We start from the raw sequence: 144,179 nt of genomic DNA, 5'->3' as shown, positions 1-144,179 counted from the left end.
CAGTGCGTTATTTAGGTTCATCCTCATCAGGCAACTATTCTTTATTTAAGGTTATTTTATTCGTTAGGCTCTTGTATTGATATTGGAAGTTCCATTCATAATGTTTCCACCGGTATAAAATTTTACGCCGGTGTTGTCCCTTGTATCGAGTAAAACTGGTAACACCGTACACCATGGCAACCCTACTCCAAGCGGGATTCCAACCAGCCTCAGCCGGCATTGGAAGCGAGCACTAACGAGGAGGCTAAAAGCTACAGCCTCAAGCGTCAGTCGTTAGTGCACCTCTTGAGGCCAGGGGAGTGAGGTTTACACATACGCACAGCTATCACGTACCAGCTGGCTCCCATTACACTAGCCAGGCCATTCATTTGCATCCACTCAGTCATTAAGTAAATATTTATAAAAAAAAAAAAAAAAAAAAAAAAATTTGTTTGACAAAAAATAATAATAATAATATTAATCACCTTCACAAACATGAGCAGCAATTGTAGATATGAAAAATGTCTGGGTCAACAGGTTTTTGTGCCTGGGGCTATGTGATGTGTGTGAAAGATGAATTACTCCAGTGAAGTATTTATTATTATTATTATTATTATTATTATTATTATTGGTGTGTGTGAGATTAATAATCCCCTCTCGAGTTTATCACTCAGTCAGGCTGTAGATCATTGATGTCACCAACCCTACCTCCATCTTATCATGTTCGAGTGAATCAATCTGAAGCGGTTATCTTTAGTCAGACTGTCCCAAAGCTTGATGGTATAAGACTTGAGAGAACCTGAAAGGATGTGATGTGGAGCTTCCTAAGAAAAGCAGCAGACATTTTTTCCTCTGGTTGTGAGCTGACACATACCACAGACCAGCTTAGACCAGCATGACTTTCCATGTTGGTCTAGACTGATTTATACTGGTTTATACTGGAGACAAGCACATAAACAAAACATATGCTGACGGCCAGACATGTTGGTCTTTTCAGCATGGAAATACACAGTTCACTCCATTTTTAAACTACATTCTGAAAATGATACAGGGTACAAATAGAAAGTCTATACAGCTAATCCTCCATATGGAGTCACTGTTTGCCAAATTATGTACCGTAGCACTGCTTAAAATGCAGCAAAACTTGCAGCTCTCACAGACACCTCTATCTTTATTATCAGTAAATAAAGAGGGAGCTATAGAAAATATAAAATTAACAGGCTTCCCTGGTGTGTCTGGAAGATTTATAGGTAAGTGTGTTAACCCAGTTCAAGGACTGTCAGCTGGACCTCCATTGCATGCCTATATCCTGTGAAATCATATTAAGAACCTTTTCACACAGCGTTGAAGATTTTTAGACTTTCAATTACCTTCCCCCAGTGCTCCTGCCACCTCCATGATTTCCCAACCCGCTCCCCTTTTCTCCTGTAGCCGCTGATCTGGATGCAGGTGGGGTTGAGATTGATTGCTCTGCTGGTGGGAGCTATGATGAGCTGGGCAGCAGATGCTGGTGATCAGACAGGGCTGTAAATTGTCCTGAGAGAATTGGATAGCTGTGATGATCCCCAAGTAACAGGCTGCTGAAAGCCAGGTCCATTTTGATGCTGCTGTCCACTAATGGCAAAGCACCAATGCTTATTGGTCTTCAGCAAGTATTCATTGTTTCTGAATCCCTTGCAACCCTGAATCACAGCATGACAGGACTCCAGGTATGGTTAACCTGTGAAAGACCCCATGACATCAAATTTGGAGTTTTGTGGCTTCAAGTCTATTTGTCGTAGCTTTGAAGTCATCTATATGCTAGTGTACACCTAAACATTGACAAAATTAACTTATATAAAATGTATTTTATTTAAGTATTTTATCTTCAGAGAAAAAGGGCTAGAAAATTTTGATGACTCACGTAGCGCAGGTTTTTTTATTTTTTTTTATTTTTTTTTTAGCTTTTTTTTTTTTAGCATAATCATTCAAAATTTTTGGTTAAAGTGTTGAAATTGTATTTGTGACCGGTCAAGTTTTTTGACATTTTTAATAACCTTTTTATCTTCACTAGTTCATTTCTATCAACAGTCATGTTAAAGCACATTATTAATTACTCTCAAGTTTTTATTGTCATTTAAGATGACAATGAATGAAGATGAACATTAGAACATCAAATGGCCCTGTGATGTGGGAACTGATTTTTTCAAAAGTACAAATAGTATTTAGTCTCACAATTAAAGGGATTGTTCACCCAAAATTTTAAATGCTTTCATCGTTTACTCACCCTCATGCCATACCAGATGTGTATGACTTTCTTGTGCAAAACACAAACAAAGATTTTTAGAAAAATATCTCAGCTCTGTAGGTCCTCACAATGCAAGCAAATGTTGACCAAAATGTCAAAGTTCCAAAAAGCATTTAAAGGCCACATAAAGGTGACTCATAAGACTCCAGTGGTTTAATTAATGTCTTCTAAAAGCAATTTAATTGATTTTGGGTGAGAACAGACCAAAATATAACTCCTTTTCAATTTAAATCTTGACATCAGCACTCTCCTTGGTGAGTTCAATTACACTTCCTATCTCCATGTAGCGCTCTGCATATGTGTCAGTCACTGGGATGTATAATCAAGCTTGAAATCACGATTGTGCATAGAGACTGCAATGGCAAGATATACAGTTTAAAAGGAGTTTAAAAAGGAGGTCTGTTCTCACCAAAAACATTATCACTTCTGAAAACATGGAAGTGTGGCAATGCAAGTGAATGGTTACCAGTACTTTGAAGCTCTAAAAAGCACATAAAGGCAGCATAAAAGTAATACATAAGACTACAGTGGTTTAATCCATGTCTTCTGTATATCTTACCATTGCAGTCTCTAGGCACGATCATGATTTAAAACTCGATTACACTTGCTAGTGCTTGACGCATGCACAGAGCAGTAGATTGTGATAGGAAGTGTAACTGAGCTTAAAATTATGATTGTCAAGGAGAGTGCTGATGTCGATATTTATAGTACAAAAGGAGTTACATTTTGGTCTGTTCTCACCCAAAACCGATTGGATCACTTTAGAAAACATGGATTAAACCACTGGAGTCTTATGAATTCAATTCACTTGAATTGAATGGACCAACACAGCTGAGATATTCTTCTAAAAATCTTTGTATTGTTCTGCAGAAGAAAGTCATACATCTGGGAGGGCATGAGGTTGAGTAAGACCATAAAGTGATATCAAGAAATTTATTTATTGCCATTTTTCAACTGTTTTACAACTGTTTTCCATTTTCCAAATTTTACAACTGGGTCCATCAGATACTTGTATTCCAACCTCTGTATGTCACCTGTAAATCTGGCACTTGCATGTCAATTGAAAAAAAAAAAAAAGAAAAGAAATAAACTACTCGTACTAAATGTGACAAGTTCAAAAGATCAGCCTAAGGAGCATTTGTCTTTAAAATGTGATCTTCAGGGAAGTACCTGGGCACCACAGTAGGACTGAAAAGTGTGTAGTATTAAAAATGATTTGTAATGGCATCTGATCTTCTCTGTTTTCATTTTGTGGCCATTTTTAAACATATCAATGTTACTTTTCATTAAATGTATTAAATGCATGTCATTTATGACTTTACCACAAAGAAGTCCAGACGTGCAGTTTTTAAACCACAGATCCTTGTTTAGTTTATTTATTTATTTTATTTTATTTTATTTTATTTTATTTTGCACAAAAAGTGACTGCAAAAAATCTCCCCAAATGTGGATGGCACTATCCTCACAATGTTGCACTTTAGTGTGCCGGAATGTACTTGTAGTTCATTGCACTTTTTATTTTTTTTATTTTGTTTTATTCTTTTGTTTTATCCAACAAAGTCTGGGCTGGCTGTGTTCCCCAGGATGCAAAAAAATAAATAAAAAATAAATAAAATAATAATAATAATAATAATAATAATAATATTTAGGGTTACTGTGAGACCATATATACTACATGCAAAATAATATTAAACAGAATTAGCAAAATGCTGTTAAAATAGTTATTCAATACATGGAGTATAGCAAGTCAACTCTTAGCAAGTATTGCCAATTATGTCAACATAGGACAGAAAACTGCACCCACCAAGCAATTTCATGGGGTATTTAAAGCTTTAACTGAAACTTTAGGCATCAACACAGTTTTCTTATCTTTAGCGTATTTACTCATATACGTGACAAACAACCCCCCACAATCTCTCACCTATCTGTTTTCTCTCAATCTGCCTCTCTTTAAAGTCTCAGAGGGCAGAGTTGGTTGCTAATCTTGTTTCAGCAGGCTGACAAAAGCTGTTGTTTCATGCACAGATGCTTGCATGAGCCAAGATGTTTCCCTTTCTCACACAGTACTGAATGGAACAATCTGTTCAGGATGAAATGCCACTGTAATATATCAGAATATTAAAGAGGTTGGTGAAAAAAAAAAAAAAAAGTCTAATGTAAATAAATGGCTTATGGTGAGAGCCTCTACTTTCACAGTAACTGAATTGATTTAAAGAAAGAACCCAAAGCAAGGTTGGTTGGTTTGATTTCAATTACTCATAGTTGTCTTTTGACTGTAGATGATCATTGCTTTAGTCTTGTGTATAGTAGTAGAGCAGGGTGAGATTCTGGTGCACATTCCAAGCAGTCTTGAGCAATTGATCGAACATTTGTACATTTATGGTCATGTGTCCCTAATAAATTAAGAGTCTTTGCACACATGTTTTCATGTGCATTTTCACAGGCATTTGCATTCCTATCATTGCACCAAAGGATCTGTGATGCATGGAGGGATTAACACACGGGCAGTTGCTATAAAATATGAACTTGTGAGCAAACCTAACCTTAAAGGAATATTCGGGGTTCAATACAAGTTAAGCATACGCCTTAAGATCAAAAGATTTTTAAGATCATGAGAAATATTTCAGTCAAGTGTTTCAAAACTTTTGACCGGTAGTGTATTTTGAAAACAGTGGCTGATGGGCAATAATTCTTATTGTGAAAGCTAATTTATACATGATTGCACTATGCATATTTCGTCAACGAAATTATAAAACAAAACTTAAGAGCCACTTATATGCACATTGTAAATATAATAAAGTTTTTTTTTTATTTATTTATTTATTTATTTTTTTTAAAGTACAAGTGCAATTATTATAATTGTAACAAACTTAAGACATTGGCAGTGCAGATTTCTGTATCTTTTGCCTTTTTAGCTCACCACTTATACTTATCACTCAATTTTCATTTTATTTATTTTTTTCAGGAAAATCTGAATATCCACATTATCATCCCATTGGTTCTTAATATGGTGTGTTGCTTTCTCGAAGATTAATGGCTGTTTGTGTAATTATTGTTCATGAGTCCCTGCTTTGTCCTCAGCAGTGAAGCTGCCCACTTTTCTTAAGAAAAATCCCCCAACTACTGTACATTCTTTGGTTTCCCAGCATCTTCTGCACATTTGAGTTCTTCCCAACAGTGGCTATAGGATACTGACATCCAGTTTTTGACACTTAGGACAATTGATGGACTCATACACAACTATTACAAAAGGTGCAAACATTCATTGATGCTCAAGAAGGCAACACAAGAAGAACCAAGGGTATGCAAACTTTTGAACAGGATTATTTGTGTATATTACAGTAAATTTTGTGTTATGTAGCTTTTGAAGGCCAGTACTACATACAAAATATATAATCTTTAATCTCGTATATTTACAAATACAAGTACAAATTCCATGTAGCATATTATATCCATATGATGTCATATTGCATGTGTAATTATAAAATGACTTGTCATGTCAGGTATACATTTTAACACAAAATTCACAACATTGGAACCTAACATTCAAAATACAATCCCCACATCTCAACACTTAAGTGCTTGCACTATATAAAAAGTGCAGTGTAGCTGTCTGAATGTGACATTGTCTGATTTACCTCTATGTCCGTGGGAAATTAACATCCTCGCTCACATTTTCACGTGTTACGCGAAGAAATGGATCGGCTTCTTTCAGCTCGTTGTTGAAAACACATTTTTATTTGGGCATTTCTATCTTGCGTTGAATAACAGGACGACAAAGAGCGCCAGTGCCATGGCAATCAGATACATTTCAGCTGATTTGCTGAAGACTAGAATGAAAGTGTTGTCAAATCAATGTGCAACGCAACGAAATTGCTTCTCTTCTCTGCAAACAATACCAGAGACAATAGCGAGAAGGACAATGAGGAGATTTAATTTAAGAAGAAAAAAAAATCAGTGATCTTACCAGCTGAAACCGGGACCTAATTAAATAAGAGTATTGTCGGGACCAGGACACACAAGACTCTCCTGGGTAAACCGAGATATCTGGTCACCCTGTAGTTTACTGCGAAACCATAATGCTCCCAAACAACAGATTTTAGTGATGGTGGTGGGTCTTCAATCTCTGGCTTATTTAAGTATGACATATTTTTGTTTAGTGTTTGTTTAGTTGTTTGTTATATGTTGTTTTAATATTGGTTTCACGCATGCTAAGATATGTAATCATTCATGTGACTGCGTGTACTGTACCGAAGGCCCTGTATCCATTCAGTTCAGCGCGGATACATGTACCATTGCAGCCCTACTTTAAACCTTCCAAAAATTGGCCTCATTCACTTCCATTGTAAGTGCCTCACTGTAACCTCGATTCTTGCTTTTTTGTTAAAGAAAAGGAGGGATGAGTCAAAAGTATTTTTTGAGGTAATCAGCATCATTCCACACATACTGTTGATTGAGCTTTGGAATATTCCCTTAATAACGTTGTGGAAAACTTTTTTGAAGGTAAGCAAATAAAGAGACATCAGCTAAAGCAAGTTACTGAAATGCTTGTGGTGATGTTAATACAGTATGTTGTTAGTATTGCATTGTCTTATGATAGCACAGTCTGGAGGCAGAAAAGCTATAAGCTGAACTCTTAGCTGAAATCAACACTTTCTACAATGCATGAGCACGACATCACTGTTGAAAATAATGGGAGAGATATTTGTCATATCGTGACATGCCACTCATTTGCCACTCACGAGACTCAAGATGGCGCCGAGTATGGCTGCTGCGTTGCGAGCTCCGACACAACATAGCAATGGTTTGTTTGTTTTGTTTACAATTCTTATGTTTTTTGTCTTGGATGTTGTCTGCCTTATTGTCTACGACAGACAAACACTTTTGGACATTGGCTCAGCGATCTCACACCGTAAACCGGACTTCACATTCCTCAATGCCGACCCGCTGTTTACAAACACGCAAGCGGAGCCCTTTGTCTGGGCAGCACGGCCGCGGAAACGCAGGAGGAAAAGGGGAAACAGAGCCGGCGTTCTCATCAGAGTAAGACGCCGCGCAAATCGACCCCCGCTACCCACTATTCTACTGGCAAATGTTCAGTCTCTGGATAACAAGCTCTGCGAGCTGAAAGCGCGGATCTCTTTCCAACGAGAGACGAGGGACTGCTGCGTTATCTGCCTTACGGAAACTTGGATGTCTGCGGAGATTCCAGACTCAGCCATTGAACCCGCGGGGTTCTCCATGCTCCGAGCGGACAGAGCGAAAGACCTCTCAGGTAAAACTAGAGGAGGTGGTGTATGTTTTATGATCAACAAATCCTGGTGTGATCAGAGGAACGTACATTCCATCAAGTCTTTCTGTTCTCCTGATCTGGAATTTCTTATGCTTCTGTGTCGACCATTCTGGCTACCGAGGGAATTCACAGCGGTCATTATCACTGCTGTGTACATTCCCCCACAAGCCGACACAGACCGGGCACTCAAGGAACTGTATGGGAGTATAAGTGAGCAGGAAACCGCGCACCCTGAGGCCGCATTCATTGTGACCGGGGACTTTAATAAAGCCAGTTTAAAATCAGTCGCACCAAAATACCACCAGCACATTAGTTTCAACACACGAGGGGACCGGGTTTTGGACCATTGCTACTCTCCGTTCCGGGATGGCTACAAATCCCTCCCCCGCCCACCATTTGGCAAATCGGACCACTCTTCCATTCTGCTTCTGCCCGCTTACAGGCAGAAACTGAAACAGGAAGCACCCACCCTCAGAACGATCCAGTGCTGGTCGGACCAATCAGACTCCACGCTACAAGACTGTTTTGATCGCACGGACTGGGAGATGTTCCGGTCCGCCTCTGATGACGACATCGAGCTTTACGCTGATAGCGTAATGTGTTTCATCAGAACGTGTGTAGAGGAAGTGATTCCGACCAGAACTGTGCGAATCTATCCGAATCAGAAGCCGTGGATCAACAGCGATGTTCGCACGGCACTTAATGTGCGGACCTCCGCTTTTAATTCCGGGAACGCGGAGGAGCATAAACAAGCCAGTTATGCCCTCCGAAAAACTATCAAAACAGCAAAACGCCAGTACAGGAGTAAGATTGAAGGACAGTTTAACACCACCAACTCTAGAAGCATGTGGCAGGGAATTAACATCATCACGGACTTTAAAGGGAATAAAAACTCTGCCATGAACACCGCTGCCTCTCTACCGGATGAGCTAAATACTTTTTATGCTCGTTTCGAGGGAAATAACACCGCCCTCGCGGAGAGAGCTCTCACGGCCGAAGCTACAGAGGTTAGTTCACTCTCCGTCTCTGTAGCGGATGTAACCCGATCCTTCCGATGGGTGAATATCCGCAAAGCCGCGGGTCCAGACGGCATTCCGGGCCGCGTCATCAGAGCGTGCGCGAACCAGCTGGCTGGTGTTTTTACAGACATTTTCAACCTTTCCCTCTCTTTGTCTGTAGTCCCCACATGCTTTAAAACATCCACCATTGTGCCTGTTCCAAAACAATCGAACATAACTTGTTTAAATGACTGGCGTCCTGTTGCTCTGACCCCCATCATCAGCAAATGTTTTGAGAGACTAATCAGAGATTACATCTGCTCTGTATTACCACTCAATCTTGACCCGCTGCAGTTTGCTTACCGCAACAACCGCTCCACTGATGATGCCATTGCATCTACAATACACACTGCTCTCTCCCACCTGGAAAAAAAGAACACTTATGTGAGAATGCTGTTTGTAGACTACAGCTCAGCATTCAACACCATAGTGCCCTCCAAGCTAGATGAGAAACTCCGGGCTCTGGGCTTAAACAGCTCGCTGTGCAGCTGGATCCTGGACTTCCTGTCAAGCAGACGCCAGGTGGTTAGAATAGGCAGCAACATCTCCTCATCACTGACCCTCAACACTGGAGCCCCGCAGGGCTGTGTTCTCAGCCCACTACTGTATTCCCTGTACACACATGACTGTGTGGCAACACATAACTCCAATGCCATCATTAAGTTTGCTGATGACACGACGGTGGTAGGTCTGATCACTGACAATGATGAAACAGCCTACAGAGAGGAGGTGCACACTCTGACACACTGGTGTCAGGAGCACAACCTCTCCCTCAACGTCAGCAAGACAAAGGAGCTTGTGGTGGACTTCAGAAGAAAAGACAGAGAACACAGTCCAATCACCATCAATGGAGCACCAGTGGAGAGAGTCAGCAGCTTCAAGTTCCTGGGTGTCCACATCACTGAGGAACTCACATGGTCCGTCCACACTGAAGTCGTTGTGAAGAAGGCTCATCAGCGCCTTTTCTTCCTGAGACGGCTGAGGAAGTTTGGAATGAACCGCCACATCCTCACACGGTTCTACACCTGCACTGTGGAGAGCATCCTGACTGGCTGTATCTCCGCCTGGTACGGCAATAGCACTGCCCACAACCGCAAAGCACTGCAAAGGGTGGTGCGAACTGCCAAACACATCATCGGAGGTGAGCTTCCCTCCCTCCAGGAAATATATACAAGGCGGTGTGTGAAAAAAGCTCGGAGGATCATCAGAGACTCCAGCCACCCGAGCCATGGGCTGTTCTCACTGCTACCATCAGGTAGGCGGTATCGCAGCATCAGGACCCGCACCAGCCGACTCCATGATAGCTTCTTCCCCCAAGCAATCAGACTTCTGAACTCTTGATCTCCCACGATCAAAATACATCAGCCCTGCACTTTATTACTCTTTTATCTCACACCGGACTGTCATAAATTATATTACTGTCATTATATTATGTCTCTCTTAACAACTGACTATCAACCGACAGCCTGAATGTCAATACAGTACAATACTGTACATTCTATATATATACTTTTTTCATATAGATTTTAATTTTTATTGAATAATGTGTATCTATATAGTATCTATATAGTAAAAACAAAACAAAAAAAAAAAAACAAAAAAAAAAACAAAAACAGCATATTGTATACTGTACAGTGTATGTTATTATTTGTATATTGTTGAGTGTAATTGTGTATAACAGATGTTTAAATTGTGTTGTGTTAATTTGATGTTTTAAGTTGTGTAATTATGTATAACAGATGTTTAAATTGTGTTGTGTTAATTTGATGTTTTAAGTTGAGTGTAATTATGTATAACAGATGTTTAAATTGCGTTGTGTTAATTTGATGTTTATTGTAAATTGTTATATGTCTCATCACTGTCACAACTGCTGTGTTGATCGGAACTGCACCCAAGAATTTCACACACCATTGCACTCGTGTATATGGCTGTGTGACAATAAAGTGATTTGATTTGATTTGATTTGATTTCCATCCATGCCCAGAGCATCCCGACATCTTAATCAGTCTCTGTAGTGATGCAATATTTAATTCAAATATTGACAACAAATGGGGGTTTGGGGGTGTGATTATCCAAATGGGGGGCACAGAAGCTGAATCAGAAGTGGTAAACATCCTATGAAAAGGTGGGTTTACACAAACTTTTTTTTCAAATGCAAGAGTCACAGTTGCAGGAAATAAGTGTCGTACATGCTAAAAAGTAAAGTGTTGATTCTTATACTGTACATATCTGTTAGAATACAAAAAAAAAAAAAAAAAAAAATGCATTTGGATTATGCTAATGATATGATTAAACAGTTTTGGCTCTGGCCACCAAGCAATAATCAGACCGTCACAAGTGATGAGAAAAGGGACATTCTGTCGATTGCTTGGTTTCTATTTTTGTGTCTCCAAACTTCTACTCCTCCAAACTGTACATTTAAAATGAAATATATTCCGATATGCTATGATTGTGCTGCATAGAGTAACAGGGTCACATTTAGTGTGGACAAACAAATTGGAATCTCATACAAGAATCTCATATCATCGAGTCTGTGTAGGACACAATATGAAGGGGAAGAGCAAACTGGAAATGCATAAAGGATGATGTTAGTTACAGTAAACCCTAAAAAAGTTACAGTTTGTGAGAATTGTAGCACATTTTTATATGTATTAAAAACATTTATGTTTATGGTTTTATATATATATATATATATATATATATATATATATATATATATATATATATATATTATACACACATACATACATGGCGGACTGGCCATAGGGAGAACTGGGTGGGCTGGCCGCGAAACGGGACCGAACATACAAATTAATTACAGATAAGTTGATATGCAATATACTGCAAATTTTTAAGTAATCTTATAACTGAATTAACTTTTAAATGAACTATGTTCCAAAAGAGACAATATAAGTAGTTAATAGTAGCTAAACTCCAAGGATACTTGCATATGTGGTGCTTGCCCCGATTGCTTTTTTGGCTACTCTAAGTGCAGCACTTACATTCATACAGATAGGATCTTCATAGATGTTTTGTAATATTCTGACCAAATCACGCCAGAAAACAACACAAAAACATTTGTAAATTCTGAATGAGAGATATTTACTATGATGTACTAGTAAGCATGTGTACTTGCCGGTCACACATCAGACTCTGCGGTGTACGGAGATGAATCGAGGACAAAATATATGTAAATGTCTGCGAAAGTCAAATTTGGCAATATATGTGTTGACTTAACTCACACTAATTTCTCAGAAATTGAATATCAGTGTGCAAGAGTATTGAAATAAATAAATCTTGACATTTCTTTTTTCATACTTAACTGCAATCCAGAAACCACATAGGGGGTAAAACTTATTTGGTTCTTTTCTTTTGATCCTTCTTGCCTGTAATCAGACACACCTCTCCATAGTTGGTTGAACACTATCCAGCTCAACACTTTGAAACTCATGAAACTTTCATCAGATACCTCCCTCTCACCCACCACTATTTCATATGCCTCAGAGTCGAGTCTTAGAGAGAAAATTACTCGGCTGAAAAGCCTGAGAAAATTGGATACATCTTTGATGATAGCAGCAGGCAAAGGAGGAGGAGGAGGAAGAAGATGGGGGATATAGTTTGGTGGGTGGCTGAGGCTGAAGCACTGCACACCTTATCTCCACTGACTGCATGTAAATTTCTAAAACAGCTCTGGTTCCTCAACATTCAGGTTCGAGATTCGTGTCGACATAACAGGCCATAAGGCCCTGATCAATTCTGGCCAAATTTCTGAGATCATCCGATAAAGATCTCGTGTTACACCAAGCGAGGAGTAATGGGAAGCTTTCTTGGAAGAACCACAGCATTTTCTTGTTCCCAGATTTTGCAAATTCAACAAGAGGAAAACGTGATCGATTCAAGGAATGCAAGAATCTCTTACATCAAAGGAAGATCGCTGATGTTTCCGGTCAAACTGAGATATCAGTTCATTTCTTCGGGACTCATTTCTTGTTTTGTGGAACATCTCTTGCAGGACATTGGAGTGATTGGGTCTTTTGTTGCACTTATTTATTGGCTGAATGGGCCAGCTTACTGAACATTCATTTGACTGACCAAACAACTGAACTTTTTATTTATTTATTTATTTATTGTGCTGGTTCTGTGGAGGAACACACCTTTGGGACAGTTATGTGGATGAATCTACAAGTTTTTTTGTGTTTATTCCACTTGTTGGCTGGAGTTTGTTTTATAGACTATTTTTTGCTGTGTAATTCTTTTTTACAAAATCTGTATAGAAACACCAGATTTGAGCAATCCAACGGCAAAGCTGTCATGGGGACATTCGTAGGCGTACATGGAATGTTTGAGTTTAGAAGGATGGACGCCGGTTGGCGCTGTCGTGCGTGGGGTTAATGCGACGTTTTTCTTTTTTCTGTTTGTTTGGTTCAGGGGTAAGTTTGGGGTTTGATTGTTACACTAATGTTGGAATGTGGTCTTTAAAATATTGTTTTTGACACACAATCTAATTTTCTAATATGTCAAATGCCAAATGTTAACATGAGTGGATTATCTCTCTCTATGTGGAATGTGAATGGGTTGGGGCACCCCATAAAAAGAAGGTTACTTATTTTCTTAAACGTAAGAAATATGATATAGTGTTTCTTCATGAAACGCATCTTTCCCCGAAGGAAGCTGGGAAATTTGGGAAGATATGGGGTGGACATGTTTACTTTAGTGCTGGCTCAAGTAAGAGCAGGGAAGTCATTACACTGATAAGTAAACATCTACAATTCAAATAGATTTAAGATAAATTAGAAAAAGTCATTATTGTTTCAGCAGAAATCCAGGGGCAAAGTTTGATTTTGACAAATATCTACGCACCTAACACTGATGATCAGGGCTTTTTTATAGATCTTGAAGGGATGTTGCAAGCCGCTGGCACCCCTCATGATATAATTTTGGGAGGAGACTTTAATCTTTTGATGGACTCAGTCCTTGATCATAGTGAAGCAAAAGTGTGCAAGCCCCCTAGAGCAACACTGATGCTTCTCAGGATGTGTAAAAATCTTGGCCTTACAGATATTTGGAGACTTCTGAACCCATCTGGTAGGGACTATAATTTTTTTTCATCAGTCCATAAGATTTATTCTAGAATAGATTTTATTTTTATATATATCTAAGTCCCTCATATCATCTGTTGTTGATTGCTCAGTTGAAAACATCTTAGTCTCAGATCATGCCCTGGTGAGTTTAGAGGTGTTGCCACATATGGAGAAAAAGAAATCATATAGTTGCCGCTTTCATTTATCCCTTCTGCAAAATCCTGAATTTCAAGAAATGTTAAAGGATGAAATTAATGTTTATATGGAGAACAACTGGTCCTCAGTATCCTCTGTGAGTGTGGCTTGTGAGGCAATTAAGGCAGTTCTTAGGGGCCGGATCATACAGTATGCATCATTCACCAAAAAAATCCAAAGCACGAGAACTCGTGGAGTTGGAAGGGAATATTAAAAGTGCCGAGGCAGAGCTGAAATGCCGAATGTGTTCTGATGGCCTCAGAGAATTGACCCGATTGAAATACAGATATAATACTATTTTGTCACGGAAGGTGGAGTTTTGGCAAGACAGTCATACTTTGAGTTGGGAGACAAAGCAGGTAAGCTTTTGGCTAGATACATAAAGCAGAGAAAGTATTTTTCTACCATTCCCTCAATGAAATCTGCGGTGGAGAAATATTTACCTTGGCCATTGATATTAATAATGCTTTTAAATAATTTTATCTTGATCTTTATAGTTCCATGTCTTCGTCTACTGATGAAGATATTAGGAACTTCATGGAACCATTAGAACTCCCTAAACTGACGACTGAGCAAAGAAATTATCTTGATTCTGAGATAAACTAGGAAGAGCTTGATGAGGTAATTAAGGCCTTGCCTACAATAAGTGAAGGCTCTGGTGCCAGATTAATTTTTGAATTTTTTAGATCTTATGCTACAGAATTGGCTCTACTTTAGTTAGAAGATTATACAGAATCATTAAAGAATGGAAAGCTTCCACCAACCATGACACAAGCCCAGATCAGTCTGATCCTTAAAAAGGACAAAGTTCCAAGTGAGTGTAAGAGTTACCATCCAATGTTGGTTTTGTCACTGTCAAAATATTGTCAAAAATTCTGGCTAACCGATTAAGTAAAGTTATGACATCCCTTATACATATAGATCAGGTGGGGTTTATTCGGGGCCGCAGTTCTTCTGATAACATTAGGCATTTCATCAATATTATGTGGTCAGTGGCGAATGATCAGACTCCAGTCATGGCCATCTCACTTGATGCTGAAAAGGCATTTGATATGGTAGAATGGGATTATCTTTTTAAGATTTTGGAAATATACGGGTTCGGGAATACTTTTATTGGATGGATTAAGTAGACATCCAGTAGTGGCGATACAAACAAATGGATTAATTTCAGATTATTTTACTTTGGATAGGGACACCCGGCAAGGATGCCCTCTTTCTCCATTATTGTTCTGTCTTGCTCTGGAACCATTAGCAGCCGTGATAAGAAGGGAAGATGTTTTTCCAGGGTTGGTGGCGGGAGGCATGCCGCATAAGCTTTTGCTTTACGCAGATTATATTTTATTATTTGTCTCTGACCCCATTAGATGTATGCCTTGCCTCCATAGAATTATTAATTCCTTTTCTAAATTCTCAGGATACAGAGTCAACTGGTTTAAATCCAAAGCTTTGGCTCTGACAGCGTACTGCCTAGTAACGGATTTCAGCCAGGTGCCTTCCAGTGGCCTAAACAGGGCATTAAGTATTTGGGCATTTTATTCCCAGCAAATTTGTCTGATTTAGTTAGAGATAATTTTGACCCCTTAATAAAAAATATTTTCGAGCGATGTGGGCAGGTGGGCTTCATTACATTTATCTATGATTGGGAAGGTTAATGTTATTAAAATGAATTGTATTCCAAAATTCAACTACCTACTACAATCTCTCCCTGTAGATGTCCCCCTCTCTTATTTCAAGCAACTTGATAGCATAGCGAAGTCCTTCATTTGGAATGGTAATCTCCCCAGATTACATTCCAATAAATTACACAGGCCGATTGACAAAGGTGGGCAAGGCCTTCCCAAGATTTTGTTTTATTATTATGCATTCAGTCTCAGACATTTGGCCTAATGGTCGCTTCCACCTGAAAGAGCCCCTCCCTGGTTTTATATTGAACTGGAAGTTCTTGCCCCTATTTTGCCATTGCAAAGCCTTTCTTTCAAACTAATCGGAGAAGTTAAGTTACACCCCGCTATCTCACATTTGCACTAGATATGGACAAAAGTGTCCAGAGTGTTTAATTCGGACATTTATTTAAATGTTGCCTCAAGCATATGGACATTAAGCTATGTATTAATAAGTCCCCTTTCTGCTGGACAGAGTGGATTGTGAGGGGGTTACTACATTCGGTGACCTGTATGAGAGTGGAGTGTTGAGATCTTTTGAGAATTTGGTTCAACATTTTGGGATTCCCAGATCTCAGTTTTATAGGTATTTACAGCTGTGCCACCTGCTATGTATTGTTTTTGGGAGTAGCACCCAATCCGTTTGTGTGTTATTCCTGGTTGCGGTCGTTATCTCTCTGCTTCCGACGGCCACGATCACTGTCTTACGTGTCTGGGCACTGCCCATGCGGAGACATCGTTCATGGATGAGTTATGTCCTCATTGCAAGAATATGACCATGGCAACGTTGCGGTTGTGGCTTGCTTTCGTAAGCGGCTCCCCACACTGGTCCTTCTACCTATGGGTTTGAGGCAGCGTCGGTTAGCACTGGGGGCGATTTGGGGGCATCAATGGGACCACCTCTGCCGGGTAACCCCCCACGGACCTCCCATTCCCCAGCATGCTCGCTTGCCCCGATCGGGCTCTCGCACGAGACCGGCGGTTCATCTCAGCGTGAGTTCGACTTCTCATTCGGAGCTCCGGAAGACAATGAGTTAACAAGCACAGCATCGGAGAGCGGGCTCGTCCAGTCTGATGCAGAGGTTTTGGCTCGGCTTCCTCCTTCGGGAACAGTTGCCCAGCCTCATGCCAACGCGGAAATGATGGATGTGCTTTCCCGGGCGGCCGCGAGTGTCGGGCTAGAGTGGAACCCTCCACTCTCCCCTGAACCCTCGTGGCTCAATGATCGGTTCCTGGGCACGGGGCGCCACCCACAGCCATGCCCCGCCCCGTTCCTTTCTTCCCAGAAGTGCACGAGGAGCTGACAAGATCATGGGAGACACCTTTTACTGCCTGGTCCCAGTCTTTCAGCTCCTCTGCTCTTGCTACCCTCGATGGTGGAGCAGCCAGGGGGTATTCGGTGATCCCCAGGTGGACAAGGCGCTCGCAGTGCACTTGTATCCGCAGAATGCCACCACCTGGCGTGGGCTCCCGAGACTCCTGTCCGGGGCCTGTAGGTTTATGTCATCCCTGATGGCTGGAGCCTACGGTGCCACTGGACAAGCCGTCTCCGCCCTGCATGCCATGGCTCTCCTGCAAATACACCAAGCCAAGGCGCTAAAAGAACTGCACGAGGGTAGTTCTGACCCAGGATTGATGCAGGGACCACGCTTGGCGACTGACCTTACTCTCCGGGTGACGAAGGTCACGGCGCGGTCTCTCGGGCTGGCGATGTCCACCCTGGTGGTCCAGGAGCGCCACCTTTGGCTCAACTTGGTCGAGATGGGAGAAGCAGTCAAGGCACGGTTACTTGACACCCCCATTTCCCAGGTTGGCCTGTTTGGTGATGTCATCGAGGACTTTGCCAAGCAGTTCTCGGCGGTGAAGAAGCAGACGGAGGTTTAAGACCCCGCACCCTGTCTGCTCGTCCTCCTGCAGCACCAACACCGGCTCTGCTGCAGCCCGCCCCCGTGGCCTGGCTCCTGTGTGGAGCCCTCCGCAGGAAACAGACGCCCACCCGTCTTGCGGTCAGCCGCTAAGAACCCGAGGAAGGCTTCGAAGCGCCCCTGAGATGGGCGACCCAGGGGCGAGGAGATCCACTTCTCTGGGGCACAACAATGGGCACACAGCCGCCGGTTCTTGGACTGGCCATGGCTGCATTGGCACATCAACTGCCGACAGTTGTTGGCAGTACTGCTCGCCTTGCGGAGGTTTCAGCCATTGATCCAAGGCAAGCACGTGTTGGTCTGGACAGACAACACAGCGACGGTAGCTTACATCTACCGCCAAGGCAGTCTACGCCCCCATCTCATGTCACAACTCTCCTGCCGTCTCCTCCTCTGGAGTCAGCAGCGCCTCAAGTCACTATGAGCCACTCACATCCCAGGCGACCTCAACACTGCAGCGGACTTGCTGTCAAGTCAGGTTACCCTCAGGGGAGGGTGGAGATTCCACCCTCAGGTGGTCCAGCTGATTTGTAATCGATTCTGTCGAGCACAGGTAGACCTGTTTGCTTCCCAGGAATCCTCCCACTGCCCGCTCTGATATGCCCTGACCAAGGCACCCCTCGGTATAGATGCGCTGGCACACAGCTGGCCCCCTGGACTACGCAATTATGCTTTCTCCCAGTGAGCCTACTCGCACAGACCCTGTGCAAGGTCAGGGAGGTCGGGGAGTAGGTCATCCTAGTAGCACCCTACTGGCCCACCCAGACTTGGTTCTCAGATCTCAAGCTCCTCGTGACAGCCCCCCCGGCAAATTCCCCTGAGGAAGGACCTCCTTTCTAGTAGGATACCTTAGTATACCTTAGTAGTATTGCCAGAAGGGTGGCAACTTCTGCCCGAAGGACGGAGGCACCCTTGCCCTGTACCGTAGTGGAGAGGACACCACTGAACCGGGGTGGGCGTCTGACGAACTGGATTGCGTGGCCGAGGTGAATCGTCCTGATGAGCCACCGTGAAGGGCTGGAGAGCTCTAACCAGGCCTCCAGCCTCCGTGACAGCAGCACCAGGGGGACGACTGGACTTACCGTGCCCGGGCAGGGTGGTTTGCAGCAAGGCAGAGCAGGCACCCCACCTGGAAGACAGCCCAGGGGGGACGTGCTGCTCCATAAGCCCGCAATGGTGGCCAGTAACTGGGGCGGGTGAGCAGCCCCAGAGACCAGCACACTTACCTGTTTGCCGGTTGTCTCTCGATGGAGAACGAGGGAACGGGAAGTACTCGTGTTTGCCTGATTGACCGGAAAGATTTCCAGCGCCTGGCCATTGTGAGTGTGCTGGCCCAGGAAATGAGGAAACTTTTATTGACCATGTGGGTGCCGAGGCCCAGAGGGCACTCAGCGATGTCATACTCACCACACGCTGGTCCAGGGGCGATGGTGGGGCTGGAGAGATGTCCTGGGCCAGACCAGTCAGGAACGGTCGCCTCATCCCTGGGCGGGCCATGTCAGGACCACCTCGAAGCCTGTCTGGTGTTCTTGGGGGCCAACTGACGGGCAGGTGGAGCCGACTTCCCACGGGAGGATCTTTTTCTCTGAGGCCAGCTTGTGGGCTCTGATGGTACAGGAACTGGGGCCGGCACAGCAGGGGAACAGCTCTGGTGAGAATCAGATGGGGTGCGGGACCTTGGGGCCTGAATGCGGCCGGGTCGTGCCATGGCAGGATGTGTTTAATTGCCTTGGCCTGCTTTCTCACCATCGAGAACTTCGTCACACGTAAGGCGAGGTTGGTCACAGTGCGCAGTTCCTGCATCAGCCCTGGGTCGGTCCTACCCTCATGCAGGTCTTTTAGTGCCTTGGCCTGGTGGACCTGCAGGATGGCCATGGCGTGCAGGGCAGAAGCGGCCTGACCCGTGGCCTTGTAAGCCTTCATCATTAAAGAGGAAGAGAACTTACAGGCTTTGGAAGGGATCCTTGGTCGGTTGTGCCATATGGCTGCACCCTGCGGACATATCCCTTAGCCACTCCGCCATCAAGGGTAGTCAGAGTGGACGAGCCCACGAAGAGTGTACGGGCAGTAAAAGGTGCCTTCCACAACTTCGTTAGCTCCTCATGCACTTCCGGGAAGAAAGGTACCGGGGTGGGGCACGGCTGTGAGTCGCGTTCCGAGCCCAGAAACCAATCATCCAGCCGCGAACACTCAGGGCTGGGTGGAGGGTTCCACTTCAGCCCGATATTCGCAGCCACCTGGGCAAACACGGCTGCCATCTCAGCGTCTGACTCATCCTGTGCTCTACCACCCATGGGCGGGAGCTCAGAAGATTTGTGCGCTTCCGATAGCAGAAGCCCACCCTCCGATGCCGCAACCGAAAGCTCATCCTCATTGCGAGCCGCGAACGACACATTAAACCCACCCTGAGGCAGACCGCCTGCATCGCTCTACAGCTCGTCTGGACAGAACGAGCGTGCTGGGGGACGGGAGGTCCGTGGGGGCTGAGCCGGCAGAAATGCTCCCATGTCCACATCCAGAATGCCCGCGGTGCTTGCTGACCCGGCCGGCTGAGCATCAGCCCATGACGGACCGGGTTGGGGAGTAGCCGCGGTGGCTCCTTGCTTCATGAGAAGGAAGTGAGACGCGACCACAACGTTCTCATGGGCATGTTCTCACAATCAGAATATAACCCTTCCATGAAAGCCGCCTCGGCATGCTGGCACCCCAGACACTCGAGGTAGATTTCATGGGTTTCCGCAGGGGAGAGATAACAGCCACATCCAGTAGCGCAAACACGGAAGGACATCTTTAAAAAGATGCCAAGCGTTTGCGCGAGCTCTTTTAGAAGGAAATATACTATTTCTAATATTACTGTTTTAGCACCTGCAGACTCAGGCTGCCAAAGCACCCAGGGGAAACACAACACTCAACCATGTGAGGATGACCGCTGATATGCGGCGTAAGAATCCAGCAGCGTAGCAAATTGTGAGAGGATGAACACACGTGCATTCGGCTCCGAAGAATAAATCTTATGAGTGATTCATGCCATCTCCTTTTATACCCGTATGTCCGGGTCGGAGAGTGGCAGGCAAATTCCACTCGCCAATTTCATTGGCCTTTTCTATTTTAAGCAAAGCTAATTGGGGCTCTCAAGATCAAACCCCTAGTGTCACTACATCGACACAACGTCGAATGAGTGACAGACAGGGAACTCATGATTCAAAAATACATATCTTAGTGTTTTAGAACTTGAACATGAACAGCTCTATAATGAGCCATTGTTCATGTAGTATTTTATCACCTTTTCTTCCTGTTTTAAGTTTTAGATTTAATCAGTGCTTGAAGTGGGTGGGTACTCACTGGTACGCAGTACCTGCACTTCTCTAATTTAGTCAACAGAGTACCGGCAGTTTTTCTTGCATACCACCATTCCTCAGAGTCTCCAGGTACGATTTAATTTCTTTGTGTAATGTAATAAGTGGGTGATTTGATGCGGCCCGCCAATTTATCTGACCCTCCAACGGATTTTGATAAAATTGCATCACAGTCTAAACATCTGAGCGCTCTCTGCGCAAAACTCAGTGGTAAGTTTAACAACTCTCAGCGGCACATGCAACAGCATTAGTGTAGTGCGCGTTTAAGCTTATCTGGGCTTAGATCAGTCACACTGCTCTTTAATACATGAACCGGCAACTTTTAGGTGAGCACATTTTATTGCGTCTATTTCAATCAAAATGGCTTATTCAATATAAAGTAACTCACTACTGTAATCTAATTACATTCGCGGTAGCACAGTAATGTAACACATTACTTTTAAAATTGAGTAATCTGAATACAGTTATTGACGTGAATAAAATTGTTACTTGGATTACACATTTATTGCTAAAACAATAATATGAATTAAGTAGAATGCATTATAAAATGTATTACGTTCCTGTGTCAGTACTTTTGTTTGTGTTGCTGTGTCAGCTAATGAGCATGCGCTCTAACAAACCACCATGGCATAGAGAACACGTATCGAGGCGACGGCAGATGAGTGAGCGGTGTTATTATGGACAAAGTGGAGTGTAGTTGTTTATTCAAATTGAAAACAACAGCGAAGCATTTCAAGATTTCATGTGCTCACAATCAATCTCAGCGAGTGCTGTGTCAGCGTGCTCCCAGCCCTGGCTGGAGGAGAGAGGCACGCAAGGCTGGGCCAGCGACAAATCCTCCTTGAATCTCGTGCTCTACCCCATCCTTATGCGTCACCCACATGTGTCCCTCTGCAGCTGCCACGGGAGGAGAGGGGATCGGCTTCGGGCCTATATGGAAAACAGCGCTCGTTCCCATCTGACAGAGGGATATATCGCTCACGGCAGAACGCAAATTTGCAGAATGGTGTATTGAAAAATATGTCGCTAAGCAAACGGCTCTTTTATATTCTTTATGTACTATACACAATAAAACACAAACACAATGCAATAGTGTTACAGATGTGCAAGTGATAAAGGATACTCAATTTGTCCGAGCACAAGCAGGGAGGTAGAAATAATCCATGCGCTGTAAAGTTATGTTAACACTCACATGCTGCACATTTACATATGCAAACAGACATATTGTACATGCACACATACACATACATTATGCAACACAAAAGCAAACCTGTATATGCACACGAAAAGAAACAACAAGCATTCAAATACACAACGGTTTTACTATCAAAGCTGTTTGCAAATGTGTTTTCAGAAATGTTTTCAGTTCATTAGTATTCTTTTTCTGTCTTTCACACCAACACAAACACAGGTAAACAAGCATACTGTACACATACATGCCACACACAGCTAAGAAGTTTGTAGATAGCAAACACACACACACCTGAAGATACTACTTCAACATATTTGAGATAAGAAGTTAAGTTGCATTTTTAGAAATGCATTGGATCTCTTTAGCCAAGTTGCTGTCTTTGTCATGTTGCTGTATTATTGTTATTGTTTTCAATCAGTATTAAAGTACTAAAAGAGTTATTAGAGTCACGTTTGTATTTGTTGCAGGTTTGATTGGTTTTAGAAAGTAACTTCAAAGTAAAGTAATTAGTCATCTGATTGCTTTCCCCATGAATTAAATTAATCTGATTATAATTTTAGAGAAGTAATCAGTAGTGGAATACTTTTTTGAAAGTAATTTACCCAACACTGGTCAAAATTACAGACATAGAAAATACTTCACAGTTGTCGTATAGTAACCCCCAAATTAATGTATTTATTTTTAAATAAACATACAGTATGTTGTGAACAAAAGCGGTCTCCGAATGTTTTTATATTTTTTTATTTTTTCATTTTTTCATTTATCACTATCATTGATAAACTGTTCTGTTTTTCCTTTAGGCTTAAAGGGATAGTTCACCCAAAAATGAAAATTATCTCATTTACTCACCCTCATGCCATCCCAGATGTGTATGACTTTTCTTTCTTCTGCTGAACAAATATTTTTTGAAGAATATCTAATCTCTGTTGGTCCATTCAATGCAAGTGAATGTTCTGGTGGCCAGAACTTTGAAGATCCAAAAAGGACATAAAGGTAGACTAAAAGTGATCCATATGACTCCGAGTTAAATTTATGTCTTCAGAAGCTATTTTATATGTAAACATATCAATATTTAAGTTTTTAATTTTTTTTTTTTTACTGTAAATTCTCCTCCCTGCCCAGTAGGTGGCAACATGCAGGAAGAATGTGAATCACCGTAAACAAAAGAAGAATGTGAAAGTAGAAGTGAAAGTGGAGATTTAAAGTTAAAAAAAAAAAAAAAAAAAGGATTTAAATATTGATCAGTTTTTTTATGTCAGTTCTGTAGCTAATGGGATTCGGACACTGGTTCTTTTTATCATGTGGTTCAGTGAACACTATTTAGAAAATGTTTTTACATATATGGCAGACTCGTTTGTGTTGCCTAGGAATCGATTGTATGGCATACATATTTCATCACAAGTATAATCCAGCAAAGGCTTATAATGTGTTTGAATTGATAGGTGACTAAAATATGTTAAATATGTCTTTCATATTAAAGTATGATGTAATGTGCTTGTCTGGAGCAAATGCATCAGCACAGTGTAGATTTGGGGGAAAAAAATACCTTTCTACCTCCATTTATTCTTTTTATTTTTTCAACATAAGTACCAAACGTTAGATCACTTTATAGTATAGTAATACATTATTTCCTGCAAATGCAATCACAACAAACCTTTAATACTGCAATATAAGATCAGCTAATCTATTATTAATTTGGATGAATCTGAATTATCACTTGAAGTGTTAATTGTATACCATAAATATTTATATGTGCTATTCAATTTTACAGTTTTATTTTTATTTTTTTCACATTCTCACATTAACTTCCCAGACAAATATTTTCTTTTTCATGGCTTTCTCTGTTACCCAGCTATGCAAAATTTAAGGGGTAGTTCACCCAAAAATAAAAATTATTTCATCATTTACTCACCCTCATGCCATCCCAGATGTGTACCACTTTCTTTCTTCAGCAGGACATAAACAAAGATTTTTAGAAGAATATCTCAGCTATGTAGGTCCATACAATGTGAATGATGATCAGACCTTTGTAGCTCCAAAAATCACACAAAGGAAACACAGAAGTAATCCATATGACTCCAGTGTTTAAATCCATATCTTAAGAAGTGATATAATTGGTGTGGATGAGAAACAGATCAAAATTTAAGTATTTTCTACTCCAAATCTCCACTTTCACTTTTACATCTGAAAGTCACATGTGGTGCCTGTTTAGATTTACTTTCACATCTGAAACTGAAAGTTAAAGTGGAGATTTAGAGTAAAAAAGGACTTCAATATTGTTCTGTTTCTCACCCACACCTATTATATTGCTTCTGAAGATATGGATTTAAACACTGGAGTCATATGTATTACTTCTATGATTCATTTATGTTATTTTTGGAGCTACATGGGTCTGATCACCATTCATTTTTATTTCTAAATTGTTTGTTCGTTTGTTTTCTGCTAAGTAAGTAAGTCATACACATCTGGGATGGCATAAGGGTGAGTAAAAGACAAGAGAATGTTCATTATTGGGTGAACTATCCCTTTAAGAGTTATATGTTTTCCATTGAAGAATAACTGAAAAACTTAACAATAAAAGAATAGAGCTTAATCACGCTAGTGCCATCCTTGATTTTTTAATGGGAATGACAATGAGGCTGTGAGGGATAAACGTGCAGTCTCTTCAATGGACTGTACTGCAGTTGAAAGTGTTTTGGATCATTCAGCGGACAAAACATTGATAAAATATCTGTCCAAGAACATTCAGTATACAAAGAACTCCAGACAACATGAGTTGTGGAAAATCAGATGTGATCTAGGAGCTTCCTACAGCTTTATACCATTCGTGCCATTGAAGAGATTGTAAGTCTATCCCTCACAGCCTCGTTGTCATTCCCATTACAAAGATGGCACTGGTGTGAATAAGGTCTATAAATACAAACAGCACAGGTCATCTAGACAGTATTCTCATCTAGTCTCTAGGTTGTTTGTTTAGTTTGTTCTGGAGAAATCTGGAGGGACATCTGTGATGATGTTTTTTTTTTTTTTTTTTTTTTTTTTTGCATTTTAAGCACTTTTATGTCATCTCATCTAGCCAAACTACACTTTCAGCTCATCTTTAATCAATACTCTTAGATTAAATAAACAAGTGTAATCTGTGTTTTTATTTTATTTATTTGTTATTTTTTAATACATCCCCTAATTAAACCTCATTTGCCCAGTCTTTAAAAGCCACACGCCAGCGAGGTAGGCAGATGTACACTTACACTCAGCTATTTCTTATTTATGGGTGGTGCTTTTGGAACAACTTGAATAATGTATATGAAAGCCTTTAAATGATACTTTAAATGAGAATGATACTTTAAGTTCTTCAAGCACTCTGAGTGGAGCTTTAGTAAACACTTCATTTTACATTCTGAACTACTAAAATCAAAGTAAAATTCATTTGAAACTCACTAATGACTGGACTGCTTGTGGTAATGATTTATTTTGCTCCTTGATTGATTGTCTTGGCTTCTGGAATGTATGCTGGACACCTGCCATCTTTAAAAATAATCAGTGTGCTACATATACTTACAAGTTACTTAAAAAAAACCTCTTGCATGTGAATGTAATGTTTCATTAAGGCACATCATAGTTACATTAACTTTTTTCTTTTCTTCTTTTCTTTGTATAGAGATCAGGGCAGGAGTGTGTGTGTGTGCTTGGACTGTTTGTGTGTTCTAAGCCGACATAACATGTGTGCAGCTGTGCATGAGTGATTTGCATGAGTGTGTGTGTGTGTGTGTGGGGGGGGGGGGGGGTAAATCAGATCATATCTGCCATAAGAAGGGAGGTGAGATTAGATTGCAGCTTGACAAATGCATGATTAAACTGAAAACCGCTAACTGGAGAGTTACCTCTGACTCCATTGCCATATCCCATTGTTCAGTTTAATGTGTGAGAAGGTAGGTCCTACGTGTGCGTGTGTGTGTGTGTGTGTGTGTGTGTGTGTAAAGGTTTGGGTGGTTTACAAGGACATTTTTTTAGGTTACATACTTGTAATTTCAAGGGTATTATACTATAAATGTGGTTTATGTGGACATTTCTAGTGTCCCCATAATTCAAATCGCTTAAAAAAACATACAATATTTATTTCTTTTTTAAAATGTAAAAATGCAGAACGTTTTTTTGAGGGTTAGGTTTAGGTGTAGGGTTAGGGGATAGAATCTATAGTTCGTACAGTATAAAAATCATTATTTCTATGGAGAGTCCTCATAAGGATAGCCGCACCAACGAGTGTGTGTGTGTTGATATCAGGCCAAAGCAGGCGTGATGGCAGAGGCCCTTGTGAGAAATGTATCCCTGCAACATGATGGAGTGAAAAAGAGAACAGTTATGTCTGGGGCTGCTCTGTGGAATTCCAGCTGCCCTCACAGCTGAGCAAACATGCAAGGCAGGTATTTCCATTTATGCAAAGTGAAATTACAGAGAAATTATAAATCCACCTCTGCTCATTAAACTAAACATAGGGAAAATATTATGATTACATAAAAATACATTCTTTGTTGTTACTTATTATATTTTGTACTACTGTAAAGTCATCTGAATCAAAAAGTCTGTTTTTTAGCCTTCCACATTACATAATAGTGCTCAGTTCCATCCAATTGTACTCACACACATGCATGCATCACCGAATTAAAAAGATACAGAAAAAAAATCTAATTGAAGTCCTAATGTGTGTAATCAAGTGTTTTGCCAACTCTGCACTCCAAAGAATCCAACTCTGTTCTAATGGAGGACAAAATCCTTTTTTTAAATAAAATAATTTCATAATATATTACTATAATAGTATAATGGTAAGATATATTCCTTTTTCACTTTTCAAACAGCCATGGCAGATGGCAAACATGATTGTAACATACAATTTCTTTGAACACATGGTTTATAAGAATTACACCATTTTATTCCTCCCTTTTCAGAAACAGATGTTGCTTCTGATTGACAGTTCTTGTACCCCTTGTAGTTAGTGCATGATTAGAAGTGTCAGCATGCTCCACATGGTGTTTATGCGTCCTGGTGATTATGGCAAAATTATGTCAGTGGTTATCTATAACTCATTATACAATGCTTACATTGTTTGATTGTCAGGGTATTAGAAATACTACAGTGTCTTGGGAAAGACTAACATGAATAGAGAATAAAGGGATTAGCATCCAGTGGGACACATCTAAATTAAACATGCAATTTAATGCAACTGCTCTCTGAGCATTACAGTGTCACATTTGCCCTCATATCCCCTCTACTAGAATTATACCTCACAGTTTCAGTAAGCATTATGAATGTGAGTCAGTGCCTAACCTGGACATATGTTTTTCAGGAATGCTGTGACCATTCTAAACCTCAATGGAGATTGGGCAGCTGAGTGAAGCAAAAGACTTTCTCAACTGGAATCAAATGTTCTAAGTGCCGTCAGGCCCCATAATGCACACAGGAAAGCACAAAATGGCACAAGTTTTATAATTCTCAAGTAAAGGCTGGAATACACTGCCCAAAATTAACTTTTCCTCCATCGCGGAGCTCCACTTCAAACTCTTGTTCGGCATCTACATTTTGTGAGCATTGTGGCACCTGTCACTTACACTTTCGTTGGCTGGTAACTGTATGACTTCAGATTTGAGTCGTGGAGCATCATACACTACTAGATTTCCTCTATAGTTGGCTTTGTGCATTTAATTCTGTATAATTCGACCAGACTGAACCAGAGTCTGAGGGTAAGAAATCAGAGTCTGTACCCATTCACTCCTCCATGTCAATGTCCCCACTCGCTCTCTGCATTCAATGAACGAGTGGCGCCTGGTGGTCCCATTGCAAAGTCCATTTCACATCATTCACTTTCTGTGTTCCTCTGTGGTGGAATGAGCTTCCAACCCCCTCATGAACTGCTGAAACCATCTCAACATTCTGAGAGTCTCGTAAGCACTTAACCAATCCACACTACTTACGCTTTCCATTTAACAATAAAAAACCTTGTTTGTCTCTTTCTTCTGCGCTACTGTAGCTTCTGTGCTACTCCAGCTACTTTGAGAACTTAGCAGTGTAATACTGCGGATATTGTTGACTTGTGCCTGACAAATTTCTTGTTATGTTCCTAATTTATGAGTCACTTTGGATAAAAGTGTCTGCTAAATGACTATATGTGATATCAGTAACTTTACAATAAGGTTCCATTTGTTAACAATAGTTAACAGCATTAGCTGACAGGAACTAACAATGAACAATACTTTGACAGCATTTATTAATCTTAGCTAAAGTTAATTTCAACATATACATTTTTAAAATCGAAAGTTGTATTTGTTAATATTAGTTAATGCACTATAAACTAACATGAACTAACAATGTACAATTATATTTTTATTAACTAACATTAACAAAGATTGTAAAAATTATATTGTTAATTGTTTGTTCATGATACCTAATGCATTAACTAATGTTAATGAATAGAACCTTATTGTAAATTGTTACCATCATATCCAGTGATATTCTGTGAAATCTGTCAACTCTGATTTACGTACGACGGCTAGTAATAACTTGGCCTGTTTTCAAATCAGGGCTAAAATCTGTGTTAAAGTTAGATAATTCAGTGTAATTCAGCCTTAACTGAGAAATATAGGAGAAGAAATAATAGTGATAGAAGCACAAGTTTTGGAATGTTCACTCTCTTTCAGCATCAGTTTATTGTGTTTGACATAAAAAGGTTACATTTTAACCTAAACTGAACCAGTAATTATTGTATCTCTTACATTTTTGCTTTGCAGTTAGTTTAAGTTTATTAATATTATAATTGTTTGTTGTAAATTCTAGTTTGACATAATTTTAAATAGTTTGTCATCAATTCTAATTGTTTTCTTATCCAGTCAGTGATGTATTTTCAAGGCAAATGGCAGGGTTGTCAGTGATTGCTACGACTGAATGCTTGTAGCTTGAAGTTCAGTGTATACTTAATAACACCTCCATATCATACTCCCAAAAGAATCTAAGATTAACAGCTTTTGACATGAACTTGCCATAATTTAACAGCAAAAGGAGTCAGTAATGCTATGATATTGTGTCAGAACACTCTTCACACCAGCTCTCTTCAATCCTGATTACTGAGGCTTTGTTAATGTCTCAACGTGCCACATCAGAGTGCATTTCTAATTATCTGCTCAGAACTATTACGTCAGTCATGGCTAAAGTCTCCTCGGATGGATCTGGCAGCCAGATTGAACATTTAATAGCTGGTGTGACCCATTTGGTGAGTTCTATGAAGCTCATTGGCTGTGAATAACTAAACCATTATCTCTGAGAAGATACTTAATTTATCATACTGTACACTCGGAGTGTTTAATATGGCAACAGCTATGCAGCAGCTACAGTACAAGGGGTGGCTTGAGCCTTGGTCATGACAAAGATGCCATTTTCTCCTATGAGCAAAGTTCAGATGTTATGGTAATATTTTTGAAGGATGTTGTAAGAAATATTTATTTATTTATTTATTTATTTATTTATTTGTATTTATTAATTGGATTATCTCAAACATTGATGTTTGAATTTTGAGGTCCATGGTGGGGGAAAAAAAAAAATGACATCCCACTTACCACATACAGTATTTGTGTATTTTTCAAACATTTAGGTTAAAATTATACAGATTAACTACCACATTTGTGAAATGGATGTATTGTGCACTTGTAAGAAATCATTTTGCTGACTCTTTGATCCAAAGCAACTTATAGTAAACTTACTGTATTACAGTTTTCCTGGAGGAAACTGGGGTTATTTGCTTTGATTAAATGTACACTTTCTGTTATGCATTTGGCACAAGAATGATCAGACTGGCACAGAATGCTTATGTATTGATTAATGCCACTACCTTCAGTCCAAGGTTTAGATCACCTTGCAGGTTTAGATTACAATTGCAGGTTACCACTTTTTACAGTGTACCCGCTCTGGATGATCAGCCTACTGTAACTGAGGGTAATTCTTTAACAACGGAGGTAGCATGTCCTGACAGACAGATATTACTTTAGGAAAATACTACAAGCATAATGAATGAGGTAAACACATGGGTAGCACGTGTCATAACCCTTACTGTAACCCTAAATTGTGTTGCACTGATAAAATGCAAATTCTGCAATTATAATCAATAGCAATAATCTACTTATGTTTCCACCCTATTGCGGTGGTAACATAATGAAGGTGGGTCAATGTTATGGGGGTGTCTTCATGATGTTTACACATGTAAGAAGAGGTATATTTCATGAACCAAATTCACAAATAACTTTGTCTGGGGTGAGCATCCTGACACTTGAGGCTACTTTCAGGCAGGCAGCGATTCGTCTATGAAAGAGCCCTTTCTTTATAACATCCCATTTCATGACAGAAGGCTTCGTTCAATGATGGCAATGGAAATTATCTGGGGGCTAAACACGGTGGCCTTTGTAATTGACAGAGTACACATTGGGCTATTATCAGTGCTCTTCCCATCCATCCACCCTTAACCCACCCACACACAGCCCACTTCACACTTTATGCACAAATGAGCAATGGGAGCTCAACTGCCAGTAATAAAACCTAGTGCTCAAAACCTAGGGCTTAACCAAAATTGTGCTCAAAAAAGCAATAAATGAAGGGAAGAAAAAAACTTTTGCTGTTTGCAATGATATTTTGAATGCATCATAAGTGAGAGCTTTTAATTCAGCAGCTCATTGAAAAGGATGCGGCCGAAAGCCCTACTGTTGGAAACAAAACAAAAATCAGAACTGCACAAACAAATAAGGGTACACTTTATAATAATCTGTTTTCAATGAGCTTGTGAATATCAACAGCTATTTAAAGTAAATCAAGAGACAAGGCCATTTCTATCTAAAAGCTGTACCCCCAAATAACCAGGGGGTTTCTTTAATCAGTACCCAAGTTCCTTCCCCCATTCAGTGATACCCGATACCCAAGGCGAACGCACCACGTCCACTTCCCCAACTGGTCAGCTAAAGGAACCCAAGGGGCCCCCCACCCCAGTTCACTTTGGGCTCCAAAAATTAAGAAAAAAAATGAAGAGTGAAAAAAGCAGACCTAAGTTCCCTAATGCCTCACATTGGCAGCAGAGAATATCTGAGCTTATCGTCCCATTCCAGAGCAATGGAACAAAGCTGGGAACAGGGTCAATGTGGCACAATAAATAGGAATGGGCACACATGCACACATACACACACACACTGCGCAGATGCACCCGGCCTCAGCTGTGCCATGCACGCTGCCCATGGCAGCCTGTGCCAGACACTGTCACTCACTGTGGCACAACAATGACTTCATGAGTAAATTAAAATCAGGCAGTAAAGGGTCTGTGCATTAGGCCTGTATACAGTACATATGGCATAGAGCTTTTCTGCAAGATTTGGACCGGGTGCATTCCAGAACCATAGGAATCAGCGCATATGCTACAGCATGTGCCATTCATGTATGAGTCACGGCTTCTCATTTTACAAGTTACACTGTGCTTAGTTTCATCATTGCTTGAAGTCAGCTTGCAAGGAGTGTATTACTACCCAATCAGATTATACATAAATCTATGATACATCCCATTTTAACCACAATCAAACCTGGAATGGATTATTGTTGGTTAAAAGCAGTTCATCAATTTAGTTGTAGCTTTGATAGGGTACATTGGGACTTAAGGCACCCCTTAAGGAAAATGTGCTTTTTTCTGGTATTCTATAAACTAAATGAATCTCCATTTTGATTGGAAAAGTTCATGTGAACCATACTATGAACATTCTTCATAACAAATCTATTCCCCCTTCTTCATAAAAACAATTTGTTTTATGGGGGGGGGGGGGGGGTTGGGGTGGTCTTACCTCCTTGCAACAAGGGGGACTTTTTACCCGAATAACTATCCTTTCTCTGATTGGACAGTTATTTAAAAACTATTGATTTTATCACCGTGAACAAAACTGACAATGACAAATAAGAATTTTGTCTCAAAACAAATTTGATAAATTCAGGGTTTTTTCACAAGTTACATAAATTGGCAACATTTTAAAAATTATTACATGCTAGATAAAATTACTTTAAAATCAACCTTTAGCCTTCATGAATCAAGACAATTTTGCCATGCATAGTGACAAACATGTGCTAGGAAAGTGCCATGGTTTCTTTCTTTTTTTTTCTTTTTTTTTTTTTTTTTGAGGAAATAATATCAAAAGTCCCCTTTATGGAACTTTAGCCTGGTTGTACTCAACCATTCTCAACCCTTTATTTATTTATTTGTTTATTTGTTTGTTTATTTACATTTATATTTTTACATTTAATATAGCTGTATTCTTAATATTTTTATACTGATACGAGAACATGTCTTTATATTATAATAATATGTCATAGCCTATTAATGCTTTCATACATATTATAATATTCATTACTACTACTATGATAACAGCAATGTAAATCGGAGTTTTTATGATTATCCTGTTGTATTCAGTGATATCAATCACCGTAGCCATAGTGAACATAAAGACACTAGCAATGGCACCATTGAGAGGAAATATCCATACGCAGTTGTCTCTAATTGTAAGTAAGCACATTTACAGTGAGTGTAGAGAAGCGCACTGTCAGTCAGGCGCGCGCTGTGTGGGGCGGTCCCTGCTGAGACATGTCTGTATATGTCAAGAATCACTTCAGCTGCCGCACGCTATTGCAAACATTACTCATCTCCTCCAGTGGTGCCGCGAGAAAAAAGTTTCATATTTGATTTTTAGCTTCGGGAGATTATGAGGGATTCCAAAACTGATTTCTTTGCGATTACTGCGCGCAACGAACCTACAGTGTATTGGAGTGGAGGAAAAACAGCTGGAGTGCTGTCCGGGGTACTGAAGTCAAGAAGCCAGAGGTGCTGAAGAGAGCACAGGCATTTTCACACGGGAGTGTGTCTATGCCACTGAAGTCTTGAGATGACTCGGAAAAGGCTGCGTTCTGTGGCTGCCTGGGGATTCATTGCGTGGGAAATAGGACTATTGCTGAGGTAAGAAAAGATTGAAACAGATTTTTTTTTTTTTTTTTTTAAAAAAAGGTCTCCAGGAGAATGTGATGACGAATTTCCGTCACATTGAATACAGAGTTCTTTTTACAGTTCAGCCTCGGCGTTCAGCATCAGATGAATACTCTCTGTTTTGATCTGTACGTAATGAGATGTGGAGGTTTGAAAGTATCAAAATGCAAACATGGAGATAATCATATAGCAGTTTTGCACTTTTAGCATTAGCAATAATTTCTGGTGAGGCTTTCATATAGTAAATCATTAAATCTGTTGAATAAGTATGATGCTAGACTGTTTACTCATTTAAGACGTTTTGAACCCAGTTCCAAACAGTACCATTTGAACATAAGTCTCATAAAGCAAATTGTTTAACCTACTTTATGAGGACTATAACATATGATGTAATGAATATATCTCTTGTTCCCATCTAATCATTGTGACAATCCTAGAAAAAGGTAAAGTTTGTAAGTGGCTTGTTCTAAGTGTAACAGGTGATATCTTTTCATTTGCATAGAAAGGACAACTTAGCACTCAGGGAATTGTCACATCACTAAATGCATGATCCCCTGAAACAGAATAGAGGTGCATTTACATAATTCTGAATTATCCTAAATGGAATTATTTAGGATGTTTTGGTGCCCATGCATTAGTTATGCGAATATATGAAAGAAACCAGTAAATGGAATGGGAAGTGAGGAAAAGGAAATTTGCTCTCCCTTTGTTAAGACAGAAATAGTTTTCAGTGAGTAAATGGATATTTCAGTTTAAATGTAAATAGTAAAATAACATTTAACAAGAAGTATGTTGAATAATTGTATTTATGTATAGTCTACTAATGATTCTATGTCCAGTGGAATTTTACCTACCTATGAGGTTCATTCAAGCACAGTCACAAAGCTTATGGTTTGTCTCAAACACTGAGTGATTAGCCTATTTTTACTCTGCAATCCTCATTCCCACCACCCTTTCTCCCTGATCTTGCAAATAACTCCACAATATGAAACTGGCACAGAAAAGAGGATGGGTTCTCTTGAGCTGTACTAAACCTTCACAATTCTTTTGGCTGATGATGCTATGAATTTTTAATGTTTCATTTTGTCAACGATACTTGGGCCCACACAAGTGTAACGTTTTACATTATTGAAACACTGGCACTTGTGTCTTTCTCACTTTTGTATCTGTTGGCATTCTGACTGCCCTGAGGGAGAATTTTTGCCTAAATCCATTCAAGAGAAGTTGTTTGCAAAGGAAAGCTGGATACGCCTCATTCCACAATGGACTGGCTTCAACAATTCATTATTGATTACAGTATGCAGGAAGTATACATCATCACTACCAAATCTCAATTCAGAATCACTACAAAACAAAGTAGTAAATTGTAGTTTACATTGATAGATATGTTGGGGAGCAGAGACTGGCCTAGGAACTGAACCATACAAAAAGACGACAGAGAGGGCAAAGACATCATGGACAGTGTGGATAGCTGAGGAAGGGGTGTGAAAGAGGTGCACATCTTCTTGACATCTTTCAACAATGTCTCCACAACAGGTTGCTGCCAACACACTCATTGCTGTGTGTTAATATCTTGACCTCTTGAGTCAGAGTTGCATCTCAATATGCTGATGGCTTAGAAAATATCTTAGGCTTTCTGCACTCTATAAAGCTACACTGAATGTGGACTTCTGATTCAAACACTTGATGGGCCCTTGATAGACAGATAATTTCATTAATGTGTCAATAGAAATGTATCCTGATTTAGATTCTTTGATGTGCTTGAAATAAGCAATAAAATACCCAATATTATATACTGTGTAGACTTTATTGTACTTTAAATCCTCTTAGCACACAACTCATTAAGTTCTTCTAATCTCTGTTCCACAGAAGCAAGTCATCAATGTTTGGAACAACATGAGAGGAAATTATTACAGAATTTTCATTATTGTTTGTTATATCTCTTTAAGCACATGCATAAACAGGATCACAATTGCCTGTTTAGTGTCTATAGTGACAAGGTGCAAAATTTCCATGTAAGTATTAAGGATATGACATTTTTTACTCATAATTTAGGGAGGCCAAAATAATAATAAAAAGAATAATATCAATAATACATGTTGTAAGATTAATTGAACAGGCACTTTGAGTGTCCCAGTGTCTTTATATTATTTTCAATTTTCTTTGACATTTATCATAGCGTATCATATCTCATCTTATGTCACGCCTCGTACCGTACCGTATCATTATCATATCATATCATATCATATCATATCATATCATATCATATCTCATCTCACCTCACCTCACCTCAACTCACGTCTCATACCATACCATACCCTATCATATCATATCATATCATCACAGTTTCTAACTTGTTAATCATTTCACAAATTATCTCTCAATAGTTTAAGGAAACCAAAAATGATTTTAAATATTAGGCTGATTTGGATTTCTTCAGCAGTCACATAGTTCAGGAGAACATCTACCATAACCAGTGCTAGGTTTAACCTGAATACAAAGTTACCATAATCAAATTACTTTTTTAGAATGACTTTTTTAGTAATTTGTAATGGATTACTCTATTTTTAGTAACTTACTAAACACTGAAAATAAAACGATATAGCAAGAGGACAGAGGTACAAACTCTAGGGGAGTATAAAATTGCTTACAAACCATACCTCTGTAAAGTTATATCCAATTTTAAAATGTTGTTGCCATGACAACGTAACAGCATAAACCCTAAAACGAATGTAAAGAACTGTGATTTAAACAAGTTTACAGCTCAAATATTACATGTGCTTTAACAGAATTAATGCTTTTATAAAATTATAAGCCTCCCATTTCTGCCTTTAAACCCTCCAAAAATGGACCCCATTCACTTACATTGTACATGAAGATAAGGCATGTTAACAAGAGAATCTCTTAATAATAAAACATAATACTCTGATCCCAAAATGTACGCTCACATGCACAATGTAAAGGCAGATGTTGGTTCAAATGTGCGCTGCTCTCTCTTTTGTCAATCTGCTGGTCTGCTCATTGGAGCAGAATGTTCCAATACATGAGAGCAGCCCACCCCCGAGCAGGACGAGCACCTCCTAGTTTCAGTTTGTGGCTAGTGTACCTTTCACTGTGTGCATTAGCACCAACGGGCCAGACTTATCCTCCGGCTTGCATTCTTTAACAAACCACTCGGCTTCCAACAGCACTAATGCTCTATTTGATTCTTCCTTTAAGAGGTATTTTAGTCATTTCCTTTGTGTCTGTTTCACTCTGCCTTCTGTGCCAACTTGTGTACTGTAAGAGGCAGATTAGGTAGCTCCTGTTGCATTATTGATAAGATTGCATTGATTGTGCTTTGAGTTAATCTGCCAGCCCTGTTTCTACTTTCTTCAGAGTTTTTGAAAGCTATAGAAAGAGAGAGATATTGGACTCTAAGCAGCTTAAAAATGTTAAGGTTTCTGTAAAACTTTTGTGTATCAGAAGGAAAATATCATGGGGCAAGAGCTTTAAGAACTGCCAAGGCTAATTTAACACAAAAGAAAAAGCAAACCTTTGGCTTAAAAAAAAAAAAAAAAAAAAAAAGAGAAAATATTGAAAACTCAATGAGATAGGTTGAACATTCAAATAAAAGTTTACCTGAGACAGTTAATTTTCTGAAAGGCAAGAAATAACACTAATATAAAAACAAATCAGTTAAATTTACATTTATTAAATTAGCAGATGCTTTTATCCCAAGTGACTTGCAAAACAGGAATTCATGTGAATGGTATTCAAATGAGGAATTAATTCAACAAAAGTGATTCATCCTAGGGATACAGTAACATGAGAGGTGCAGCAATATACAGCATTCCAGAATTGCTGAGAAAAGTACAAAAGTTAGTACAGTAATATGTGAGACTGTGAGAGAAAAGAAAGAGAACTGAGAGAGGGGGTCAGCTTTTCTGATGAAGATCATTTCACCATTGAGGTACACTGAATGTGAAGGTTTAGGAGAGTGATTTTATGCCTATTTTGATATGTGCCTATGATCAGGTGTTGCTTATATAGGTGTCACTATGAAAAAAAATTATCTCAAGATGAAATTAGCTAAAACTTTTACAATAAATGTATTTGTAATTCTAACAATCTTCTTTGAAGTGTCTTTTCAAACCAACATATGTTTAGTCCATATATATATATATATATATATATATATATATATATATATATATATATATATATATAATTCTTTCAAACACCCTCCATATCATCTATCAGCTGTTATGTCGCTTATTAATCCTAAAAAGGTTTTTGTATCTATGGGGATACAAAACTTTAAGAGGCTGAGAAGAGGAGCATTAACTGAGTCTGTAAAATTCTTGTGAAAAATATTGAAAAGGAGGTCCCTGCAAATACAGAGGACATGCGACTTTGAGTCTGGCATCAACTCACAATCTTAATCTAAAATTAAAAGGGCAGCATTTTTTTGAGAAGACAGCTGAAAACAGGGCAAATGCTCCTATCTTTTCAATGTTGTTTTTATGATATCTACAAGCTTTGAAATTAAAATTCAAAGCAATATTTTAGAAAAATAAACAAATATGGAAATGGCTTATGTGGGCCCTAATGTGTTGAAAAATAGCAATTAATTAATTTTCAGAGGTACCATTATATGCTTGCCCTTTTTTGGGTTAGCAGATGAACAAGTGGTGTGGAGGTGATTCACAGTTTAAAGAGCTGCCAGCATTAGTGCCATGGGAGCTCCTTGGGCTGTTACCTGAGTTAGGTGGCCTGGTCACGGATTGTGCATAGTGGCAAAAATAAGCATTAACTGTGACATTTAAGCCATCCCTGTGGCAGTTGATGCTTTAAGCGCAAACCTCTGTCAGACAGCATTGTCGGTGAAGTGTACATCTTGTAAGAAAGTATAAAATAATAGAAGTACAAGTCAGGATTTGTGTTCATTTGATAAAAGCTATTCTTAGCTTGGGAACAAGCTGGAGATCAGTTTGAAGACCACAGTGAAATTTCCTACACAGATTCTTAAACCTTGTGCTTTCTCTGTGATGCATCTGCTCAAGTGAGTGGCTGAAACCAAATCCACATACAGTGAACAGTGAATTGTGAATGTGTCTACACCAGCCTGAGCAGATCAGAGCTGAAGCAATGCCAGAGCTGAATCTCTTGATATGCAGTCAAGCCCAACATATTTTTTACTGTTAGCTTTAGTTTCACACACACACACACACACACACACATGTTGGTGCAGCTATCATTATGAGGACTCTCCATAGACATAATGATTTTTATACTGTACAAACTATAGATTCTATCCCCTAACCCTAACCCTAACCATAAACCTAACCCTCACAAAAAACTCTCTGCATTTTTACATTTTCAATAAAACATTGTTTAGTATGTTTGTATATATATATATATATATATATATATATATATATATATATATATCACACACATACACACATACACATACACACATACACATACATACATACACACACAGACACACACATACATACATACACACATACACATACGTAGTGCAAATCTAAATACAAATCTGTTATATACAGTGCAAGGGAATGTAATGGCAGAAGAGGTTGGATGTATTGGATAAATATAAAAAGACTAGACTGCACATAATTATTTCTCAAAACTGTATAACCACCATTTAGCACTTTAACCTTGTAAGTAATGCATATATATAATCTGAGTAATGTTTGATAAAAAAAAGATGAGCAAAGAGTGAAGAATGGGTTCTGTAGTTTAATAATAGAATAGAAGTAGAAGTGAATAGACGTGGTTCTCAGATGTCTTAGCGCACTGACCTATTTCTCAGCAAAATAGAAAATTGTGCTTTGCCCCTCTTAATTCACACACAATGCACCCACAGCTTGCGAACATATGTCCACAGATAGTGCAAGTACACACACCCACACCCATTTGCGTGTTGTGCTGGGACGAAAATTTTATTTAGAATTAGCACTCTCACGAAAATTGGAGAAGATGCAGCACACGGTTTTTGAGCATAGCGTTACGCTGTGCACAGTCACGAAAATTGAGCCAATAGACTTAAACACAGTGACATGTAATTGTGACATTTCAATTGGTTAAGAACAAATAGACAAACCACTGTCATTTATAACCACACTTCTTTATATCAGCGCCACCGGATCTGGATCTGTTTTTAGTCATCCTATTTTTATTGTAGTACTTTCAAATGGCTGCAATTCCATAACCCATAACAATTCTCCAACAAAGCAGGGAAGCTACAAATCCATAAAACAAAAACCAAACCCCCCAACAATGCAGATCTTCCGCCAAGACTTGTGTACTGCTGCTGCTCTGAAGAGCCATGTGCACCGATTATGTACTAGCTAATTGTGTATGGGCCAGCTTGGCCAAATGGCATAACGCTAATGAAATAAATCTCTATGCGTATGGCTAGATACCAGGAAAGCCAAGCGTTTATTTAACCAGTGACTTAGCCAAGCTATGTATGCATCTATTTAAACTAATGACCTAAAGATAGCTATCTGTGCCAGTGCCAGATTTGGCTAAAGCTTACCTTGTTAAAATGTATCATGGCCAAAAGCAGACCTTATCATGCAAGCTATTAGGAGAAAACCACAGCAACCATCTGAGCAATAGCATTTTTCAGAGAGAAAAAACTCTTGCAGCGAGTACGCAAGTTAACTGGTTAACCAATTACATGACAAAGGACCTATCAGCTTAAACCATGCATGAAATTTGGCTTAACACATAACATTTAAACGAACCTATTGCACATCAGATAACAAGATCAGAGAACCTATCAGCTTGTGCCATGTAAAGTTTCATGACTGAACTTCAAGTCATATCTCTCTGTCATGTGTGTGTATGCATGTAAGATGGTTCACATAAAGGATATTAAATTACAGCAGATATAAAGAGAAGATGAAAGTTGTTTGACGAAGACCATCTTCTGAGCTTGCATTGATCCAAATATTGATACAGGATATCCATAGTCCAGCTTATGTGCTATAGACAATCAGTTTCTTGTTAGTGATGGAAACAGAATATGAAGTGTGGTGTGTGTGAATGTAATATAAGTAAGATCACGTGGGCTATAGAAGCTTGCAAATGCTACTGGAACCGTCACTCACCATGCTCAGAATGGTTCAGTCCAATGGTGAAAAAGCACTTTTTCCTTGAGGGGTCCTGAGGGATTGGTCACAGATATAGCACATAGGCCTTGTCAATAGAGTCTGTTGGGGACCAGGTTTACCAGGTATAATTCAAACATCTGGCAAATAAATATTCAGTGCTCTTGAGAGTGAGAGATTTATGCAGTGTGTGTATTAGCCATCCATGTAAAAAGGAAATGAGCGTCTTACATGGAATTTGGAGAATGTGACAGAGAATCCCTAGGGACTCTGGTCATTTCAGTTAGTGGAGTAAAACCAAAGTACATCAAGGAGAGGAGAGAGTTTGCACTTACTCAGAAACAGAAAAGAGTTTAAGTCCCACAACAGTGAATTGACTTATCTTTATTTAACTACAAAGTAAGTATCAGGCATATCCTGTCCTTTTGAAAAATCAGAAGAGTATGCAATTAAACTGTCCCACTGAAAACAACATGATCACACAGTGAACCGACATGTTGCTACCAAATTTTCCAGTACCCTGACATCGACTACATTCTGCAGAGTTATTGACAAGTGCCTCTTCCCATCAGAAACCTTTGCATCAATTCTAATGTGTTTACCTTTTCCTGTGGCACTACTGATAGTGTGTTTCATGAGAAGCCTCAAAGTCATAGGTTGTTGTCCCATTGGAACCATGAAGTAATCATGTTCACATAATCAATGATGAGTGCAATTCAGAGGTAACATTTTTCCTCTAAGTTTACACTTTAACTCCACTGACTGTTAGGAGTAGGGTTGGAGTTTATAGTAGGGTGAATGGCTACTATATTATGCATTCCTGTTGACTGTATTACAACATTTACAACTAAAAACAACTCACTTTACATCACACTTTTGGCACCATTCTTTGGACTTTTCACCTGGAAACTGGAGCTCACACTTGCCCATCCTTTCAACCACACTTCCAGTTTCAGCCACTGGGGATAGTTGTTTGAATATTGGTAAGCACCAATTTCAGATGAAGAACTTTCAACCCAATGTTGCCGAATTCAGTATGGTCACTCTGATCGTGGGTAGGTGGCAGAAGAGTAAAGATGTGGTTTGGCTGGAATCAGTGTGGCTCTTAACCAACCATGAAATATACAAAACACTATTATTTTATTATTATCATATTTATTTGTATAGCACTTTTCATAATACACATAGTTTCAAAGCAGCTTTACAGAAAATTGTGGTGTTAATTTTTATTTTATTATTTTTTTAACAGTGTGCGGATGTTTTTGTAGATGAGCTAAATAAATGGTTTGGACAGAATACAGCAGGTTTTCAAACACAGAAATGCCTCTACTGCCAACTAATGCTCGTCTCATTGATAGGAACTGCATCTAATAGACAGTTGTGTCTGTTTAAGGGGGGAGAAGAAAAAGAACATTGCTTTCTGTCACATAACCAGACATGAAGTATGTTTGGATTCTGACTGATAGCATACTCTAGTGGATCTCTCCTGCTGAGCAGCTCCCAAAGGACAAACATGATGTTGGGAAGCTATCACACATGTTTAGCACTAAAACTTTTTTCTGGTAATTCAATAAACCCAGACTCCACGGGGCGGCTCAGAAAAAAATAGGACAGTCTTCTAAATTTGACAGACCAGGATTTGGAATGTGTAGTTGCTATAGTTGCTAACAAACTGACCTGTGTTCCACCTGCTAAGGCTGGCGAGCATGTTCTGCCATGTGATGCCTTGTTTACCTTGTGATGGATAAAGCCATTCACAGAGTCATCTGGCGGATATCAGATCCCTGATTAATTTAATAAAATCACACTGGCTGACTTCCGTTCACACCGAACATGTCCTTGTGCTAAAATAAAGCTAGTCACAGTTCAGAACTCAATACGGTGTCTAGATGTGTGTTATTAACAGTTGAAGTAAACTTGACAAGCTGTCTAAACAAAGTGACGCTCCTATGTGAGATGCTGAGAAAAACAGTAAGATGCAGCGCAGTCATCAAATAGGTCTATCTAGAGCTGGGTTGGGCAACTATTTTGGTTAAGGGGCCTTTATTGGGCTTTAAGTAGTGCATAGGGGGCCACATTGTATTCCTTTTGAGATGCAATGTTCTGCATTGGTTTTGTATCTTTTAAGCCCATAAATAGTTGTGTACTCAATTTTCTGAAGTGTATATGTGACTAATGGGACTATTCTGCAATAGCCTAAAGGACTGTACTGCTCTACAAAGGTAGATACTTTTCTATCAGGCATTCAAAAACTGAATAAAGGCTGAGCTTATTATAAATGATTTATATTACTGTCTGTACTTCTCTTTTAATTTATTATTCAATTTAACACTCTACATCAGGGGTCTGTTTTAATAAAAAAAATCGAAAATTATAGAACTTTTAATGTTTGTCGCAAAGCGGGCGAGTTTACTTATTCTCAAAACATTAACTGTTTACACGCTAAAAGGGTCTTGATGCGGGTCTCGTCAATGATTTGACTTTCCATTTAGCACACAACTGAATAAAACAGGCTGCATGACTATGATAAATGATTACTGAAAGAGTTAGATGTGAGGGGACATCAACATTTCTAAATTGCACAAATAAAAAATACATATTCATATTCGTCTTTCACTTGCTTTTGCTCGCATGTCAGTGATTACCTCTCCGCATGTCAGTGATGTCGAGATCTACTTTTTAATTTAATTTCATCACTGAGAAGGTTTACCTGCAAACTTGGTAGCACCAAACATCATAAGCAGCCTCAAGAATGGACACAGAGTGGCCGTATAACAATTTTCCTTCAGCAGAATATTGCACTGGAGATCGCTAAGTTTGTTCAAAGGGGCAAGTGAGAGCTAGAAAGAGCGCACTCGAGTGTATGGTTGCCAGATTGCACATAATAAGTATAACATTAGGTGGAATATTTCCAATTTGTGTAAGTATAAATCTCAAATTGGGGGTGTTGCATCTCATATCTGGCAACCCTGAGCATGTTAATCACTTGCGGAGGCGCGTTAGGTCCAAATGCAAGTTAACATCCTGGTTACTTTGGATGTTGTGTTGATGTAGTGACACTAGGGGTCACTCTTGGGAGCTCCAAACACCTCTGCTTTTTGAAAAAATGCCAATGGGAAATGGCGAGTGGAATTTGCATGCCAATCCCCCGGACATACGGGTATAAAAGGAGCTGGTATGCAACCACTCACTCAGGTTTTGTGCTGAGGAGTCGAGACAAGGTCCCAGCCATTTCAGCGGGTAGTTCAGTGTTGTGGCAAGAGGGACACAACGTCTCGTTCCCTCCATCAGGGAACGGAGGTTACGAAAGTAACCAGGGCATTCCCTATCTGTCACTCACTCGACGTTGTGTCGATGTAGTGACACTAGGGGTCCCTATACAAAATGTCACAACTAGCTGAATTGTGTTACATGGACTGGTGGTGTGAGATGGGCCGATCGCTGTGTGCCTCGTAGCCAGCGCACCAGGCCGTCACGTAACCTCCCCCAACACTCTTATGAGTGTCGAACGGTCCTTCGGGAACAAGTCGACTGCCCAACAAATAGGGACAGGCTAGCCCAGCCGTGGCCTCTTTTCCTTTTTTTTCTCCCCAAAAAGAGTGGAATTTGTTAACTGACTGGGGGGGTGTAAATGTCTACATCGGGAGGGTGTCACTCCCAAGGGGAAAACATCGCAGATACCACACCCCACCCAGAGGGAAAAAAAAAAGGGGGGGGGGGTATTTTGAGTGGAAATATGTCACATGGTCTTACCAGTTCTTGTCAGAAGTATGTCATGTGGAGAAGTCGCATGGTAGGTCCTACCTGAGGGGGGAGGAGTTTCTACAAACATGGTGATCGGGGCAGAGGGGCCTCTGCCCAAGGAAGACTCAGTTTACCGACAGGGAAATGATTTATCGGAAGATATCACATGGGGTCACCTATGGGGAACCACCACATGTGGAGCACCTACCTCAGTACAGGGCCTAATTAGAACATGTACTGGGCCGGCAACGAGTTTCTCCGTGAACTTGTCTGCCACAGGACTAAGGAGGAAAGTCATCCAAGGATCACAACTTGTGAACACGACTGGGAGTCAAAAGTGCACATCTTCACCTCATGGCAGGGGAAAGGCGCTATGCACAAATGGTACACCCAGCCAGCTGTCCCGGAACTTACCTGGTCAGACCTGACAAAACACGGGACGAAACTGGCTCAACCCGGAGATTATAGAACCTTGTAAAGGTGTTGGGTGTTGCCCAGCCCACTGCTCTGCAGATGTCTGCCAAAGAGGTGCCACTGGTCTGGGCCCAGGAGGCTGCTACACTCCTAGTTGAGTGGGCTTGTAGCCCCACGGGGGCGGCACATCCTGGGCGTGATATGCCATCACGATGGCATCAACGACCCAGTGGGCGATCCTCTGTTTGGAGACAGCGCTTCCTTTCCGCTGTCCACCAAAGAGCTGCTCGGAGCTTCTAAAGCTCTGCGTACGATCCAAATAGATGCGTAAAGCACGCACAGGACACAGCAATGCCAAGGCTGGGTCTGCCTACTCCTGGGGCAGCGCTTGCAGGTTCACCACCTGATCCCTAAATGAGGTCGTGGGAACATTGGGCACATAGCCCGGTCAGGGTCTCAGGATCACGTGAGAGTAACCTGGACTGAATTCCAGGCACGATTAGCTGACAGAGAATGCCTGCAGGTCCCCTACTCTCTTGATGGAAGTGAGCGCTGTTAGGAGAGCAGTCTTCAAAGAGAGTGACTTAAGCTCAACTGACTCCAGAGGCTCAAAGGGAGCACCCCGTAGACCCCAAAGGACTACAGAGAGGTCCTACAAGGGCATGAGGTGTGGTCTGGAGGGATTCAACCTCCTAGCGCCTCTCAGGAACCTGATGATCAAGTCGTGCTTCCCCAAATACTTACCATCCACTGCCTCGTGATGTGCCGAAATGGCGGCTACATACACCTTCAAGGTTGAGGGTGACACCCACCCCTCCAGCCTCTCCTGCAGGAAGGAAAGCACCAATCCGACTGCGCATCTCTGGGGGTCTTCGCATTGGGAAGAACACCACTTAGCGAAAAGACGGCATTTCAAGGCATACAGGCGCCTCATAGAGGGAGCCCTAGCCTGAGTGATCATGTCTACCACTGCGGGTGGTAGGCCACTTAGGTCTTCCGCATCCTGTCCAACGGCCAGACGTGGAGATTCCATAGGTCTAGTCGCGGGTGCCAGATGGTGCCCTGTCCTTGAGAAAGAAGGTCCTGCCTCAGGGGAATTCGGGGGGGGGGGCTGTTGCGAGGAGCATGAGGTCTGAGAACCACGTCTGGGTGGGCCAGTAGGGTACTACTAGGACGATCTGCGCTGTGCGCGCTCGTTCGTGAGGCTCCGACTCCAAGCCGAGAAAAGAGATGCTCTGAACCGGGGAGAGCTTGCTCTTTTCCCAGTTGACCCAAAGCCCCAGACGGCTGAGGTGCATGAGCACCAGGTCCTGTGTGCACGCAACACATCCCGAGAGTGAGCTAGGATTAGCCAGTCATCGAGATAATTGAGGATGCGGATGCCCACTTCCCTTAGCGGGGCAAGGGCTGCCTCTGCGACCTTTGTGAAGACAAGAGGGGACAAGGACAGGCCGAAGGGGAGGACCTTGTACTGGTATGCCCGGCCCTCGAAAGCAAACCGCAGGAAGGGTCTGTGTCGTGGAAGTACGTGTCCTTCAGGTCTACCGCCGCGAACCAATCTTGATGCCTGACGCTCGCTAAAATGAATTTTTGCATCAGCAAAACGGGAGTCTGTGCAAGGCCCAGTTCAGTACTTGCAGGTCCAAGATTGGCCGCAACCCACCGCCTTTCTTCAGTACGATGAAGTAGGGGCTGTAAAACCCCTTATTCATCTCGGCTGGAGGGACAGGATCTATCGCACCCTTCCATAGAAGGGTAGCGATCTCCACACGCAAGGTAGCGGCATTCTCGCACTTCACCGAGGTGAAGCGGACGCTGCTGAACCTGGGTGGGCACCTGCCGAACTGAATCGTGTAGCCAAGTCAGACGGTCTGGGTCAGCCATCGTGACGGGTTGGAAAGCGCGAGCCACGCGTCCAAACTCCGGGCGAGGGGGACTAAGGGGATAATCACGTCGGACGTACCGGCGGGTAGGGCCTCACGGCAGGGCGGAGCCTGAGGCGCCACATCGAGGGGCTTGAACCCCGTGGCCATGCTGAGTCCAGAGACATCGAAGCACTTACCTGGCTCCTGATGCCCACCAAAGATTGGTCAAGGAGGGGGGAGGAGGAACATCATCCCCGCAGTCCATCGGAACCAACCCGGTGTGGGCATGTTTGTGCCACAGCTGGACATGCAGGGGCGGGGGGTCCACTGCTGGAGCGCCAAACCTGCCAAAATGGGACGGTGGACGGTGGTCATGACGACGGCCGTGTGCACCTGACATTTGACCCAGAGAACAAGGAAACCACTCTTTTGTTGATGTTTTGGGTACCGCAGCCTCTTGGGCATGCGGCAAAAGATGAATCAAAAGATTCTCCTCCTGGCCCTACACCGGGGGATGGAGTGGTCTGTTTACCAGCTCCGTAGAAATGGGTCTTCTCGTCCCTGGGTCGCCCGTCTCAGGGGCGTTTCAAAGCCTTCCTAGGGTTCTTGGCGGCCAGCCGTGAGACGGGTGGTGTCTGCTTCCTGCGGTGGGCTCCACGCCGGGAACTACCCTCGTGCAGCTCTTTTAGCGCCTTGGCTTGGTGTACCTGCAGGAGAGCCATGGTGTGCAGGGCGGAGGCGTCTTGTCCAGCAGCACCATAGGCCTCAGCCGTCAGAGAAGATGTAAACTTACAGGTCCTGGACGGGAGCTTCAGGCGCCCATGCCAGGTGGTGGCACTCTGCTGGCACAAGTGCACTGCAAGCGCCTTATCCACCTGGGGGATCACCGAATACCCCTTGGCTGCCCCACCATTGAGGGTAGTGAGAGCAGGGGAGCTGAAAGATCGGGACCGGGTAGTAAAAGGTGCCCCCCACGATCTTGTCAGCTCCTCATGCACTTCCAGGAAGAAAGGAACCGGGGTGCGGCGCGGCCATGAGCAGCGCTCTGGGCCCAGGAACCAATCATCAAGCCGCGAGGGTTCAGGGGAGAGTGGAGGGTTCCACTCTAGCCCGACACTCGCAGCTGCCCGGGAAAACATGTCCGTCATCTCCATGTCGGTCTGAGACTGGGCGACCACACCCAAAGGGGGAAGCCCAGTCGAAGCCTCCACGTCAGATTGGACGAGCCCGCTCTCCGATGCTGCGCTCGATAGCTCATCGTCTTCCTGGGCCCCGAATAAGAGGTTGAACTCGCACTGAGACGAGCCGGTGGTCTCATCCGTGAGCCCGACCAGGGCAAGCGAGCGTGCTGAGGAATGGGAGGTCCGTGGGGGTTACCCGGCGGAGGTGGTCCCATTGGAGTCCCCAAATCGCCCCCAGTGATAACCGACGCGGCCTCATACCTGTAGGTAGAAGGACCGAGGCGGGGAGCCGCTGGGGTGGGTTGCTTTCTTTCGAAGGCAAGCCGTGACCGCAAAGTTGCCATGGTCATGTTCTCGCAATTAGGACAAGACCATCCACGAACGAAGTCTCCGCGTGGGCAGTGCCCAGACATGTAATACAGTGATCGTGGCCGTCAGAAGCGGAGAGATAACGACCGCAACCAGGAATAACACACAAACGGAAAGTCATGTTTAAAAAGACGTTCAATGTGTGCCGCTCTTTAAAAATTGAAAATATACTCTTTTATTAGAATATACTCTTTTCTTTGTTCTGCCGAAGCACCCAGGGGCGTTCTCTGCACTCCACAGGTGCAGAGGGGGAGAAGCCGCTGAAATGCGGCATAAATCCAGCAGTTTGAGGTGAACGGTAGAGAGAATTGAATTCAGTGCACTGAATGCAACCGCTCGGCTCCGAAGAGAAAATCTGAATGAGTGGCTGCATACCAGCTCCTTTTATACCCGTACGTCCGGGGGAGTGGCAATTCCCATTGGCCTTTTTTCAAAAAGCAGAGGTGTTTGGGGCTCCCAAGAGTGACCCCTAGTGTCACTACATCGACACAACGTCGAGTGAGTGACAGATAGGGAACTGAAATATCCAATGAAAAAAATTGCTTTTAGGATAAATGAGCCACGGGCCACATTAAACCATGTGGAGGGCCGGATCCAGCCCGCTGGCCATAAGTTGCCCAGGTCTGATCTAGAGTCTACGGGGTCAGCAACCTTTTTGACATGGAGTGCCATTTTTTATTTTCCTGGTCAATGGATGTGCATGCATATGCTTTTCCGAAGTTTGTGTCCACTTGTGAAAATGTTTCTATTTTGCATTTTTCTAATTTAATCATTTATATTTCATTACAAATTACAGTATTTTATAAGCATAACAGTTTGAGTAGAAAATTTGTCCAAAACATGAAGATTATGATATAATTATGATCCTGCATGTGAATTTTCACAGAGCATCTTGTGAAAAGGCTTTATTGAAAGAAAACCTGTCCTTTTGTACAAAATGAGTTAACAGTTAATGTCACAAATTTGCTTATTTGATTACTGATCACAAAATTGTGTGGAATCTTAAATATTTCTTATATTATGTCATACATTTTCCAAATTCACACAGGGGGGTAATCACTAATACGCAAGCAACAACGAGAGAAGAGCAGACTATTTTATTTATACAAAGTTTTTCGCACCTGCATTCCAATCTATATCTTGATGTAATCCTTCCTCGTGATCACATAACATGTTGTCATCAACTAAATGGGAGGCTAAACACTATCAAAGTGCAACGAGACTCACGCTGCCCATGCAAGCCATTTGCACACTACAAGCCGATCAAATATTTGTCCCTTTTCAGTGAATCCCAGCATACCGGTATGCTGGGATGGAAATCTCAAGGATTAATAGTGGTGTTTTACAACTTAGTGGTTGTTCTGAAAGGAAAAAGAAACAAATGAAACATGGAATGTAGGCTGTCATCCACGCAGCCTGACCGAAGCAAAGCGGGCGCATTTACTCGCATGATTAACCAAAAGTGAAGCGCTGCCGGCTCATGCGAATGGCTTGCACGCGCTGCACGAGTCTGTTGGGTATACTGCAGTCTCGTCACATTTTAACTTTTTGTTTAGCCTCCCATTCAGTTGTTGGAAACACACTGCATGATCATGAGGTTGAATTACATCAAGATGTAGATTGGAACGCAGGTGCTGCATTTCATGTCAATAAAATAGTCTACTCTCTCGCCATTGCTAGTGTGCCAGTGATTACCCCTCCGCATACCAATGCTGGCACACATGCCATAGGTTGCCGACCCCTGATATAGATGTTGTAAAACAACCACCAGGGAGAACCCAATTTCTATCAATCTTCACTTATAATAAACACTACCTTTTGCCAAAAGAACAAAGCTGAAATCAGTGGAGACAATATTTTTCCGTTAAGCGTTTTCCTCCCTGTACTAGTCTTTTTCATTTTCATGCTCAACAAAATGTACTTTCCATATAATATTGGGCTCATCAGTTTGTAAACAGTATATGACTAATGTGTAAAAAACATATATCACTAAAAATGTGCCCTTTCAATGCTACTGTCTTAGTACAAGTCTTTGTAATGTCTTAAGCAACCATGTATTATAATGGGTTTTTGTGGAAGAGAAAACGCTTAATATTAAATAGTGTAGGGTATTTCTCCTTAGATCACAGAGTCATAGTATATTGTTTATTACAAAGGAAATGTAAGAAAATCATATGAAGCATTTTAACTACAAATGTATTGTACTGGGTGCTCTGGTTTCCTCCACAGTCCAAAAGACCTGCAGGTTAAGTTAACTTGAGACCCTAAATTGCCCGTAGGTGTGAGTGAGAGTGTGAATTTGTAAGTCTGTGTGTGTTGCCCTCTGATGGACTGGCCACCTGTCCAGGGTGTTTCCCTGCCTTCGGCCAGAGGCAGCTTGGATAGGCTCCAGCACTACCCGCGACCCTACATAGGACAAGCGGCTATAGAAGGTGGATGGATGTATTGTACTTTTGTATTAAAAGTGCTGCAGTTTTTCTTATCGTTTCTTGTCTGAATTTCTCTCTCTTCCATATGCAATGCAATGTAATGCCATGTTATGAATAGGTAGGTACATGGTGTAGGGCTTTACTGGTTGTTTAGATCAGTGTTACTATCAGAAATAATTGGTGATTATTTCTTTAGTTATTAATTCATATTTAAATTAATTAATTGAATCTAACTCATTAAAACCTCACATGGGGCTCCAGTAAATGTAGTGCACTACATTTAGGAGCAGGTTTGGTTATTAGCAAAAATTAAGAATTATCAAAGATAATTATTAATTATTAAAATCAATAGAACATTGATGAGAATCAATGCTAGCTTTTTCTAATCCTTTAAATCAACAGTTATCAAAGATAATCGTTAATTGTTAACATCGATGAAACATTAATTCAAATTAACACTAGCTTATTGATCATTCCAATTCAACAATCATCAAAGATAATTATCAATTATCAAAAATCAATAGAATAGTAATAAGGATTAATATTGACGGGGCACCACCCTGGAATCAGGGACTAATAACCAGATAGTATAACAGCCTCAATATTAGATTGTTTTCTTAGGAAAATTGACATCCGAAGAATATCGATTTTCGGGAAAAAACAATGAATGAAGGCTTGAATCCGAGCACTGTCATCCCGTCAGCATGACACAGGTGTATGCAAAACAAACTAAAACACTTCTCTTTGTAATATAACAAAGTTTATTTATGCAGTAATATCAATTAATAATTAATACAATGCAGTCAATAAACTTCCGACTTACAACTACAAACTAAACAGTGATATGATTAGATATGGAAACTAAAATAATCCTATAACACATAAGGTGTGTGTGTGTGTGAGAGCGAGTGTGTGTGTGTGTGTGTGTGTAAGGAGGGATGCACACAAAATGGCGGACGTGACACTCGTGGAGAGTATGTCACGCGATACTTCAGGCCAGAGAATATGGCCGCGAATGTGGGTGGAGAGAAACCAGTCAATGGCGTCTACCAGTTACCGTGTGTATCCGCTTGTACGATAGCTTAGGGACAAAGCTGAGCTTTATCATGAAGCTATCTACTAGCCAAAAATGTGTCCGAGAATGTTTGTGAGGGATCGCGCGCACGGGTGTGTGTGGTTAGTACGAGAGAGAGAGAGAATAAAGTGACGGCCCAAAGCCAGTTTCACGATCGTGGGAGAGGAAGCAGCTGTTAGTTTATCACTCAGAGACACGGTGGACGGCTCATAAACCGTCCTGCGGCCTTTGATTCTTTAATGGATAAACTCAGTTTGCCGGTCTCACCCGCGATGGTGGAAATGCACAACAGTCCAATGTAGTTGGACCAGAATACAGCAAATCAAATTCATGATAATTAATACCCTGAATATTAATAATGAGCGGACATGGCGGTCCGTAAACTGTTCAAGCAATAACGTTGATACACAAGAATATCACACTATAATATTCTATCACTGCCCAGACGTAAACCTCTTACTTGAATCGCATGAGGATGCAGAATGTGTGTTCATCCGTCATTTGACTCCGACTCGTTTCCTCGAGGCTCGGGTGATGACGGGAGGCCGTTTCCTTGCTCTGTCGGTGGGCGGTACGGCTGCTGATTCTCGGCGGGCTGGCGGAGAAATCAGCGACGTTGACTTGATTGAAGAGGGAAGAGAAATCTTTTCTCTTCACTTCTGCAGGCAAACGGATGAAGATGCGGATTGCTTGGCGATCTCCTTCGGATCCGTTAGAGTGTTCAGTGGAACACAGAGTAATCTCAAATCGTCCAACGAGATGGAGATCGTATGGCCACAGTTTCAAGTCGGACGTTACTTCCTTGTGCCACGAGGCTGCACCTGAGAGCAGCGATGAGCTGCATCTACACACGGCGAGCAAAGTTGCTGGAAGCAAATCCCGGAAGCATTTCAGGGGTATTTCTACTCCTGATGATGTCATGGTTGAGGTGCGTTCTGTCATGTGCCTCATCCAATAGGAGTTGAGAGTTCGATCCTTTAGTAAGCAAGGCTTCATGGGATTTGTAGTCTGTTTTGGACTCCCTTTGTTTGATTTTGGCACGATTTTTATCAGTATAATTTATGACTTGGTATGTGGGGGCCTGAGTAGGGTTTTACGACTGTGTTAGGCCTACCTTTGTCTTCTATCTGAATACATGAGGCCCAACAATGGTATTTTAGAATCACAGTGGTGGGAAACAGTTATGCACTTGAAGGCTTTATTTTTGACCAAGTTCTCCTGCTTTTAAAGGAAAAAAATGACAGAAAACGAGCACTGATTGTCATTGATCTTACTTGATCTTTCCCCCGGCCACTCCTGTCAAGTGCAGCTGATATCTCACGCAACTCACATGAAAGATGCCTGTGTTTCAGGTCTATTTCTCTTGATGTGTGAAATGTTCCCAGCAGTTTGGATGTGAGATGCCAAAATACGGGACAAACGGCGAACCGTATTGATTCAATACAGAACTAAATTTTGTTTGCTTAAATACGGGATGATTCTGTTATTTACGGGACAGTTGGCAACCCACCTTCTTGTCCCATTTTATTGTGGTCAGAGGTTGAAATTGGGGGAGGCAAATAATGCTGTAAATAGTGTTATAGCAGAATGGCTCAGAAAGTGTATTGCTTTAACTGAATCTAATGTAGTAGCTAGAAAGACCAAGAAAGCAAGACATCAAGGATAACAGCACAACATGGTATGTGTAGCCTAACAGACCCCAAAAAAATTAATGTAGTACAATGACAGCTGAACAAACCAGAAGCATTTTGATAGTAGAATGCTTTGGATATTCATTTGGACTTCCATCTGCTCCAATTACTGCTGGAAACCCTCAGGCGATCATGTCCACAGAGCATCGTCTGAATCTATGTGCTCAGATTTCCTGTTTTGTTCTATTTACCCATTTATTTGCTCAGTTAATTGCTTTTGTTTTTTGTGTATTTTTATTTACATGGCTGAACTGTATATCAGAGATTGTGTAATGTTGTACAAGCTTTCTGATTTATTTTATGGATTGAAGACGCAAAGCTGCATTTTTTTACTTTAAAGGGTTACGAAACCCACCTAGTTGAGCCCCAATTTTTCACACCTCAGACTGAGAAACTACCCTCGAAATGCGTGGGAAAATATGTAAATATCTGGGCGGGTATTGTGGGCGTGAAGTGGAAAAAGGGAGGGGGTCAAGAGCTACTTCCAAAAACACACACACAACAGAGATGGCTGCTGAACCTCACATTATGAGTGGAGATGAAAACAAAAGTGTTTGGGGTTGTATATTTATCAGAGGACAAATGTGTGAGGAATTAAAGCGATAGAGCAGTTTGTAAATCTGTAAAAAGATTTGGATATTTTGTTCAAACTTTTGAGAATGAAGTGAGAACAGCACTCAGAGCAGATATTACCATCAAAACCAGCACTGCTTTAAGACTTTACAATAATTCATAGATATTTATCTTACAAGGACTTTGTCTTCTGTTTTTGAACAAGCCATCATGTTATCCTGTTTATGATCAGACGCACGACCAGAAGACAGCTTCGGTGCTGTCTTAAACAGAACAGCATCCACAAATACACCTGGAAAACACTGCTGCTTCATGTTTGTTTCATGACACTTTAAGGTATAATTTATCTGATGTAAAGCTAGATGAAGACACTGCAAAAATTATTTTCTTAATCAGTTTTTTTTTTTTTCATCTTCTTATTGCCCAGTAACAATATCTAAACATCCTTAAAACAACATACATTTACTTGGCAAGCAAAAGGACAATGGCTTTTAAGGCTGTTTTCATTTTATGCTTAAAACAATTAATGAAATTTTGCTTGTCAATTAAAAATATTGGTGACACTTTACAATAAGGTTCCATTTGTTAACATTAGTAAATGCATTAGGTACCATGAACAAACAATGAACAATATATTTATTTAGAGCATTTTTTAATCTTTGTTAATTTTATTTAATTAAAATACAATTGTTCATTGTTAGTTCATGTTAATTCTTCGTGCATTAACTAATATTAACAAATACAACTTTTGATTTTAAAATTGTATTAGTATACAGTGTTGATATTAACACTAACCAAGATTAATAAATGCTGTAAATGTATTGTTCATTGTTAGTTAATGTTAACTAATGGTGTTAACTAATGTTAACAAATGGAACCTTTTTGTAAAATGTTACCAAAGTATCTTTTTTTAGGGTGTTTGGATATTTTACTCTAAAACAAAAATACAAATTAATTATGTATTTATTTCATTTGTGCAGCATAGAAGCCTCAGTGTAGACTCCAAACTCCAAACTGTACAGTACAGTTCAGTTTCTAATGGTTGAGAAGAGAGAACATTGTGATTGTGGTCAACATGTTTGTTGCAATTGGAAACAATGATGTTGACCTTGAACTTAGTGGTTACGAGAATGTTTGTTTATTTGTGTGTGCTAGAATTTTCACTTTTATTTTAGTTAGGGCTGCAACAACTAATAGATAAAATAGATAATTATCGATAATGGAAATCATCGACAACGAATTTCATTATCGATTAGTTGGATATTTCTGTTAGGATTCTATTAGGATTATTGGTTACCTCCTGCCCCCCCTTCAAGAACTATACATTTCCAGAGTGAGGAAAAAGGCTGGAAAAATCACTCTGGACCACACTCACCCTTCCCACTACCTTTTTGAACTGTTGCCTTCTGGCTGATGCTTCAGAGCTCTGAGCACCAGAACCGTCAGGCACAAAACAGTTTTTTCCCTCAGGCTATCCATCTCATGAACAGTTAAATTGCCCCATTGAGCAATAACTATGTGCAATACACAGTTTAGTCTTTCTTATATTTATCCAACACATCCAACCTCTTCTGCCATTTCATTCCTCTGAAATAAAAAAAAAAAAAAAAAACATTTGCACTGTACATAACAGATTTGTATTTGCACTGTACATAACAGATAACAGATTGTATTAGATTTGCACTACCCATGTGTACGTGTGTATGTATGTATGTGTGTGTCTGTACGTATGTGTATAATTAGTTTTATTTTTTTTTAAATTATTATTATCTATGTCTTGCTGCTGTTTTTGTATTGTTTTTGTATTGTTGTACACTGGAAGCTCCTGTCACCTAGACAAATTCCTTGTATGTGTAAGCATACTTGGCAATAAAGCTCATTCTGATTCTGATTCTTCTGATATTTGCAGTAATCACTTCACAGCCCAGTGAAAAATGTGTTTACATGAAAAAACTCGTTTGAAAGACAAGTTGTAGTGGAAAAAAACATGACCCACGTTGTCCAGCACACGAGAGCACTTTATAAACACTTCAAAGAAGATCTTAATAAGCATAGAGTTTAATGTTGCTGTGTCAGGTGCGTTGACAGAGTGGTTCTGCTGTTTGATGCGCTGAAGAGTTGTTTCTCTTCAGCGTATCACTTCAATTTTACTGCTTTTGTCTATGTTTTATAATGTAAACATGTTATGAATTCAAAATCAGCCACATATTTCGCAAAACTGTTTGTTCTTACCACAAGCGAGTCTCTGTTAAACTCTAACGAGCAAGTGAGCATGTGCATCCGCGTCAATCAAACTGATCACAATGGAGAAAGGGAGCACAATCATCAAACTGTCCAACATCATACCACGATTTCAGTTTCAATGTAATCACTTGTGTAGCTTTCATGGATATCAGACTGAAGTCTCAGCAGTCAAGGTGTGTCGGTTTTCAAAGTGTTTTCTACTGCCCATGTAAGCGCATGTAATACAGTGAGCACCGGGATGAGTCTTTTCAACATGAGAGTGAATTTGCACAGGGTTTACAGATGATTGCACTATATTAAACTGTATGTAATGCTGAATATAATGTATAATAACGCTAAGGGTCCTGATATTTGAAAGTCCTCCTGATAATGCCACATCATGTAATGTCTGATTTCACCAGAAATTTAAACAATGGAAAACATTATTTTACTGGATAAACATACACAATTTTTTGAAAAGAATAATTTACAAACATGTAATCAGTGAAAATATTATTTTAAAAACTATAATATTAAAATACTTAAATGTATATAATCAGTGACAGTGTACAAGCATACTGTATGTATCTAACATAATTATGTATATTTCAGCTGGGGAGAATTATTAATATTTCTGTTCTCATGTCACTATTGCCCTCTGCTGGGCTGATCTTTTGTCCCACTCCATGCCCGATGTATCTTATCATTTTACTCTTTAATGATGAGCATTTTTAGTTAAGTTTTACAAGTTAAGGAACTGTTTCGCATATGTCCTGAAAGTAATAATAATAATATTTTTTTTTGTTATTAACTTTTTATGATGCAGGCTTTGTTCAAAGTTTTGTGAGAGAATAGAATCGTTAATTGAGTAATGTAAATCAAACCAAATCCTTACGCCCTTTATCATTTAAGTTTTTTTGAAAAATACAGGAAATAAAATTTCATTTTTATCTGATTAATCGATTAATCGTTTAAATAATCGAAGATTAATCGATTATCAAAATAATCGTTAGTTGCAGCCCTAATTTTAGTATTGATTTTTTATTTGAGTTTTGATTAGAGTTTATTTTAGAGGCATACAGTACCTGCAACGATAGATGCTATATAAACATTTCTGAGATAAACTCCTGCTTCTAAGCAAGGGAAGCCTTTTCACCCAAATTGCAGTCATCTTTATTTCAATTTTGTGTTTGACAGCTCAAACACAAACATGCACAGCCTTGTCATGATTTTGGTGTGCAAGGGACAAGGTGTGCATGCTGAACATGAGAGCACAATGGGGGAGGCAAAGTTCTTTGACCACTTCCAGTCTGGATTCAATGAAGTCAACCGATCAGTTGACAGAGGACTAAGTGCTTGTATCATCTCTCTGGGGCCACTCTATTTTGGAATCTCCAAAGGAAATTCTCTAAGGAAATCAGTAACAAATGGAAAGGTATGTTTCCACCATTCAAAACTGTCCAGAAAGAGGATAATCACTTGGGTTAGATGAACCACTTATGTTATGCAATTCCGTCTTTATAAGTTACTGGATAATAGACTTTGCTAAATGAATTAACATGTAAAACCTGTCTGAACTCTTGCTTTATAGTTGTGTCACATTTGAAACAAGATGGACAAAGCCTATTCAGTCAAGCAAACACAATGCCAGCATTCCTAGCAGGGCCCATCAGGAAATCAATACAATGTATACATGACAACACAATCCATTTTATGAGCAGCACCATCATGTATCCACATCATTGGGGTGATGCACGGCCCACAGACAAATAGGAGACTGGGGATTAATCTACTTTCATCAATACTATACACACATTCTGTTGCACCAGCAGTGAATATTCCATGCTTTGAGAATGTACTTCTGTTTGTTTTCCATAACCACAAAATAAGACTTTAAAATGGATGAATAATCTAATAAATAAAAATAAATCTTCTTGTAATTGTACATTTATTTTGCATGTATTTTGGCTGCATACACTTTTGCTCTTCTGCCAAAATAACAGTTTGTATGTTTGGTTTGGTTGATTTGGTTAGTCTATGTTTATCTTTTTTTCTGACTCCATGGTTTGGAATGGGCTTAAACCAGTTACCAAGCAACAATGCATGCGACAGGATTTACCATTTATTTGAATAGCAGATGTCATATTAATGCTCATCCAATAATACTCAATGGTAAATCAAAGCTTGCAATCCAAGAATGAGATTGTGTGAGACAGTGTGGCAACACATTAACTCTGTTGCTCATTTAGTTAAAAAACAAACAAAAAAAATAAATAAATAGAAACTAGCACCTTAACAGGAAAAGACATATTAGCTGATGCACTTTCTATACCCATCAGCTAAACAGCACATGGCCCATCAACGTCTCACACAGCTTGCAACACAAAAATGACAGTGGGCAACATTCAGAGAAGATGAACCGCTAAAAAAAAAAAAGGAGCTAAATTGTGGCCAGCCTCCTCGCATTAGCAGAGCAAGACAAAACAGCAAGCACCATGCTGACAGGCCAGGTCACACCACTGTGAATCCACGTTAAGGGAGGGAGACGCAGGGTGGGGGGAGCGGGTTGTTTGTCCCACAGCAATGACAACCCAATGAGACTGAGGCCTACAGGGGGTGACAACCAAACTGCAGCTAGATTCCATTCATACTGTGTTCATGCATTTCACAGACAGGCTATGCAGCATAAGATTGAATGTGAGTAAAGCAGCAATTATATGGCTGTATAGTTATTGTAATGTATGTTCATCTGATGCAATAAGCAGTAGGTTGGAAGATTTTTGGATTCAGCATCACACAGTGCATAGAGCAACCCTGCACAATATCATATTTATTAAAACTCAGTTTATTCATGTGTTTTTCTTGGCTTAAATTGAATTCTACACATCACCAGAAGCATTCAACCTAGCTTGATATTATTTAAGCTCCCATATAATAAAACTTCAACCATCTACAATCTATGACTGTATACTAATAATAACAAAATTAATTTATAAGTCATGACTGAATAATAAAGGGAGAGAGCATTATATATAAAGCTCTAATAAAATGACATCAACAAAATTAGGATAGATGCAGAGTAATTATCGGCAGGTGAATTTGGTGACAGGAGGTCAAAACTTCTGCTGCTGCTATCTGTGCATATCGAAATTCGAACCACTGCCACCAGTGTGGGCACCAGTTTCTGGGTGAAATTTCCACAGAGTGGCGCCAAAAGTGAGTTGTATTTTAAACGATGTAATACAGTCAACAGGAATGCATAATTTATTAACGCTACTCCCTAACCCAAATCCCAACCCTAAATCTAACCGTCAGTGAAGTAAATTTTTTATTTTAGAACGAAAAATTTTTGTGAACACCATAACCTCCAGGTTTCTATGGGACCAGAACCAGTGTCTTGAAAGTTACTCAAATAACGTGCTATCAGGAAAAGGTGACCACATTTCAACTGATGCAAAAATGTCTGATCCGGTCTGGAGATTGTCAGTATTTCTGCAGAATTTGGTCAATTTCAAGGTATATGAACATTTGAAAGCAACCTGTCAATTTACCGTATGAACATGTTGGCCAGTAATTGTAGTGGAAATAATTATAAATATGTGAGGCACATGTGCCACCTTGTGCTGAAATAAATGGAATTTGTGTTAGAAAACCATTATTGAAATTATTGAAACCACTGAACAGACATTCAATAAGCTAATAACATATTCAGTAAATTGTCTATGTGGAAGAATTTTGTGTGTGAATCTGTGCATAGGTGTCTGTTGGTGTGTATGCTTTGGGACTGAATGCGAAGTGAACCTTGTGTTTAGAGTAAGTGTTTTTGAATAAGTCAGAGCTGTCACACTGCAAAGGTGAAGCTATAACTCTTATTCATGGCTTGACTGTGAGCTGATGCTTCCTGTTAATTTGTCTCAACTGTCCTGTTTCTCTCTATCAATCAGTGGCATGTGGTGGACTTTTGAAATGAGGAGGCAGAGTGCAATTTTAACTGGGTGGTTGTTTTGTTTTTTAGCGGTCAACTATAAATTAGTGTTGACATTTACATAGCTTTCAGGTTAAACCCATACACATCTGAAATCTGATTTATCACAACATATGATATAAAAAGTAGGCCTACTTAAAAATGTATGATATAAAAAATTCACATAAATGCAACAAAATAACAAAATACTAAAAATGGCTGTTGTGCCATTTGTAACACATATTTTCCTTAAATCATAGTTTATTATCATCTTATTTTAATATATATGTTAATATCCATATATCAGATTTCTGTACAGGAAGGCATATGAAATACCTTTTAACTTACACTGTAAATAAGCATGACATACTTATATTTTTGTAAGTTCATGTTAACAATGTTTATTAAATCAAGTCAAATACCTACAAGAATACAGCAAAACATATTTCATGTGTGTATATACATATATATAAATATATATATATATACCCAAAAGTGGGTCGCAGATCTATTCGGACTGGGTCGCAGACAGCAGGGAAAGAACAATGCCATGGTTCTCCCATTGAAGATAGTTCGGCGGCCACCCAAGTGATAGCCTATTTAGGACTGCCGATGCAGACTTAATGATAATCTCGCAATCAGCTAAAGGCTTCTCATCTGCATTTTAAAACGAGTGTAACAGAATCAGCTCGCGATCATGATCTGCTCTTCTCTCTGGCACACACGTGCAACAACCGGGCTTCCCTCGATATTGCGGAGAGCAGACCTCAAAACTGATGTGACCAATTTCAATTCTAGTGAGACTTTTCTAGTTTAAAGTGTTGCGGAGGAAGTCAAGTCAAACCTCTCAAACACTAGGCAGCCCTGACATGCCAAACAGCACTGAGGAGGTAAAGAGCAACACTGTGCCATAAACAAAAAATTTTCACAATTGACATGAGTATAAGTGTTATATTTTGACCAAATGTTATAGTTTCATATGAAATAATCTAAAGGTAGAATCTATAAGACCTCATTTTATATCAACAATGGCAGTTGTAGTTAAAGTTTCAAGATGTGTTTCTGCTAGTATTTATTTTTTCATAAATACTATAATTTGTTATTATTATTACTATTATTTAAGACTAGCTACACTGACCTAACCATGGTAATGAGGAGCTTTTCCTCCTGTGTAATATGTATGTTCTGTTTGAATTATGTTTGAAATTAGGAAACAAACAGGATAAGAATGGGCTCATATAAGTAAATATGCTCTTCAATTTTAAAAAGCGGGGAGAGAAAACTTCCTATAGATTTTGTTGTTGACGTCAACAACAAAAATAATGTCACTTGATGCATGTCCTTGTACTTGAAAACCATGAACAAAACTATGCAACATAAAAGGAAATGCAACCCAGGATACATTAAATACAGGTTATGTTTTTACTATGGTGGGTCGCCACTTGATTTCCAATGTAAATTCTGGGTCCTGAAACAAAACTAGTTGAGAACCACCACGATTTAATGTTTCAAGTAATTTCATGTTCATTTTAATTTGGACAGACTAAGTGCTGTTGTCCATGTCGTTTATTTGTTGTATAGTTGTTTATTGTGTAAATAGTTTATCCACTTGCATCAGTTCCTCCCATTCATAGTGATCTGTAGAGACCTGCTGCGAGGACGAGCACATGAGAGGCTGGGATTATGACATTGATTGATAGACAGGGCGTTGAATGAATAAGCGCTAATTGGAGCCAACATCTACTCTCATGTGACTTTTCGCCTGTATTTGTCGGACACCCCCCCCCACACACACACACTCTCCCCCTCTGTCTCTTTCATTCTCTCTCTCTTCAATTGTCTCCTGTCTTCTATGCCCCCTCTTCTCTCTCTTACTACTTCATGTGGTCATGCGAAGACTTCTGAATATCTGACCTGTCCACATCTTGACTTATCTTTCATTCTGTCCCTTTTTTCATCCTTTTGTATCTTTTTTTTTTTTTTTTTATGTGCCCTCACAGTCAAAGTAAAAAAAAAAAATCTGTGATATTCCGATGTGAATTAGCCTCTGGGCTCAGCCTTAGTGATCACCAATGCAATGATGTCATCAATGAATGCAATATGGCTTCCTCATTTCAGACATGGTCAAATCCAGTGTTGGAAAAGGTATTTTGAAATTGTAGTTTGTCAAGCTGTAAACTACTCACAAACTACTCACAAGTAGTTCAACTACAGTCAAGCTAATCTTCTGAAGTATTTATTTGGTTCCAAAATAATGATGATCTCAATTAGGATTACATCATTAAGGAACAATTCAATCTACATTAAATACGACAAATAAAACTAGAAAACAAACACACACAAACACACACACATATATTATATAATATATAACTTTAAAAAAAAGAAGTTGTAAAATAGTGCACAGGCATCTGCGCAGGAACTCGAATCAGAAAAAAAAAAATATTTAATTCATTGTCATGCTACACTGGTACTAATTATGTATCTTGTCACTGGAAAATCTACTCTGTTTTGAAAACAGCTGAGCTAGTTTCACAATACTTAAAAATGCAATTGCATTAGTATTATCTCTACTTTTTTAACACTAAAATCTAGAAATATAGATCACTTTGAACTGGTGCTATTCCTTGTATTCCTTGTAGTTAAGACAGCAGAAGTCAGCATCGAGACAAGGCGTGTGTGTAAGAGATAGTAGGTCTTAGTTAACTTACAACTAACCATATGTTATGTTATTTCTGTCACTGATTCTTCTGTGCACTGAGGTAGAAAGCAATCTATGGATGTCGGTATTCTCCCTTCTGCCCACACATGCACATTCACACCATCTTATCAATCCTCTTCGATCGTCTCTAGCATGAACATCCTGTGTGACTGCTTTGCTCTGTTGACCACCACTGATGCTTCATTGGGCAGTGGTTTCCATGGTAACTGTCTCAAGGTTTTGTTCGGTATTGGTGGGAGGGAAGGGGTTAGTGTCAAGGACTATATATCTGGGGATACAGGAAACCAGTAAGACATTACAGAGGTGACTCCTCCTGGGGGTGCAAGAGCAAAGCCCTGGCTGAAAGCTTTCTCTGGTAGGGATGTTTCTGCCTCTCCCCAACACCAGGGTTTCAGGAAACAAGCTGACAGCGAAAGAGACAGAGAGATGTTGCCAGTTCTTTGGCACTTTCTACTGAGAAAGAGCTTGTTAATGGGTGGTTCACAGTTTACCTACTGTATCTTCAGCAAAGGTGGGAGGTGCACTGTTCGTTAGATATTTTCTGCACAGTCAGGAAAGGCCCACTGCAGAGACACAATACTTACAGCCTGAGGGTTTTACACTGTTGCTTTCGGTTTCTAAGGCAGCATCAGTGCTGGTTAGTTTGAATGTAATATATATGCACCACCTTTAAAATGTTGAAATTTAAGTTCCAAAGCCACAGTGTATTTGGCCCAAGAAAGATGTCAAAAAGGAAGCCTTTTACCTATGGAAGCAGGGGTGTCATGTAATTGTGGTGGCAATTCGGAATGCAATGATCTCAAGGTGTGTTTTTCTAAGTTTCAAACTATGTTTAATTTGACACAGCGACCTGAAAACACTGTGTGTATGACGCAGCACAACTATAGAGAGATGCTCCAAAAGCATCCATCTTTTTGCAATTGCAAAATGGATTGCTGGACTGCAGGCCAATTATGGGTTTGTGTTCAATATGAAAAAAAAAAGAAATATATATATATATATATATATATATATATATATATATATATATATATATATATATATATATATATATACACACACACATATATATTTATAATGCCTTCTAAAGCCACTTGTTTATTGTCTTATCAATGATTACACATCTGCCACAATAATGTAATGCATTTTAATTATCTGAATTATTAAATTTTTGTAGCCAAGTGTAGAGATTTCATGTAATGTAACTCTAGTTATAAATTGGACGTGGCCCCCTTATGAACCGGAGTTATTTTTGAAGGATGCATATGTCTAGTCAAGTCGTTTTTATTTGTATATCGCTTTTCACAACACATATCGTTTCAAAGCAGTTTTACAGAAAATCATGCATGAACAGAAAATGAAAACTGTAATATCTATAAAGTCTTAGAGTCATCATTGTGTAGTTTGATTAAATATGATTGTAAATTGTGTATAAAAATAAATAATTAAATCATAATTGTATTTAGATTCCCAGTGAGCAAGCCGAAAGCGACTGTGGCAATGAACACAAACTCCACAAGATGTTGGTTAATGGAGAAAAATAACCTTGGGAGAAACCAGGCTCACTGTGGGGGCCAGTTCCCCTCTGGCTAACCAGCATGAATATAATGCCAATATTCGTTATTTATGTGCAGTGCAGGTCATGGTTTAAAATGAGTAAACTAAGTGTTAAGGGCCAGTGTTTATACAAAGATTTTGTATAAACTATAAGATTAATGACTAGTGTCTTTGAAGTTCAGCCTGGATTAACTAAATTAAATTGATATGAATCTCCGAGGTTGAGACAGGGAAACAAATAGAATAATATTAGCGTAGATGCCATACAATTTTTTGCAGAGTTATAGAGCATGATAAATGTTTCTGGTTCCGGCAGACCTAACTAAAGCAGCCTAATTGTGAGTTGATGGATAAATTAGGTGTATGCCTGGCTAAATAGATGAGTCTTTAGTCTAGACTTAAAATGAGTGAGTGTGTCTGTGTCCCGAGCTGTGTTAGGGAGACTATTCCATAGTTAAGGAGCCAAATAGGAAAATTATCTACCTCCTTTTGTAGATTTTGATATTCTAGGAACTTTTAACAGGCCAGAATTTTGCGATCGTAATAAATGTGATGGAATATAGTGTGGTAGAATGTCACTTAAGTACTGCGGAGATAGACCATTCAAAGCTTTGTATGTAGTTAACAAAATTTTAAAAATGAATACGAAATTTAACGGGTAGCCAGTGTAACAATGATAAAATGGGGCTAATATGATCATATTTCTTGGTTCTAGTCAGCACTCTGGCTGCTGCATTTTGAACCAACTGAAGTATATTTATTGAACTTGCAGGACATCCTCCCAGTAATGCATTACAATAATCTAGTCTTGAGGTCATGAACGCATGAATTCATTTTTCGGCATCAGCAACAGAGAGCATGTGTCGTACTTTAGCAATATTTCTGAGGTGGAAGAATGCTGTTCTACAAACATTGGAAATTTTATTTTCAAAGGACTTATTGGTATCAAATATAATACCTAAGTTCTTCACTGTAGAAGACGATGTAACAGTACATCCATCGAGAGTCCAATTATATTTTAACGGCTTATTTTTAGAGGTTTTTGGTCCAATAATTAGTACCTCTGTTTTGTCAGAATTGAGAAGAAGGAAATTTTTGGCCATCTAATCTTTGATTTCATTGATACACTCTGCTAATTTGGAGAATTGTGAAATTTTGTTGGGTTTTGAAGAAATATAAAGTTGGGTATCATCGGCATAACAGTGCAAACTTATTCCACGATTCCTGATAATATCTCCCAGGGGAAGCATATATAAGGAGAAAAGCAGGGGCCCTGAAACTGATCCCTGTGGCACTCCATACTTAACTTTTGTTTTGATTTGACAATTCCTCATTTACACAGACAAAGTGGTAGTGGTCTGCTAAATAGAACCTAAACCATGCTAATGCAAGTCCACAAATGCCAACATAATTCTCAAGCCAATTCAAGAGAATCTTGTGATCTATGGTGTTGAATGCAGCACTAAGAAGAGAAATTCAGCTGCAATCAGATGATAAGAGCAAGTCATTTGTAACTCTGATAAGTGCAGTCTCTGTACTGTGATGGGGCCTAAATCCTGACTGAAATTGTTAATATATACTATTTCTCTATAGAAATCAACATAGTTGGGAGGACACTACTTTTTCTAGTATTTTCAACATAAAAGGGAGATTTGAAATCAGTCTCTAATTAGCCATTTTCTAGAAGCTGAGGCTTCTTAATAAGCAGTTTGATAACTGCCATTTTAAAGTTTCTTGGGACATGTCCTAAGGATAGTGAGGAGTTAATAATATTAAGAATAGGTTCTGAGATTACATGGAATATTACTTTTAAGAGCTTATTTAGTATTGGATCTAACATACATGTTGTGGCTTTTGATGTTTCGATGAGTTTTGTTAGCTCTTCATGACCTATGACAGCGAAGGATTGAAGTTGCTCATGAGTAAAATTATGAGTTACTGTTTTCTGTAGTACTGTGACAGATGATTGCATAATTCCAATTTTATTTCTGATTATTTCAATTTTATCAGTAAAGAAATTCATGAAGTCAGTACTATTGTACTGCAACGGAATATGTGGTTCAGTCGAGGCTTTATTCCTAACCAATTTAGCCACAGTACTGAATAAACACCTACGATTGTTTTGGTTATTTTTTATGAGTTTGAAATATTTTGATTTTTTAAAATATGCTGACCTGGCAGATTTAGTGCCTGCCTGTGGCTACAGACACTATCCTTCCATGCACCACGAAATACCTCTAAATTTGTATTCTTCCACTTGTGCTCCATTTTCTGAGCTGCTCTCTTGAGTGCATGAGTGTGATCATTGTACCATGGTGAGGGGCTTTTTTCTTTAATTTTCTTTAATCGAAGGGGGTGACACTATCAAGAGTGCTAGAGAAGACTGTATTTATATTTTCTGATATTACTTCAAGTTCTTCTAGACTTTTTGGCTTACTTAGTATATGAGATAAATCTGGAAGATTACTAGTCAAGCTATCTTTAATGGTCGAAAGAATAGTTCTACCTGAACGATAGCATGGTGTAGATTGAGTAACATTAGCTGATTGCAGCATACAAGAGATGAGGTAATGATCTGAGATGTCATCGCTCTGCGACAGAATTTCTATAGAAGCAATATCAACTCCACATGACAGAATTATATCTAGCGTATGAGTATGGCGATGAATTGTTCCTGTCACATTTTGTCTGACTCCAAGAGAGTTTAGAATATCGATAAATGCTAATCCCAATGTATCATTTTCATTATCTATGTGAATGTTGAAGTCACCAAGAATTAAAGCTCTATCCACAGTAACTACTAGATCTGACAGAAAATTTGCAAATTCACCATGGAAATCAGAATACGGCTCAGGTGATCTATATACTGTAGCAAGCGCAGAAGATGATAGAAATTTCTTAATTGTATCTGACAGTGTTACATTAAGAATTAAAGACTTAAAGTTATATCCTGTCCTCTGATTAACACCAAAAACTTCACTGTAAATTACAGCAACATCTCCTCCTCGACCCTTTAGACGAGGCTCATGTTTATAACAATAACCTGAGTGATTAGATTCATTTAAACTAATATATTCATCTGGTTTAAGCCAGGTTTCAGTCAAACAGAGTGCATCCAAACTATGATCTGTAATAATTGTATTTACAATTAGTGCTTTGGTTAAAAGAGATCAAATGTTTAGGAGCCCTACCTTTATATCATGTTTATCTTCAATTTTTTGTTATTTTCAAGTTTTACCGTAATCACATTTTTTCTAATTGATTTAGTAAGGGGTTTGTGTTTGGTAGTTCGGGGAACAGACACAGTCTCTATATGATATCTAGGTGATACAGTCTCTATTTGTTGTAGTTTATGTGACCTGTGTGATGTCTCAAGGCAGCTAGCAGATGTTCGGATTAACCAGTTTGTCTGCTTCCTGACCTGGGCCCCAGTTAGTCAAATATTATCACTATTAAAACTATGAGCCAAATTACTTGAGAGGATAGTGGCACCTTCCCTGAAGGGATGGAGTCCATCTCTCTTTAGCAGGTCAAGTCTACCCGAAAAACTCTTCCAATTGCCTATGCTATTCTCCTATGCTATTCTCCAGACACCACTCAGACATCCAGCCATTCAGTGACACTAATCTATAAACCTCGTCACTACGATGAGCAGGGAGGGGGGCGGAGCATATTACAGTGTCTGAGATCATTTTTCCAAGTTCACACACCTCTTTAACATTATCGGTAGTGATCTCTGACTGGCAAAGCCGGGAATCGTTAGTGCTGACATGAATAACAATTTTAGAAAATCTACATTTAGCATTAGCCAGCATTTGTAAATTTGATCTGATATCAGATGCTGTGGCTCTGGAAAAGCATTTAAAAATAGTGGCTGGAGACTCTATTTCCATGTTCCTTATCTCCGGAAACCAGGACTCTTGCAACATTATTCTCAGTGGGTGCATCACTGAGTGGGGAGAATCAGTTGGAAACCCTAACAGGAACGGGAGAGTGGTGTCGATTTGCTGAGCAAGTATGTCGCCGAGACGTCACCCAAACACCCTGCTGCGAGGGCTCTACAGCCGGAACCAAAGTGTGTTGTTTTGCTTGCTGTTCTACCCGCATCCGAAACAATATCTACCTGCTTCTCTTTCTCACTGACCTCCACTAGCGTTCAGATGCGTGTCTCTAACACATTAAACTTCTCCGTCAGCCTGACAAATTCCTTACATTAATCACATGTAATCCCCTCACTGCTGATGGAAGAAGCTATAGTAAATATGTGGCATGCAATGCAGGAAGCAATAATATGAGCAGATGCCATGACTTACCGCACTTGTTTGTTGTTGTTGTTGTTGTTGTTATGGTTGTTCTTGAGTGGCGAGGGTTTGAGATTGATGTGAATCCCTCATGCAATTGTTTGCTTTTGTTGTGTTAGTTCCTGATCAGCAGATGTTTGAGACTGATGCAATAATCCATCTAACCACAGAGGAGAAAATGAATGCATGCAGTTGAAATGTGAGATGTAGACAAGAGGAGAAAAGAAAATAAAGCGGGAAAAAAACTAGGCACGTGGTAAAATGGCAAAGGTGAGCATGGAGGAATAAGCAATGCTAAGCAGGCTAGCAAGCTACAAACAAACAGACTTGTGCAGCGTGCCGGCAGCAACCGGAACAGGAAGTGATTTGTGACAGCCAAAAATTGTTTGGAGTTTGACCACGCTTTGCAAACATGCGAGGACTGGGAATGTAAATTTAGAATTAATAATATCTTATTAAATGATTTATGGCCCAGGGTGTTTTCCAGTTAATTGAACATGTGTAATGAGAAATTGTATTGTTTTAAACTGTTATACATGTCCTTAAAGCCTGGTTAAAAATGCTTAAAATGCTTTGAGCGTAAGATAGAAGACAAAGGCAGGCCTAACACAGGCCCCCACATACCAGGTCATAAATTTTACTGATAAAATCGCACCAAAATCAAACAAAGGGAGTCCAAAACAGACTACAAATCCCATGAAGCCTTGCTCACTAAAGGATCGGACTCTCAACTCCTATTGGATGAGGCACACAACAGAACGCACCTCAACCATGACATCATCAGGAGTAGAAATACCTCTGAAATGCTTCCGGGATTTGCTTCCAGCAACTTTGCTCGCCGTGTGTAGACGCAGCTCATCGCTGCTCTCAGGTGCAGCCTCGTGGCACAAGGAAGTAACGTCCGACTTGAAACTGTGGCCATACAATCTTCATCTCGCTGGACGAGTTGAGATTACTCTGTGTTCCACCGAACACTCTAATGGATCCGAAGGAGACCGCCGAGCAATCCGCATCTTCATCCGTTTGCCTGCAGAAGTGAAGAGAAAAGATTTCTCTTCCCTCTTCAATCAAGTCAACGTCGCTGATTTCTCCGCCAGCCCGCCGAGAATCAGCAGCCGTACCACCCACTGAAAGAGCGAGGAAACGGCGCTCCATCATCACCCGAGCCTCGAGGAACCGAGTCTGAGTTAAAGGACGGATGAACACATATTCTGCATCCTCATGCGATTCAAGTAAGAGGTTTACATCTGGGCAGAGACAGAATATTATAGTGTGTTATTCCTGTGTACCAAGGTTATTGCTTGTACAGTATACAGACCGCCATTTCCGCTCATTATTAATACTCAGGGTATTAATTATCACGAATTTGATTTGCTGTATTGTGGTCCAACCACATTGGGCTGTTGTGCATTTCCGTCATCGCGGGTGAGACCAGCAAGTTTATCCATTAAAGAATCAAAGAACGCGGGACAGTTTACGAGCCGGCTTTGGGGCCTTCACTTAATTCTCTCTCTCTCTCTCTCTCATACTAACCACACACACGTGCATGCGAGATCCCTCACAAACATTCTCGGACACATTTTTGGCTAGTAGATAGCTTCGTGATAAAGCTCAGCTTTGTTCCTAAGCTATCATACAAGCGGATACACGCGGTAACTTGTAGACTGGTTTCTCTCCGCCCACATTCGCGGCCATATTCCCTGGCCGGAAGTCTCGTGTGACATACTCTCCACGAGAGTCACGTCCGCCATTTTGTGTGCGTCCCTCCTTACACACACACACTCGCTCTCACACACACGCACACCCTCATGTGTTATAGGATTATTTTGATTTTCATATCTAATCATATCACTGTTTAGTTTGTAGTTGTAAGTCGGAAGTTTATTGACAGCATTGTATTAATTATTAATTGATATTACTACATAAATAAACTTTGTTATATTACAAAGGGAAGTGTTTTGGTTTGTTTTGCATACACCTGTGTCATGCTGATGGGATATCAGTGCTCGGATTCAAGCCTTCATTCATTGTTTTTTCCCCGAAAATCGATATTCTTCGGATGTCAATTTTCCTAAGAAAACAATCTAATATTGAGACTGTTATACTATCTGGTTATTAGTCCCTGATTCCAGGGTGGTGTCCCATCAATGTTAATCCTTATTAATATTCTATTGATTTTTGATAATTGATAATTATCTTTGATGATTGTTGAATTGGAATGTTAAATAAGCTAGTGTTAATTTTAATTAATGTTTCATCGATGTTAATGATTAGTGATTATCTTTGATATTTGTTGATTTAAAGGATTAAAAAAAGCTAACGTTGATTCTCATCAATGTTCTATTGATTTTAATAATTAGTAATTATCTTTGATAATTCTTAATTATTGCTAATAACCAAACCCGCTCCTAAACGTAGCGCACTACATTTACTGGAGCCCCATATGAAGTTTTAATGTGTTATATTCAATTAATTGATTTAAATAAGAATTAATAACTAAAGAAATAATTATTAATTATTTCTGATAGTAACACTGATCTAAACAACTGTGTAAAGCCCTACAGAAGCATAAGGGTAGGCTAATGCCTTGTTTGTATTTTCATTTCACATTAGCCTCTACCGTATTTCATTACCGTATTTTCTTTCTTTTTTTTTTTTTTAAATACAATATACTCTTGACTGACCTGATCTATCATTGCCATCTCACTACTCACAGCTACTGGGTGGGGCTACGTAGGTGATAAAGTAAAGTAGGTGTTGATGTGTTGTTGTGGAGGCGGTCTGATGCAAAATGTCTACCACAGTGTAACATCACAATGTGGAGGAAGAAACGAGTCGTTTTGGCACATGCTCTTTTTTCAGTGAGGAAGTTTTGAGTTCTGAAACTTACAGTATGTTATTATAGGACAATGAACTCTCATATGTCAAAAGATCAAGGAAAGTTTGACTCCTCATGTCTTGACCCCTTTAATCAATATATATGAAATTATTGTTATTTGAGGGCCTTTCTCAGCAAATATTTTTATTTGATTAATGTGATTAATTAATCGGCATTTAATTAGTTTGATACACATATTTAATTGAATGACAAAGTTAATATATATATATATATATATATATATATATATATATATATATATATATATATATATAATTGCAACTAAACAGCAGGGATCACTATGTATTTTCAGTGAATGGAAAAGAGTAGCTTTGAAATGTTTATAACTTCTTTTGTGCTACATGGAGGGGGAATTATAATGAAACAAGAAAATACACTTAGCTCAAAAAACTGAAGTGGCCCCTTACTTTATTTGGGAATGACGCTTCTGTGTGGAAGCACTGTCTTCATCATCTGCATTTTGCCATTGATTCAAGTTAGAGAGCAAATCAGATTAATCCTCTATGCTGCTATAGCCAAGTATAGAGAAAAACTACAATCCCCTCAAGTTTCATTCATTACTGTTTTTCTTCAAACTGGTCTGGTTTCACTTTCTTCCAGAGTTTTGAAACAAAAACAACAGAACTCAAAGCCAAAGAAAACATGAGGAAGAGAAAACAAGATAATAACTGGCAACAGAAAGCTTAGAGGAATGCCAGTGCCAACAGTGGCAAGCAAAGCCGATCCATGCTGATCAAAGCAGTTGGTGTGTGTGTGTGTGTGTGTGTGTGTGTGTGTGTGTGTGTGTGTGTGTGTGTGTGTGTGTGTGCACGCTCCAGCTGTATGCTCCCCTCACTGGGTGATTTTGTGGGACAGAGCAGCGAGTGTCAGTAATCATGTCCTCGGAGAGCTCACATGCTTTTTATCCTAATCTCCCAGCCTAACCTTTGACCTATAGTCAGCAAAGACTGTGAGATGATAACAGCTATGCTTCAGCAACATAAAGAAGCATTTTAATAGACACACTCTCATCACATTGCCTAAGACAAGAGTGAGGTAAATGTCACAGATTAAATTATATGTAACCAAATCTCAGTTCATGCTCAGTTCATTGCACTGATATTACGTTACATAAATCTAACAAAAAATCATAGGTGAACGATAATTCAGGGTTGAATAACACACACACACTAACTAGTATTATAGATAAACAAATTTATAAATATTACTATTGTTCTTTTGATCTACTTTGCATTGGCACATTTAGTGTGTTTTTGATATCATTATTAGTATTTAAAAAATGTGTATATTTTCAGTAATACAGTATATTATCAAAGCTTGCTTGCAAACTTTGAACTTTGTGATCACGATTCCCACCTAATGCTACCTCTGGTGTGTGTGTGTGTGTGTGTATGCATGTGTGTGGGTGGGTTTGGGTGGTTTACGAGGACGTTTTTTTAGGTTACAAACTGGTAATTACAAGGGTATTATGATATAAATGTGGTTTATGAGGACATTTCTAGTGTCCCAATAATTCAAATCACTTAAAAAAACATACTAAACAATGTTTTTTTGAAAATGTAAAAATGCAGAAAGTTTTTTGTGAGGGTTAGGTTTAGGGGTAGGGTTAGGTTTTGGGGATAGAATATATAGTTTGTACAGTATAAAAATCATTATGTCTATGGAGAAGACTCATAAGGATAGCCGCACCAAAATATGTAAGTATGTGTACATACAGACTTTTTCGCACTTTACAAAGTGTGGATGTGGTGCAATATGTTTCAGATACTGAACGTTAGTGACCTCATTTTATTTTATATATATATATATATATATATATATATATATATATATATATATATATATATATATATTATCCTGGATAATTATCCCAGCAGAACTGACTGGTTGGACACACACAAACATGCATATGTATATATGTTGGCTAGTATGTAACCAGTGTTATTATTTTTGGGGGTGTTTTATCTGACGGCTGTAAAAAATGAACAAAACAAAAAAACAAAAACAAAAGAAAACAGCGGTCAATGGAGCTGTATTGTTTAAAAAAAAAAAACTAAAAAAGAATACAGAAAATACAAAAATGAAATACAGAAATGTAATATGGTAGAGGCTAATGTCAAATGAAAATACAAACAGGGCATTAGACTACCCATATGCTTCAGCATACATCACCTTAATACATGCTTATAACAGTCACAACATTTTATGCATTTAAGTACTTGCTTAAATCTCTCAAAGCATTTTATGCATTTTTAACCAGGCTTTAAAGACATGTATTGCAGTTTCAACAATACCACTCATATGTTCACATTTAACATGTATTACAATTATTCACTAAACTGGAAAACATTCAGGGCTGTAAATCACTAAATAAGAAATTATCATTCTAAATTTACATACCAAGTCCTTGCATGTGCACAAAGTCAATTTCCACACATGCAATCCATATGCATCCTTCAAAAATCATCAATAACAAACACTCAGTTTTAACATCAGACTCTTCTGAACACATATTTAATGCAATTTATCAGCATTTTGTGTGAAATTTTATATTTACCCAAAGAATTACCAAACGATGAACAAAACCGGGAGCTCTCTTGCACAATACATATTCTCACATCTCTAACAGGAGAGTGCCGAAAAGCAGGTGTCACAAAACTCCAGTTCTTAAAGGGGCCATGTCCAATTTATGACTAGAATTAAATTACATGAAATTTCTCCAATTGGCTACATATATACCCAAAGGAAGAGGAAGTATTCCAGGAAATATGGCAGCACAGTTTTGCTTTGTGCAGCACAATATGGAGTTTTGTCAATATGGAGCCTACACATACACCTCTTTCTATATTTGCCATCCATGATTAGTACACTTGCAATTGGTTGGCACACACTATTCTGTTATGAGTGCATTAAGGTCACCACAATTAAAATTATGTCAGGTCATTTTGAATGATGTTGAAAGGCATGGTTATTGTTGTTGCATGCAAAACACGGTACAGCTTTGATAATATATCTGTGTTCTGCTACAGTGGTTGCAATAATGCAGTGCAATAACAAATCTCTTACATGGACATCTTCATACCTTGCTAATCTAATGTTCAAGATGGTCAATTTGTTATTTGTTAAATAGGTGAAGATTTGAACATGCAGTCATAAATCATCTGAATTGTTATCCTTCATATTCTGGGGTGAATAAGGGGTGCTTATTCTACAGCCTTGTCTCATTCCCTTAAATGGAAAACCTGAATATTTATTGTGATGTCAGATGACATTAGTATAACTCCACAAATGTGTAGGCTTGGTTATTGTCGCAGCCAATTTGCTAAAATCTGCCCCCCTTTTCATCTCTCACTCTCTCTCTCTCACTCTCTCTCTCTTTTTTTTTTTTTTTTTTTTTAACAGTCTGGTAGCTTCAAAAGAACCAGAAAACCCTCGAGGAAGAACAGTACCCATGTCACCCTCTGACTTCCTCGACAAGCTCATGGGAAGAACCTCAGGTTATGATGCCAGAATTAGGCCCAACTTTAAAGGTAGTACAAACACAGCCTTTCTCCCTATTTTTTACTCTCCTTTCTTGAGATGAAAATATGATGTTCTTTCTTTACTCTAGTGGTTATTAACCGCTATTTTGTAAAATAGCCAACCCATTTCTTGTTGTTGATTTTATTAGAGCAATCAGCTAAAATGTTAATTGGTGCCTGCAAGATTTATTTTGTATATGGTACAAAACAGACGCAGATGGGACTCTACATTCAGTTTCATGCTATGAACTGATTATGTAATAAAATTGCACAGCTGGTGGTTCCAGTTGCCTCCAGACTTTTTTGCTATGACCCTGAACATGGTCTTCCATTATACACTTACATAGTGGCCCTGAACCCAAACCATCCAAAACCATTAATCAGCCCCAGCTTTCTTAAATTATTAAGCTGGCAAAGGACTTCCCCTCGGAAGCTCATTTACAGAAGCCACTTATTCGTCAGAGTGAATGGTGGTTTGGGAAGGCTTAGGACAGTGCTTTGGAAAAATGTAATATTCAAAATAGGGAATGATGGTGAATCATGAATGACAGGAGCCTTATTAAGATGTGCTACAAACAGATGCATAATGAATCAATAGATTTATGTTCTGAGTTCCTCCTTCACAGCAATATTGTTAGTGAAGAGGCAAATATTTAGAGGAGCAGTCTGTCAAATTACCCATATTTCCTCTCTACCATTTCCTCCCCACACTGACAGTGCATGTGTTGGTAAGGACATGGATTGGTAAGTAACACATCAAGAAAAGTTTTCTCTGTGGCAGAAAGTATGCAATAAAGAACACAATGGATAATATTGCTTTAAAAGCTAAGCATGTGACGTATTTCAACGGGATACATTAAAGTGTGCATTAAAGGTTATTTAAGTGAAAGTAGAAAACTTCTACATATGTTATATGTTCACATACTGTATGTAAATGTATCTACATATACAGATTAACCAATGACTGCCTAAATGATAGAAAAATACTCCAACAGCAGACATCAATGGACAAAACAAAACAAAACAAATGAAAATAAAACTTTTATAGAGTTTGTATGTATGAATTATTTCTCTCCTCTTTCTCCAGGTCCACCTGTGAATGTTTCATGCAACATATTCATTAACAGTTTTGGCTCCATCGCTGAGACAACTATGGTATGTATTACCAATACAGAGAAGATGTATGATTTTCTGTGCACATTTTCACAAATGCCTCATAGTGGTGATTACCAGTTATAAATCATAGCAATAATATCAGCACTGTGTTGATTGAGGCTGTCATAACAATCTGCAGCTAAGATTTAACTGAAATGGAATAGCAGACATTAAAAGAGCATGTGCTTTGAACAGAGGGAACATTTCCACTTGCATGCATGTCATACAACATATAAATTCAGATTATGAGCAAGACCTTGGGACACTGTTAAGAGTCCGCTGGCTGAAAATGGCAGAGGGGACACAAATGTGTTTCCGTAGCACAATGCTGCTGGGAGTCATTTTGTAATATGAAGTTCTTCAACATGATGGATTAATGAGCACATTAAGTTTTAATTTACCCAGAACCTGATCTTTGTCTAAAGCAGTGCATTGTGAAATTGTTTGGTGAGCTAGAGGCATAATTAATGCAATGATTTACATGCTTGATAGCACAGTAACACATCTTAGTGCTTTAAAAGAAACTTTCAGTGTTCATTAACTTCATTTTGAACCTGGAAAAAAATTTAAAAAGTATTTTGTGCAGAGTGCAGTGCAGGTTCACACCAGGGGTTTACACAAGCAGAAATGGAGACAATAATGCAGGTGAACAACAACTGAATGGGGTAAATTAAATCAAGAGAATGGAGAAAAGTTCAGACTAGAGTTCATGCAGAAGAAAGCCTTTAAGCCTAGATGCACTGGGGTCTGTGGAAGTTGACTACAGGTAGCCATACCTTTAATCATCTAGGCAATCAGCAAGTGAGTGCCAGAGAGCAGATATTGTTCTTACTTCTGCAGTTCTCCCATAGGGATCTAGTTTTTTCATTATACTGTATGATACCATGGTTGAATAGAAACAGGCTGCAGGTGTGCCCAGCAATGGAACCCTAAGCATGTCACGTAATGTTGCTTTTTCTTTTTGATGTCTGGCGAAGTCATACTTTGCAGACAGACAAACATGCATATTTATGTACACACCAGATCTACATATAGGAACAAGGAGACGTGCTTTTAGCATCTCTCCACAAGTGTCCCAACATTCCATTCTACATACACACACTGAGAGAGCCCTGTCGCCTTCCTCCCACAGCTTGCTCTGAAAGTTATGCACTGTGAGATGGCACACTCACTTTTAAGTAATTACTGTATGTCTGAAGAGACTGTGCTTTTGCCAAAGCTTTTCCCTCACTCAGAATGGTCTCCTTCTCTACATAAATGTTCCTTCCTTTAAACAGGGAATAAGAATTTCACCATCTCTTAAGTTTCTTAGTTATTTAATCAAATTAACAAATTAACTGTTCTTTGTCATCTGTGGCCCAGCTGGGGTTTGAGAGAACATTTCTTCAATGTTAAGTCTGGCTTAAACTGCACAGCTTTTAAAATCTGAAGAGTGTGGCAGAATGATCCGCCCCTCCAGCTTGTCATCGTTGCCCTGCCTTTTATGGTCACCCTTCAGCCAGGCTCATGATGGGATTTGGGCGGGAGAGCGAGAAGAGGTGCATAATTAATAAGCCTCGTTTGGTCAGCGGTGAATGAAGCACACCTGATGGGGATAATGCTTCATCACCGCTGTCTTTCTGTTAAATCTCCATGTGTGCACTCACTGGCATCTTCGCATGCCCAGGACCAGAGCTGGGAGGTTTCGGAGCTGGACGAGATGGTATGCTGCCGGACCCGTTCCTCGGACCCCCGGACGCGTAAATGTATTTGTGTACATTTAGATTTTTAGGGTGAGCAAGCAGTTGTCTCTTTAATGGACCGGGAGGGGGATGTCATACCTTTTGGGAAGGGGGGGGGGGGTTGTGGTTCTCCTTAAGAATTATATTCGAATTCTAAAGACATTACTTTATGTTAGAGGAAAAAAGTACTGTATTGTCTCCTAAGCCCACAAGAGGGGCAATGAGCAAATATAAACCAAATCAAGCATCGCATTTTTTATTGAAATTAAATGACATGACTTTGTTTAAAGTGCATAACGCTTTAAACAATCGTTCATAAATCAAATATAATTTCCTAAAAGTGCACGCAAGAAAAATGAGTAACAAAAGTGCATGTAAGTGGAAGTTCATCAGTAATATGAGAAAACACGCTTCAACAGACAGAGGAATGTGTTTCACTTACACATACAATTATGTTAACACAAAATGGCAAACTGTCATTCTGAAACTATTCACTCACTCATACATCTACATATTGTTTGTCAAAAACACCAGACGGTCAACTTGATCTGCAGCAAGCACTGAGCGTTTTTTGTTGACAATATTTCCAGCTGATGAAAACACATGCTCAGCTCTGACCGATGTGCCAGTAATACCCTGGACTGTTTTAATGCTGGCCCCTCGTCATGACATTCTCGAGAAAACTCTTTGGGATGAGAAGACTGCATGTGTGTTCTAAAGATGTTGTGGAGTGATATAGCAGCGGTTTCTTACACAACTTACAAATGACTTTGGTTTTGTCAACAATTTCGCCTCCGATACTCCAGAAACCGAAGAAGCACCACACAGCACTTTTAAGATGTTTTTGTGTATGTAAGATCCTCTCCGACTCCGAATCCTCACTCTCTTTTTCCGGCATTTTTCAAATTAACAACTCAGCCGTGCCGCATCTAATAGATTGAACTGGATAGGCTAACAAAAACAAACCGTGTCACCTACGTCATCATCATGTCTTGCGTGTCTCCTGACACACCTAAAATTCGAATGCACGGTTTTTGCATTCGAATGTGCAAATTTGTTTTAAATTCGACGAATATTCGAAATTCGAATTTTAATTTGACAGCCCTAGTTCTCCTTGACCTGACCATGGGTATCATACAATTACCGACTTTGTAAGTGGCTGCATATAAAAACTGGTAATCACACCCTAAACGGCTGAGGATCCATAGAGACAAGTTGATCCGATAACAAACTCATGTAGAAACACAAACCGTCCCGTTCTAGAAGACAGCATATACTCTTAAAGAAGTTTTACACCATCGAAAACATTTTAGTTGGCCAATATCACTCATAGTGTTTGAATAGTCTGGTCTCAGGAACATTACGTGACCATAGCAGCATTTCTGCTAAACGAAATGATGTGCTTTATTACACATTTCACTGCAGTTTCCCAGTGAAATGTCCAGTGAGGGGAGACTAAAGCGAGTGAAATTATGTCATAATCACACAAGTTTAAGGCAAATGTTAGATAGAGGTCTTATGAGTAAAACATACCTCCCTATCCTAAAACTTTAACCTAAACTTAACCAGTAGTATCCTAAATGAAACCCTTTATCCTTGCCCTTAACCAACACATACACCCTCCTAAAAGCAAATTAAAAATGACACGGAAAGAACATTTTCTGAAACAACCAGATCATTTTGTGTCGCTTCTGTGACACTTTCATCTCACATGTCAACTTGTGTGCTTGGCTGGGCTCGAATTTTGATTTCCTGAGTCCAAAGTCAAACACTCTTTGAGGTGAGCACATTGGAATTCATGTGTAAATGTAGGTGGGTCTGTAATACAATGCATAGTTTTTCAAATGGTACAGTTAAGGTGTAAAGTTTCGATATCATATCATAGCAGTGTGTGAGTAATAGAGCACAAACAAGTATTTATAAAGTAATTTTCAGCCGCTGTACTCATGATTTGTGTGAAAGTGAATAAAACGCACAGCTGTTGTAGCACCTCTAATGTTAATTAAACGTAGAATGCAGCACGTAAAACTTAGTTTGCAAAAATGTAGTTATACATGTATTAACCTTCATGACTAGGTTGTGTTTGTAAATGGAGATGGCTTAGATTCAAAGCTTCAAATCAAATGTCAATGTTTCACATTAGTTTAAAACACATGTTAACTTCAAATTAATTTAAAACACATTGTTAATATGTATTTTAAATAATTTATTTCACTGAATTGTATCAAAACTCTGACCATGTTCTCTCAATTACAGTCTTAAGTGCAGCTGATACACAATACACATTTCGGTACAATCTACCTTGAAGAGAGTTCTCATGTGCAGTAGTAAACAATATCCCCCGACTTATTGTCCCTGGCTACCCATGTAAAGGCATTTTCTCTGGATAGGCTTCCCCATATGTCACATGGATTATAGCTACCCTTCTTAGATTCCATACCCTGAACATCTGGCTCATCGAGATTGCCTCTCCTCAGCATTGGGGCCATGAGGTAATCCTAACATCCAGGAACAAGGAGTGTTCCATTAACTGAACAGGATTCTGGACAGACCTTATAGTTCCCATCCATATGGGGGAAAGCTGATGAACAGCCCACTTCATAATGATAACGTACCACCATTCACATTTCTTCATTAATAAAAAAAGCAGAGGATGCCCTGTTGAAAAGACCAGCATTGCTGGCCACTGTCATACAGTGTGTTTTGGACACTGACCATGCATGAACATCATGAACATATGTCATCCAGAAATATATTCAAAAAAACCTGGTAATGTTTGATTGTAGTTGTTTTCTGATTTACTATCCTTATAATCTACACTCTTAAAAGTAAAGGTTCCAAAAAGGGTGTTTCACAGCACTACTTCATGTCATCAGTGGTTTATTGTCTAATTATGATGTTATGAATGTCTAAGCTAACATACTGTAGTTGTTGTTGTTTTATAAACAACATCTTAAGGGGTTTATTGTTGAACAGATTTCCATATTGACTGCGATTACCCTTTGGCCTTTTAGAATCATGCCACATCTGCCTGTCCATGTGCTGGACATATTAAAGTTATTAAAAGCTTAGCAGCCCAGCTAAGTACAGTAACTAATGACAAAAAATGGTTTAAAAACATAATCGATCACAGGTCTGGGAGAAGGGACTGTAGCGTGCCATCTCAGGATTATTAGCTGCTTTACATGACAGGGTCATTTGCTCATGTTTTGCATTTAATCAACATAAAACTAATAGATTTTATCCTTCTCCACATCAATGAGTGGTTTTTCATATCTGAAGATTTTTGCTTGAAACTGCTCATTTTGAGTTTTGCTGACAACATTTAGGTTTACAGTTGCCAACAGTTATGCTGACAACATGCAAGTTCAGTGTTTCAGTAGCGACTGCCAATGTAACGAGTGCAATGTCTGAGCTATCTGTCCATAACAGCAGTAGCAGAACTTTCACATGCTTGTATGGAGATGTGATTTATCGCTGGGTTGCTGGCATGGGTGCAAATTCCCGCTTTATGCCAATGAGTCCCGCTTGAGCAGGCAATCACATGGCAGATGTTTGGAGATTGCCATGGAGCTACTGAAGGCCCGCAGTGGGTTGAGTGATCGCAGATGTGCTGCACAGGTCCTGTTGGACGCCTCCACACTGACAGCAAAAAAACAAATATGCAGAGGACAAAATCAGTCTCAGAGATGATGACAAAGCTGGTACGAGATTGACAAAGCAGCAATGTGACATCTATAATGAAAGTAAGCCGTGCATCATCAGCTGATATGTTCGCCTCTTGTGTGATCTTTAATCTGTGTGCGTCAGCTATGTTTCTGTCAGCAAACCACTGTGGTTTTTAGATGGTCTGTGAAGTGGAGAAGAACACTGATGCTTTGACGTTTCTACTTCTGTCTGCTAATCACCACACTGCTTCTTCCATCTTGAAACATTTCAGACTGATTTCACCAGAAAATTGGCAACATAAGGTTGAATGTTTTGTCTGGTAAAATCTGTCTATGCTTTTTGAATTTGAGAACTGATTGATCTCGACAATCTGTCCGTGGGTAGACGTATTATAACAGCTTTTTTAAGGACTTGTGTAAGTATACATGCATCAGACGGACACTTTTGTAGCATCACACGTAGTTGTGTTTGCATCATAAACAGCGTTTTTAGGTTAAATGTAGTTTGAAACTTAGAAACCTGTGCATTCAGAATTGCAAGAACATGTATTCATGTTGTGCTGTCTGCTGCCAGTAAGTGTGGTTTGTTGTCTGTGCAACTGCGCATTGCCTGTTCAGCTGGAGTAGTGCTTACTGTCCTCTGCTGACTAAGCCTCGTAAAAACATGAAGGTGACCATTCCTTATTATGGTCCCTGGTCATGATTAATTGTTGTTGTTTTTTTTTTATGCATTATTTTTTTTAGGCAGATGCTATTTGCACCTTGGTGCAAATAATGATATATGCTATTTACACACCAGTGCAAACAGTAGCAGATATTAATTGCACCCCACCCTGGTTCAAATAATGGTAAACACTAATTGCACCCTGGTGTAAATATTGTCAGATACAATTTGCACCCATATTTTAATACTAACACACAGTATGGGCATAACTGCAGTGTGTTTATGGTGTTTATTAAGAGTCCCACAGACACACTACATTAACCCCTACCCCTAAATCTAACCTTAACTGTACCTTAGAAAAAATAACCTTGGTTTTACTACAGTAACCATGGTTTCACCATGGTATTTTTAGTAAATTTACAGTAACCACAAAATTAACAATGGTTACAATATTACTATATTACTGTACTAACACCATAGTTAATTGCATTAAAACTATGGTTTCTACCAAAAAAAACATGGTTACTATAATATTAGTAATACAGTGATGCAATCTACACACAATTGTTGCCGAGCCGTGGGAACGAGTGCGATCGAGAGACCCTGCCTCTGGATCAAACCCTTCTCTGCACTCCTCGACATCCACCGTGACCAAATCACTACGATCAAATCAACAATGATATTCATTTTTGTCTATTATTTTAAGTAGTATTAAAGGAAACATTAAGAGTGGAAACAGGACATCGGGTGGGAAAAAGAGTGCGACAAAATACAGATTCGAACTGCGGTCGCTATGACAACAGTACACATTCACACCGTCTTCACACCCCACACCACAGCAGCAACACCTATTGTTTAGTTTGTCATATATTTCTGTGGTTCCACCAGACTATTGGGGTGCAAATAGCTGCACTGTGTGGTAGATGCTATTTACGCCAGGGTGCAAATAGACACTCTGTATTTTTTATCAGATTAATCGCACTGAAAGCCCAATTATTACATTAATATACAATACATAAACCAAACCCTAAACCTAACCCTATCCATGACAGTACTGAGACCAAAGCAATATTCTTTCACTTACTTCTGTGCAAATGTAATATCTCACTAGCCCAAGATCAAAAGGGATGTGATGTCAAAAGTGTGGTGGTGTATGGTGGCGCTTGTCCGGAATTCAACACACTGTGTCTGACTTTGGGTGGAAAATTTTTGGCAACTAACACACTTATTTCCTGTGTGATCATCATTTGCCAGGCTGCTGACAAGTGAGAGATCTGACACAGATGAGGTTTACTAAGTCACTAACTGTGTCCATTCTCCCCAGAGGAACTACATGTGCAGAGTTTAAACACTTAGTTGGGAGTTTTTCAACCACATTGAACCACTCATTCTCATGCACTCAGACACACAGACTTTCAAATGAAGATCTTTTAGTGATTTAGAAAGACATAGATACAATATTAAAACTGCCTGGTTCTTTGTCCGGCTTGCTGCCTTTCAAAATGAATCACCCACGCACTGTCACCTTCCATTCATTATTAGTGTTAGTTTATCTCAGTCGCTTTCAGGCACATTCAGGCTGACTATACATATTGTTTTCTATATTCTTATTTTTTAAACAGAGAAACACTTATGTCAAAAATTTGAAGTATCTCCCCAGATTTAGTTTTTCATTTAGTTATTTCAGCTTTTATTAGTTTCACATCATCAGAAATCTGTCTTCAAGCTTATTGTTGAGGTTTTACTTTATTACTTATACTGTATGCAATAAAAATTATGGCATATATAAAATTGAATTATATCATATTATATTGATTTAGATTTTCCCCTCAGAACTCAGTCATGTAGGAAAATGAAATGGCATTTAATAATATGTCTTCAAGTCAGGTTGACAGAAGAAAGGAGAAAAACAAGCTTGCAATCCCCAATGTGGCACATACGTACATAATGCTAATATATTCTGACATTGTTCACATATTGAAAAAAGAACCATTGCATCCTTACATAAACATTTTGCTTTCTTGGCTGCCATGTGTTTCACGGCAAACAATGCAAGCTCTCTCTTGCAAAAAGTGGAAATAAAAGTATACAGCAGTCCAGAACTGATCTAATTAATAAGCAAGATTATTGAGTTTCTTCAAGCCATTAGATTGGAGACTTTTTGGAGGTGTAAACATGGCTTATGTTGTGTTTATTATCAAAAAAGCTTTTAAATATTACAGTACCTGATATGAGCTAAATGATCTGTCACAAGCTCATACTGATGAAATACATTACAACAAGGAGGTCTATAATACCAGAAGAGATGTATCTGTTTGCATTCCAATTCATCTCAATGGAAGCTGTATGTCTGCCGAATTCATCCTTGCATGCTACCATATTTGTCATGGGCACATTTTTAAGCTAAAAGTGACTAAACACTTTTCATCCTGACAGCGCTGATTTGCTATATACAGGGTTGGTAGCATTACTTTTTAAATGTATTCCACTACAGATTACAGAATAAATGCTGTAAAATGTCATTTGTATCATATTCCGTTAGATTACTCAAAGTCAGTAACGTATTCTAAATACTTTGGATTACTTCTTCAACACTGGTAGATTTTTTCACTTGTTTTGACTATAAAAACTCTGCCAGTACAGTACGACAAAATACACATGTTAAAAATACATTCTCTGAAAAACCTAAATATCTTATGCAGTATTGTTTCTAAAACAAGATAAATCAAATTGATCTTATCTATTTTTAGATATTTTTACAGGAAAACAGTACAAAAAATTATTATCAAGAATATGATTTTTGCCCTAATATCAAAGGTCTTACTAGGAAAAAGTAATTATGATCCTACGTGAATTTTCTTGATAAAAAAATATGATCGTGCCTGGTAACGTGCATGTAAAATGGCTAGATATAGCATTTTAGCTTAGCGTAAAGCTGACAGTTTACACAAGGTTTATTTCTATTTCTTCTGCTCCAAACTTCTCTGTCTGTTCGTATGAATGTAACACATCATAAGAAAGTGTTTCACTGCTGTTCAAATGCACTTTGGATCGCATCATTTATATGTATAAATGTTTTCCATCTGAAAGCACTAAATATTAAATGAAACAAATGACAATAAAATGCAAAGTAATCTCTTCAGTAATCAAAATACTTTATGAATGTAACTGTATTCTAAATACCAATGATTTAAATTGTAACTGTAGTGGAACACAATTATTTATATTTTGTATTTTAAATACATATTCCCGTTACATGTGTTTCGTTATCTATATCTATCTATCTATCTATATATATATATATATATATACAGAAGTCCATTACATGCTTTTTAGAGCCCACAGAAAAAGTCTATTTTTTCTTAATATAATTAAATATTTGCAATTTAGTTGTTGCCTGCAAGAGTTTTATTTCATCAGAACACACAGCTACTTTTAATGGACCATCAAAAGTGATATGCATGCTAAATAGTGTAGTTACAGCATCTACCAGTAGGGGCTAATTGCCCCTGTTAACCATCCAAACCTGGGGGCTGTTCGATTCCAGAAATTCTGGAGTCTATTCCGAAGATGGAATCGATTCCAAGAGTCGATTCCATTCAAAAAGGTAAAGTTAAATATCATAATAAACAGCTCATTTTAAACATATTTTGCACTATCTGTGATAGAATGAATGGCGTTTACTATTTATAGGTCTATTCTAGTATTAAATTTGGTCCTAGATGCACATCCCAACGTGCAACACTTCAATCAGGATACATTTGAGGGTACTTCATTGAAATTGCCTGTTACCACCCATTAGTTGATCCTGTTATAAAGAGGTTTATATTAGTATCCACTACCTTTTGTACACCAAATAAAAATGTCTAAACATACACTTTAGTTTTATTTAAAAATTGTACTTGTTTATTTAATATAATATTACAATATTCATAATGCACATTTAAAATTTGGGTGTTGAATTTGATTTCATAGAATAATTTTAATGTAAAATTGTTTAAAAAGAATGAAAAACAAATATGCAAAAAAAATAAATAAATAAAAATAATATATATGCATATATAGGCTTACTGTAATAATATTGAGAATGAATAGGAAGAGTTAGACTCTTGCTTTTATGAGTGCAGTTCATTCATCATTTAAACTTTAAACTACCGATATATTGATGTGAACCTGGAAGCTAACTCACTGTTACTTGATCCTCCTCTGCCATCTCCTGGTTGCAGACAGGTGTTGTAACATCGGTGAAACTGTTAATATACAACACTTTTCCAACACAAATTTGGCATTTTATTGGATTATTAGTTTTATCCAAAGTAAAATACTGGTAGACTACAGTATAGGTCTGGAAAGCAGCTGTCCGATGTGTTGAAGGGCTTGTGCGATTGCGTCATACAGATTTAAACAAACGGAGCACATTTTATGGCTGACGAACTGCAAAAGATTCAGAATCAGGTTGATGATTGTTAAGCTGAAGTTATTTTATAATCCATTTGTGAATTGAATTAGTGCTGTTAAGGATTCTGGAATGTGTAGTAGTTCAGTGGTCATGAAAATTAACATATCAGTCCATTTCCCTTGGAGCGATTCCAAGCTTTAGAGTTGATTCTCGATTCCCAATGCCTCGGAATCGATTCTATTTGGAATCCATTCCCAGCCCTACCAAACCTTGACCCCTTGAACTGCACATCTAATTGTCAGTGGGAAATCGCCATATATAATTTATTTAAAGTGAATACCGTAATGAAAGAAACCAGTACAAATGCAAGTGCTGCGCTAAATGTTTATGAATCTCAGACAGCATGTTACTGTACCATGAATCTAAGTAATGATGCTCATTTCCATATAACTTGCAGTGGTTGTACATGAAAATACCCATTATGTTTATTTAGAACTGGCAGAGAGGCATGTTTTACCTCTCCTGTGTGCTGTTTGCCTTGAGTCTTGACTGATGTAAAGCTTTTCACTTTTCTCACAGGATTACAGAGTGAACATTTTCCTCCGGCAGCAGTGGAACGACCCACGGTTAGCTTACAGCGAGTATCCGGATGACTCTCTGGACCTTGATCCCTCTATGTTAGACTCCATTTGGAAGCCTGATTTGTTCTTTGCCAACGAGAAGGGGGCGCACTTCCATGAGGTCACCACAGACAACAAGCTCTTGAGAATATTCAAAAATGGAAATGTCCTCTATTCAATCAGGTGAGATTCTTTAGAACCAGCATATGAGAATGTCTACAATCGGTGTTGGGACGTAACTAACTAAAAGAAGTTAATTTTTCAACATTTTTCAGTAGTGTGACAATAGTTCAGCTGTTTTCAGAACAGTGTAGCTTTTCTAAAAACAAGCTACTTTTGCCACAAGTAGTGGTAGGGCAACAATATGCTACATCACTGTTTAAATGTTAGCTACCTGTAATACACATACGGACTGATCACACTGTGTATTCAGCATCAGGAGGCTGAAAGATCTGCTAATGAAATCGGTCTGTGCTTACCAAAATTCGAAACCATTGGATGAAACTGGATGTGTTGTTGAGGTGAAATATCCACAGGATGGCACCAAAAGTGAGTTGTATTTATAGTTGTGAATGGCGTAACACAGTCAACACAAATACTTTTTTTAGGTGGTTTTCACACTGGGTACGTTTGCTGCAGACCCCTGGTGTGCATATGATGGAGAAAACAACGTGGGTCGCTATATTTGTTTGTTTGTTTTTTCTATTAATTTGGTGTCATTATGCACACCAGAGTGAACGACACTTGTTCCTCTGTGTGTCACATGCCACAATTCAACAGATACGCATGTCCTGAAGAAGGGGACTATATCTGATGCTCAAAACTGTCTGTTTTGAGGAGACAGATGGTTGCAAGCAATGTATTTGCAGCATTGCTTATGTTACCCTGCCACTCATGGTGGACGTGTGTCATCATGCTTAAATCGTTAAATTATGCTTAAATGCAGAAGTACCTGAGTAGGCTACATGTTGCTTTCTTACGCATGCAAACAGTTCCATTGCAACCGAGCTCAGACCACTTCCTACAGGTAGTATCGAGTTTGGTAGCACATCATACTCCTAAGGTAGAGAAGGTAAATGCTTTTCCAATAGAGTAGCCTGATTTTAATTTTTGATTTTTTTTAAATATATGAGTAATTACACTACACTTTCTAAGTAGCTTCCCCAACACTGGTAATGAATGCTTGAATCATATAATTTAATTTATCTTTGAACTAAAATGTAACTAACCCTTCCATAATTGGTCAATGCCAGGCTAAACAATACAGTGTCAATAAACATCAATCAATGCAGTTCATAAAAAGCCATAGGAAGACAATATCACTGCAGCAGCATGAGGGCATATGGGAAGTTAATAGTGAAGAGTAAATTATGTGTGGCTTTGAGGAGAGATGACGGAAGGCTGCGCAGATGTGAGACGACAGAGGATTCACTCTGACTGAAGTCCACGTGGTGCCCTGAGGGAAAAGGAGTGTAATTAAAACATGGCCAATCTGCGGCTGTCAGACTCGTCTCTCCTCTGCTTTAGTGGCCTCGTTCAGAAATCCCACCGCTCATGCAGCTTTAGATACTCACAGCTATTCCTCTTTGATTCCCTTCTTTGTCTGAGCCGTGGATTTGAGCATAACAAATTCAGAGGATGTACATGGAATTTCATTTACATTTGTGCACATTTAAATGATATGCTTGGGCAATGAATACATTACCATAATAATAAAAGACATATTAGAAACAAGAAAGTGTTTTTAACCAGATGTGTGTGCGATTCCTAAAATCTGCCATTTTCATTACATTTTTAGATTGACTCTGACGCTCTCGTGTCCGATGGATCTGAAGAATTTCCCCATGGATGTGCAGACGTGCATAATGCAGCTGGAGAGTTGTGAGTAATCTCGTATGACCTCCTCTTATCAAGAGCTTGTTACATAACTCCCCCCACCCCTCTTTCAGATTTGTGTGGAACACAGACAGTGTTTCTGATTTAATAATATAACTTCTGCCGGTAGCCAGGATGAGGTCAACAACAGATTTGATGTGAAGCTTGTTTGGCATGTGTGTTCACCTGATAGGGTTGTGTTAAATTTTGTCATGGGTGGGCAGTACCCTGCAGACATCCCTTCCCTGTTGACTTTAAATCATCATGTAGAAGTTAATATCTTAAATGTGAACTGCATTTTTTAAGAGCAATTATTCAGTGCCCCCAAAAAGTGCTTGATTACTTATGCATGTAATGTATGAATGTCATTGCATTAGATAACAAAATATCAAACCAAGTGGAATCTGCAAGCAAGTGATGCTTTTCTCAGAACTAACTTCACATTACTTAGTTAAATTTTTAATTACTTTTATCGATCTGAGCCCATGTTTACTCATCAGAGACGCCTGTGTGATCATTAGAGGTAGACTTCATACATCCACTAAAAGAGGACTTGGGACGAGTTGGATAAATTTATTTGGAAAATTGGCCAATAAAGTGAACTTAGTTCTGATAAAATGTCTAGCATCATTTATTTGCAGATTTTACTTGGTTTGTTATGTTATCTAATGCAATCACATTCATACATTGTTAAGTATCCAGATACTTTTTGGGCCCTGTGTACAGCAAGCAGTTTACCCATCAGCTCAAGAGCAGAGTGCCTTAAAGATTAGTGAAGCAAGTGGTCAAAGTGTTCAGTAAACCATTCCAAGAGATTTCTGTTTACATGCAAACAAGTAACTAACTCAATCTCCTCCATAATGACTGCTCTCTGTTGGGGTTGAGGCTTTTAACGGAAGCCCCCATGTCATGAAAAATCTGTCTTCATTGCTATATTTTTCAGAATGGCCATGTTCATGTCAGTAAAGGAGTGTTTGATTAGTCCTGATAATATGATATGAGCAGACCATCCCCTACACAAAGATTATCCCTGTCTGTCTGGAATAGAATAGAATAGAATAGAATAGAATAGAACAGATTAATTATCAGCTTCCATCTCCTTCATCATTCCTCAAAGAAGCAGCAACAGACTGAGCTATATGAAGAAACAGAGTTCCCTTCCAATTATATCCACCATTTCAACATCATATCATTCACTTCTCTGTGCAGATGCAGTTGCAGCCCTGGGGATATTGTGCTGGTGAAGTGCTTAATGCTTTGTGATATGATTTGTCTTCATTTCTGAGCCTAGCACCTTTTTATTATGCACTGCAGTTAGCATGCTTTATGCATCAATGGACCATAGTTCAAAGATGCAACAATTTCCAAGTCTTGAAAAAAAAAAAAAAAACTGCTTGTATAAAAAGTAAACTGTCAATCTAAAATAGAAGTCAATCTTATGAAGTAGTGTGAAGGAAACAAAAATATGCATTAAACAGACTCCCAATAGAGCAAAATATATTCCAATCAAAAAGTCTCTAAAGCTCTAAAGTCTGCTGATGTGTGTTTAAAGTGTTTTTTATAATAACAATTTACATTGAAATATTTTGTCATATTCTAGTTTTGTGCATCAAATAGTCTTTTGGCCTTACTTTAAATACAACCATTCAACTGAAATCTGTACAGTTATCTTAGGGGGTATTTGCACTTGGTCACTTCATGCGTTTTTGCTGATCGAATAGCTATCCAACATGGAAAGACCAAGTGTAAATGCCCTCTAAGACGGATTCGAGACTGATATAAATCCACCTCTGGAGGTGGTTTGAGACACATTCCAAACAGAACTTGGTCAAGTGTAAATGCATCTGGCGGTTCAAGCCACATATGTAAACTTCACTCCACCCAGACATTGCCACATCAGCAAAGGGAAAATGCAAAATACAACCAAAATAACCAAGTATTTGCATAGGACTCGCATCTCACAATAAATAATAACAAATTAAGAAAGGGATGCACACTGTAAGAAAGACAGAACTTTTTTTTTTCAATTATTTAATGCAGATCACTGACAAAACTGAAACTAAACACTAAAACTAAACAACGTGTGCAGATGATGCGCATGATGTATCTAACCAAATAATAAATCATATCTTTTAAATTTGCTGCCCAGCATTAGCATAATCATGGAAGTGAACTCCATTTTATTTGCATATTGCATTGCAACTGAAGATCGGATTGTATATCAGTTTGGTGGAGACACTTTGATGTGGCCAAGTTTAAATGGAATGTGCTTATTTAATCAGATAGCAATCCGATCAGTAAAAACACATGAATTGGCGAAGTGTAAATACCACCTTAGGCCTCGTCCACAGTAATCCATTTTCGCTTGAAAACACATACAGTTTGCTACTCTTGTGTCTCTCATCCACACTGGAATGGTGTTTTCCTCCACTGAAAATAGACTTCAAAAATAAAAAATAAGAAACTGATGGAGGTTTCAAACTTGAATGGATGATTGTGTATGTGGCCTTGAACTAGACTAGAGTGGTTTTGGTAATGAATTTTTTTTTTTTTTAAACAGGTTTCCATCATTAAATGGCAATACTGATAACACTATTTAAAGGTGATGTGTGTATTTTTTTAAGTATTAATATACTTTCTTCTATTTCAGCTTAAATGCATTGACAAATATAAGCCATTCAGAGGTTGTTTTGTCTGAAAATTACAAACACTGTGAATATGGCAAAATATTGTTCCCTATCTGTCACTCACTCGACGTTTGTGTCGATGTAGTGACACTAGGGGTCACTCTTGGGAGCCCGAGACACCTCTGGTCTTTGATAAAAGGCCAATGAAAATTGGCGAGTGGTATTTGCATGCCACTCCCCCGAACATACGGGTATAAAAGGAGCTGGTATGCAACCACTCATTCAGATTTTCTCTTCGGAGCCGAACGGTCATGCTCGCTGAGCTGAATACTACTGTTCATTCACCTGCTGGATCTGACGGCGCATTTCAGCGGCTTCTCCCCCCTCTGCACTGGTGCACTGCAGAGAACGCCCCTGGGCGCTTCGGCAGAAAAACTAGAGAGTATATTTTTTGAAAGAGCATTTTTCCCCTCTAAAAGAGTATATATTTCTCTAAAAGAGCGCACACACGGAACGTCTTTTTAAAGACGCGTCTTTTTAAAGATGCTTTTCCGATTGTGTGTTATTCCTGGTTGTGCTCGTTATCTCTTGCCTTCTAACGGTCACGATCACTGTCTTTCGTGTCTGGGCACTGCTCACGCGGAGACAGCGTTCGTGGATGGTCACATTCTCATTGCGAGTCGCGGCTCGCCATTCGTAAGGAAGCGAGCCACCCCAGAGGCTCCCGCCTCGGTCCTTTTACCCACGGGTTTGAGGCCAGCGCGGCTAGCACTGGGGGCGATTTGGGGACCCCAATGGGACCGCCTCCGCCGGGTATCCCCCCGCGGACCTCCCATTCCCCAGCACGCTCGTCTGCCCCGATCGGGCTTCCGGGTGAGTCCGCCGGCTCGTCTCACGGCGAGTTTGACCTCTTATTCGGAGCCCGCGAAAGTGATGAGCTCTCGAGCGCAGCATCGGAGAGCGGGCTCGTCCAGTCGGAAGCCTCAGCTGGGCTCCTCCCTTCGGGGTCGATCGCCCAGTCACAGGCTGACGCGGAGATGATGACATGCTTTCCCGGACAGCCGCGAGCGTCGGTTAGAGTGGATTTCACCGCTCTTCCCTGAACCCTTGCGGCTCTGTGATTGGTTCCTGGGCTCGCGGTGCCGCTCAAAGCCACGCCCCGCCCTGTTCCTTTCTTCCCGGAAGTGCATGAAGAGCTGACAAGGTCGCGTGAGGCACCTTTTACTGCCCGGTCCCGATCTTTTCAGCTTCCCTGCTCTCACTACCCTCGATGGTGGGGCGGCCAAGGGTTATTCGGCAATCCCCCGGTGGATAAAGGCGCTCGCGGTGCACCTATGCCCGCAGAGCGCCGCCACCTGGCGCGGGTGCCCAAAGCCCCCGTCCAAGGCCTGTAGGTTTACGTCGTCTCTGACGGTCAAAGCCTACGGCGCTGCTGGACAAGCCGCCTCCGCCCTGCACGCCATGGCTCTCCTGCAAGTCCTCCAAGGCGCTAAAGGAACTGCACGAGGGTAGTTCCGCCCCGGGATTGATGCAGGAACTGCGCTCGGCGACCGACCTCGCTTTCCGAGCGACGGAGGTCACGGCGCGGTCTCTCGGGCGGACGATGGCCACACTAGTGGTCCAGGAGCGCCACCTTTGGCTCAACCTGGTTGAGATGGGTGAGGCCGACAGGACACGATTCCTTGCTGCCCCCATTTCCCAGGTGGGCCTATTCGGCGACACCGTCAAGGACTTTGCCCAGCAGTTCTCGATGGTAGAGCAGTAGATGGATGCTAGCTGGCTTGTCCTGCCCCGGCGTGGCTCAAGATCCCGCACCCCATCTACTCATCGCCGAGGGTGTCCCCCTGCGGTGACTGCACCGACTCCGCCGCAGCCCGCCCCTCCGGCCCGGCCCCGGCGTGGAGCCCACCGCAGGAAGCCGACGCCACCCGTCTCACAGCCGGCACCGAAGAACCCACGGAGGTCTTCGAAGCGCCCCTGAGACGGGCGACCCAGGGACAACGAAACCCGCTGCTCTGGAGCTGGTAAGCAGATCTTCTTTTTGTTACCTTTTGCATTTAATTGCGCTGCATGCCCAAGTGGCTGCAGTACTCGAGAGCTCCGCAAGAGAGGTTTCCTTGTTCCCTGGGTCACATATTCGGTGTGTATGGCTGGCATCACGACCACCGTCCACCACTCCATTTGGCAGGTTGGCGCTCCAGCAGCGGTCTCCCGCCCTGAGCGCCCAGCTGTGGCACAAATCTGCCCCCGATGTGACAGTCTCCACGGGTCATGAGGACAGGCCTCTTCCTCCCCCGTCCCAGGCTGTTCCGGGGGTGGTCACAAGGAGCCAGGTAAGTGCTTCGATGTCCTCGGACTCAGCACGGCCACGATGTGGTGTGGCACCTCAAGCTCCGCCCCGCCGCGAGGCCCCACCCGCCAGTACATCTGATGACGTTGTCCCTTTGGTCCCCCTTGCGCGGAACTCGGACGCATGGCTTGCGCTTTCCAGTCCGTCGCGATAGCTGGTCCGGACCGTCCGACTCGGCTGCACGATTCACTTTGCTGGGCATCCGCCAAAAGAAAAAAAAAAAAAGCAGGTCCAGCGGTGTACACTTCACCATGGTGAAAGATGGAAACGCTGCTACCTTGCGCGGAGATCGCTACCCTCCTACGGAAGGACGTGATAGAACCTGTCCCTCCAGCTGAGATGAAGAAGGGGTTTTACAGCCCCTACTTCATTGTACCGAAAAAAGGCGGTGGGTTGCGGCCAATCTTGGACCTGCGAGTACTGAACCGGGCCTTACACAGACTCCCGTTCAAGATGCTGACACAAAGACGCATTCTAGCGAGCGTCTGGCATCAAGATTGGTTCGCGGCGGTAGACCCGAAGGATGCGTACTTTCACGTCTTGATCCTTCCTCGACACAGACCCTTCCTGCGGTTCGCGTTCGAGGGTCAGGCGTATCGGTACAAGTCCTCCCTTTCGGCCTGCCCTGTCTCCTCGCATCTTTACGAAGATCGCGGAGGCTGCCCTTGCCCCGTTAAGGGAGGTGGGATTTCGCATTCTCAACTATCTCGACGACTGGCTAATCCTAGCTCACTCTCGAGACGGGTTATGCGCACACAGGGACCTGGTGCTCTCACACCTCAGCCGACTAGGGCTTCGGGTCAGCTGGGAAAAGAGCAAGCTCCTCCCAGTTCAGAACATCTCTTTTCTCGGTTTGGAGTTGGACTCAGTCTCCTTGACGGCGCACCTTACGAACGAGCGCGCCCAGTCGGTGCTGGCCTGTTTGAAGGCGTTCAAACAGAAAACAGCGGTTCCACTGAAACATTTTCAGAGGCTCCTGGGGCATATGGCATCCTCGGCGGTGGCCACCCCGCTCGGGTTGATGCATATGAGGCCGCTTCAGCACTGGCTCCAGACTCGAGTCCCGAGACGGGCATGGCGCCACGGGACACACCGCATGGCCATTACGTTGGTCTGTCACCGTCTTTTCAGCCCTTGGACCGACCTCTCGTTTCCACGAGCAGGTGTTCCCCTAGAACTGGTCTCCAGGCGCGTCGTGGTCACGACAGACGCCTCCAAAACGGGCTGGGGCGCTGTTGGCAACGGGCACGCAGCCGCCGGCCTCTAGATGGGTCCGCGGCTGCGTTGGCACATCAACTGCCTCGAGTTACTGGCAATTCTGCTCGCCCTGCGGAGGTTCCGGCCGTTGATCCAGGGCAAGCACGTGCTAGTTCGGAAAGACAGCATGGCAGCGGTAGCATATGTCAACCGCCAAGGCGGTCTGCGCTCCCGCTGTATGTCATAACTCGCCCGCCGTCTCCTCCAACGGAGTTAGCAGCACCAAGTCGCTGCAAGCCACTCACATCCCGGGCAACCTCAACACTCCGGCGGACGCGCCGTAACAACAGGTTACCCTCAAGGGAGAGTGGAGACTCCACCTTCAGGTGGTCCAGCTGATTTGGAGTCGATTCAGTCAGGCACAGGTGCACCTGTTCGCCTCCCAAGAATCCTCCCACTGCCCGCTCTGGTACGCCCTCACCGAGGCCTTCCTCGGCATAGACGCGCTGGCACACAGCTGGACCCCTGGCATTCGCAAATATGCATTTTCCCCAGTGAGCCTGCTCGCACAGACCCTGTGCAAGGTCAGGGAGGATGAGGAGAAGGTCGTCCTGGTAAGCACCCTACTGGCCCGCCCAGACGTGGTGCTCGGACCTCACGCTCCTTGTGACAGCTCCCCCCGGGCAAATTCCCCTGAGGAAGGCCCTTCTTTCTCAGGGAAGGGGCACCATCCGGCACCCGCGCCCAGACCTCTGGAATCTCCATGTCTGGCCCCTGGACGGGACGCGGAAGACCTAAGCTGTCTCCCACCTGCGGTGGTAGACACGTTCACTCAGGCTAGGGCTCCCTCTACGAGGCGCCTGTATGCCTTTAAGTGGTGTCTGTTCGCTAAGTGGTGTTCTTCCCATCAGGAAGACCCCCAGAGGTGCGCAGTCAGATCAGTGCTTTCCTTCCTGCAAGAGAGGTTGGAAGGGAGGCTGTCCCCTTCCACCTTGAAGGTGTACGTTGCTGCCATAGCAGCACACCATGACACAGTCGACGGTAAGTCCTTAGGGAAGCATGATCTGATCATCAGGTTCCTAAGAGGTGCCAGGAGGCTGAATCCCTCCAGGCCACGCCTTGTTCCCTCATCGGACCTCTGTAGTTTTTCAGGGTCTACAGAGAGTCCCCTTTCAGTTTTGCAGTCAGCCGGGCTTAAGGCACTCTCCTTGAAGACTGCCCTCCTGACTGCGCTCACTTCCATCAAGAGGGTAGGTGACCTGCAAGCGTTCTCTGTCAGCGAAATGTGCCTGGAGTTCGGTCCGGGCTATTCTCACGTGATCCTGAGACCCCCGACCGGGTTATGTGCCCAAGGTTCCCACCACTCCTTTTAGGGACCAGGTGGCGAACCTGCAAGCGCTGCCGCAGGAGGAGGCAGACCCAGCCCTGTCGTTGCTGTGTCCGGTGCGTGCTTTACGCATCTATTTGGATCGCACTCAGAGCTTTAGAATCTCTGAGCAGCTCTTTGTCTGCTTTGGTGCACAGCGGAAAGGAAGCGCTGTCTCCAAGCAGAGGATCGCCCAATGGCTCATTGACGCCATAACTATGGCATGTCTCACCCAAAACATGCCGCCCCCGGTAGGGCTACGAGCCCATTCTACCCGTGGTGTAGCGGCTTCTTGGGCCCTGGTCAGAGGTGCCTCTCTAACAGACATTGCAGAGCAGCGGGCTGGGCAACACCCAACACCTTTGTAGGTTCTACAACCTCTGGGTGGAACTGGTTTCGTCCCAGGTAGTGGCACGCAACACAAGCGGATAAGCCCGGGATAGCCGGCCGGGTGTATCGCTTGCACATAGCGCCTTCCACCTCCTTTTGAGCTGAAGACGTGTGCTGTTAATTCCCAGTAGTGTTCACAAAAGTTGTTCCCTGGTTGACTTCCTCCGAGCCCTGTGGCAGTCGAGTTTTCGGAGAGACTCGCTGCCGGCCCAGTACACGCGCTAACTAAGAGCCCGGTTCTGGGGTAGGTGTTCCGCATGTGGCGGTTCCCTGTAAGGCTAACCCCATGCGATCTATATCTTCTGCTAGTTCGTTTCCCTACTGGCAAACTGCGTCTTCCTTGGGCAGAGCCCCTCAGTCTCCATGTTGTAGTAACTCCTCCCCTATTGGGCAGGATCTACCTTGAAGGCTCTCCACATGGTTGGAAAGACCATGTGATGTATTCTTCCACTTAAATATCCCCCCATCTCTTGGGGCGAGGTGTGGTCTCCACGGTGTCCTCCCCTTGGGAGGGACACCCCCCGACTAGACCTGGCGGCCCAGTCAGATAATCCCCCTTCTTTTTTAGGGATTGGAAAAAGAGAAGGGGAAAGAGGCCACGACTGGGTTAAGCCTGTCTCTATCTCTGGGTAGTCGACTTGTCCCCAAAAAGGGCCGTTCGACATTCATAACTGTGTTGGGGGAGGTTACGTGTCGACCTGGTGCGCTGGCTATGAGGCACACAGCAAGTCTGCCCACTACACACCGCCAGTTCACGTAGCACAGTTCAGCCTTGTGGCATTTTGTATAGGGACCCCTAGTGTCACTACATCAACACAACGTCGAGTGAGTGACAGATAGGGAACGTCCTGGTTACTTGCGTAACTCCGTTCCCTGATGGAGGGAACGAGACGTTGGTCCCTCCTGCCACAACGCTGAACTACCCGCTGAAATGGCCGGACCTTATATCGGCTCCTCAGCGTAAAACCTGAATGAGTGGTTGCATACCAGCTCCTTTTATACCCGTATGTTCGGGGGAGTGGCATGCAAATACCACTCGCCAATTTTCATTGGCCTTTTATCAAAGACCAGAGGTGTCTCAGGCTCCCAAGAGTGACCCCTAGTGTCACTACATCGACACCAACGTCTCGTTCCCTCCATCAGGGAACGGAGGTTACACCAGTAACCATGACACTTTGTTTGTTTGGGCATTCCACCCAGCCTGACAAAGCACCATTGGCTCAACAAATGGCATGAGAATGGGACAGGACAATCTGTTTGCTGACCAATGAAAGATAAGCAGAATGTTCTGGAAACCTGTTTGAAAACAGTAATTATTTATAGTAATTTTCAAAAAATATTTTTGCAAGTGATGCTTGTGTGTAGAAACTACACACTTCACCTTATAATTTTCTCTTGGTCATTCTCCTAGTTGGCTACACAATGAATGACCTGATCTTTGAATGGCAACAGAAGGGACCCGTGCAGGTGGCAGACGGACTAACCCTCCCACAGTTCATCCTCAAGGATGAATCAGATTTAAGATACTGCACCAAACACTACAACACAGGTAATTCTCTCTCTCTCTCTCTCCCTCTCTCTCTCTCTCTCTCTCTCTCTCTCTCTCTCTCACACACACACACACACACACACACACACACACACACACACACACACACACACACACATGTTGGTGCAGCTATCATTATGAGGACTCTCCATAGACATAATGATTTTTATACTGTACAAACTATAGATTCTATCCCCTAACCCTAACCCTACCCTTAAACCTAACCCTCACAAAAAAACTTTCTGCTTTTTTACATTTTCAATAAAACATCGTTTAGTAAGTTTTTTTAAGAGATTTGAATTATGGGGACACTAGAAATGTCCTCAGAAACCACATTTACAGCATAATACCCTTGTAATGACCAGCTTGTAACCTAAAAAAAAGTCCTCGTAAACCACTTAAACCTGCCCCCTCACACACACACACACACACACACACACACACACACACACAAACACACACACACAAAAGCTGACCCAAAAAAGAAAATTCAGTTAATTTTTACTCACCCTAATGTTGCTCCAACCCTATGACTTTCTTTCCTTCCTGAAACACAAAAGGTGAAGTTTAAAAAAAATATTCACAGGGTTTATTTGCCATGTAATGACAGCAAATAGTAACAAATAGTAACATAAAACTCAATAAAATTAATCTACCGTATATGACTCATGCACTATATTGCAAGTCTTCTGAAGCGATATGATCACTTTGTGCGATCACTTTAATATTGTTAAAACCAATGAGGTTTGACACGTATCAATGTAGCCACCATGTGTGATACTAAGGCATTACTACTGATTTGATTTGAGAGTGAATAACAAATTATTCCGATATAGTTATCGTGACGCTTCAGAATACTGGAGTATAGTGCACAAGTTGTATCGATTACATTTACAGTGGTTTTGTGGTGTTTTTTTATTTTTTATTTTTAGATCTCTTTTTTGAGCTTGTCAGACTAGAGCAACTATGTACTGTCATTACATGACACATAAAACCTGGGGAGTAAATAATGACAAAATAGTAATTTTTTTTGTGCATAATTCCTTTAACTAGCATTAGGTAGCTCACTGAGGGTTATGTTATTGTATAGCCACCCTGTGATAGTAAATGCTAAAATATTGGTTGACTATTTAGCTAGAGTTATATTGGTGAATTAAATATTTTTTTATGAACTGACATGTCCAAATTGTCACTTTTAAGGAACACCATCAGATCTGCTAATCAGCACTGCACTGGTCCTCATTAAGAGGAACAGAGGACTGTGAGAGAGAGGAAAAAAGAGAGAAAATAAATCTTGGAGAATGTTCTTGTAAACTTGCTTCAATGAGAAGCAAGGTTAAGAAAGAGCTTTCATCAGCTGATAATTAAAAAGCTTGTTATCGCTCAGTATCTCTCAGACTCTGAATTATGCATCCACTCCATTGTGCTGGCCTGGCCTTATCATGTGTGACACGTAAACATCAAGGGTGTGAGACACTCTCAGTGCACATTGCCTGATACTTAGAGTTTGCTAATTACATACACGCACACACAGGACAAGAGGACAAGACAAGACTATGATGAGTTTACATTCTTGTTAAACTGAAAAGGTGAGAGAGAGGAAACAGTGTTCACTTAAAGTGTGAAAACAGGAAACATCTGGTGTCTGAAGTGGTCCTGAAACGGTCTGTGATAGAAACAGAAAGTGTTTTTTAGAAAGAGTGAAATTTAAAAGGACACCATGATTCGGATATTGTCTAGCCATGCAAAAAGAATAGCTAGCGAATCATAAAAATGTGGAAGTGAAATGTATAAACATCCAACTTGGTTTGCCTAGTCTGGCGAGAACCACAAAAAGGTTATTTTGATAAAAATAAGGCAGAGGCTATAACGATAGATGCTATTGTTGGGCCTCATGTATTCAGGTAGAAGACAAAGGCAAGCCTAATACAGTTGTAAAACCTAACTTAGGCCCCCACATAACAAGTCATAAATCTTACTGAAAAAACCGCGCCAAAATCAAACAAAGGGAGTCCAAAACAGACTACAAATCCCATGAAGTCTTGCTCACTAAAGGATCGAACTCTCAACTCCTATTGGATGAGGTTAAATCTGGGTGAACAGATGCACTTGAAGTAATCAGCCATTCCTATTACTTTGCCTTCTATTTTGTCTCTGCATTTAAAACCTAATAATATTTCAGTCTTAGCAATAGTGCATATACAGGAAGTCATTACACACAATGGCCATCCCGAGTGAGGAGGGGTGTTTTGGCCCTGTGTCTCTGTGTGTTCTACTACAGCCTCAGAGGGACTTCCTGACAAGAAGAATGACAGATGCTAGTGGGTCAAGGTCGGGTTGCCTAGAACAATTGTCCACTGTGTGTGATAACAAAATGAGAGAGAGAGAGAGAGAGAGAGAAAGAGAGAGAGAGACCACTCCTCAAGACTAGAAGAGGCACGAGAAATGGGAGACCGCAGGGAGGAAAGAGAAAGAAGAAAGTCATGGGGGGTGGGAGAAAGCCACTGAGATTCAAATGCCTCTTTTTAACAGGAAATCTCTTGACACTTGTGTTCAAGGAGCAATATCTATTTCTAAAGGGAGCTAGATGTCAGTTCAGTTATTCCCTGGACTCCCTTCAAATATCTTACTCAGTAACAGAATCAATAGTGGCACACAAAAGGCATAATGATATTGATTGAGTTAAGAGATGTGTGTCCAGCTAAAATCGATAACTTTGAAGGATTTATTTATTTATTTATGGACAACACATTTCGGATGTGCATTAAACAGAGAGTAGATGCTAAAGGACATAATCTGGACACATCCATACTCATAACTGTTAAAGTAAGCCTACATTTTGAAAGAAGTACATTTAATTAAATAATTCACAAAAAGAGAGGGATCAAAAGACCACAAACTGGTTAAAAAAAAAAAAAATGGTTAAAAATGGTTGTAACCAGAGACCTATATAATTAACAGATCCACCTCTTATTCATATATTGACATTATTGATCATATGCAGCAAGACAACACACTTACATAAGTTTATTTTTTGTGTGACTATAACATGTCCAGTGTAGGTCTGTAAATACCACACCAAAAAATTAATGCATAGTTTTCATAAATTGCTAAAACTGAATTCAGCTAGTTGCATTCTCAGATGGAGAAGCCATAAGCATCATAAGAAGACTGTGTGCTGTATGTGCACACAATTTCATGTAGCGTGTCTTATTTCAGGCAAAATCATTCTTATTACGATCATGAACCATGTCATTCACAGTTTTATTTTTACGTGTAAGTCATCAGCACAAAGTACAAAGTGATTACCATCTAAATGGCTTTTTACATGTTCCTATTGCATTTAAGAATGCTTGAACCTATTACCTTTTCTCTTTACTTTCTTTTTAATCTTTTTTTTTGGTAACACTTCACATTAAGGTTGCCTTTGTAAAGGGTTTATTAAGCGGTTCATTAATGACTAATAGCTCATCTACAAATGCATTATAAATCATTTATATCCAGTCATGACAACATGAATAAAAATGATGACTTTCATGCAATACTTGACAAATAGTGAGCCAATTTAAACTCACATGTTATAAATGCTTAATAAAGGTACTTATTAATACTTATTCTAATCAAAAACATAAAATGTCATAATTCATGATTTATGTCATGATGCAGCAAAAATACTTTATTATAGAGAGAATAAAAAGTGTTGTGTCTGTATTCATTACTCTAATGTCTAACTCTAATTACTCATATTAGTTTGCTTGTTGAGTTCGTGACAAAAGAATGGTAACCTGTGTATCAAAGTCAGAATGTCTCAGCCAAACACCTTTCAGGTCTTCATGCTCATCCAGAGCAATAATGTATACTGGTAACTTTGATTTCTCTCACTTATCAAAATCTATATTCTTTATTTTCCTTCATTTTATTGGTCATTTATGAATTAACTAACAATATCTGTACCTTGTAATACAAGTTGTAATGTAAGGTGGATTTACAAACTTCTTTGAAAGCCTTAAAAAAAAAACTGGACAACCATGGCCTGATTACTGAGTTAACTGCGAACCATTTAATCTACTAATGATTTACCAAATTTAGTAAGCTATGAAAGTATATCTTAATGTAAAGTGGACAACTGTGAACCATTTATTAATCACTTACCAACATTAATAATCAATGAAAGTGTACCTTAATATAAAGTACAACCGTGAACCATTTATTAATGATCTGCCAACATTAATATGGTATGAAAGTGTACCTTAATGTAAAGTGGACAACTGTTAACAATTTATTAATTACTTACTAACATTAATACACTATGAAAGTTTACCGTAATGTAAAGTGGACAACTGTGAACCATTTATAAATGAGCTACTAACATTAATAACCTATAAATTGCACATTAATGTAAACTGAAAGATAAAAAAATAAAAATAAAAAAAGAAATTAAAAAAAAAGAAATACATTAAAGAGTTTCCAACTCCTGCAGGTAATTTGTTAATCAGTGCCTTATGCTTTGGTTTTATATCATAAAACATGCACATAAATTAACATATATCATGTAATGTAGTCTTATGACCATTTACAGAACTTTATGTAAAGCTATTTTTTATATGTAAAAAATATTTTTCTAAGATAGTGTAAGCTTGTCTATTTTTCTATGTTGAATGTCAGTTGTACTGTTTATTTGCAATAATAAAGACTATGATGTATGTTAATTTATGAATGGTATAATATGTATGATAAATTATGTAATCTTGAAGCATTTATAGTCACTCATTAACAAATGGAGTGAAGGAGTTGGAAACTCTTCATAACAGTTTCTTAATTGTTCACTTCACATAAATGTTCAATTTCATAGGTTACTAATGTTGGAAACTCATTAATAAAAGGTTCACAGCTGTCCCCTTTACATTAGAGTACACTTTCATAGCTTAGTAATGTTAGTAACTCTTAATATATGGTTAACAGGTGTTCACTTTACATTAATGACATAAATCATGAATAATGACATTTTATGATTTTGATTAAAATAAGTACCTTTATTAAGCATTTATAACATGTGAGATTAAGTTGGCTCACTATTTTGAAAGTATCACATGAAAGTCACCTTTTATTCATGTTGTTATAAATGCATATCAATTATTTATAATGCATTTGTTGATAAGTTAATAGTTGTTAATTAACTACTTTATAAACCCTTTACAAAGGGAACCTTAATGTAAAGTGTTACCCTTATTTTCACTACCTCATTCCCTCTCTGGCACTCTTTTCTTTAATGTAACTATATAATGCTTTGTTGGTCTTTCTTAATCCTGTTTTTACGTGATGTTGCTTTCCAAAGAAATACACCTGTGAAAAAGGCCACTGGCCCAAGCCTACAAGCAGTAGCACATAGGCCTTTTCCACCAACATGGTTCGGGTGCAGGTTCCTGGGCGGCTGCGAATTCTCGAACTGTTCTGCGCATTTCCACTGCAGAAAAGGCTGTTCTGGGGCCGAAAACCTGGTTCCACACCGGCCCCAAAACCGGCCCCAAAAGCTTGCTGGAACTGATTACGTCAGGGGATGGAGGGCGGGATAACGTTTTGTCACCATGGTAAAGTCTCCCCAAAAAACAACAGTAGCTACCATCCACAGCAAGGAGTACTTCACTCTATAACAACAATAAAAAACCCACAAAATTATCAGACATCAAAAGCGTTCAGGTAACACGATGAAACAAGTTCTCTACTTGCGATATGGTATTTATGAAGACCCGAGATAAACTAGAGAGATTGCAAATGAAAAAAAAAAAATACTCTACGAGAATACAGATACAGCACGTAATGATGTGGTTGGATTTTCAATCAATAATATTATATGCTATGGCAAAAATCCAAATACAACCATCTGCTAAAACCATCTTTACAGAACTTAGGAAGTTAAGCCATAGTTCAGACAGTATAACGTAATTCATTACCTGTCATCTTTAGCGTAGATTTCGTCTCTGACAATTTTGTTGAGCACTGTAATAACGATGGATTGTATTAATCCGTATGTTTAAATATGTCCTCAAAAACAAGAGGAAAAGCTGTATACAAACACACTGTGACGCACCATATTTGTTTATGTTTGAGGTAGTCACGTGAAACTACCACGTAGACAGTTACCTGTTACGTCGCCGTTCGGCTCTAAGGTCAGTGGAAAAGCACGGCCAGTTTACGATAGGCTCCAGATTGGCCCGGCCGTGAACCAGCAGAGCACAGGCTCCGCACGAGAACCATCGCAATTTCGGTGGATAAGGGCTAACAGAACACTTTTCAATAGGCTTCAGGAGAGGAAGGCTTGGTGAACTCAGCTGTTCTTTTAACTTAGTGCTGCTGTATCTAGGCTAGCAAGGTACTAAAACGCTGAAAATTTGTCAAACTATCCAGTCACAGCAGACTTAATAACTACTGTAATCAGAGCTGACAAAATAGATTACTTAACCCACAGAGCTGTGATTTAGCCTCCTGCCCCATTAGTGTCCCATAATATTCTGCATTAAAAGGGTCATGTAATTGTTTCATATCATTAACATTTCATTATTATTTAATTTTCTCTTGTTTTTCCTCTCCTTTTATTTTAAAAGATCAAGGAAAATTTTACATCTTGTGATAATATCCCTTTAATTCACAGGCTGCACACAAAGTTCTGTCTACCCATTATGTCTAAAACAGATATTTTATTTTACATATTTTATATTCATGTGTCTATGTTACGTACAAGCCTCCAAAGAAAATGTTCGCTATCATCCTATTTTTGGAATAGCACTTGGGTAAACAAGTGAACATACAGTAATCAAACCACACTGGCATACATTCATGCTAGGGTCAACTAAATGATATTGTGAAGGCAGATGTTTGGTTTTTTTTTTTGTTTGTTTGTTTGTTTGTTTTTACCAATAGGCTTAAATGTGCTCCAGACAAAGGCATTTTTCATAAATGTCAGTTTGGGGCAGCTTGCCACATTTTTGTAAATGTTTTAAATGTATAAAATTTCAATTTCTGTTGGCCAAAACAACATTATAATATTTTGTATGTTACTGCTTTTGGAGTAAATTGTCACAAAAGGTCAACATGTGTTCAGTGATCTTTTTTCCTGGGCAATAATAGTGAAAATGTTCAATAGCTTTTTTTTCTTCTTATAGCTTTTTTTATTTATTTATTTATTTTATTTGTAGCCAGAACTTCAAGGTATGTGGCTTTGCAGAGATTAACTTTCAAAAATAAACCTTCCCTGAGAAATATTCACTGTGTGACAATGAGCTACTTTAAGTCACTGTACAGTATACTCCATGTATGTTACAGTTGGCTCCGTTTAGTGTGTACAGTGAAATAGAAAGGACTGATTTTTCTCTATATTTTGAATGCTGTTTTAGAGGGATTCATTCAGTCTCTGGCCTGTATGCAATCCATACATTGCTCTTGTAGCTAATCTGCCGCAGGCGTCTCCACTTGATTGAAAACCACTTAGTGTCCAAACTGCTCTTTGCATTTACATAGGATGGAATCAGTAATACAGTGTTTGATCTACAGCATGTTAGGTCACCGATGGACCACATATCTTGCCACTCTGTCACATTGTGAAATATACTACACTTTATTTGCATGTGGACATATATAAAAGACTGGGATCTATGAGATAAGGGAGTTGAATAGTAATCAATCTCGAGGACACATATCTCTGCAAGCATGTTTTCACTATGGAGTTATACATGTTTCTTCTGGAAATATATATGGAATGTGCACTCACCACCCCCCAAATCTACCCATAGGCCTTTTTCAAATCACATTGCTCATACAAACAGCCCCTGTTGGCCTTAGGAGTTCCATACCAAGAGGCACAGGGGCGCAATAGAAGCTAACCCTTCAAACCCAACACATTAGCCTTTAATCACCATGACTTTGTCTCTCATCACTGGTTCATTAACATTCCTTTAAATGTGATCTCCCCTCTCCAGTCTGACAAGATGGACATAGTACCTTCCACATGGCTGCTTACACATTTTCTCCACTGCCACATAAGACCTCCTGCTATGTCATGTAGTTCTGCCCACTCATACATTTGCACAACTTCGTCAGTTGAGTCACGCATGCAGAATGTGAAATAACCACATGTCACAGCTTTAGTGATGTCAAAGTATGTTTTCATCCCTGAGCTTGTACAGTGAGTGCAGAACAAGCCCGTCAGTAAAAGCAGGGTGTTTTTTCAAACTGGGGTCAGGTGACTTTTGGGGGGCCTTTTCAGTATAAATGGGTCTTTATTCATGGTAATATTGAATATAGTTTCCTTTATATTTTAGGAAGGGGACAAAGGGATCATCATATTGATTGACATCCACTGCTAAATTCGAAAGGGGCACCCTTTCTGTCCCCAGCGCTTACATTAAAACCATACTGTTATCCTTCATCCACTGTAAGAAGCGTCTCGTTCCCCTCAGGGAACCACGGTTACGTACATAACCGAGACATTCCCTTTCGTGGAACTCGAGCTGCATATGATCACTATGGGCACTAAATACATTCACACCATGCGAACAGTAGCTGCCAACTGTACAAGCATGTGTGGCAAGCATATAGTGGTGCACAAGCAAGCTTAAGCATCTTAAAAAAAAAGGAACTATGAATTTACTCCTGTTCCAACAGAGAGATCCTGGGAAGCAGGAGTCAAACCTTCATCCAGATTATAAAATCTAACAAATGTATGTGGAGAGGCCCACCCTGCCACCATACAAATGGCCTCCAAGGACACACCTCGTAGAGTGGCTCAAATACCCGAAGGCGAAGGTAAACCGTGTGCATCATGAGCACTTGAAATTGCATCAATAAGCCAATGAGACAGTCTTTGCTTGGACACCTAAACATCTCTGTTGTGGCCACCAAAGCACACAAACAACTGCTCTGACTTCTACCACTGGCTAGTACGGTCAACATAAACTCACACCGCCCGAACTGGACAAAGCATATGTAACCTTTGATGCTCCTCCGTCTCAAATGAAGGAGGAGAGAAATAATGGTTAGGAGTGAAATGACATAGAAATAACCTTGGGGAAATAGCCCAAACAAGGTATTAACACAACCTTTGAACACCCTGGTGCAAAATCCATATACAAGGGATTGACCGACAGGGCATACAAATCACCGACTCCCTTAAACAATGCTACTATCAGTGCCATTTTGAGAGTTAAAAACGTATCAGTAACTGTTGTCAAGGGCTCGAATGGAGCACCTGAGAACACCTCTAAAATAACAGATAAATCCCATAAAGGAATGCGGACGGGACGTAAAGGTCTAAGCCTGTGTAGAGGCAAGAGAATGTGTACCAATAGAGACTCCATTGATAAGTGCATGTTTAGCCGCTATAGCGGCAACATAGACCTTAAGCATTGCCGGGGCAACCCCAGCCCCGAAATGCTTCTGCAAAAATTCCAGCACTGTATTTTATGTACTGGATTTTCACTTTGCTCTGTACACGAAGAAGCAAAAATACACCACTTAAACATATATAGCCTCCTCAGTGATGGAGCTCTAGCATTTTGAATGGTATCAACCACAGCAGGGGATAACCCATCATTCAAAAGAGTGCCTGGTTGAGGGGCCACACCCATAACTTCCATAAGTCCGGCCAGGGGTGCCAAAAGCTGCCCTGTGCCTGAGATAACATGTTCACTCTGACTGGAATCTCCCAAGGGTGTATTTTCCAGGAGAGAGACCAGAGTTGAAAACCATACTTGAGATGATCAATATGGCGCCACTAACAGAAGCCGAACCCGATCCTCCCAAAACCTGTGCAGACCTGCGTGCAGCAGAATGATCGGTACAAATGCGTAAAGACGTGCTCTTGGCCATTGATGCACCAGTGCATTGATGCCCAGTGGTTCCGAGAGAGAAAACCAGAGGGGACAGTGCGACATCTCGCTCAAAGTGAACAGGTCCACTTACGATCTGCCGAACCTCCTCCAGATTTGTTCCATAATCTAAGGATGTAATGTCCATTCTCTGGGCATCAGACCCTGTCTGGACAGGAGATCCGCCCACAAGTTCAACCGGTCCAGAACATGTATGGCTCGTAGAGGTAGTACATCGTCCCGTGCCCACTGAAGAATTTGACGTACCAGCCTTAGCATGGCACGAGAGCGCACCCCTCACTGGAAATTCATGTAGGACACCACCGTCCTGTTGTCCGACCGGATGAGGACATGACTGTCCTGAATCTCTGGAAGGACAAACCTCAATGCCAGCAGCACCATGAGCATCTCCAGCCAGATTAGGTGCCAATATTGCAGCTGGCCATTCCAGACCTCATAGGCTGGAAGACCTTCGTGCACAGCGTGCCAATCCGTGGATGAGGCATCTGTCGTTATCCCCTTGCGGCAACACACCTGTCCCAATAGAACGGCCAACATCAGAAGGCAGGTCCATTTGCATGGCAGCAGAGTTTGGCAGCATACACATGTCACTCTGAAGGGACGAAGCACATGTGTCAGTGTTTGAAGTCCCTTTGTAGAGTTCATCCAGCACTGAAAAGGTCTCACATGCAACATACTCAGGGGAATGACAGTGGACACCGTAATCATGAGCTTCAAAAGCCAGTGAAATGTTCTTGCAGGGAGAACACGTCCCAGTCTGAACATCGCTAGACACTGGCTTAATGACAGAACATGAGCTGGAGACAGGTGCATTTGCATCGCATGCGAGTTCAGCTCCACACCTAGCTCAAGTGGCTGAGAACATCATCTCGAAGTCTCTGAGTGAGCTAACACCAACCAATCGTCAAGATAATACAAAATGCAGATGCCTTGAAGCCTCAAGGGCATCACAGCTGCATCCATGCATTTTGTGAAAGTGCATATTTTAATGGCGATGTCTCATGGCACACATGGTCTCTCCCACATGTTGTTCATCAGAAAATGCCCGCCGAGCTAGGCCTCAGAGCATGCCCGACTAGACACACGCTTTCGCTCAGGGGGAGGGCTACAAACACAGGATTCCGTTGTCCGTTCACACTCCTATCTTCTCAGACACAAAGCCAAAATCCCAAATGGCTCCAGCACATGGAACTTCAAATCTGGAGGCCGTAGAACTGGAACAAGTGAGGATAACGGCTCATGGTGAGAAATTGCTAGCCTCTATGATGCGCCGCTGTCCTCGTCGGTCCCTTGTAATGTTTGAAAAAAACACATTGAAATTGCTCAGAAATGTACGCCGTGTCAACGACGTCCTTACGTGTTTGCCACTCAAAAGTGAGAAAAATAATCCTCGCTTTGACGTGAGTCGCTAGAAACAAACACGGGCTTAGACAATTTGTGCACTGAAGAACAGAAAATCTGACTCGATGGCGCAAAAGCAAGCGTCTTTATTGAGCCTGTGACGTAGCTCCTTAGGGGGCATCACTTAAGTGCCATCAGCCAATACATTGGCATGATTGTATAAGGGCTTCAGACAACGTGACACTCAGTCGGTGTCCCATAGCGATCATACGCAGCTCGAGTTCCACGAAAGGGAACCAGAATATTATCTTCGGTTGTTTCCTGGGCCAGCAGCGCATGCCAGTTCTGTAAGCGTTCGGTGTTGTTAGGCTCCATGACAGTCTGCTCCTGGGTTTTGTTCTTCAACATTCTCCTTTTCCACTTCCTCCTGTTGCTGTTGCTCTCACTTAGGGCTTTATTCTCAGGTCACCTCAACTACAGTGTTGACAGCTCCAACCAGCCAGACTCCTGAGGAGAACAGAAGTGTGTGTTTGTTTATTTGTGTTAGTGTGTATGCTTGTGTGTGTTACAATCCAGTTACTTTTTTGTGGCAAAAACACTACTTAGATGCCACAGTTTAAGTACAAATCTGTCTTATCTGTCTACTTGTCTATTTATCTGTCTGTCTGTCTGTTTATTCTGTAATGTGTTTTTTCTCAATTGCACTCTTGCTGCAAAGCTGGGCAGTATGGAATATTACAAAATGAAAATCTCCCGGGGAGTTTGGAACAAATGAAACTGAAAGAGTGAAAGCTGTCTGCCTGCTTTTTAGCAAGGCCTCTCAGAAATTTGTATTGAGAAAGGAAAAGGCTTTCAGATTGTATAAAGTACTCTATCTTTCAAGCAGATTACGTGCTAAATCAATCTTCTAATCGTTTTTTACAGTCGTTCACCAAGCACATTTAAAACAAATGTTTGCTTTTACATTTGACTAAAAAAAATCCATGATTTCTTTTTGAGACTTCATAGTTTTACGATATGTTGGACAGAAGAAAATTACACTGTCATTTAGCATTTCATGACTAAGTGAAGCACTGTATTTGTGATTCCTCATTTCTTCTTTTAGTTTCCAACATGATCTTTATAATTTATGATAATATAAGAAGAATACAACAATTATTTATGATCAGAGTGACTGATTAAATAAGAAAAGAGAGAAGAAAATGTAGATTGCTCTCCATTTTTAAGAATTTCTTGTTTCAAAAACTTTATCAAACATACCTTGATTGAACTGCTGAAAACAAAAAAACAAAAACAAAACAAGAGACAAAACAAAACAAAACATAAATCCCTGGCCACTTGTTCTCAAATATTTTATTTTATTTGTTTTACATTTTTGCAATTTTTACAATTGTATTGGGGCTCCTACTAGAACCAGAATGTAAATATGTAACACCTACAAAGTCTTACAGTAGTGAATAAATCCTCAGTGATGGTTTTCACATGCCTTTTCCTCCTGCTAGGCAAGTTCACATGCATCGAGGTCCGCTTTCACCTGGAAAGACAGATGGGCTACTACCTGATCCAGATGTACATTCCCAGCCTGCTCATCGTCATCCTCTCTTGGGTCTCCTTCTGGATCAACATGGATGCTGCACCTGCCCGTGTCGCCCTGGGAATTACCACAGTGCTCACCATGACAACACAGAGCTCTGGATCCAGGACATCCTTACCTAAGGTCAGAGTGTGCTCAGAGTAAACCCTTGTTCTTTATATCTTTAACAAATACGCTGCATCACTGGTCTCAAATCAGCATTAAAGTGTAAATTCTACCAACATGCATACATTTTTCCTTCCATTCATTCTTAGTTATCATTTATTAATGCAGCCTATAGTGGAATGTGTAAAGCTCATTCATGTGTGAAAGCAGGCGGACAGTATGTGTTGCATATTAAAAACTCATAAATGTAGCATTGAGTAACATCATAATTACACATTCCAGAAAACAGGCTTTTCACCTGGCAGATAATTATCTCTGATTATAGTAGAGTAGGCTCAGTGTTAAAGGGATAGTTCACACATAAATAAAATTATGTCATCATGTACTCACTCTCAAGTCATTCCAAACCCATATGACTTTCTTCTTTCCGTGGAACACAAAAGAAGATGAGACAGAATGACAACTTTACTATTCTCTTTCATTGCATCCATGCAATGAAAGTGAACGGTGACTGAAGCTAACATTCTGCCTAACATCTTTCTGATTTAGTGTTCCACTGAAGATAGAAAGGCATGCGAGTTTGAAAGAACATGACGGTGAGTAAATGATGACAGAATTTAAATTTTTGAGTGAACTATCCTTTTAAGGACAATGATCTGTCATGAATAAATAAAATCAGACCGATCCCTGTGCTGTTCAGTAATATAACGGCTGGGTTAATCAAGGCATCTGAGTACTACTGTGTTTGTGTGTCTCTGTCAAGTAGGTGTCCTATGTGAAGGCCATTGACATTTGGATGGCTGTGTGCTTGCTTTTTGTCTTCTCTGCCCTGTTGGAGTATGCTGCAGTCAACTTTGTTTCACGGCAACACAAGGAGCTCTTAAGGTTCCGACGGAGAAGAAAGAAGTCTGGCAAGGTATGCATTGTGCGAGAGTTCACATTGGAAAACTTGTATTTATGCAGACTTTTCATGAATCACTTGTTTCATACACTCTTAGAAAAAAGGTTCTGTTTAAGGTACAAGGCCGTCATTGGAGTGGTACCCTGGGTAAGGGTAAATATATGTGCCCTCAAGGAGACCTAAAGGCAATTTATCTGTACACAGAGTAACAAAACATGCAAATATACCTTTAAAGGTACAGTACACAGTAGGTCATTAGAGTACAGCAATGTACCCAAACTGAGTTATACATTTTAACTAGAGGTACAAAAGAAGGTCCCCTTGAGGGTGCCACCCCAATGATGGCCCTTGTATCTTAAACAGCACCCTTTTTTATGAGAATGTTTTCTTGTGTCACTATAGCATCTCAGTGGGAACTCTCAAATATTGTGTTTGGAGACTTTTGTATTCATCATCCATCAAAAGCATGAATGGGAAAGGAAAGAAAGTTCCCAAGCAACTGATAATAAATGCAACTGTTTGGGCCAGGGTAGCTCAGCGAGCAAAGACGCTGACTACCACCCCTGGAGTCACGAGTTCGAATCCAGGGTGTGCTGAGTGACTCCAGCCAGGTCTCCTAAGCAACCAAATTGGCCCGGTTGCTAGGGAGGGTAGAGTCACATGGGGTAACCGCCTTGTGGTCGCTATAATGTGGTTCTTGCTCTCAGTGGGGCGCGTGGTGAGTTGTACGTGGATGCCGCATGAGAATAGCATGAAGCCTCCACACGCGCTATGTCTCCACGGTAACGTGCTCAACAAGCCACGTGATAAGATGCGTGGATTGGCGGTCTCAGACATGGAGGCAACTGAGATTCCGCCACCCGGATTGAGGTGAGTCACTACGCCACCACCAGGGTTGGAGAGTAATGGAATACATGTAACGGGATTACGTATTTAAAATACAAAATATAAGTAACTGTATTCCACTACAGTTACAATTTAAATAATTGGTAATTAGAATACAGTTACATTCAAAAAGTATTTTGTTTACTGAAGAGATTACTTTGCATTTTATTGTCATTTGTTTCATTTAATATTTAGTCCTTTCAGATGGAAAACATTTATACATATATATGATGTGATCCAAAGTGCATTTGAACAGCAGTGAAACACTTTCTTATGATGTAACATTCATATGAGCAGACAGAGAAGTAAGTTTGAAGTAAGTTTGGAGCAGAAGAAACAGAAATAAACCTTGTGTAAATTGTCAGCTTTACGCTAAGTTAAAATGCTATTTCTAGCCATTTTACATGCACATGTTACCAGGCACGATCATATTTTTTTATCAAGAAAATTCACATTGGATCATGATTTCTTTTTTTCTAGTAAGACCTTTGATATTAGGGCAAAAATCATATTCTTGATAATAATTTTTGTATTGTTTTCCTGTATAAATATCTAAAAGTCCTTAAAACAAGATCAGTTAGATTTATCTATTGTTTTAGAAACAACACTGCATAAGATATTTAGGTTTTTCAGAGAATGTATTTTTAACATGTGTATTTTGTCTTACTGTACTGGCAGAGTTTTTATAGTGAAAAAAATCTACCAGTCCTGAAGAAGTAATCCAAAGTATTTAGAATATCTAACAGAATACATTACAAATTACATTTTACAGCATGTATTCTGTAATCTGTAGTGGAATACATTTCAAAAGTAACCCTCCCAATCCTGGCCACCACGAGGACTTAGAGCACATTGGGAATTGGGCATACCAAATTGGGGATAAAAAAGAATGCAACTGTTAATGTGAGGTGGTCTTTACCAGGTCTAACCTGATATGTTCCAATATTCATCAAGTCACATGTGCAAATGTGCTGTAGTACTGAATATCAGTGTGGCTGCGATTGGGACATAGGTTAATATCAATTAACTGACATTTCAGACACAATAGTGCCAGCTATTTTGTTTAATTTCACTCTGCCATTGAAAATTGTTTTCAAAGAAGCCAAAGCAGGATCAAGCATTGCCAAACAGTGAAACATACCAGTGATGCTATACAAAATTATGACTTCAAGTTATAGTTTTCCTGTATTATTACTATGGTTTCAATACGAATATCATGGTTAAAATATGGTTACTGTAGTAAAACAATGGTAAATTAATTGCGAGTGAACGCGAAACTTATTGTGAGGGAATGCTAACTATTGCGAGGGCACACAAAACGTATTGTGAGGGAACAAAAACTATTGCAAGGGCACGTAAAACTATTTTAGAACAAAAAAATCCCACTCTGTCCCCTAAGAGTCTCCGTACAATAACAATAACAATAAATTAAAATGAAACAAATGAGGAAAGTGAAAATGATAGAAAGAAAGACAGTGCACAAGATACTGACACAGACACTAAAACAAGCAATGAAATTGAAAATTCTAAGGGAATCCTTAACGTGCCCTCTGTTAGGAGGGGCACACCTATCGCTATTGGACTTGACCAAAAGTGCAGCAGATTAGCGGTGCTGATTTGGAGACTGATGGAATTTCTTTGCCTTCTGGACTCGGCTCAGAAAAAGTCAGAATACTCTTATCACACACAGTTCAACTGATGGAATGTGCAAATTTTGCAGGCATGTTGAGTTGATCTGATGTAAACCAAGATTATGTGTTAAGAGCTTAGATGAGTTTAGATGTAAAAAGATCACAAATTAACATTAATCTGTAAATGATTATGTATTTAATACAGTACAATCTGGTTTCTGTGCAAATGTGACTTGAATTAACCACCTGGAATAAACACTTTTAAGATGATTCTTAGTCCCAAACAATTGCACTCCGATGTGAGTCCCAGATTGTTATTCCTATATACAATACTGCCCCCTAGAGGTGATCAGTAATTAGTACATCTTCATGGCATATCAAGCTACTTCTTAATAATCATAACAAGTTTATTTCAAAGCTAAAGCCTGCTGAACAGTTCAAAGATCATATTGCAATTTTGGTCTGTTTATACACTGTCTCATCGGAGTGGATTAAAATTGCATGCGAGCAGGGATATTATTTTCCCTGCCTCTGTGGAGTTGGAGATTAATGACTATGATTCCAGGCTTACCCAGTGGAATATTCTGGTGATTTTTTATTTTTATGTATTTTTTTATTATTATTATTTTTATTATATTTTTTTTTCCAATAAGAGATGGAATAAAAATAAGCGTATTAAGTTTAAGGGGCATTTTGAAATGGATGGGCATGCAATTCAGCCACAGATTTAAATGTTATAGTATTGGTTGCAGCATTCTGTTTAAGATGAAACCATATTATTTTACAATAATGCACATATTTCATGAAATTTAATTTCTTTTACATGTTTGTGCTTGTGTACAATTCTTTTTTAAATACCACCTACTGCTTAAAAATAAATTTCACCCTAAACTGAAAATTGTCATTATTTATTTAGTCATGTCGTCGTAAACCCATTTGACTTTTTTGTCATGACAAAAGGAGATGTTAGGCAGAATGTTTATGATCAACAGCCTTAGTCACCATTCACTTTTCTTGCATCTTTTTCCATACGAAGAAGTGAATTGTGACTGAGGCTGTCATTCTGCCTAACATCTCCATTTGTGTTTCATGGTAGAAAGTCATATGGGTTGGGAACAATATGAGGGTGAGTGAGTAATAGATGACATAATTTTCAGTTTTGAATGTTCTGCCCCTTCAATATGCACAATCAACAGGCATGTGTATAGTATGATATCCTGCATGTTGTGAGCTATTATATTTTATTAGTTTGCATGCTTTGTTTCTTTCTCTCTTCAAACGCATGTGGTGCTGAAAGGTTATCAGTCAAACATTTGATGAGGAGGTTACCGAGTCATTGCGTCATATCAATGGCCTGTGCAGTGCCAAGCCCGTTTATGGATCAATGGGCCAACTCGACGAATCAAATGGCATGGTAAAGAAACAGAGAGTACAGTGCTTCATCCTAGTCCCTTCTTTTGAGCGATGAGATCTTGATATGATTACTCCCCTTCCCCACCATGTGTCCACCATGTTCATTTTACTGTATGTGCAGTTATCATGAAACAGTAAGTCATGACATCCAGTAACATTTAGTTATGGGGAAATGATCATAATGTCAAGATTAAAACAGACTCATGATTGTTTTATGATTCACATGATTATGGATTCATATGATTGTCATTTGCAGTGAGCAAATGTCCTTTTTTAACAAAACAGTCAAAAGTCCCTATTTAGGGAGCATAACACACTGCATTCAAAATTCAAAAGTTTGTCACCAACATACACTGGTGAGGCCTTACCTACATAACTGTCAATTAAAGAAAAACGTATTTTACAATTCCTACATACATTATGCACACAAGCCATTTAGCAAAGCTCAATTCCTCAATATTGATATACTATATGATAGAGTAACATGAGGTTTGAATTTATTAATAATAATTTAACATCTGTAGTTTCCCCAAGTGTGTTTATTTTAGGAGAAATACCTTTCAGCACTTAAAGGAATTGTTCACCCAAAATTGAAAATTCTCTTATCATTTACTCAACCTCATGCCATCCCAGATGTGTATGACTTACTTTCATCTGATGAACACAAACAAAGATTTTTAGAAAAACTGTCTCAGATCTGTTGGTACATACAACACAATTGAATGGTGGCTAGAACGTTTAAGTTCCAAAAAGCAGCATAAAAGTAACCCATTTGACTCCAGTGGTTTAATTCATTTGTTCAGGAGCGATATGATAGGAGTGGGTGAGAAACAGATCAATATTTAAGTGTTTTATTTTTTATTTTTTTTTTTTTTTTTTTTTTTGCCAATTCATATTCTTCATGAATTGAATTCATGAATTCACCACCTACTGGGCAGTAAGGAGAATTTATATTTCTTTTAAAAAGGGGATTAAATATTTATCTGTTTCTCACCCACACATCATATTGCTTCTCAAAATATAGATTTAATCACTAAAGTCTTATGGATTACTTTTAAGCTGTGTTTTTTTTTTTTTTTTTGGAGCTTCTGACCACCATTCACTTGCATTGAATGGACCAACAGAGCTGAAATATTCTTCTAAAAATCTACGTTTGTGTTCAGCAGAAAAAAGTCATAAACATCTGGGATGGTGTAAATGATGAGAGAATTTTCATTTTTGGATGAACTATAGTTTTAATTGAACCATTATGGCTGAATGTTAGTTCCACTGACTCACATAACATCAAATAACTAAACTGAAGTTGAATTATATGCCTTTCATTTCTTCTATGTCCAGAGCCATTGTAATAAGGCAGAGGATATTTAAGATAGGTGTGAAGGAATGAAGATGCTACAAGTCAAATGTCTATCTGTTTGTCTGTCTGTCTCTCTTTCTGTATGTCTATTTGTTTGAACATAACATATTTTGTGAAAACGGGGAGTGGGGGTTCGGTGTAAGGGGACCCCCCAAGAGCTCTGACTCAATTTGAATACTGCACCTAGTGCAAACAGTCACTCTGTTGTATTTACAATGTAATAAAATGTGTATGTTATTACCTCATATCACACGATTTGCCTATCAGGTAAGCAACAGGTTCAGTAAATGGGAGCCGTACAAGGTCATCTTCGTGTAGGAGTACTAGAGTCTTGATTGCTTTTATCCTTTCCTGTGCTCAGGAGGAGGACATGCGGGAGAGCCGGCTGAGCTTCACGCCCAATGCAGGGAAGGACGGAGCCGTGCCCAAAGCTGCAAACAATGTGGCCACAACACCCTCTAAACCAGCCCTTGCTGCCGGCAAGAGTCATGAGGAGATGAGAAAACTCTTTATTGACCGAGCCAAGAAGATCGACACTGTGTCCCGTGCTGGCTTCCCACTGGCTTTTCTGTTTTTCAACATTTTCTATTGGGTTCTGTACAAAATCCTACGCCATGAGGATGTTCACAAGCCATAGATGGAAAGACATGGCATGTTGCACCATGGGAGGCACAATAGTAACACAGCAATGCTTCATCAAGAAACTCTGATGTTATTATTCGTGTGCAAGACTTCTTGCCAAGATTTAAGCTACATACTGAAATAACTTCCAGAAACTGTGATGTCAAGGACCAATGGCTGCTTTCAATACTTTGAATACTGTTTGTGTTGTACACTCATATGAGGACACTGCGCTCACTATGCAAATGGAAAGGCATCCTTGGGCCTCTGGCACACCTGTCCAACACGTACACACCTAAAACAAAAGCAATCAACACTTCCACACACCTCAGCACTGTTTCACAGTCTGACACAGATTAGACACTATCTACAGCCCTTTGTAGTAACAAATGTGTGTCTTGCACTGGTTTTGTCAACTCTGTTGTCTTCAGCTTTACTGCCAATGTTCTATGTAGGATTTTTTTATATACAGCTACAGTAATTAAAATGCCAAGTATATAACAGAGTGCAAGAGCAGAGATATAGCCTATATTATACACATTTCTAAACACACTGTATGTTGTTGATGATTTTATAAGGAGGCATTGAATAGGTTTTACTAGCAGTTGGTCAGTATATCATTCAGTCCTTGACAACAGCTACTGTATCATTTTATCCAGACACAGACCTGATTGGTGACCAGCTCTAGAAACCAGCATTCAGGCCCCCCCAAAAAAAAAAATCCTGAGCTTAATCTCAAGAATGAACCAAAAAAAAAAAAAAGAAAAAAAAAAAACCTCTTCTGTTTACAGCTATCAACATCTTTACATCAGCTGCTACAAGAAAACAAAGATATCCACCATGAAATGAGCTACATTTTTAGATTTTAATGGGTTGTGTGATGTTGGAAACCACAGAGCAATCAAAACCATTATACCCTAAATTAAATAGTCCTTAAACAAAAGTGTTATTATTTCACTATTGCAAGTACTTTCAAACTTTAACAATGATGCCAGCACAAAAAAGGTGGCTTGGGATAAATACTTTCAGACATGTGTTGCAAATTCATAAATGGAGAAAATATTTCATGGAGGGCTGGATAGAAAGCCTCTCTCTCTCCAAGGGCAATGGTTATATCAGCCAATGTAATTTCCAAGATAAGCTCTAAAAATATTAAATAATAATAGAAATGAAATATTGCCATATATAGTTTGGAATCGAGCAGTTGATAGTTGACTGTGAATCAATTGAAGTGTTTTAAACAGATGTAACAGTATGAATGGTCATCATTAGGTCATTTAATTATTGTAGGATTTTGAGGAACTATCAAATTACATTAAATAATGTTAAATTATTTATTAAGTAATTTATTAAATAACAATATTTAATTCTGCCTTTTTGGAAATTTTACTTTAAATGTGTTTGTAGTGCATTCCAAGAATATCCTAAAGCATATTAATGTCTTGGAAAGATGTGTGTTTGGAAACACAATTTAAATTTGGAAAAAAAATTAAAAAGGCAAATTTGTTCAAATAATTTTATCGTTATTATTTATTCATTATTTTACTAATTTAACAAATTTATTTAAACTCATAATTACATATTCACTGATGTGTTCTATAAACACAATTTTGTGTATTATTGAAATTACACATCCATAAACTGTTTAAAAACCTGGCAAAAAAAAAAAAAAAAAAAAAAAAAAGGGGGACCAGACTTAGCTCATTTGATCTTGTCATTCATGATGAAGACACCATTGTCTTTTTTTTTTTTTTTTTTTTTAAACAAATTTGATCTACTGATAAAATGTGCCATATAAATTTTTAAAGCATATCTCATACATTCGACGTAGTTTGCATTTGGCAAACACCCTGGACGGGATACAAGCAGTTTACAGGCATTTACAGTATAATGCAAGAACATTTGTAATTTATTTTGTACAAATATTATTAAATGTTATGCATGAACTCAAGTCATCTCGAAGTGCTTCATTTTTCAATGTGAATTGGACCTGCCAGTCAAAATGTTCTCGCTGCTATCAAAAGAGAGTAGGCTACAGGTGTACATTTGTAAATACTTCTGACCACACTTTATTTTACAGTGTCCGTGTTATACATATTGCATGTACATATAATTAATTACAACAAAGTTGCTCCACAAAATATTTATATATTATTAGGCTACATGCTGATCAATATTACTCTGTACTTAACTGTTATTAATTACACTGTAACATGAACACTGCAGTGTAAAGTGTGGACATATTTTGCATAGGTCTAATGAAGCTCCCTCTGAAAACGACTGAAAATAAAGATGATTATAAATGCACACTTTCTCTGTTGTTTATTTTGGTGTATTCAATCACTCTCTCCACGTGTATGTACATGTAGGTTCTATTAAACAGCAGACAAAAGGGCATTAGGAAAAAATGTGGAACTCTCACTGTTCTGTCCTGTTCTGTAATCATCTTAGTGTAAATGATAGTTTGTAAGATGACACTCGGCCTCTGAGTTTACGTTAGCTCTCATCTACACGCCCCCTTTCTGACAGTGAGCGCACTGGCTTACATAAAGCAGCGCGCTGTGTGCACGGAGGTGTGCAGCATGAGTCTCAACGGGAAAGTGGCTCTGGTCACCGGCGGCGCACAGGGAATCGGAAAAGCCGTGGCTGAAGCCCTCCTGGAAAATGGGGCAAAGGTTTCTATTCTATTTATGAAGTTGTTGTTGTTGTTGATTTTTTTTTTTTTTTTTTTTTATTTTATTTTTTTTTTGTCTTTTTTTGTAATTCGATATATATATATAAAAAAAAAAAAAAAAAAAAAAATTTATGGATTTATCTACGATACTTTCGGACAAAACTTTCCAAGAACCTATTTAGTATTTTTTTTTTTTTTTAACTGTTACAGTATCTTGGCGGGGTGTTGGGGGTGCCAATTTAGCGCACTGTAAGTATTTAACACTGTATTTATTAGCGTTCGCTGTTAATTTGTTTACATTTTGACAATTCAGATAGCACTGGTAGACCTGAATCAGTCTGTGGGGGAAGAATGTAAAAGCGAACTAGACGTACAGTATGGTGAGGATAACTGCATTTTTATCCAGTGTGACGTGACAGATGCGGGAAAACTGAAAGGTAATCTCAGTGAGTGTTTACATTACTGTGTAACTTTTGATTTTCTTTCTTTCTTTTTTTTTTTTTTTTTTTTTTCCTTTGGCATGAGGGCTTGATTCATCCTCTGCTTTGACAGAACTTGAAATCTCTGAAAGATACACTAATCCACTTAATTTTGTTTTTCATCTTATGCACACCTGTATGTGCAGCGCATCATATTCCTGAACAGAGTCTCATTGTTTGAGAAGTTAATTAAGCCGTGCAGACTTTCACAGGGCCTCAGGCCAACACAGAGGAATGTTCTTGAGCTTTTGAAAAGTTTTTGTCAACTTCCATTATTTCTTAAGCATTTATCAGTCGGTGATGGTGGTGAGAAGATAAGACATTGTACATTCATGTTCAACTTGTTTCTAACGACACAAATACTTTAGTTTAATGTTTCTTTGTGGAATGCTGCAGCTGCAAGTCAGGTGAGGGCATCTACAGGCACTGGCTATGCTGCCAACATGGACAGCTCACTTGGTTTTGATAATTGTTTCAGAAGGGGCCCTAAGGTTGGACCAACACCATACATAGTTACATTATTAAAACATGAGAATGTGTTTGACCTTATTTTTTCTTGATTTAGATACCTTCCAAAACACAGTCAATAGGTTTGGTCGATTGGATATTGTCATTAATAATGCTGGAATCAACAATGAGAAGAACTGGGAAAAGACCATTGAAGTAAATTTGGTGAGTGAAAAAAAAATATTCTGATAAAAAACTTGGTTTGGTCATGTTACATTTTTGAGTTTTAACTCAAACTCAGCTCATTGGACACGTCTCATGATTTACACAGCTAAGTGTGGATCACGTCACATTTTGTGCCTTAGGGCATAACATTCAACCGCACTTCAGAAAAGGAGTTGCAAATTCACACATACACACACGTTTTGTTTTATTTAATTGTGGGGACTTTCCATAGACTTCTATGGATTTTACACAGCTCTAACGATGACGTCTATCCCCTAACCATAACTCTACCCCTAAACCTAACCCTCACAGAAACCTTTTTGCATTTTTACATAAAAAAAAATAAATAAATAAAAAAAACATCGTTTTGTATGTTTACTAAGCAATTTCCCTCATGGGGACTGCTGGCTGGTCCTCACAATGTAGGTGATCTCAGGTTTTACTATCCTTGTGGGGACATTTGGTCCCCACAATGGAGGTTAAACCTGTATATATACAACACACGCATACACACACACACACACACACACACACACACACACACACACACAAAACTCCACCCCTTGTTTTTGATCCAACAGATTTCACAATATACATAAAATGGAGAGAGCAATACTATACAGTATGTCACTTTACACTAATAGGTTGCACTTTGGTGTCTCGTTACTTTTTTTGAAATATTTCCATTTACAGAGTTAATGAATCTGAGAATGGTTGCTAGTTTTGCAGAGGATATGATAAATCACTCAAAATATGTGTTTTATAATAACTGGCTAGTATCCCAACACAATGTTTTTACTCTCATTAGTCAACTTAGTATGACACCTTACACTGTGTGCTTATAATTTTTGCAACTGTTGTCCTCCTCAGACGTCTGTCATAAAGGGGACATATTTAGCCCTGGAACACATGAGTAAAGAGTATGGAAAGGAAGGAGGGGTTATCATCAATGTCTCATCTATGGCAGGTAAGCTTCTGATAACCTCATAATGTGTCCAACAAATTTGCATATGCTTGTTTTGACAACACTAGCCTCAAATTTCAGAACAACGTGTTCCGAGTGCAGTGCATTTGGGTTACATAACATTATTTGCCGGCTCATTAGCAATCTATACGAGTCAAATATTTGCTCACACTAAGGCAAATACTAATATAGTTTACCTGGTGAACAGACTGCTGTTGTGTCTGTTGCCATAGATCTGAACCTCCTGTTGAAAAATTAAACGACATGTGCAATAGTACCTAATTCTGCATTTCTGAATAAATCCTGTGCATTTATTGAAGTTAACAGTTAAATGACTAATAGCTTGCTTGATGATTAAGATGCAAACTATTCAGATTTATTATTAAAGGTCACTACAACACACCTTGTTTTCTAAGAATCTAGTCTTAAAGGAACAAAAGTAATATGAACAGAACAAGAGAAAGGAATAAAGCAAATCATTATAGTGTGTCACGATGACTAGCTTTCTGGCTTGCAAAATGATGACACTTCAACCCCACATTTGTGTCTGCTGTTACGGAAACATCCATTTCAATTCTGGAACATTGAAAGTGTGAGACTTTTCAAGAAAAAAAAATGCAATCATGTAGTTCAGGAGTAGATTAGTTTTGCACATTGGTTTATTATTACAATAATGAGACATCCGCTCCACTGCTTTGATATTTTACAACTCTGTACTCCATCTCTGCCTTTGTGATATAGCTGTGAAAACAAGCTCAGCCAACTTCAAGTTCCCTATCTGTCACTCACTCGAAGTTGGTGTCGATGTAGTGACACTAGGGGTCACTCTTGGGAGCCCAAGACACCTCTGGTCTGTGATAAAAGGCCAATGAAAATTGGCGAGTGGTATTTGCATGCCACTCCCCTGGACATACGGGTATAAAAGGAGCTGGTATGCAACCACTCATTCAGATTTTCTCTTCGGAGCCGAACGGTCATGCTCATTGAGCTGAATATCACTGTTCATTCACCTCTGCTGGATCTGACGGTGCATTTCAGCGGCTTCTCCCTCCCCTGCACTGGTGCACTGCAGAGAACGCCCCTGGGCGCTTCGGCAGAAAAACTAGAGAGTATATTTTCTGAAAGAGCATTATTCCCCTCTAAAAGAGTATATTTCTCTAAAAGAGCGCACACACGGAACGTCTTTTTAAAGACGCGTCTTTCTAAAGATGCTTTCCGATTGTGTGTTATTCCTGGTTGCGGTCGTTATCTCTCAACTTCGGATGGTCACGATCGCTGTCTTTCGTGTCTGGGCGTGACCCACACGGAAGCAGCATTTGTGAATGGTTCATGTTCTCACTGCGAGAACATGACCATGGCAACATTGCGGTCGCGGCTTGCTTTCATTTTCACGGCGAGTCTGGCTTCTTGTTCAGAGCTCACGAAGATGATGAGCTCTCGAGTGCAGCATCGGAGAGCGGGCTTGTCCAGTCGGATGCAGAAGCCTCAGCTGGGCTTCCCCCTTTGGGGACGATCGCCCAGTCACAGGCCGATGCCGAAATGACGGACATGCTTTCCCGGGCGGCCGCGAGCGTCGGGCTAGAGTGGAACCCTCCACTCTCCCCTGAACCCTCACGGCTTGATGATTGGTTTCTGGGCTCGCGGCACCGCTCAAAGCAGCCACGGCCCGCTCCAGTGCCATTCTTCTCGGAAGTGCATGAGGAGCTGACGAAGTCGTGGGAGGCACCTTTGACTGCCCGGCCCCGAATCTGCAGTTCCCCCACTCTCACTACCCTCGATGGCGGGGCGGCCAAGGGCTATACAGCGATTCCCCCGGTGGATAAGGCGCTCGCGGTGCACTTATGCCCGCAGAGTGCCGCCACCTGGCGTGGACGCTCTAAGCTCCCGTCCAAGCCCTGTAGGCTACAACCTCCGGGTGGAACCGGTTTCGTCCCAGGTAGTGGCACGCAACACAAGCGGATAAGCCCGGGATAGCTGGCCGGGTGTATCACTTGCACATAGCGCCTTCCACCTCCTTTTGAGCTGAAGACGTGCGCTGTTAATTCCCAGTAGTGTTCACAAACTTTGTTCCCTGGTTGACTTCCTCCGAGCCCTGTGGCAGTCGAGTTTTCGGAGAGACTCACTTCCGGCCCAGTACACATGCTAACTAAGAGCCCTGTTCTGGGGTAGGTGCTCCGCATGTGGCGGTTCCCTGTAAGGCTAACCCCATGCGATCTATATCCTCCGCTGGTTCATTTCCCTGCTGGCAAACTGCGTCTTCCTTGGGCAGAGCCCCTCTGCCCCAGTCTCCATGTTTGTAGTAACTCCGCAACCTTGAAGGCTCTCCACATGGTTGGAAAGACCATGTGACGTATTCTTCCACTTAAATATCCCCCCATCTCTTTGGGCGAGGTGTGGTCTCCGTGGTGTCTTCCCCTTGGGAGGGACACCGCCCGACTAGACCTGGCGGCCCAGTCAGATAATCCCCCTTCTTTTTTAGGGAGTGGAAAAAGAGAAGGGGAAAAGAGGCCACGAATGGGTTAAGCCTGTCTCTATCTTTGGGTAGTCGACTTGTCCCCAAAAAGGGCCGTTCGACACTCATAACTGTTCGACACTAAAAATTAGGGGAGGTTGAGTGTCGACCTGGTGTGCTGGCTATGAGGCACACAGCAAGTCTGCCCACCACACACTGCCAGTTCACGTAACACAGTTCAGCCTTGTGGCGTTTTGTATAGGGACCCCTAGTGTCACTACATCGACACCAACGTCGAGTAAGTGACAGATAGGGAATGTCATGGTTACTGGTGTAACCTCCGTTCCCTGATGGAGGGAACGAGACGTTGTGTCCCTCCTGCCACAACGCTGAACTACCCGCTGAAACGGCTCCTCAGCATAAAACCTGAATGAGTGGTTGCATACCAGCTCCTTTTATACCCGTATGTCCGGGGGAGTGGCATGCAAATACCACTCGCCAATTTTCATTGGCCTTTTATCAAAGACCAGAGGTGTCTCAGGCTCCCAAGAGTGACCCCTAGTGTCACTACATCGACACTAACGTCTCGTTCCCTCCATCAGGGAATGGAGGTTACACCAGTAACCACGACGTTTTCCCTGTGGCCCGCCTGGGTATGAGAAATATCACCAGTTTTTTACTCAAAGCAGATGCCAAAAAATCATATGAGAATTGTAAATCAATAGCAAAACTGTTATCATATCAAAGGGAACTTTAGTTATCCATGTGCCATCAGATACTTTGTGTTGTGGTGCCATTGTGCTGTTGGGAAGTAGACACTGATTCAGGAGACTGTGTTTGCGTGACTTAATGGAAGATATGGTGTTGTATGTGTACATGGTGAATGATGAATAATGGTCATCATGGCTGAATAACCCTCACTGCAGTCCAAACAGGTTTTTAATATTTGGAATCCAATCAGCCTTTTAATTTTAGAAAGAGATGGGGTAGAGGAGGGTTTTCTTCCCTCAATGCCTCTCAGGCTTTTTCTAACTAATGTAACATGTGTGATTACCCCTTTTGTGAGGGGAACAACTTTGTGACTATGGTAATGCACAACCTTGTCTCATAGGATCACCTTCCTATACTTCAGTTTTTGCAAAAAAGAAAATTGTGCTTAGCTCATATGTATTGCAGCAGTTTTCTGGTGAAATGATAACTAGAGGTGCACAACAACAATGACTTTTATTCCCATTCACACAAATCACCAGTAAAACAGCAGATTATCAGTTCATAAACATGTACTTTTCACCCTGTCTGTCTTACAACATCTAAACACCTTTACTAGCGCATGACTTGTAAGGAGATACATTTGAACAATTGCATTACATTTTACAGTACAAGGTTGTTCAAGCATGATCACACTGCACCGCAGCTCAACTGATGGAGCGTTACACTTGCGATGCGATGGACCAGGGTAGAAGTCCAGAAGAGAATACAAGTCAAGGATGAAAGAGTCGTAGAAGAACCACAATATTGGTTGCTTCAGTAATTGAGTTTTTACATCACATTTGCTTTTTGTGACACCTCAGGTTAGATTTAAGTTCAAGGTTTAGGGTAGGGGGGTCCGTTTTGTTCATTTAAAACTCATTAGAGCAAACAACTTTTTACTCGCTTTTAGCGCCACAAAGTGGACTTTTCACTTAGAAACGTCTAGAATATGTGTAAGGAACCATGTAATATCAGTTTACAAAAATGTAGCCACACTCAGGTAATTTTCATGAGATCAGGCTGGTAATGGCATCTATTTTTCTTGCACTTGTAACTTGAGATTGATGTTCATAGGTCCAGGGTTTTCAACCAGATTTTCAAACACGGACCCTTTAATGTATTTCAAAATGTATTTCTAAATGAGGTACATTAATGAACTGTTAAGCTTTGTAAAAGGTAATAATGTTTGTTAAAAGTTATTAATATAAAGTTACTGTATAATATGACATTAGTAGTTCCCCCTAAACTGGCTGACAGTCTGGATGGGCATCCCTGGGTCAGTAAAGATTGAACACCCCTGTCTAAAATAAATGTGGTTATATAATGCAAACGTTAAAATGTTCTGTCTCGATATGCACTATAGTAAAAGTGTTTTCATGCCATAAGATAGTATTGTGTGAGGAACAGGGTGAAAAGTAAGTGTTTATGAAGTGATAATCTGACATTTTACTCGCAATTTGTGTGCAAGTGAATAAAAGTCGTTGTTCTAGCGCAACAAACCACTTAAAAATAATTTTATGACTAGTTTGTTTTTACAGTTTGTACTTGAATGCCTGCCAAACAAAAATTATAGTTTATTATTATTATTCTTTTTTTAACATGAGAAAGAGTGGCTGAATGAATTTTAAAAGGAGATTTCAACGAATATGTAAATTGCTATCACAAATATTAGGAACATTACGTTAACATACACAGAATAGATGCATGGCACTGTCTGTTAAAGTAATCTCAGTACTGTATTTCATATTTATATGATACTTGCAGCTGAACTGTGAGTGGTGCTTTGCCAGACAAAGTTTGATGTCAGAGGCCCAGATCTCTATAATTCAAATTGCACCTCTTTTGTTGGCACATCTCTTTCCCAGCTGTGGTATGGAATAATCCCCATGTCCAACATATGGTTTCGGAGCAAAGGAAGAGCGCGGAAATCAGCATATGTTAAAACTCTTTTGGCACATGTGCAGCAAAATTAACTGTGCTAAATCGAAACATGTTTTAGTAGGATGACCTCATTGTTTTGTTTACTCTTTATTACGATCTTACCCCTAAATTAATATGTTTACAGACAGGAAAGCTCTGAGACTCTCGAAGAGCAGCTAAAACAGCTAGAATGTGAAACAAAGCCTTCCTTTGTGCAAAAGTGGGTTATTCGCTGGATGTGAATAAATGTTGTGTTTAGATTTGTTCATCCAAAACACGCAAGAGCTGTTTAATTGTAAATACTGTCTTAGCTCTTTGCCCCGGTGCCCTTGGCTGCCCTGGTTTGAAGCCACTTGTAAAGGTTGTTTATCATAACAAAGCCTGAAGGTTACAGGAAATATTCTCTCTCTCTCTCTCTCTCTCTCTCTCTCTCTCTCTCTCTCTCTCTCTCTCTCTCTCTCTATATATATATATATATATATATATATATATATATATATATATATATATATATATATATATATATATATAACTCACTGCTCCTACAATAACATTCCACATAAGATAAAGGATAAGTTTACAGCAGATATTTCTTGACAAGATGATAGGAGAAAAAGCAGGTGGCTTATCCGCAGCAAGTTTGATTTATATAGGTCTATAAAGAACCAAACTGCTCAATAAATTTTGGAATTACTTGGAAAACTAATAAAGGATTAGTTTAGGAAATTGTGTGTTTTACAAGATCCACTTCAGTTTAAACAGGCACAACAGCCATTAGCTTTCTCATGCTTGAATTAAAGGAGAAATTCTCAGCCCTGGAAGACTCAGAGTTTTTCCATGACAAAGTAATTGTGAATCCGTCACATGTCTCAAAAAGATGGGACCCTTGTGCTTCTGAACCACGGAGGCCCTAGTGGTACCCCTGGAGTACCAAAATTCTGGTTACAAAACCTTGTTTATCAGCCCCTATTAAAACAGTAGAGGTTTCATTCAGTCTATGGTACTGATCATGTAGCATGAACTTTCATAACTTGCTGGATGGTTGGAATTAATGTTTGCTTTGTTTCCTTCCAGCATTTCTCCATTCTCCTCACCAACCAGTGTACACAGCAACAAAGCATGGGGTGATTGGATTTTCAAGAGCCTTGGCTGTGCGTACATCAATCCTGTCTCACCAGTTTACACAGTAAAGTTTATTGGACTCATTTGTAAATTATTTTTCATAAAAATGGTACATTCCAATCTACTGCACCTGACAACCAAACCGGCCGATCAAGTGTGGTTTTCCATGTGGAACAAGCACAGTTATGTCCCCCCAAGAGAGAATAGTTGTGCTTGTTCACAGATAGGATCACTCACCCCTGTGTGTTGACACATTCTTTGCACTGTGTGTGTAATTTAGGCTGACCGTGTTTGGACACGTTTTGTTGTCAGCAGGACGCATCTGAACAGGGCAATTATGGAGTGAGGATCAACACACTGTGCCCAGCCTTTGTCGACACCCAGCTCCTTCGCACTGTAGAGCATGAGGAAACAATGGGCAAGTTTGTCAAGTACAAAGATGAGTTCAAGGAAAGGATGGACAAGTACGGTGTTCTGAAGTAAGCAGAGTTCAGCTGAACCACCATTTCACAGCAAAAAGAAACTGCTCTGGTTTTAATGAGTGTTTGGGCAGGCAATGACAGATTCCTCTAGATCAGGGTCGGGAGCCTTTTTTCACTAAGGAGTCAATTTTTTAATTTTTGGTTGATGCATTTTTTTCAAAAGAGCCACAGCACAAACTAATAATTTACTATTTTCAAAAAACTTCACTTCCCTTTTGGGCTGGGCGATATGTAAACAATGTTATGATATGTATGACAAATTCAGGAGAAAGGAAATCAAAACAGTGTCATTGACTTCAGGCTTTGCAATTGCACCTACACTTTCTGCAGGAAAATTATCTCTAGAAAGTTTTAAACGATCATGTGTTGGTGAATGGTGAGACACCCGTCAAGCCACTTGATTTTTAACAAAGAGCCACTTGTTGCTCGTGAGCCATAGGTTCCCGACCCCTGCTCTAGATACACTGCAGTGGCAGTCTCTCTGCACAATTTTGTTTTCTGTCAAGACCCATTTGGACTCTTTTTTTGTGACCACGCAATGACCATGCACTATGTCTTATCCAATATCCATGACAGTGCCAATTCTAAGTGCAATTTTTGTGCAAGCAAAAAGCACAAATGGGTGTGGGTGGGAGTGTTTGCGCTATCTATGTGTGCATGCGCACAAACTGTGGGTGTACTCTATGTTAATGAAGTGGAGCAAAGCACAATTTGATGTTTTCCTGAGAAATGGGTCATTGCGCTGAAACTTTTGAGAAGCCTATAGTCCCTGAGAGACTGATGCAGAGCATACAACACAAACATTGCGTTAAGGAGCAGCGCAGGTGACAATACACTCAAAGAGCATTTACATTGATGTTGCTTGACAGGGAATTTAATATATGATAGTATGCAGACAGTGCAATAATGAGAGAAGAACCCTGGAATTTAATTGCACTTGACCCAGCCCATTAGCGCTCTGCGTTCACAATTTCGCCAATCCATTTGCGCCTAGACTTAGTGCACGCTTGCACAAAAAATATCTAAACTTGCGCTTAAGGCATTGTGCTCAAAAATAGGTCCCTGTAAGTTACATGTAAAAATTACAACCCAGTCCTGTGACAAGTTGTAATAATACAATAAGAAATGGCAAAATCGTAAGAAATCAAGTTGGCTCATACAAAAACATACGACTTTTGCTCCCACTGAGAAAAACAAATGAACCAGTCAAAAATGTTATAACGATTTAACCCAAACTTAACCCTAACCATGATTTAAACAGGAAAATCACTGTTGTGTACAACAGAAGAGAAACATTGGGGTCTGAATGACCATCCTTATGATTTTTCTCATTTAACCCCAAACTTTACCCCAAACCTATGCATAAAGTGTTACCCCATACCCAAACCCTAAACTTAACTATAATTTTTATTAGGAAAATTACTTTTGTATACCAGGGAAGAAGAAACACATTTGTAGAAACAAGTTGTACCTTTTTGTATGAGCCAAGTTGTACATAATATTATGAGTTCACTATCTCATACAAATTACTGTCAGGAGTTGTCAGGAGAATGTTGCAAAAATCAGTGAATCAAGCTCTTTTAAACCTTTAATGAGGTTCATTCTGTAACACCAACTGATTAAAGGTGGATTAATTAGTATGTTTTTCTTGCAAGATTTTTGACATGCGTTTAAAGTTTGACCAAATCAAACTCCTCCACTCCAAAATGTAACTTGAATTATTGCATAGCTGGCACATTATTCATGCTTTTGTAATTTGACTCACTGGCAGTATGCTTCTGGTATTGGAGGTATTTCCAAGGTAGTTTTTTACTAGTTATCTAACTGGTTTGTATGTGTTTCCTATTCACATGTTTTTCCCTGTGCCAGAAAAGTTCTCGGGCTCTCTTGTGGGGTGAAGATATGTTGACAAGAAATCAAATCACTTTTATTGTCACACAACCATATACACAAGTGCAACAGTTGGTGAAAGTCTTGGGTGTAGTTCTGAGCAACATGGCAGTCATGACAGTGATGAGACATATACTAATTTACAATAAACATCAGATTTACACAACACAATTTACATATCTAATAAACACATAATTACACACAACACAATATACAAATAATAATATACAATGTACAGTACACAATACACACAATATAGAATACACCTTATACAAAAAAAATAGTATATATAGTATATATAAAATATACAGTAGGTTGTATTGTACTGTATTGACATTCAGGCTGTCGGTTGATAGTCAGTTGCCAGTGTGTTGTTAATTATGACAGTCCAGTGTGAGATAATAAGATTAATAAAGTGCAGTGCTGATGTATATTGATCATGAGAGATCAAGAGTTCAAAAGTCTGATTGCTTGGGGGAAGAACCTGTCATGAAGTCGGCTGGTGCAGGTCCTGATGCTGCGATACCACCTGCCTGATGGTAGCAGTGAGAGCAGCCCATGGCTCGGGTGGCTGGAGTCTCTGATGATCCTCCGAGCTTTTTTCACACACTGACTGGTATATATGTCCTGGAGGGAGGGAAGCTCACCTCCGATGATGTGTCTGGCAGTTCGCACCACCCTTTGCAGGGCTTTGCGGTTGTGGGCAGTGCTATTGCTGTACCAGGCAGTGATGCAGCCAGTCAGGATGCTCTCTACAGTGCTGGTGTAGAAACTTGTGAGGATGTGGCAGTTCATTCCAAACTTAATCAGCCATCTCAGGAAGAAGAGGCACTGATGAGCTTTCTTCACAACGGCCTCAGTGTGGATGGACCATGTGAGTTCCTCAGTGATGTGGACACCGAGGAACTTGAAGCTGCTGATTCTCTCCACTGGTGCTCCATTGATGGTGATGGGACTGTGTTCTCTGTCTTTTCTCCTGAAATCCACCACAAGCTCCTTTGTCTTGCTGACGTTGAGGGAGAGGTTGTGCTCCTGACACCAGTGTGTCAGAGTGTGCACCTCCTCTCTGTAGGCTGATTCATCATTGTCAGTGATCAGACCTACCACCGTCATATCATCAGCAAACTTAATGATGGCATTGGAGCTGTGTTGCCACACAGTCGTGTGTACAAGGAATAGAGGAGTGGGCTGAGAACACAGCCCTTTGGGGCTCCAGTGTTGAGGGTCAGTGATGAGAAGATGTTGCTGCCCATCTGGCGTCTGCATGACAGGAAGTCCAGGATCCAGCTGCACAGCGAGCTGTCTAAGCCCAGGGCCCGGAGTTTCACATCAAGCTTGGAGGGCACTATGGTGTTAAATGCAGAGATGTAGTCTACAAACAGCATTCTCACATAAGTGTTCTTTTTTTTCCAGGTGGGATAGAGCAGTGTGTAGTGTAGATGCAACGGCATCATCAGTGGAGCGGTTGTTGCGGTAAGCAAACTGCAATGGGTCCGGTGAGGCAGGCATCACAGAGCAGATGTAATCTCTGATTAGCCTCTCAAAGCATTTGCTGATGATGGGGGTCAGAGCAACAGGATGCCAGTTATTTAAGCAAGTGATTTTGGATTGCTTTGGTACAGGCACATTGCTGGACGTTTTAAAGCATGTGGGGACCACAGACAAGGAGAGGGAAAGGTTGAAAATGTCCGTAAAAACAGCAGCCAGTTGGTTCGCGCATGCTCTAATGATGCGGCCTGGAATACGGATATTCACCTGTCTGAAGGATTGGGTTACATCCGCTACAGAGACGGAGAGTGAACTAACCTCTGTAGCTTCGGCCGTGACAGCTCTCTCCATGATGGTGGTGTTATTTCCCTCGAAACGAGCATAAAAATTATTAAACTCATCCGGGAGAGAGGCAGCATTGTTCATGGCAGAGTTTTTATTCCCTTTGTAGTCCGTGATGATATTAATTCCCTGCCACATGCTTCTAGAGTTGGTGGTGTTAAACTGTCCTTCAATCTTGTCGCTGTACTGGCGTTTGGCTGCTCTGATAGTTTTGCGGAGTGCATAACAGGCTTGTTTATGCTCCTCCACGTTCCCAGAATTAACAGCGGAGGTCCGCGCATCAAGTGCCGCATGAACATCGATATTTATTCATAGCTTCTGGTTGGAAACACGTTACGCTATCAGCATATACCTCGATGTTGTCATCAGAGGCGGACCAGAACATCTCCCAGTCCATGTGATGAAAACAGTCTTGTAGCGTGGAATCTGATTGGTCTGACCAGCACTGGATCGTTCTGAGGGTTGGTGCTTCCTGTTTCAGTTTCTACCTCTAAGCGGGCAGAAGCAGAATGGAAGGGTGGTCTGATTTGCCAAATGGTGGGCGGGGGAGGGATTTGTAGCCATCCCGGAAGGGAGAGTAGCAATGGTCGAAAACCCGGTCCCCTCGTGGGTTGAAACTGATGTGTTGGTGGTATTTTGGTGCGATTGATTTGAAATTGGCTTTGTTAAAGTCCCCGGTCACAATGAACGTGGCCTCAGGGTGCGTGGTTTCCTGCTCACTTATACTCCCATACAGTTCCTTGAGTGCCTGGTCTGTGTCGGCTTGTGGCGGGATGTACACAGCAGTGATAATGACCATTGTGAATTCCCTCGGTAGCCAGAATGGTCGACACAGAAGCATAAGAAATTCCAAATCAGGAGTGCAGAAAGACTTGATAGAATGTATGTTCCTCTGATCACACCAGGATTTGTTGATCATAAAACATACACCACCACCTCTGCTTTTACCTGAAAGGTCTTTCGCTCTTTCCACTCGGTGCACAGAGAACCCCGTGGGTTCGATGGCTGAATCTGGAATCTCAGCAGACCATCCTGGTTACTTTTGTAACCTCCATTCCCTGATGGAGGGAATGAGACATTGTGTCGATGTAGTGACACTAGGGATCACTCTTGGGAGCCCCAAACACCTCTGAATTTGAAAAAAGGCCAATGGGATTTGGCGAGTGGAATTTGCATGCCACTCCCCCCGGACATACGGCTATAAAGCTGGCTTGCAACAACTCATTCAGAATTTAACCTCATAATGCCTCTCAGGAACCTGATGATCAAGTCGTGCTTCCCCAGAAACTTACCATCTACTGCATCGTGATGTGCCGAAATGGCGGCTACATACACCTTCAAGGTGGAGGGGGACAGCCGCCCCTCCAGCCTCTCCTGCAGGAAGGAAAGCACCGATACGACTGTGCATGTCTGGGGGTCTTTGCGTCGGGAAGAACACCACTTAGCGAACAGACACCACTTCAAGGCATACAGGCACCTCGTAGGGGGAGCCCTAGCCTGAGTGATCGTGTTTACCACCGCAGGTGGTAGGCCACTTAGGTCTTCTGCGTCCTGTCTAAGGGCCAGACGTGGAGATTCCAGAGGTCTAGATTCCAGATGGTGCCCCGTCCCTGAGAAAGAAGGTCCTTCCTCAGGAGCATTCACCGGGGGGGGGCTGTCACGAGGAGCATGAGGTCCGAGAACCACGTCTGGGTGGGCCAGTAGGGTGCTACTAGGATGACCTGCTCCCCGTTCTCCCTGACCTTGCACAGGGTCTGTGCAAGTAGGCTCACTGGGGGGCCAGCTGTGTGCCAGCACGTCTATACTGAGGGGTGCCTCAGTCAGGGCATACCAAAGCGGGCAGTGGGAGGATTCCCAGGAAGCAAACAGGTCTACCTGTGCTTGACCGAATCGACTCCAAATCAACTGGACCACCTGGGGGTGGAGTCTCCATTCTCCCCTGAGAATAGCCTGTCGTGACAGCGCGTCCACTGTGGTGTTGAGGCAACTTGAGGTGATGCAAGTTGTGACATGCAACAGGAGTGTAGGCCGCCTTGGAGGTTGATGTACGCTACCGTCATGCTTGCCCTGGATCAATGGCCGGAGCCACCGCAGGGTGAGCAGTACTGCCAACAACTCGAGGCAGTTGATGTGCCAACACAGATGCGGGCCAATCCAAGAGCCAGCGACTGCATGCCCATTGCATACGGTGCCCCAGCCCATCTTGGAGGCATCCATCGTAACCACGACGCGCCTGGAGACCTGCTCTAGGGGAACCCATGCCCGTAGAAATGGTAGGTCGGTCCAAGGGCTGAAGAGGTAGTGACAGATCGGCGTGACGACCACGCGATGTGTCTCGCAGGTCCAAGATTTGCCACAACCCACCGCCTTTCTTCGGTACGATGAAGTAGAGGCTGTAAAACCCCTTCTTCATCTCGGTTGGAGGGACAGGCTCTATCGCACCCTTCCGTAGAAGGGTAGGGATCTCCGCACGCAAGGTAGTGGCGTTCTCGCCCTTCATCGAAGTGAAGCGGACGCCTCTGAACCTGGGCGGGTGCCTGGCGAACTGAATCGTGTAGCCAAGTCGGACGGTCCGGGTCAGCCATCGCGATGGGTTGGAGAGCACAAGCCACGTGTCCAAACTCCAGGTGAGGGGGACCAAGGGGACAATCACGTCGGACGTAATGGCGGGTGGGGCCTCGCGGCGGGGCGGAGCCTTAGGCGCCACGTCGAGGGGGCTCGAGCCCCGTGGCGTGTTGAGTCCAGGGACATCGAAGCACTTTCCTGGCTCCTGATACCCACCATAAGACTGGCCAGGGAGAGGGGAGGAGGAATATTGTCCCCGCAGTCCATCGGAACCAACCATGTGGGCATGTTCATGCTACAGCTGGGCGCGCAGGGGCGGGGGCCTGCCGCTGGAGTGCCAAACCTGCCGAAATGGGACGGTGGTCGTGATGACGGCTGTGCACACCAGATATGTGACCCAGGGAACAAGAAAAACACTCTTTTGTTGAACTTTTGGGTACCGCAGCCTCTTGGGCATACGCCAAAATAAAATGAAACAAAAGATTCTCCTCCTGGCCCTCCACCGGGGGATGGAGTGGTCTGTCCACCATCTCCAGAGTAGCGGGTCTCCTTGTCCCTGGGTCACCCTTCTCAGGGGTGCTTCAAAGCCTTCCTCGGGTTCTTGGTGGCCGGCCGTGAGAAGTCTGCTTCCTGCGGCCATGAGACGTCTGCACGCTGGGGCCGGGCCGTGGGGGTGGGCTGCGGTGGAGCTGGTGTTGTTGCTGCAAGAGGACGCCCTTGGTGACGAGCAGACGAGGTGTGGGGTCTTGAGCCACGCCTGGGCAGGATGTGTTGAATAGCCTCCGTCTGCTGCTTCACTGCCGAGAACTGCCGGGCAAAGTCCTCGACGGTGTCGCTGAACAGGCCAACCTGGGAAATGGGGGCATCAAGGAACCATGCCTTGTCAGCCTCTCGCATCTCAACCAAGTTGGTCCAAAGGTGGCACTCCTGGACCACCAGGGTGGACATCACCTGCCCGAGAGAGCCTGCCCATGACCTTTGTCGCCCAGAGAGCGAGGTCGGTCGCCGAGCACAGTTCCTGCATCAATCCCCGGTCAGAATTACCCTTGTGAAGCTTTTTTAGCACCTTGGCTTGGTGTACCTGCAGGAGAGCCATGGCATGCAGGGCGGAGGCGGTTTGTCCAGCAGCACCATAGGCCTTAGTCACCAGAGATGACGTAAACCTACAAGACCTGGACAGGAGCTTCAGGCGCCCGATCCAGGTGGCGGCGCTCTGTGGGCACAAGTGCACTGCGAGCACCTTATCCACCTGGGGGATCACCGAATACCCCCTGGCTGACCCACCATCGAGGGTAGTGAGAGAGCGGGGGAGCTGAAAGACGGGGATCGGGTAGCAAAAGATGCCCCCCACGATCTCGTCAGCTCCTCATGCTGCTCTGGGAAGAAAGGGACCGGGGCGGGGCATGGCCGTGAGCGGCGCTCTGGCCCAGGAACCAATCATCGAGCTGTGAGGGTTCAAGGGAGAGTGGAGGGTTCCACTCTAGCCCGACGTTCGCGGCCGCCCGGGAAAGCATGTCCGTCAGCTCCGCGTTGGCCTGAGACTGGGCGACCATACCTGAAGGAGGAAGCCCAGCCGAAGCCTCCACGTCAGACTGGATGAACCCGCTCTCCGATGCTGCGATAAAGAGCTCATTGTCTTCCCGGGCTCCAAATAAGAGGTCGAACTCGCCCTGAGACGAGCCGGCGGACTTATCCGAGAGCCCGATCGGGGCAAGCGAGTGTGCTGAGGAATGGGAGGTCCGTGGGGGGTTACCCAGCGGAGATGCACCCACTGAAGTCCCCAAATCACCGCCAGTGCTAACCTGTGTGGTCTCATACCCGTAGGTAGAAGGACCGAGGCGGGGAGCCGCTGGGGTAGCTTGCCCTCTTATGAAGGAAAGCCACAACCGCAACGTTGCTATAGTCATGTTCTCGCAATGAGGACATGACCCATTCATGAATGATGTCTCCACGTGGGCAGCGCCCAGATGCGTAAGACAGCGATTGTGGCCGTCAGACGCGGAGAGATAACGACCGCAACCAGGAATAATACATAAACAGTAAGGCGTCTTTAAAAAGACGTTCCGTGAGTGCCACTCTTTTAGTTAGAAAATATACTCTTTTTTGAATATATACTTTTGTTCTACCGAAGCACCCAGGGGCGTTCTCTGCACTCCGTGGGTGCAGAGGGGGAGAAGCCGCTGAAATTCGCCTTAAGATCCAGCAGTTTGAGGTGAAAGTAGCGAGATTGGATTCAGTGCACTGAACACAACCGCTCGGCTCCGAAGAGAAAATCTGAATGAGTGGTTGCGAGCCAGCTCCTTTTATACCCGTATATCTGGGGGGAGTGGCATGCAAATTCCACTCGCCAATTCCCATTGACATTTTTTCAAAATCATAGGTGTTTGGGGCTCCCAAGAGTGACCCCTAGTGTCACTACATCGACACAACGTCGAGTGAGTGACAGATAGGGAAATCCAAGTTTCCATAAGGCAGATAATGCAGCAGTTCCTCGTCTCTTGTTGGAAAGACATCCGCGCTCTCAGCTCGCAGAGCTTGTTGTCCAGAGACTGAACATTTGCCAGTAGAATACAGGGTAGCGGGGGTCGATTTGCGCGACGTCTTACTCTGATGAGAACGCCGGCTCTTCTTCCCCTTTTCCTTCTGCGTTTCTGCAGCCAGGCTGCCCAGACAAAGGGCTCCGCTGGTGTGTTTGTAAACAATGGGTCGGCATTGAGGTATTTAAAGTCCGGTTTACGGTGTGCAATTGCAGAACCAATGTCCAAAAGTGTTTGTCTGTCATAGCCAATAAGGCAGACAACATCAAAAACAAAAAATATAAGCACTGTAAACAAAACAAACAAAAAACTGCAATGTTGTGTCAGAGCTCGCAACGCAGCAGCCATACTCGGCGCCATCTTGAGTCCAGATAGTGACTAGAACATAGTGAATATAAGATTAGGTGAAGTGACTCATTTCACAATAAAATAAAATGTATTGCTTTGTTAAAGTCAGAGTGTTTCTTTGCTTCCTGAAGGTACATCATAAAGTACAACTCTCTTTGTAAGGTTTGCTTAAGGTGTTCTGAATTTTGTTTATTGCACACAATGCTACAGGCAGTTCTACAGTTAGAGATTTTGATTTTGTTTTGTCTCTGTGTGTACTGTATATCTATAGACCATCACTGATTGCAGAGGGAATGCTGCGAATCATAACAGATGAAAGCCTGAATGGAGCCGTGATGAAGATCACCTGCTCTAAAGGGATTCACTTCCACACCTACGAACCTCTTTCAGCTTGAAAATGGTGCTTTTATCAAGCCATTTCTGTTTATCTCTTTCTCTCCACTTCTTTCCTCAAAAGGACCATTAATTTTATTTGAGTCCAGCACAAACACCTCAGTCACTAGCTGGCATGTTGGAAGCCAGGCATGTTTTTATTATTATTATTATTATTATTATTATTATTATTATTATTATTATTATTAGCATGGCTAAAATTTGGAGCATTCTGGGGTTTCTCAGAGTTAAGTAAAACACCCTGCTGTATAGCCTGATTAAGACATAAGTAGGGAAGGTGTGGATTTTGTAAGAATATCCTATTTATCATTTCAGTTTTGTAAACCAAAATATCTTTCTAAAGCTGTTTCCTTTTCTGAAGTGCCCTTCATCTTTAATGTGTACAGAACTGTTTTTACTGTAAGTGACTGTTTAAAAAAAAAAAAAAATCTTAATATTTATTAAATATTACATTACTGTTCCATGGATTATATAATACCTCAAGAGCCCCAAAACCAACTAATATATATAAAAAAAAAAAAAAAATTAAAAAAAAACTTTGTGCCAAAGAGAATATCCTAGGATTTTTATTTTGCATAAATCAACAATAAACTTCTGAAAAACAATGCAAATTATACATCTTTATTATGTTTTTAATCTAAGATATGGTATTAATGTACTTATTTGTTGTAGCTGAAAAGAGACAGCATAGTCTTAGTATTGTCACCCATTTAATCAAAAATGTCTTTTATAGATATAACACATCTAGAGTACAATTCCTGTGAAGGCAGCTATCAGTCTGGCTGTCGTAACTGGGACATGGCATTGCATGCATTCACACAGACTAAAATTTCAATCCCTCCTTCACTCCATGTTCTTGTTTTTGCTATTCATTCTTCCTCCATCATAACTGTTATGGAATTTAAATCCTGAAACAAGTGTCACCTGGTAGCTGTGTTTACAACCATGAAAATCTAATATGCAGGAATCTGCACAATTGGCTGAACTTACCACAGAACCAGAAATGGATAAGTTCTGCACTGTATGTTAATATGGGTTATTTCCAAGGCAAAGATATTTCAACCTAGCAAGTTACGCTGCTAAAAAAAAATTAAGAATAGATGGTTTTCAATGAAAAGTCCCAAACACAATTATATATAGCCTATATATATATATATATATATATATATATATATATATATATATATATATATATATATATATATATATATATACTGGTGGCCAAAAGTTTGGAATAATGTACAGATTTTGCTGTTTCAGAAGGAAATTGGTACTTTAATTCAGCAAAGTGGCATTGCACTGATCACAAAGTATAGTCAGGACATTACTGATGTAAAAATACAGCACCATCACTATTTGAAAAATGTCACTTTTGATCAAATCTAGACAGGCCCCATTTCCAGCAGCCATCACTCCAATGCCTTATCCTTGAGTAATCATGCTAAATTGCTGATTTGGTACTAGAAAATCACTTGCCATTAAACACTGCTGTAAGCATTTGGTTCATTAAATGAAGCTTAACATTGTCTATGTGTTTGTTTTTGAGTTGCCACAGTACGCAATAGACTGGCATGTCTTAAGGTCAATATTAGGTCAAAAAATGGCAAAAAAGATATAGCTTTCTCTGGAAACTCGTCAGTCAATCTTTGTTTTGAGGAATGAAGGCTATACAATGCTTGAAATTTCCCCCCAAAAAAAAAAAAAAAAAAAACTGAAGATTTCATTAAAAGGCGTACACTACAGTCTTCAAAGATAAAGGACAACTGGCTCTAACAAGGAAGGAAAGAGATGTGGCAGGCCAGATGTACAACTAAACAAGACGATAAGTATATCAGAGTCTCTAGTTTGAGCAATAGATGCCTCACATGTCCTCAGCTGACAGCTTCATTGAATTCTACCCGCTCAACACCAGTTTCATGTACAACAGTAAAGAGAAGTCTCAGGGATTGCAATGTAAAAGCCACTTTTGAAAAAAAGAAAAAAAAAAAAAAAAGAAAAGGTTAGCGTGGGCAAAGAAACACATACATTGGACAACAGATAATTGGAAAAGAGTGTTATGGATCTTAACCCCATTGAGCTTTTGTGGGATCAGCTAGACTGTAAGGTGCGTGAGACGTGCCAGACAAGACAGCCACATCTATGGCAAGTGCTACAGCTTGGGGTGAAATGTCACCTGAGTATCTGGACAAACTGAAAGCTAGAATGCCAAGGATCTGCAAAGCTATCATTGCTACACGTGGAAGATTTTTTTTTTTTTCAATCATACTGCAACTTGAAATATTTGTTTCAGTTATATTATATAATGCTATTAAGCTATGAATACGCTATCATTTCTATCAGAAAGACTCGCAGACTTGAGTGAAATTAAGATGACATTTATTTGATGAATATAAAACAGAAATGTAATGTCTCTCTTTGGCTTAAGCCCCGTCTGGCGGTCCGAAGAAGTTGTACTCAGAACCGTCATAACCTGCCGGAGATAGGAGGCAGGGGCGAGGAGCCTACCACCATGCAGGATGGGACTCAACTGGTGGTGGTGGGGTGGTGGAGGTTGTCGTGTCAGCACACTGAAACAGCAATGTGATAGATTGTGAGCAGACCTATAAAGCAATGGTTTACATGTGATTGGATAGGAGTTACCTAGATAATGGTGCGATGATGTACAGCTGCTAGTCTTCCCGCTAGAACTATGCTGCGCTTGCATTACTGGTTTGGCAATTGTAAACCCTTATGTTGTCATTAGTTAAAAATTAAGTTGTCTTAATTAAACATTACTTGAAATGTCTTACTTGTAATGTCAAGTTTTTGATTCATAACTCAAATATATACATTCCTCGAACTTATTTTTCTTAAAAATCCATAGACTTAAGATGTTAAGTTTTAAAAACTCAAACAATTGAGTACCAAATTGAGGCTATTATGAAAACCCACATTGCCTTGCGCAATGAATTATTTAATTACCTTTCCTTGGTGAACATATGGGGGCATTTATGTAGTTGTTATTAGGAATTCATAGATGTTTTAGCTCTTTTGTAGTATTATTTATTTAGTTTTGTTGCAAATAGTTGTTTCGTGTGATGTCACCATTAGGGTGATCCGTGTCCCCTTTGGTCAGGTTGGACCCTGTAAACATAATTGGCCTTCTCCTTTTGCATATACAACTGAAGTACAGGTACAGTATATATACATATATGCGCAGAAATAAGTATTTTTAATGATTGACCTACAATAGATTCAGTTATTATCTGCATTATTTAAGCGGTGTTAAGTCTGCCTGCATCTACTTACCTTGACATATAGTTAAGTTAATTCTCTATAACACCAAATTAAGTGAATTTAATTGCACAAGTTTTGGAGATGCCATTACTTAATTCAATTGAGGGAATGAGTTTACTCAATCAATGAAATAGTCAACTAATGGTTTTCAGTGTAGCCTATATTGTAACTCAATTCTCAATCAATCTTTTTATTATTATTATTTTGACATCCAAGTGGCAATGTGTAGATGTTGTTCACTAGCGCCCCCCTCAGGATAAATCGAAAGGCTACCATGAGTCCAGATAAATTCCCAAAATCTTCCCTTTGGTCCAGAAAGGTCACTTTCTGTTGTACCACTCTTTGATTTGTGCTCAGTCTATTGTGTACAATTTTATATAATTATATTTATATTTTGTCCATGTGCAAACCCAAAATAATTCAGACCATTCTCTAATATTACCAAAACGTAAAAATATTATATAATAATATTATATTTTCATTATTTCTAAAGCACTGGAAATACACTGGAAAGACCATATACAGAGGTTTTCCAAATGATTTTGATAAAATCGTGGTAAACATCCGAACACTCTCTGAGCAAAACTCAGTGGTGAGTTTAATCACACGCAACACGTGCAACAGCATCGGTGCTCGTGAAGCTATCCGTGGTCCAGTTCCGGAGGAGCAAGCATGTTTAAGCTTGTCTGGACATAGTTTAGTTACACTCTTCTCCAAAACCTGAACCAGCAACTTTTGGGTGAGCACATGTTATTGCGTCTTTATTCGCTTTTAAAAAAAAAAAAGCTGTTACAGAAGTGATGTCAGCTAATATGAACAACCTTTTTTCACAAGAGGCAAAATGATGATGAAAACCGAACCTTCAAAGAAAATACACAGGAAAATTTGCTTTTATTCTCCATTCTTTTCTGTAGTGCTTGTAAAAAGATCATGTGAATTGTCATTGAACTTGCCTATGCATATATCCTGACCAACCCGATCTCATGAAGAGTCATACATAATTTATGAAGTGGCTATTTCGTGTGATGTCGGATGATTTTGTTCGCATAAACTCATACAATTTCATCACGTGCAAATTCCCAGATGTCTAATGCTGAAGTAAGCGCAAGTTTCACACACGAGGCATTAAGGACATGCTTATTAATATTATACCCTTACCCAAACCCCTTATCTAAACTTAACCATTCAGTAGAGTGTGTAAACATGATAGGAAGCTGTTGTCGCGTATTAGATGTAAACGATGTCCAGCGACGTCATTGGCTGTAGTGAAAGTCATGGGAATTAAAATGAGTGCAGTCCACGATATCATACAAATTAGCCAAATTTAGAAAAGTCGTTCGAATCCTGACGATTTCGCCATGAGAGTGTATTGTCGCGTATTAGATGTAAACGATGTCCAGCGACGTCATTGGCTGTAGTGAAAGTCATGGGAATTAAAATGAGTGCAGTCGCACGATATCATAAGAATTAGCCAAATTTAGAAAAGTCATTTGAATCCTGACAATTTTGCCGTGAGAGTGTGTTGATCCTGACAGTGTTTGGTTCTACATCATTCTCAATCCTGAACATCATCAAATCAGCTTGTTCACCATTTCTGATGATTATTATCTCAACAAGTACCTGGCTCCTGTGTGCAAATTAATGTGTGCAGGATAAGGAAGGCAAATTTTGCCCTCATTGAATGGAAGGATAATTAAAAAAAATTAAAAGGAAAAACAGACATAATGCTCTTTTTCAGTTTTAGGCTACATTTATTTTGTGTAACAAGACAGTTCTACATTAGATTGCC

General features: G+C 40.5%; 2 protein-coding genes across 6 annotated transcripts; both read left to right on the top strand.

The window, feature by feature from the left end:
• Positions 1-32,671: 32,671 nt before the first annotated feature.
• Positions 32,672-119,562, top strand: LOC127445456 (glycine receptor subunit alpha-3-like). 2 transcript variants are annotated; one of them, XM_051705546.1, is made up of 10 exons: positions 32,672-33,041; positions 74,608-74,735; positions 75,814-75,881; positions 86,913-87,136; positions 88,752-88,834; positions 98,170-98,307; positions 111,032-111,246; positions 111,995-112,144; positions 115,943-116,059; positions 117,777-119,562. In XM_051705546.1, the coding sequence occupies exons 1-10, from the start codon at positions 32,971-32,973 to the stop codon at positions 118,050-118,052; spliced, it is 1,470 nt and encodes a 489-aa protein (XP_051561506.1). In that variant the 5' UTR covers positions 32,672-32,970; the 3' UTR covers positions 118,053-119,562. The 2 variants fall into 2 exon arrangements, with proteins under 2 accessions (XP_051561506.1, XP_051561507.1); XM_051705547.1 differs by lacking the exon at positions 115,943-116,059.
• Positions 119,563-120,600: 1,038 nt separating this feature from the next.
• LOC127444986 (15-hydroxyprostaglandin dehydrogenase [NAD(+)]-like) lies at positions 120,601-140,284 on the top strand. Of its 4 annotated transcripts, none has more exons than XM_051704674.1 (7): positions 120,601-120,711; positions 121,024-121,156; positions 121,755-121,861; positions 122,732-122,828; positions 129,022-129,098; positions 129,382-129,548; positions 138,993-140,284. In XM_051704674.1, exons 1-7 carry the CDS (start codon positions 120,619-120,621, stop codon positions 139,114-139,116), a joined length of 798 nt encoding a protein of 265 aa, XP_051560634.1. In that variant the 5' UTR covers positions 120,601-120,618; the 3' UTR covers positions 139,117-140,284. The 4 variants fall into 4 exon arrangements, with proteins under 4 accessions (XP_051560634.1, XP_051560637.1, XP_051560636.1 ...); XM_051704677.1 differs by having other exon boundaries at positions 120,618-120,711; positions 121,024-121,147; XM_051704676.1 differs by having other exon boundaries at positions 120,618-120,711; positions 129,385-129,548.
• Positions 140,285-144,179: the final 3,895 nt, after the last annotated feature.

The sequence above is a fragment of the Myxocyprinus asiaticus genome, chromosome 8, assembly GCF_019703515.2.
Source record: "Myxocyprinus asiaticus isolate MX2 ecotype Aquarium Trade chromosome 8, UBuf_Myxa_2, whole genome shotgun sequence".
Taxonomy (NCBI): Eukaryota; Metazoa; Chordata; class Actinopteri; order Cypriniformes; family Catostomidae; genus Myxocyprinus; species Myxocyprinus asiaticus.
This window is presented reverse-complemented; position numbering and strand designations above follow the sequence as displayed.

Bases quoted from the DNA above. Each gene is read 5' to 3' on its own strand.
- LOC127445456 (XM_051705546.1), top strand. From the start codon at position 32,971: ATGACTCGGAAAAGGCTGCGTTCTGTGGCTGCCTGGGGATTCATTGCG. The intron at 74,736-75,813 runs GTAGTACAAACA...CTCTTTCTCCAG, and splicing joins AATTAGGCCCAACTTTAAAG to GTCCACCTGTGAATGTTTCA. The intron at 111,247-111,994 runs GTCAGAGTGTGC...TCTGTCAAGTAG, and splicing joins CCAGGACATCCTTACCTAAG to GTGTCCTATGTGAAGGCCAT.
- LOC127444986 (XM_051704674.1), top strand. From the start codon at position 120,619: ATGAGTCTCAACGGGAAAGTGGCTCTGGTCACCGGCGGCGCACAGGGA. The intron at 121,862-122,731 runs GTGAGTGAAAAA...TGTCCTCCTCAG, and splicing joins AGACCATTGAAGTAAATTTG to ACGTCTGTCATAAAGGGGAC. The intron at 129,549-138,992 runs GTAAGCAGAGTT...GTATATCTATAG, and splicing joins GACAAGTACGGTGTTCTGAA to ACCATCACTGATTGCAGAGG.